Here is a 144,179-nt window from a genome sequence, read left to right as displayed (position 1 = left end):
GTTATTAACTTGTGTTTGCTCTAGAGAAATATCCAAGAAAAAAAAATTTATATTTGTGAGAAAATAATCTACAGGTGTGCACTGATATCCAGTGGTCTAGCATGAATTCATATATTCATGCCATGCCCATGACTTCACATTATTTGATATGGGTGTGCAAATGTGTTTTGCACCATATTCACTGCAGCGACTGTAAAAATATGAGCGTATGAGTTTGTTAATTTACTGATTCACTAGAAATTCCACTGTCACAGTTGCTCAGTTGTTGTGCTCCAATAATACCTTCATACAACAATTCTTGTCTGTGAACCCAGGTCAATTCAGACTTTACATAATCAAGATTGGTCAATGATACTATGTGGACGTAATCTCTTACTGATATGCTGATTGGTCATGAATGTTTAGTGGGAGGCTACTGGGCCAATCAATGTTCCAATCATCTAACATGTTGATGTGTTTTGCACCTCAGGGCCACTGTAAGTATCCCCAAGCTTTCTTGCTAAAGGCTGCATTCAGAGCAAAAAACAGCCCTGTGTTAAAACAATGCAAGGGTCTGCATTGGTGGGGGCATGTTATTTAAGGTACCAGTGAGACAATGAAATATGATCCAGGAAGTCGAGTTGGAGCTACAGATTAATGCATGTAAAGGCTTAGCAGACGTCACAACATTGTACAGTGGTTTGTAATACTCACAGACAGGATTTTACAACTCTGGAAAGTTATCACGGCAGCAACTGTTCTATCTTTCGTCCTAATGATCGTGAGGTAAACAGCAGAAACACGGCGTTCACATTACAAAGTAAACAACCAGGAATGTGCACTCGCGTGTATGTGATTGGCCGCTGCTGCCACTGTTGGAACACGTTGCATTGCATTGCAGCAACTTATGAGCCCTGTTCAACTTTTTTGCCAGATGACCCTGCAGTGTTTTGTCGAACCAGCTAATGTAGGTCTGTGGTCCTGCTGGTACTCTCTCCAGGCTCCTACTTTTCATATGCGGTACAAGCTTCAAATTGTCGACTTGTCACAGTCTCAAGGGGTAAAGGCCAGAGCTAGCTTCTCATTATAGCTGTTAGGCTGGTAGAAACTCTGGGGTCCTTCTACACTGACCAAGGACTTTCTTGACAGTGAGACTATTGCATTACCTTCTACTGCAATCAGAGTGTAATTACACAGCACTGTGCCAGTATGCATCAACCCACAGCATGTGTGAGTTTAAATCACATGGCTGTGTAGGTCCAGTACATACAGGATACAGGAAATCACATCAATACTTTTACTATTTCTGTATTCATAAGAGCCAACAAATATACACTTTGAGACTAAACAGTGAGGCAGAATTATGACTGCAATGAAACAAGTAGTTGATAGAAAAAATGGTGAAATAATGTCTTACATCACTAGTAGTTAACTTTTTTTCTTGTTTTAACAAAATTGCTGGATATTTTGAACTCAAGATGATTTATTAAGAATCTTATAAGTGAAGTGGCCAAGTCAGAGATGGTGAATCCGATTTAATGTGTTGAACAGTTAATGTATTTTCAGGTAAATATAAAGTATATCATCTCAACACAAGAGCACAGTATTGAAACTGTCGGGGTTTGTTGTTGGCCCCACTGCTATCACTCTCTAGAATGTGTGAGAAAATGTAGGACTTTGTTTTGCTACAAGAAGACTAAACTGACTTTTAACCTTTCAAATAAGGAGTGTCAGGAAACGGACAACGTTGTTTTAAAATTTCCATTTTTTTTCCAATTTCCTGACTTTTAAACCCTACAATAAAAGGTATCAGGCTGACACCCTGCAGACTCAAACTGGGGCTCTCTTGAGGATCTCAACTGTGTCAGGAGACATGGATTTACAACACCCTTGGAATGCTCACACTTTCTTCATTGATTCATCCAAATTTAGGATAACATCAAGAGGATTTCTTCCTTGAAAAAGGACTTTCAGTAAGGACATTACACTTCTTCAGATTTGATGAGATTAAGACAATCTTGTCAGTGGTCTCCCTCTGCATGTCCCCTTTCTCCTTCTCCTCTCTCTCTGTGACAACACATACACGCAAACACACACACACACCTACCCCCTCTGTCTGTCCTTCTCACTCTGGTGCGATGGCAAGATAAGGACACTTGTCAGACCAAAACCATGAATTATGCTGCTTTCCTGAATTTGAGTTAATTATATTCCATTTGTGTCACCCAAAGTTTGTAATAACTGTGGACGTAATAATATAATCATTTTGTAAGCTGGACATTGTTGATCTGGAGATGCTATACAATTAACTTTTTAACTCTGAAGTCCATGCGATTTGAATTGACTGAGTTATTCTTTTATAAATCAAATGCTTTACGTTACCATGTAACAACAGTGCCCCCCAATGATCACCTCTAAGGTGAATTCATGTAAGACTGCTTGGGTTATGTGTTGTGTTATGCATCTACAGTAATTGCTGATAAACCTTTGCATGAAGAATTATTTTATAGTTGTGGGTAAAGGACTGATATCCAGTGGTCTAGCAGAAATGGAATTTTGAATACAATTATTACAATTATTATGCATGTTTAGTAGGGGTGTGCCCGAATCCATTATTCAAAAAAGCACAAATAGTGGGTTTTTTATGAATATTTATTTCATTCAGATATTTTAAAAATTATTTGTTTTCAGGAAGAAAGAAAACATGTCAAATACCAGCACACAGGTCGCTATCTCAGTCTCTGTCCTTTGCCCTACTGTTATGTCTATCAGCAGGTCTCAACGAGGGGAATCACATCCACCTGCTACATGATGCACATTTCCTTATTTGGACATCACTGCCCAGAGTTGGGGGTGTTCCTCAGAGATAAAGCTGAGCTACTGACACAGGAGAAGTGCTCCCAAGGGACTCTCCATAACCTGTTGTTCCCTTTGTCCTTTCTACAAAGTTAGGTTGTAAAAACAGGCAATAAATGAAAAGTACAAAGCAATAATCACCTTTGAAGTTTTTCTCTACATGTTACACGCTGTGCTGTCTCTGTGTTATGGGTGTATAAATAGGTGTGTCTGTAATGAGGCGATGGGTAAAGTTTTAGCTCAGTAGTCAGCGCAGTCGGGAGACTCCAATTTGAGACCTAGTTTATTCATGAACACTTGTAACATTTTAATTTTCTAAAATTAAAAGCATAGTAAAGACAAAAACAGGATTTTTATGCCTATTACCACTTTTATTCGAATACAAATACAAATAATTTTGCTGCCCCAACAAATACAGATACAAATACAAATACTGGGCTCTCTGCACATCCCCAATTCTTAGGTATCTGTATTTGCATAGGATCAGATGGTTATGTCTAATACTTAAGAGTAGTGAGGAATTGACATTCAGTAGTCACATAATAGAATCTTGTTAACATTAAAAATTAAGTTTGTTTAGATAATTGCAGTATAGTTTCATTAAAACTGAAACAACCTTTTAGTATGAGAAGTATCTTGATAGAAATAGCAGAAGACCATGTTAATGGAAACAGCGTTTGTGAAAAAAAAAAAAAAAAAAAACTGCATGTTTTATTTTGTTTTGTAACCAAATTAAGTAATATTTAATCCTGGTGTTGGTATTGAATCTTGTGATATATGTTATCAAGTAATTCAGGTCTTACGGTCATATATTCAGAAAACCCTGGTGAATGGTGGTGTTTGTGATTAACTAAGCTTTAAGTAATTACCAAAATTGAATTTGAGTAATCTGGAAATGACCACGTTTTGTAAAACAAAGAGTCTAGGGGCCCTATTTTAATGATCCAAAGTGCACGGTCTGGATCCACTTTTGCTAGTTTAATGGCAGAAAAAATGGTCGCAGTGCCAGGCGCATGGCTCAAACGGCTAGTCCTTAGTCTCTTAATTCATCATGGGTGTGTTTTGGGCATAACATGCAATAAACTAATCAGAGTGTCATCTCCCATTCCCTTTAAAAGCCAGGTGTGCTCTCACCTTGGCAGATTGCTATTGTAATGGCGCATTTGCCAAGTAGTAAGAAAGAACGCTTCTCTGCAGAGGAAACAGATCTGCTTGTGCATAAAGTGAAAGCGCACGATCCATTACGAGCACACTGGCCCCTGCTGCTCCCGAACCCTCCCATGGCCAGCCCCAGACTACCAGTTTAAGATCCTGTTCATTAATTTGTTACAAATTTCTTTTCGTTTGTTTTTTGAAAAGGTTTATTTAAATTAAATTAAAGCTTTGTTTCTCTTTCAAATCTGGCAGCAGCTAGGAGCTGTTATTTATTTCCTTCTTTAGTTTAATCATTGTTCCTCATGTCCTCATGTATTAATGTAGCAGGAAAGTCAATCCCTGTCTGATCTGTTGTTCATATCTGTTTGCTGGGTCTTGACATACAACCTCAACCTGATTGATATGTTTAAATACTTACGTGTATTGCCATGATTTGGTCAAATAATTAGACAATTTCATCTGTCATTACTGCAATTAGTTACTTCTGATAAATGTTAGGACTAACCATTATGACATGTATTTTTTAAAATATGTTGATGTACACAATAATAATCTTTCACATTGTAATCCTTTTATTTATAATCTTTTGCATGTTCGTGCAGACAAGCAAGCAGTAACAAGCAGAGTATACACTTATTGTGCACCCGCCTATGTAGGCGCATATTACTGTCTTGATAATGTGCCCTAAAATAACAGTGAAATACTGCACCACTGACTTCAGACCAGGTTTTTGTTGGTCAATACTGCAATTGCTCTCTGCTGCATCAAGTTGGCAATGCGCCAACAATGCACCTGGCCACACCTCATTTTAAGACCAACATGCCCATGGACGCTCAGATGGATGCAAGTGCATTTGCTATTTAAATAACATGGGCGCTGTATGGGAATATTATAACTGTGTTGGTCTTAAACTAGCAAAGATATGTGCATCGTGCTTGGCGCCGCTTTGTGCTGGGTGTAAGATAGGGCTCTAACTGTATCCCCTTCTTTTGGCAGTGAATTTGGCAATTTGCAGTTTACTCTCAGGACAATAAATCAGGCCAACGCCTGGTCTCAAAAAGCTTATTTCTCTTTCTGTTGTCCACAGAAAGATTTCTGCAGTGTCTCAGAGCCTTTGCTGTTTCTTTTCAGACCTTTTTAAGCCGCCGCATGTCTCTTAGTTTATACTTTAAGTTTTAACTAAACATTTTATTTCTTTTCGCCCAGCTCGCGTGCACTGTTTAACTTTAATGGGAAGCCAACTGCACTTTTGACATTCTTTGGTTTTTGTAGCTTTGATTAATTTCGTCCGGCCAACAAAACTATTGGTAGTTATTCTAGCAAAGAAAGTTTAGTCTGTAGTCATCAGATTCAGAGCGTAATGACCCATTCAAACTAACGTTATGGATCAAGGCATCTCGAAGACATCATCACAACAATGCTTGCTGTTCCCAGAAAAACCATGTCAACTTGGTTTTTCTTCTTCATCTACAGAATAAGCCATAAGCCAGGTCACCTGAAGAAACCACTGTCAACAGGAAACTCCCACTGGGAGCCCTGAAGAAACAACCCGCTGAGCTGAGTCAGCTGAGGACACACGGACCCATCATCTGGTTCAGTTGAGGACACTGAGCCACCGTCAATATTTGAAGACGCAACCATGACAAAGTACTCTAAGAATACCTTTCTGCTGGTCGTACGCTTCTAATGATCAAGAGTTTGGTGTTGTTATTCTCTGAATTTTCCTTTAAATCTTAGAGAAGTTTGATTAGTCAAATTATTTTAGGGTTCAACTAAATTTTCAGCAGGAAAATCATTTTACATCATACACCTTTCCATCTTTCACCATCGTTAGGTAATTCATTCAACTTGCCATAATAAGTTTAACTTCATTCATCCTTGTTTATCATCCATTTATCTATTCATGTTATTTTATCATTTATTAATTCGTTAAACTATTTAGTTAAACAAATATGTGTTTATCAGTACATCCTTGTCTGTGCCTTCAATTGAAAACAGAGAAGGAGAAGTCCATGTCTCTAGAACATACCAGTTTGTTTTGTGAGACTGATTAAATTGAGACTGATTAATTCACTTAAATAGTGTTCTTCCCACGTTGGAAAAAAGGAACTGGTGCCCTGGTTTATGAGTGCTAACCTATTATTAATAATAGACATATTCCTACACGACCACTTAGGATCTCAGGTGTAGAGTTGAGAGGTGTGATCGATAAGAACAAATATGAAAGTGCCAGAATACAAAAAGAATCAATCCAAACTCAATACACATAACTTAAAATGCCTATTATCACCAGAATTAGATCTAAATTCTCCAGTGATATGGTAATCATTGCACATATGCTTTACAAAGCTATTCCACAAATAAACAAAAAAAGTTATATTATCTACCTGGACCGCAGTCCATGAGCCAAGTAGCAAAACTGCTCACTTTTGCCACAAGAGGGCTCTTGCATAAATGTCACCAGCCTTTCAAACAGATTTACTTATTCTGGCAACAAATACTGTGTTTTTAGTCATATTTTCGCAATAATATACCATGCATGGACAGTGAAGATTAGGCTGTGGTTTCTACAGTTGGAATATTTTTTTGCCTTTGTATCACCACTGGAAACCATTATAACTGATTCAAATACAAGTTGATTACAGCTGTTGCTCTGCCAAGCAGCAAGCAAAAACAATTCAGAGCCACCTTTATACAAGCAGTGAATGTTGGAGTCAAGTCAAGTCACTTTTATTTGTATACCCCAATATCACAAATCACAGATTTGCCTCAGGGTGCTTGGCAATATGTACAGAAATACAACATCCTCTAACCTTTGAACCTCAATTTTAATAAGGAAAAACTACCTTAAAAAAAACCTTTAAAGGGAAAAAATGGAAAAAACCTCAGAATGCGCAACCTAGGATGGACAGATATGCAATAGATGTTGTGTGTACATAATAGACCAAGAAAGCAAAATTATAGATGGATTTATAACATATATGAAGAATCTCATTAGGAGGATGTTGAGCAACAGATAGGACCTGAGTCATGCAACCTGCATCACCATGGAGACCTGGAAAGAGGACAAACTTATGTGCTTGTATATCCCTGTCTGTAACATTGCCTGTAAATTACAGACCCTATGGCTATTTTCATACAGTTTAGGCTATTAGTAACAAAGCTTACATGAACTAAGAACTGTGTGTTTGTTAATAGTGGCAGAAGGATGAGCTTTGTCCAGGGGTGAATGTGAACCTGAAACCTGACTTGACTGCCCCTATTGCTGTGATACAACATGAGAAAGTAAATCCCAATATTTGATTTTGAAATTTATGTTGGATTAACTATGCACAGGACACACAGGACTGAGGCTACACTTATTTTCCTCTTCCTCTGAATCAAAATGTTCAGAGGAATGAATGTATTCAGCATACGGATGAACTCTCCCAGCAGCATCACAGAACAGAAGGCCCATTACGGTAGTCAAGAATTAGGCAGAGCTAAGATCTCTCACATCCCTTTACCCTTTCTCCATGTTCTTAAGGGATAACAGACAATGTTCATGCCTCATTTCATTTCATTATCGTGTCACATTCGCCTCATCGCCTCAGTTCCTGAGCTAGTCTTTCATCTCAGCATGCTTGCAATCACTCATAGACGGCAAATATAATGGAAGTAGGGGAGACTGTATAATCAAACGTTTGTGAAACCAATTTACCATGCTCCAGAGAGAGTACTCCAGAGAGAATGCGCTCACAAACTAGATGGGAAACTCGGCATAATATTGTGTGAGAGGCTGCAATTCTAGTTATAGACTGTCAACAACCTATGAGATTGTTTATTAGCAAGCTGAGTGTAATACATTCAATTTCTGTTTCATACAGCTTGTTCTTTTTGTATGCATAATAACATGAGTGAAGGCTTGCACACAAGAAAAAAAAGGTTCTAAATGTACAGTAAGTACACATTTAGCAGAATATCCCAGAGCACTATCCTTTTTTCTCAAGGGAGAAAAGAAAAAGAACGAAAGTATCAGTGGCCAGTGTGACCTGTGAAGGTCACATTTTCTCAACCCCTCATATCTCTTCATTTGGAGGGTCCATTGAGTATCACCTGGTCAGATGGATCATGGGAAGATGAATGGTCCAGTCTTCATATTTGTAACATCTATCCAAACATATCAGCCTGCAGTTCTTGACTCCATCCCATCTGGAAATTGCACTGGTCATTTTTTTAAACATGTGAACAACATTTTGACAGTGAACACATATTTACAGAGCTGATTAGACTGACTGATGATGATGATGGTGAACTATAATCCTGTACAACTAAGCCCTTTAAAAATGTATTTTTTACTGTAATGCATTTTGTAAGTGAATACATATTTACAGAACTGATTAGACATTTTTGCCATCACTCATTTTTCACAGCAATGAAAAGTAATTTAAACCTGAAATAAATCTGTGGATTCAGATTGTTTTGGTTGTTAGAAAAATAGGGTGAGAAATTTCACTCAAGAGTACTGTGTACAAATTGATCTGGCACCCACTGACGGGCATGTGAAAAGTCCACTGATTAAAGGAGACATCCCAATCCCTTCCTCTGACCAGTGCCAACCTCTGTGCTTCACTGAGCCTTCACTGCCACTTCAGTAACAGAGAATGTCTTTGTTGCTTCTTTACCCTTATGAGTCACAGCAGTCTGACCAATACCTCTCACAAATAACAACTTTAACTTTGTATACAACTCAGAGAAACTTGTTCCATGATTATGATTCAGCAGCTGTGTCCTTCGAATCGATCAAGAGTGGAAGATTATCGGTCTGCAGGATTGATGGAAGTTATGAATTATTCGGGAGAGAGGAAAGGAATATTGGAGGACTGACGATTGAAGACCTGCAGCAGAAATGACCAATGGCTGCAGCACTGTGGTATAAAACAGACATTCATATGATTTATTAAGGTAAAGGAGGCCCCTGGAGAAAGGCCAAAGCTTATGCAATTAGACCAGACTAATCAAGTCCAACCTTTTCCACACACTTGGCCACTTTTAAGTCCTTCAGTCAGAGAGAGATTTGCTCCACTTTACTTTGATAGAAAATTCAGAAACTGTCATAACTGTGTCTGGGCATACAGGCTCCACCTCGCTGTGCTGCTAAAGCAGCCAGCCTTACACTTTTAACCTGTCTTGTAGAGATTACATTTATAAACTAATAATTTGTTTTGCAAAATATGTTTTGAAGGATATATAATTGCTGCAGGGATTATGTTCACAGGCAAAGTTTTTTTCTGTTATGTTCTACGTTCTTGTACCACACAAGGGGTGGATGATGGGCATGCAAAGCGCAGGAATTTGACTGGAGACTTGCTGGTTTGGACTCTGCATCCCACATGTGGTTAGATAAAGGAAAACCAATGAAATACCTTATTAGTCAACGTATTCCTGATACACTGAACATTCCTCAACTTTGCAAATACATTATGTTTCCTCTTTAAGTTGATAAAAAAAAAATGTAATCCAGGCGGCATTACTTTTCTCTAAGTGTGTTTGCTTTTGCTAATTAGTAGTGTATAAAAGCAATTTCTAGGAGACACTCAAAGCAGTGGGTGGCCCATAATAATAATGCTTTACAAGAGCAAGCATAAAAAGAGCAAGTGAATAAAATACCAAATACACATACAGTATATATGTACACATACATTCCCACAAATATATTTATATACTGTATATAATAAATAAAGAGTATGAAAAAGTCTTACAATAAAAATAGGGGGCGACTTAAAAGGGCGACTTAAAAGAAGATACTCATTTTGTTGTTTGAGATTCTCATGCAGGTCACTCAATAATAGTGGTACCCTGACAGAAAAAGCTCTTTCCCCTTTTGTGCTCAGCCTTGCATTAGGAAAAACCAGGAGGTTCCTGCCTGAGGACCTCAGACTGCATGCAGAGGAGAGTAACTCAGAGTTGTAATCTGGGGCCATCGTAATGAGTAGGATCTCAAAATTGATTTTAAAAACAACTGGCAGTGAGTGTAAGAACAGTAATCTTTCTTGGTCTGTGTTAGAAGTCTGGCTGCTGCATTTTGTACAATTTGGAGTCTGTGAATTGATTATGATTTATGCCATTGCAGTAATCCACTCTTGAGGACATGAAAGCATGTGTGATTGATTTGGTATCTTACTTACTAATCAATTTATCAAGTTGTGATATTGTTATTAGGAAAGCTCTTTTTTCCAAATCATGTTTGGAATGAGGGATTGGGGTTCTATATTGTTTTATATGACAATGCTAACATGCTGATATGTAGCAGATATAATGTTTACAATGTTTACTTAATTATACTGAGGTGAACATAAATATCTGTACACAATTTTATGGTAATCTATGACTCAGAACTACAAATGTGAATCTGATGATGGCACTACAGGGAAAGTCAGGGGATCACCAACTTCAGTAGGATATATCATGTGGAAACAATGAATTTTATGACAGAAATTTCAGACTATTCAAGTCACACATACTTATACATTTTCACAGAAACTGAGTGGCAAGCCTAAATGTACAGTCCACTTTGAGACTGTCAGAGGACTTTGGGGAAAAAAGAGTTCAGGATAAATCCTTTATCAAGCTCTGGACAGTCTCCTTGGCCTGGCAATTCTGACTGAAAATGACCACGCCATTTCAGGAAAAATAATCTACTTAGACCAACTGTAGCCTTGAAGGAATTACTTTATATGATGCTATCAAGTCAAAATCAAATTGTACGATTTTATGTTACGTTAAAACCAAGCCACTGAATTCTGAATGTGGTCTGACCTACATGATTTTTCTCATGGTGGGCCAGTGAATGTGAGGAAAGAGACCCTCTGATGACTCCAATTTGCTCCTCAAAATTGGAGCAACCAGTGACTCCAAAACTGAAACTACTTTTCAGTTTTTACAGCTTGTTGAGGTTTGTATAAAATGTTTTTGCTTTGAATAAAATGTTTATGCTTTACAATACTTTGCCAAAAATAATGCAAGTTCATAGAAATCAGAAACTGCACAGATTTTTTCATATATTTTGATTTTATGGCCTGGCACAGTTTCAGATTACAACATGTTTTCAGACAGTTCTGATCTAATTACCAGAAAGTATGTCACAACGTGATGCAGATAGTTGCAACTAACAATATCATCTCTGCTCTCATTTTGGTTTTCATTCAAACAAGTTGGCCCAACTGTCATATTCAGTGTCATAATAAATGCTGGACACTTTTGCATCTGCATAGAATAATAATAATAATAATAATAATCACATTTCCAATTTTCCATTTGAAAAACACAAGAAGAAGTCAGAGTAAGTGTAATGAAGTAATGCTCTTAAGATTGTTAAGCTGCAAAATGGATTTCTACAGCAAAGTGTGAGCTACCTAAAAGAAAGTAAGTACATGATATGAATAATGAATGTAGTCATGGTTCTGATTGTGTGTTTGAAACACAAGCCATAAGCGGAGCTCTACTCTGTGCACTGTGCTGACAGGACAGAAATTCATGTTCCCCACTCTGGTTTCCAGCTTTTGAAGAGCTTATCCATAGTTCCTGTGAATCTATGGAAACCACAGCCAAGCAGTGTGTAGGCTTCTCTGAACAAAAAAAACATCATAGACAGTTTGGTCTGTAGAAAAAAATTATTCCAGTGAAATTCTTACCCATACTCATGACGAACTCAGCTCCATTATTCACTCACACAAATTGAATCAGTGTTGAATAATTTGAATGTACACATTATCAGGCTGAATCTAAAGTATTATCACAATAAAAACATTCATATCCACATTTACTCCATGTTACAGTAATAGTGTATATATTGTATAGTTATTATATTTTAACTGCCAGGAGAGGTCACTCTCAACTCTTAGAGAAAGTTAGAAGATCAATGCAATGACATGGATCACTTTAACTCTAGATTATTGTCTGTTCAGTGGTCAAGCATGCACATTCAACCTGAACCGATAGTGTTGTAGTTTATTCCAAATGCAAGCACTCCAGAAAAGACACTGTAGTATTTTCTGATCTAATCCTGAATTTCATCATAAGAACAGTACTACAGCTGCTAGGGCTTTGTCATATGAATGTAAACATATGTTGTGTTGGGGAACTTGCTTAAATGACTGATTCTGCCGTTTTTCTTGGGAGGACAGTGTCCATGAAAATTATTTGAGGAAAACTGTCATGTTGATCCGGTGTATAGCCAGTATTGAAGGTGAGGCTTTTTTCCCTTTTGAAGTCCTAGTCCTAGTTTCAATTCTAGTACATTATTCTAAATCCAGATTTTATATCTAAAATTATCATACATTTTTTGCGTGGCCAGAAAATCATCAAATTAACTTATGATTATCTTTGCCAATGGCCACATGGCAGTGATTAAAATGAACCTATACCTGTAAGTTTACAATTGGCCACTTTAATTAATCCGTCATACTCCTGTCATTATATCCATGTGTCAGTATCAGCATTTAGATAAAAACAAAATCTCTCGGCTTTGTATTAAAGTTCTTTGAGAAATTTACAAGTCACAAGTCAAGAGGTTGTGATGATATGTAGCACAGCAAGCTCTAAATGTTCGCAGGCATACGCAGTGGCATCTGATGTACAAGCAACTACTCTCTGGAGACTGAAAACATGATCACTGTTATTAGTCTTTGGAGCCATTTCTAAACAAACTATCATGCCCAAACTCTTTGTAGCAGAGGAACATGTCATCCATGCAACAGTGTAGCTCATTGACATGTTTTTAATAGTTTTTTTTTGACAACAATGGAGGTCTACAGCACAGAGGAATAAGATATATCAGACTTTGGATACACATACAATACTTGATCTATTCATTTTTGGCTTGGTTCTGCACATGAGGTTTGTTGACAATAAGAAAAATATAGAAAATTTGTCCTTTAAACAAAAATCAGATTCTGAGCTAGGAAATACACTATTTAGTTGCTCTGGTTTTAGTGGTTGCTCTGGTTTTAGTGGTTGTTCATAAAGACTTTTCATAAAGTCATACTAAAGTTTGTAATATTTAATTTGGCTTTAAAAAGCCAGGCCACAGTGGGAGAAGATGTTATCAAGGTTCTTGACAACAAATTTGTCCAGCAACTGAAGATTCAGGATTTAATACTTCATTGCAATTCCAATACAAATGATAGAAAATTACCTCAGTGAGGTTTTCTTAGCAACACAAGAAACCCAAGGGCAAACACACTCTTCATCCTTTTAATCAATCATCAATCAATCAATTTTTATTTATATAGCGCCATATCACAACAAAAGTCATCTCAAGGCACTTTTCACATAGAGCAGGTCAAGACCGTACTCTTTAATATCCAATTCATATAATTTTGGGCGTTAAAACAGGTTTCAACTCAACACTCGAAGTCAGTATTTAAATAGGATATCACAAGACCTGAACATACATTAAACTGAAAGATTCAGATTAGTAAAAATCATGCTACTAATCCCATTAGTATAACATGTAAAAAGGACTATCGGGCTATAAAAGTGCCTGTATCACCAGGTTCAGAGCACCTTCAGTCATATACTACAGTAAGGTGACAGACTGTGTTTTACCAATACAGTAAAGGCAGGGTACCAGTACGAGTATGAGTAAGGGTATGGCTCCCTCAGAAGCTTGCCTGCATAGGTAGAAGGGTCCAGTCCCTTGTAGGGAGTCAAATTATGCATAAATCTTTCTGTGAAAGCGTCCCTCAAATGTTTTAGATTTTTCCCCCACAGATTTGACTCATGTAGTTTAATTGTTGTTTGACTTCCTTCTGTAGTGAGGTTACAAAGTCTCATGTTTCGTAAGCCCCACCTTTCATGTCTGTTATTGTCTGTGGTGACCTGAATGGTGACTGTGGTGGACTGCGTCTCCAGTTAGACAGTAAAGTTCTCAGCTTTTAGATTCACAGATGGTAGGTTGAGGTAAGAGTATTTCTTCCCTAACATTACACATTGCTTTAAGTTCTGCAACACCATCCAGGACAGTGTATTACCAATTCGGTGGTTCTACACTGTAAAATGGCTGTGAATCAAACAGTTTGTGTTTTGACTTCAGTTTCAGCAATGTCTCCTGAATTATTACTTTATTCTCTTTAATATGACAATCTTAACAATACACACTAGAAAAACTGTAAAAAAAAAAACAAAAACAAACAAAATATGCATCTTAAAAAACAGTTTAGCGATGTTCTTCCCAAACAGATTTCACTCTTCGTTGCTTTCCCTGTATCACCACAGTCTAGATGTTGTTTCATCAATAACATTCCTCCAGGTCGGTCATTGATCTTTGTCTGAAATGTTTTTTTGCCTCTTTCATAAAATATATTTCATGTACTTTTGCCTCCCTCATGTATGTTAATGGAATGGACAAAATATTAGGAATACCATTCAATATAATGCACTCCAGTACACCACCACCAACCACTACAACCTCAGTAATAAACATAAAGTAGAATTATCACCTTTCTGACAATGTCAACAAAAACTGAAAATGTATAAGCTTCATTAATGTAGAATTTATGGCAGAGCTGTTGTATTAAATTGCATTAGATTGCACAGGTGCACATAATGAAGTGGCCAGTGAGTGTATGTGACTGGCGTCAACATGTTTGCATTATCATTGTGAGCTCATTAGTATGCCGACATCACAATTTACCTCCAAGCACTGCTGTGCCTACAGCCTCACAGAGCTGTTAGCATGGCTGTAGAATCATTCAATTAATGTTCTTCCACATGACAAAACAAAAGTGAAATATTAGTATCTGCATGTTGCTCTATTAAAATTACATACAATACAATTTGACACAAATCTGTGTACAGATCAGGGAATCCCCAAAAACTTAACTAATTAATGTGTATTTAATATAAAAAAAAACTTTAAAAATATAAAAATAAATTTAGTCCAGCTTTAATAGACACCTAGATGCCTTTTCTGTTTCTGCGCTGTTATCAGCTGCTCCAGCAGTAAACCTCAACTTTATTATTATTATTATTATTATTATTATTATTATTATTATTATTATTATTATTATTATTATTATTATATTTTACTTCCATAAATCTCCATTAAATACTCATATTTCAATCATACTCTAAGCTGCATCCAGGGACTGCTAAAGACCAAGTGATCTGCCTGCAGATGGTGAGCTGCCACATTACATATCTCTTGCTAGCTTGGTAATACGTTTCCTGGATGAAATTCCACTTTTACACAACCATGTGTTTCTGATTTGTACTAAAATGGTGCATTTCTTGTGATTACAATGCAAGACATCATGGCATTTGATAATATAAATCAAAAGGTAGCAAGTAATTCCTGCTGGTTTTAATTAGTTACTCCACTTACGGTGGACAGAAGTGGTATGTTAATGTTATTTTTTCACAAACCCTGTTTCATAAACAAATTCTGACTAGTGTTTAAAGACAGAATAACTTCCAAATTCACACAGATTAACTTCATCTGTCAAAGGGGGCGACTGCCAACTGTGATTAACCCAAACATTTTAAGTATGTAGTGCTTGTGTGGAGTGACTTTTCCACTGTGATAACACAATTAATGAGGTAACAAGTGGTTTAGTGGTGACAGTTGAAATAGTCAAAGCATTGCCTTACTTACACTGATTTAACTCAGTTATGATAATAAAGCCTCATAGGTTTTTAATGAAATGTAATGTCTGTAGTCAATTTCGCACTCCCTCTTAAGTGTTCAATATGACCAAGATTCATAAATCATACTCTGTTTTTAAAATGGCTCCATTTACGAGTTGTTTGACGCAGCCATTGATGCGAGAGGCTTGAACTGTTCTGTGCAGAAGCCAGACAATAACAGCTTCAGTGTCAAAGTGCAAGTGAGATAAATGACTCACTAGCATCTGCTGTTGAGCAGTCCTCCTCTGACTGTCGCTGGGTCAGGGACATTTCCTCTGCTCTGGTCATATAATAAGTGATAAGGCAAGTCTTTTCACTTCTGTTTTTTATTCTCTTCTAACAGCATACCACAGCTCTCTCTAAGGTAAAAGTTATTTTGTTACTGAAAGTACTTTTGATACTGTAATTTAGCGGATGATATTTTTCTCCTGTGTTATCAGTTGAATATAATATGACAGGAACTGTAAGTCTGTGCACCCTGTCCAGAGTCTCTCCAGATGACTGGTCTGCCAGTCACAGTTGCTGCTGTAGCCGCCAAAGCTGGACAGAGTAGGCAGATTATTCTTAAAATTCACCACACCCAGCCTGCCATTATTGGCCTTTAAAACTAGTTTACCACTTTGAAACTAGAGACCATGCAAGGCAATAATAGACACAGTAAGCTGCCAAACTACATCAATGTCACTCCAGTATCAAGGCCCACGCCATGCACCTGAATTTATCAATAAACAAGCTCTTATTCTGTAAAACCAACTGTCAAAAATTTGACTAAATCAGCAATATTACCTGCTTATTCTTAAAGCTACAATTAGTAGAATAGTTTTCAGCCACAAATCCACTACACTAAACTGTATCATACTTTCTCCATTATTGTCGCTCTCACAAGAAATGTAGACACAAAGATATATATTTTTTAACTTACAAGCTTTGCGGTTCTCAGTGATGACTGGTTCAACTCCAAGCTAAATTATTTAGTTAACTCCAAACAAAAAAACAAATACAAGTTTATGTCCAGTTTTAGATGTCCGTCTTTCTCGGTTTCATACTGGCAAACTGCCAAAGATATTTGTTGATAAGATATTTGTTCTCTTTCAATTTGGGAATTTAGCCATTGTGCACCACAGTGGAACTACTCTTAAAAAACCAAAAGGCCTCAGATCTATGTCAAATGTATTCTGCAACTCATATAACCTACTTATTGATATCAAACTAAATTAATGATGACATTATATACTACTTCACATAAAATACTATTACATTCTATAGTGAACTCTGCTACAATAGTTCAAATAATTACCAGAATACAGTATAGTATTCCTACACTTATGTAGGAAAGGCTGCTAAGCACTGCAGTGTATGAGATTTAAAAAGTGACTTCTTTTTTTTCTGTCTTTGCAGGTAGAGGCACATTTCCACCAGAACAGTTCAGCAAAGTATATGTGTTCTGTCAAAACTTAAAACTCTGCAGCATCCCACAATACAGAAATACCAACTAGGTCACAGCAAGAGAAAACTGACTTTCAGACATCATGTATTTTGGTGAACAAGCTGCCATAAATGATTCACATAAATAGATGATCAATAATTCACCAGTCAGTTCCTGCCAAAGACATACACATGGTTGGTTGATGGACATTTGCTGATTTCAGCTTATTGATTTTAACAACTTAAACCTTCTGAGGAAGACCAGATGTGTTGAAATATTGATATCTAGAATTTAAAATAAAAAGATTAAATAAGAGTTGCATTTCAGCTTTAAATAGATAAATATCTAGAAAGATACCATTTACATTTTAAGTCCAGACCTAGTGCTCTACATGATAGCAGAAACAAGGCTGAAGTTCTCCGCCTGTAAAATCAAAACTTTGGCTATTCATGAGTTTGTCAACCTGTCCTTGAAGGAGACATCAGTGAACCACATCAGACTCTGGTTTTACAGGATGTACAGATGAAAGTCCACTTCAGTTCATCTCACGCTCTTCAAAGCTTGTCAAAGAATTACATAGAAAATAGCAGACAAAAACTACATTAAAGTTGGAAGACATTTATGAAGCAGTGTTCAAACCTTTTTCTTGTATTGGACTCAGTGTGAGTGGTGACAGCACAACACACACCTGACTTTCTGAGCTTAAAACAACTTGATGTAACACTAACTAACTTAAGTCTTATCATTTTTATATCTGATTAATACATTACTAATTTACTATTGTGACTATATATTTTCTAGGGTCATTGTTTCTGTGTCAGAAAAACATTATTACCTGCTATGTTAGACCCTGGTGGTTCTCACTGCAGCAGATCAAGGTATCTGTTCAGCTCGACGTCTTCTACCAGTTGATCAGATGACAAACACACCACGTCTCTTTGTAGCTCCCTCTGAATAGGATGCAGAAAAAGCAGAGAATGATTTTTGTTTCATCTTGAAAATGAATGAATTATGTAAGCTCACAGGCAGATCAGTTGCAACATTGAACGCGATTACCCAACAGTTCCTCTAATTGAAATGTTGCATGAAAGCTTTATAATTCAAATGATGTAAACTGACTGAATGCAATTAAGATGAAATGACTCCACCTATGACGTGTTGGCTGGAAGTCTTAAAAAACTGTGTATTTTGAAGACTTTAACTAAATTTGACTTTAACACTGTGTTCATTTACTGTATAATGTTTTATTTCATCCTGCTGAGACCCAGTAACATAACCTAGTTTTGTGCTATTTTTATTATTTTGATTTGAAACATTCTGCAGAGCTGGTGATCAGAAGAGACAGCTATTTAAACCTCAACATAGGGTAAATAGATTTTTAGAAAGATTTTTTCTTCTTTCCTATCCTTTTAAATCATTTTGCAATTCATTTTAACAGTTCAGTGTCAAAGAAAGATCTTTGCACTTTACATCTCATATACATCTGTCCGTGGTACACGTCAAACCATCTCTGTCCCCCACAGTTTATGGTATGAATCTGATTTAGTAACAATGAAGGCTGTGCTTTTAACATCTGAATCTTGAAGGTTACATCATGTTCAGGTCAGACAGATCTTGTGCATCTATGCCATATTCAGATCAACCTGGGCCCTATGTCATTTGAATGGGGGTCGACACAGCGGGGTGCTAACATGTAGTGCGCCCTCAAAACAAATCAATGACATACATACCTGGTGGATTACTTTAACACTGTATTTCAATCTTGCGACCAAAGATAAAATAGTTGCCACCATGATAAAAATTGTGATAAAATCCTGTTTGGGAGTAATATAAACTGCTGTGATGTGTTTTAGTATCTTACAAACCTTTAAGCATGTTAATCTGTTACTCCAACTGGACTTCCTTGATTGTATTTCATTGTCTCACTGGTACCTTAAAAAACGAGACCCTTATGTTGTTTTAACAGAGTGCTGATTTCGGCCTGAATCCCTGCTAATGCCAGTCTTTCACTTGATCTACCTCATGAACAAAATTTGAGAGCCATCCCTAGCCTCTTAATTAGACTGAACTGACATTTCATAAACTTCATCATGATTTGTTGATTCACTGAATTATTTATTACATGAGTAGCTGCAGGGCAGCTTCCTCCCACAGACCAAAAACATGCAGGTAGATTAATTGGTGACTCTAAATTGCCCATAGGTGAATATGAGTGTGAAAGGTTGTCTGTCTCTATACTATATGTTAGCCCTGTGATTGACTGGAGACCTGTCCAGGGTGTACCCCGCCTCTCGCCCAATGTTAGCTGAGATTGGCTCCAGCTCCCTCGCGACCCTCTAGAGGATAAGCAGTAAAGAAAATGGATGGATGGATAGATGGATGAATAGCTGCACTGGGCACTGATTCAGGGGTGTGGAACCTGCCTATCCAGGTTTTCCCAATCACTACAACATCATTCTGTGTGACATTATATTTCAGACCTCTCACATCATCACTCTACACCTGCAGTGATTGCTCCTTTCTCTCAGCCATAATGAAGCCCATTGTCACTATGTAGTAAGGTTTTAGAGTCTGCCTTGAGTAGATTCTATAGATGACAAGTACCAGATGTAAGATTTAAAAGCTTAGTTTGAAATGTGTCACACTGAATAGGCAGAACACAGGCAATCTGATAACTCCATGTTTTGTCACCACATTTTGTTATTTTCAGTTTGGTATTCTGTTTAATTGTATTAGCATATGTGGCAATAGTCTTAAGCACAACTGCTATTTGTATTCACAGCACAGTGGTCAAAATGTAAAACACATGCTGTCAGGATTAGCATATTAACCAGGCTGCATATTTTAGAAAACATTTCCTGAAAATGTGACAAGCACATTCAGCAGAGTTCAGGACAATAGCAGAGTGATAGAATAAATAATAGATTACTCAAAGATGACTTTTAAACTGGGCTAACCATTTAGAATACACTGAGTAGATGCAACTCTGACAGGTTTCCATTATTCATGAGCCTGTCCTCCCAAGAAAAAAGCCACCTATAGTTACGTTTGAGTGACACCATCTAGCAGCCGTAGTAATTATGTCCCACAGAAGCGGCGCAGTTCAGATGACGTCTATATAAGGTGACAAATTTCCATATTCAGAGGTGGCAGGTTGGGTGGCAGGTTAGATCCTAACTTGCAAAAAGTGGATTTTGGACTTTGATGCAGGAGACCACTGTTCGCTTCCCGTTTCCAACTGCGAGTCGGGACAGTTTTTTAATAACTTTAGCTCCGATTGTTGTGGTGTTTACTGTTGCCATGTTGATGAACGTTGCATAACTTTAAGGAAGTAGTAATTTTAAACAACACCATGTTTCAAGTGATCATTTTAACTCAAGCCATGATCTTTTCCTCACACTAACCAAGTGTTTTTTGTGCCTAAACCTAACCAGACCTTAACCACAGCACTGTCACATCATAAAACATCCTTATTTCTTAACAGTGATTTGTACCATTTTCGTTTTGTACATGCTGCTGCAAAGCCTCAAAAACAGAGATGAAGAGCAGCTGGGATTGGATGTGTTTGTGAGTGGGTTAAGCGTGGAATTGGCAATATTTGAAGAGTCATTTGTGTGAATGAGAGGCAGGTTTGTTTGATACAGGTAATGTATCACTGCAGTGTCACCTTTACGATCAAAGCACATGTCAAGAGGTTATTTCTTTGCGCTGTGTTTTGGGAGACTCATGGCTTAAGGTCTAAATTCAGACTTTTACTGGTTCTGTAAAAGGCCTGAAACAACAACAAAATGTCACAATAAGTAGGAGATATAGTGAAAAGTACAAGTAGACACAGCTTCAAATCTTGAACACTGTATCAGGTGCACGGTTGTGGCAAGGATCAAAACAAACAGAATACTGACACTCACAGATCAACAGTCTTCAATTTATTGTGGGCAAAAACAAACACATTTCAGCTTAAACCATCATCTCTGTGATCAAAACCAGCAGAAATGACAATTCATAGAAACAGGTGAGATTGAAATGCCATTCAGCAAAGATAATACATAATTACATAATAGGTCTCCATCTGTGAATGGTTCATTCACAGATGGAGACCTATTTCTATAAATTGTCATTCCTGCTGGTATGGATTACGCTGATGATGGCTTTTAGATGAAACGTTCGTTTTTGCCCACAATAAATAGAAGATTATTGATCTGTGAGTAACAATAAGTAGATAGCCTTCTTCAGATGTTGACAGCATCTGTCCACATATGGAAAATTAAATCAGCTTGACGTTGATCACATGTACTGCAGTATACAGAAATGGCAAGTCAACTGGATCTATCATTATCTCCTGAAAAAGATCATTCTAGGAGGAATTTGACTTTTTAGTTACTTTGCAGTGTTTTATTCTAAATTGTGTATCAAGATTGACAGTACAACAAAATTCTACAGCCATGCAAGTGGCTCTGTGAGGCTGTGAGTGAATGAGTTAAATGTCAACCTGCTCACAGTGAGAATGTTAACATGCTGAAGCTAAGTAGGTATAATGTTTACAATGATCACCATCTTAGTTTAACATGTGAACATGCTAACATTTGCTAATTAGCACTAAATACAGAGTACAGCTGAGGCTGAGGCACTGTTAGTGCAGCTACAATTTCGTTTACAGTTAAACCACAGATTGGACCTTTAATTGTCTTGCAATAATGAGCTTCTATACTTCATGATCTATTTAAGTCAGTTACACAATTAAGTCATTTTCTGTATAAGCTTTGAGAGATACAGGCATGCCTGAAGAGAAACAAAACACAAATGCAAGAGTCTAAAGAAGAGTGGTCCATACATAATTATGAAATTACAGTAATTAGCGCATATCCCGAGATTTTGAGATAATTAGGTGCTTATGTTCAGGAGAAAATGTTTCAACGTGATGAGTCATTATTTAAGGGGGACCTATTATACTCGTTTCCAGCTCTATATTTTTATTTCTGGGCTCCACTAGAATAGCTTTGCATGATTCACAGTTCAAAAAACTTATAGTGGCCCTTTATGTAGCCCCTCAGTTCAGCCATTCTCTGAACAGGCTGTTTTGGATTCCTCTTCCCTCTGCCAATCTGTTCAGAAGATAAGTAAGAAATAATGCAGGGAAGAATAATACAAGCAGAAACAGCCACAGAAATGCCATAGTGTTAGCAGAGCGGAGCAGTGAACTCCAACAAGAGCAGCTGACACACAAGCTGCAGTACTGCAGCAGATGACCATAAAAAGAAATCGTGTCACGAGCCAACGTCGGCTTGGGCTGACAGTAGACAGTCCAAGCCGATGTTGGCTCGTGACAGAAGCTGGTAATTTTTGCTCACAGAGATTACTTGAAACTTTGGCCACATTTAATATGAACATCCGACATTGTAACATTATATATATGACCGAAAATAAGGAAAAGCATAATATGTCTGCTTTAATATTGAAGCTGTAAAAGTAAATGACTATCAGAAAACCTGCATTTAATGATTTTGAGAAACGTTATGACCACAAGAAACAATGTGTAGTCATCATGAGCTAATAAATGAATCTAAATCTCAAATATCCCTTCTCCTCATGTAATAAAAAGTCCCCACACCATTTCATTTGAGCAACACATTCTTTTATTAAGATAAACACTGCCAACAGATATTTTTAATAGTATATAATGCTTCTTCATTGATAAACTCACAACATGAAAACTGCAACCCCCTGTTCACGGGATCATCCCATCCTACTTCTGAAAGTCTGTCACCATTGCAAATGTGGCTATGCACATCTTGTCTGATGTCTCCTACTAGGATTGACTGAACAGGTGCCTGACAAACTTTCTGCAGCCAGACATCTCCCAGACATCTGCTCGTTGGTGCAGCAGAACCAGCTTCTTCCAAGTGACTGTGCACATGAACAGCTTGAATTCAGCCTGACAGCATTCACAAATCCAGGTCAGAAAGTACAGATGCACTAAACTAATGGACTAGATGAAATGTGTGAAACTGACCTCTTAATCTCTTGATTTACCCAATAAAATTCACCTCAAGTTTCTTTAATATTCTATCAGAACTATCATATTCTGTATTGGCTTGTTTCAACACTCCAATGAAGCTACAAATATATTACATAGATACACATCGTGATTTTGACTGCACTGTAACATCAATGCAATGTAACAATAATGTAATAATATGGACATTTTCTATACATACTCCATACCAGTCTCAGTCTGTTTCATATATTTTGATGAGAGTTTGTTCTTTTCTACTTTGCCAATTAGCTGATCTGTCATCCTAAAATCTGTTTATTTTACTCTGCTCATTGACATTTATCTCAACCAATGACATTATTTCCTCCTTCAGGGCAGTCAGGCCATATGGAAAGGTAATTTATTAGACATTTTTGCCCTAATGTGGCATAGTGGAAAGTCATTCTGTATGGCCAGCTTGCAGTGTGAGCTCAGAAAACTGCTCTAACAAAGTTACAGTATGTAGACATATGAGCTGGGTGTAGTAAAGGTGGGTGCAGTAGTCCCCTTGGTGTGCAGACACTGATAAATATTGATGGTGGAAGGCAGGCCTGTTGACATAGCAAGTGGCTGTGACACAGTCACAGCAGGCAGCAAGCTGGGAAGAGCTGCTCTCTTGGCACTCATCATTCTCGCTGAGTGCTGAGCTGTGCAACAAACCCCTCTATTAGATAACAGTAACACATAATAAAGTCAGTCTCTATTTGTGCCTGCAATGTAGGCATTTTCTACACATGTAGTAAATGTATGTCTGCATAAAATGGTGTAACTTTAAAGGTGCTATATACGACATTTAGCAGCCACTAAATGTCGCACTAGAGCACCAGCATATCAGACCAAAACAAATGGGTGCGCCAGCCACACCTCCACCCTCCCTCATGTTCTCAGCAAGATGTTGTGAAATACAGATAAAGCGGCCCCTGAACACAAAACAAGATGAAAAAAGGAACAAACTTACCCTTTTGTGAACAGTGTCATGATGAGGTACACTAGGCAAGAAACAAGATGTACATCTTGGCTATTATTTTGTTGGTTGGTATATTGATTTTTACAGCATAGAGTTATTTTAGTAACATTAGTAATGTATTGAGCTAGGAAAGGAACTATTTCTTTGATCTGCTGAGTGACCTAAATCCGTGTAACGTTATTATTAGTTTGCTAGTTATCCTGCTAACACTAGCTACCTAAAACATCAAGTAAAATATGCTTTAGATAGCTAAGGTTTGATGGTTTTAATTGAATGTTTGGGACACCGCTAGCAAACAGCTACAGTATATTTCTTTTGGGGTTTTTTTTTATGCTAATATGAAAATATGGCCAAGATGTAGTCATTCCTAGAGTGTAGTACTTTTTTTTATTGGTTTTACAAATTTGAAACCCCCTTGAACCATTGCTGTTTCTTTACAGTCAGATTTTGATCCCACTACTGAGGCCAGCAGCAGCCAGTGGCAGCCATCTCAGGGGAGAGAGAAGGGGACGAGGTGGTAGAAGCAGAGGAGCCTGGGGCAGAGCAGCTACAGGCACAAGGTGCACAGATGGGGCAGCTTGAGTGGAGGCAGAGTGTTTAAAGGCCTTCCATAATGATAGGGGAGAGGAGACAGAGGTCTGTGCCAACTGTGCTTCTATTACATGTAGAGTTAGGTGTAATGATAAATCATCTACACAAAACATATGACACGTGAAAGCTCACAATAGTTACTGAAGTAAATGGCCAAACTATTATTCTTGTTTAGTGTGAAAAGCCAGTTTATCCATTCATGGCATAATGATGTATAAGCTATCCAAAACCCTGATCTACATCTCATTCTTTATTTTGTTCTTATTTTACAGAGGCTGCTGACCTCGGAAGGGGTCTTTTTGACTGGGAGCCAAGGCTGGTTTTTGATGCCCTGATGATGCATCAGTGCCGGCATGGTGCTCCTCCACCCGCAAGGGTACAAGGAGTACCTTGGCGTGTGTGTGGAAACTCTAGGGAGATGCTCACAGACCTGAAGAGGAAGTGCTGTGGCTGGGAGCCAGCCCTTTGCATTAGCCAACTGCTATCATTCTCCTCGATGCCTTGATGACTACCTTGATGCAGGGTTTCTGCATATTCACAGGAGCTACAAGGAGGACATCAACGTACTTGGCAGAGCAAGGGAGCCTTGGAATGGCAACCAGGAGTACCACTACACTGCATATAGAGCGTTTATTTATTGGCAACATGGTGCAGCAGGCCAGGGAAAACGGTTACTTATTCCTAGCTGTGTGTATGGCTGTTCATACTGGTCATTCCAGGATGGCAGCATGTCTCTACCTGTCCATATGTCTGTGTGGCTGTTCTAGTCTAGTTCTAGTGACCAAGTAATATCCATTGTTTCGGAAAAATACCGGCCAATTTTGCGAATTGTTTGGATAATACCACCACTTTACACCTGATTCAGTTTAAACTACTGTGATCTGTAAAGCCGATGGTAGTCGGTCACGTACAGGCTAAGTCTGGCTAGTTCTGTATGCAAGAAACGTGCTGGGCCTAGTTGTGTCTCCCAATATCACCTTTAATATTCAATCTCAGTTTAAATAAAGGAACCCGTCCATCACACTGCGTACATGGATCATATGTGAAGTGTGGCTTACATTCATTCATTCACACTCTGGAGGACCTGGATCGCTCCATCCTTTTCGACCATGGAGCCTGTTCACCTCTCTGAGGCCTAACCTATTGACTCTTTCTTAACCCCTTTCCCTTCCATAAAGGGTATGATCTCATGTCTGTATGATCTTATCCACTCATTATGTCCAGCCTCTTTAATACAAAAACTCAACTGATCTGGGGGAGGAGGTCCCAGAGAAGTTGTGGGATGTCTGCATCGGGTTCACTCCTCATCTATTTGTGCAAGACATGGTCTGACCCAATGCACAAACCTTCACCTTACACACTTAACTAAAATCTTTCTAAGATTTATAATGATGTTGACCCTACATGTGATAGATGTCGCCCCGGCCCCTGCTACCCACATCCATGTTTTGGTCATGCCCTTCCCTACACACCTATTGCCTTTAACTCAATTTCAGATTGTATTAGGACTCAGTTTGAACCAAGAGCAATCACAGCATTGTTTGGGGTTCCACCTTCCACTCACTAGCATTTGTCACCTTATTAGCTAGACATCTGATTTTACTGAGGTGGAAATCACCTCCACCACCCTCTCATTCCTCATGGATCAAGAACATTTATCACTTTGTTAAAGTGGAACAAATTAGGTGTACTATAAATGTTTCACTTGCCAAATGTAATAAAAAATTTTGACAGTGGTGTTTGCTGCTATTCTGGAGTAATGTTTCTAACCACTTTAATGTACTTCCACTTGAATTTCTATCTATCTGTTCCTTGGCTGTAGTGACAGCTAACAAGCAATCAGCTGTTGTAAATGACAGAGTGCAAGGTGTGTGTTTATTGTCCTTGTTGTAACCACCTAGACTAGAAAAGATGTAAAAATATGTACAAATGTATAATATACATTTCCAATAGTTTTAGCTGCTATATATGAAAGAGGTTCACTTGCAAACCATGTGATTGCTACCTTTTTGTTCTGTCACACCTAACAGCAAATACATCTAGTATATAAAAATAGTTAGCATTGCAATCAAGACCTATCTTGGGAAGTAAATTGTAATGTCCTTGTGTGCATATAAAACTCACATCTTCTTGCCATCATCAGACAGCATAGGCAGTCTGTTCAGCTGAAAGTTGTAGTCAAGGGCAGCAAGTAGAACTCTGGTTTTGTAGACTTATGGTGAGAATGCGGAGCGTTTGCTGGCATACATCAGAATGTGGCTCTGAAATGCCTCAACGTCAGCAGTAGATCTATGAGGACATTAAACACATATTTTGAACGTATATAGTATATAGTGTAGTTGTTACCGGTCAACAGGATGTTCGTTCCAAGCATTAAGTCACCTGCAAATATCCCAAACTTGAAGGTCGGCTGTGAGGTCCAACTCCAGAAAACATGACCATGAGAACAAACCTAAACATAAAAAGAAATGTGTTGGCTTTTGGGATGCACAGCTATTCATAAAAACTCAAAGTGGTAAATGTAGCTAATTTGTAGCAGAGCATGTTACACATCCAGGAAACCAATTATAGTGGACAAAGACAGACAGAAATCTACTAATTATGGTATGGTTATGAGAATTACCCATTCAACACTGAGGGCAGTACACCTTTCTTGAATGATACACTCAAATGGGAGGAGGCTTTGGCACAACAGTCCAGTCAATATTTTGTGGGGACACTGTTTCACTGGAAGGTGAACCAATGCAGCCAGCTGACGAATGTTTTCTTCATAAACGATGGATGCAGGGGAACAAATGATGTCTTCTTCAATCAGGACCTTATGAGACTCTGTAGGAAGCAGCAAATCATGCACTGGAGGCATCTCTTTAGTAGGTACAAGGTTCTAAGGGAGGTCATGGATTGTCTCATCAACTGTGATGAGACTGTAAGATCAGACAGACAACAATAGTGAAATGTGTATGTAAAAAATAAATACATAAATAAATACACACACACATACACAACAGTGTAATGTAAAATCAACTTAGTGATAGTGAAATCTACTGGGGGGGGGGGCAGAGTCCTTGTCAGAACTGTTAGTCTCTCCTCAGCTATTTTTCCTGAGATACTTTCAAGCTTTCAAGCTCAGAGGCCAATTCATTCCTGTCACACAGAGATGAAGCTTTAATTCAAAAGGGATCATAAAACATAAGCCTTTAAGATAAACACATAAAATCAGACATCTTAACTTACACACAATTTTCCAGAGTGTTGACTTGGTCCTGGTCAAGGTTCATCTCTTCCTCATCAAAACTAGGATGACAGTGAGAATGATGAGATAGAGGACTGACTGAGAACATAATGCAAACATAATGAACATGAACTTGAAATGACAGATTTGTACAGTACATATGTACACATGTACAGCACAAGAAAAGCTCATATTGGCTAATTGCATGTTTTGACCCAAGCTGCAGTAGGCCATAGCCTGCGTTTTTATACTATTGGGGTAGCGTATGTTAGAGTTTAGCATTTAGAATACAGAATACAACTAAGAATGGGATATCGTAACTAGAGGCTATGACAAGGCTTGCAAAATTAGTAATCAAAGTAATGCATGTTCATGTTTAACTTATACAACCATAAAGGTTGCATACATGAAAGCCAAAAAGAAAAAAAAAATCGATCCACAACCAGCACCAGCTAGCATTGTAAAAGCAATTAAATGGCCATGATATGCTACAGTAAGCCAACTAGCGATTGCAACGTTTGCAGAACAAATTCATAATATTGGTAACAGCTAGTTAGCTGTCATGCCTACTCTAGCCGGTCACTAATGAAAACAGACATGTAACATTATGTACCCATCAAGTCAAGTTGGAACCCTTTTTGCAGCTCATAGGGCTCTCCGTCTCAGAAAAGCCAGACCAACGTTGACTCTGGTCTTATCTCTATCTTTGTCTTTGTCTTTTTAGCTGAAGAATGTGGTTTCTTCGGTGGAGGAAATTCTGGAAGGTCACCTTCAGCTGAAGGCTTCGAACTGCACTCTGCTATTTCACTTTTACAATGCTTTGTGGGAGGTCACACTCTTAGGGCCCTATCTTACGCCCGGCACAAAGCAGCACCAAGCGTGACGCAAGTGTCTTTGTTAGTTTCAGACCGACGCAGTTGTCATTTTCCCATCCAGCGCCCACGTTGTTTAAATAGCAAATGCACTTGCGCCCATCAGAGCGCCCATGGGCGTGTTGGTCTTAAAATGAGGTGTGGTCAGGCGCATCATTGACGCATTGCTATCTTGAGGCAGCAGAGTGATTGCGCTATTGACCAACAAAAACCTGGTCTGAAGTCAATGGCACAGCCTTTCACAAGGGCACATTATCAAGATAGTAATATACGCCTACATAGGCAGGTGCACAACATACACTCTGCTTGTTAAACACACACACACACCGCCGCGTAGTGGCGCACAAACATGCAAAAGATTACACATAAAAGAATTACAATGTGAAAGATCATTATTGTGTACATCAACATATTTTAAAAAATACATGTCGTACAATGTCGACATAATGGTTAGTCATAATATTTATCAGAATGAACTAGTCGCAGTAATGACGGATGAAATTGTTTAATTATTTGACCAAATTGTGGCAATACAAATAGGTATTTAAACAGACGGACAACAACGAATTAGACACAGATCGACTTTCTTGCTGCATCAATACATGATGACGTGAGGGAAATACATGGGAAAATAAATGAGATGAAAACAATGATTACACTAAAGAAGAAAATAAATCTGGACAGTTTCTAGATGCTGCCAGCAGCAGGATCAGCACGTTGGAGAGCTGATCAAGTCCTGATAACTGTGTTAATGATTCTTTACATGATTGAAATTAATGATTTAATTTTTTTAGCAATATTTAACAAATATTCTTTAACATTTTTGAGATTACAGTGATCAGGTTTCCATACTTTCAGCAATTAAAATCCCGCTGATTTTAGCTGTTACTCCATGACTGAACAAAACGATTTTAAAGAAACCAAATCTGTAATTAAAAAAATAAACCTCTTCAAAAACCAAACAAAAATACAAATTACAAAGACAAATTAATGAAATGGATCTTAAACTGGTGGTCTGGGGCTGACAATGGCAGGGTTCAGGAGCAGCAGGGGCCAGTGTGCTCTTTATGGATCGTGTGCTCTCACTTTGCACATGAGCAGATCCATTTCCTCTGCAGAGAGGTGTTCCTTCTTACTACTTGGCAAATGCACCATCATAATAGCAATCCACCAAGGTGAAAGCACACCTGGTTTTTAAAGGGAATGGGAGATGACACTCTGATCGGTTTATTGCATGTTCTGTCGAAAACACACCCATGATTAATTAGGAAACTATGGACAACCCCTTTGAGCCATGGGCCTAGTGCATCAACCATTTTTCTGCCGTTAAAATAGCAAAAGTGGATTTGGACACACCCTAAATGCACTCACGCCATGCACTTCAGACCGTGCACTTTAGATCATTAAAATAGGGCCTTAGTCTCTTTATGAATGCTGGGAGGGCCCACCAAAATAAAGAACAGAGAAGTTCGGATTACAACACACACAGAGGGAGTGTGACTTCATTCTCTGCTCAGGACGCCATTATTCCACTATATCTTCACATAGCAAACAGTTGTTTGCTGCTATGTTAATGTTCAAAGTCTCGCAAATAGCACCTTTAACTTTAATAGTTTTATATTAAAAGGCTGGTGAATCATATTTAACTGTGCTTTAATCAGCAGAGAAAACATGTAGAAATTATTTTGTTTTTGAATTATTTAATTAATGTAATTGTTTTAACTATTAATTAAATGTCATAAAATGCATGTAAAGATTAAATATGAATCTATTTTTAATTATAAAATCAATCCCATCCATTTATTTCACATGCAGTTCAAATGGTGCCTGTTAATCAGACTGAATTGTCATTTTGTTTCACTTCATTGAAATGCTGAACAAATCAGAGATGTGAGTGGAGATTCAGAGGTCTGGAACCAGGGTAGTACAAATCTGGACTGGAGAGGAAGAGCACATCATGTGTTCCAGCTCATCTTTTATTCATCTTTTTTTCATTCACTTAATTTTCTTACAATTTTTCATTTAGTGCTGACATCAAAGGTGTTTATTGTGTTTTGTACTGGCACCCTGTGTACACAAGCCAGTAATAGCTGAAATAAATATAATATTTTAATTAGAAACATGATAAGAAAAAGACACTGAACCATTCAGGGTTGCAATTTAAACACACTAAAAAAATAAATAGATAAAAGGATAAGGAATCAAAGCAGTAAAAACCTAGTTAATCCTGAAAGAACTACTGTACAATCACCCTGATCTAATCATTGCTGGGAAGGACAAGTTAGATGAGTCCTGCAAGAATCTGTCATGTCTATTAAAACACTGAAAGTTGAAATGCAAAGCATCAACCTCTGGGATTGTTAAATTCAGAAAAAAATAGTTCAATGGCAGTTTACTGAATGTTGTCAAGTTTCAAGATTTCAAGATTCAAGATTTAGTTTAGTGTCATTTTCTTGTGTATTTGCATACACACAAAAAAGAAATGCCGTTCCTCCCAGCCCACAGCAGTGCAACAACAACAGAAAGGATAAAGATATACTGTATATCTAAAAAATTCCTTTAAAAATGATTAAAAAAAAACATATAAATCCTATGAGAAAAAAACAAAAAAACGAGTGACCAGCACAGTTCATAATCCATTTTGTTATCCAAAGAACTTTAGGCAACATGATTGTTGGAGCCGCTGGTTTGTATGAGTTAACAGTTAGCCTAGCTTATACTCCTCCATGCTTGCTCCGTTTCCATATCCTGTCGCACCACTTTCAATGTTTCCTCTCACAGCTCCAGGCAAGGCCATGGTCTTCTTTGGGTCCACTGGATGTAGCAGACCAGGCGCACTCAGCTGATTAAGCTCTCCCAGCCAGTATTTCTTGTATCAAAAGTCTTTGTTATGAATGTCCAAAAGAAACTGATGATCATAGACATATTTCCCTTGCACTCCACATTATGACACAGACGTAGACAAGGACAAAGACACTGCAAAGTCGGGAACTAGGAGAGGCTACTACAAATGTCGGTCACGCTGCCATCACACCAGTTCATGGAAAGAGAGAGAGAGAGAATACCACCAACAAGGACCCCTTAAGTTCTCTTGTCTTCACAGAATAACTCTTCTGTTAGCTTTCTCGGTGCAGTTTCTCCTTTGGAATGTTGGTAACAGTGGCAGGTAGCAGTTAGCAGTTGACAGCTCGCTAGTTATTTTAATTTAAAAAATATATCCAAAGATTGTATTGATTCCAATTCTTACTTCACAATGTTAAGTTCAGCTACAGGAGGATAAAATACACATTCACTTAATGAATAGTTTGTAATAGCTTTAAAAGGTTATACCCACTTTAGGACACTATGGCAAAACCTGAATTAAATGTGTAATCATTACGCAAGTTATGCAGTGTTATCTGTCACGTAAATACATAACAAATGGTATAACTTGGATAGCTGTGTGATTGTTTGTTAAGGAGATATTCATTTTAGATTTTATTACAATTTCTACTACATGTGACACTACTGCCCTCTAGTGTTAAATTTGGAATGTCCTTATGTTAAGCGTAAATAAAAGTTGGTAGTTATGCAATGGTATTTTAAAATCCCAATCAAAGTGCTTCGCTTTTGATCTATTAACCTCAAAGACCACAATATTTTGACAGTTAAATTAGATAAGTAGTTGTATTAAAAGAATGAATTTTCTGAAGTATGTTAAGATATAATGTTTGAAGGTTGAAGTTTTAAACAATAGTCATATTGAATGTTTTTATATTATGAAGTACAAGTTATGTTGAATTTATATTTGAATATGTTTCTGAAGTAATATAATCACATAAGTGTCACTTAACTTTATTTTATTTGCTATAGTATTAAACTTTTCTTTCAGTGAAGATGGTTTGAGAAAGTTGAATCAATTAAGGCTGGATGTCTAGACATCATGAAAAGTGTTAATATGAAGGTTAATGTTTGATATGTTGATAGAAGCACTGACTTATTACAAAATGAATGTATCATGTTGAACTAGTTTTTCTGAATGGATTTACAATATATGATACAAGATGATATGAAGTATTCAGAGATAGCGACTGAAGTGTGAACTTTACGTGTAAAACTTAATTCCCCAGTGTAAGAAAGTTATTTGCTATCTCAGGTCAAAACCAACCACACCTTAAAATTCCAGAACGAAGGAATTGAATATTCATCAATAATTCGGCATGAAAGCATTTAAAACACACCCAAAGCTCTGCCTGCTTTGACCAAAATTATAAATAGGAACGCTTAACTGAAGTCAGTTGAGCTAGCCTCCAAACTCATGAGAAAATTCTTATTATGACGTCTCTTTTCTTTGTTTTTCAACCGAGTGTATGCATATTTTAACCAACCAATGCCTGAATTTTCCACTTAAAAGCCATCTGGAGGCAGATAGCGACGCCTGAAACTGGAACTTGGCCTGCTTGCTGACCGCAGTCGGCCCAAATGGGAGTTAAAACATAAGATTCTTTTCAGAGCAGCCTAAAACGGCTTGACTACTCTCCACCAGTGGTTCTACACCACTGCACCAAAAAGACTCAACCTGGTCTAAACCAGGCCTGCTGCACCAAACTGTAACCACAGCTACAGTTTAATCCACAGCAACATTGGACCTGCCAAGATGACATCTCTGCAGCAAGGAAACTCATCAATAGTAAGGCATAACATGGCTTTGTGATCAAGGCTTGATGTCAAATAATGTTAAAATTAAAAGATCATTTCTTTAGAGAGGTTGACTTAGCTTTCTCTTAGCATTCCCTGTTGCAATACGTTAGCCTTGAGTCACACACTTCAAGCCACTATTCCTGAATAATTTTCTTTATTATTTTGTTTTTATTATTATTTATAGGCATTTTTTTTAAAATTTATTATCTTATGCTTTATTGTGTATCCTCAAGATGTTTAGCTATTAATAAATGTCTTCATATATCCTAAGAAGCTGTTGTGTGATTTCTTTGAGCACAGTAAACGGACGTAATGAAGAAATGTTATCATGTCACATTACTATGAGCATTAATAATAACAGTTTTACTAATAATGGAACAATTATATGGAGTTGTTGCATGATGCGCTCCTACAAGGCAGTCAAAGTCCATTGTGTGATTCAGCTCAGCTGCAGTGACCCTGCAGATGCAGCCTCCTTCACCCGAGGGAACAGCTTGTTTGCAAAAGCACTGCCTCTCTGTGGAGTCACTTTGGTGTTGATACGCTGAGATTCGATTTTTTATTGTTCAAAGAGGTCTGTTATTGCCATCAGGGTTTATATCTCATCACAGGGAGACATCAAAGGGAGATGAAGCATTCGTGTGATTCTTTAGAGTGTGCCTTCTGGAGGAAACCAGCTCCATCTCTTTGGTAAGAGGGACTCTTGAAGATCCCTTTCCTTCATGAGTCAATTTTATTTCTTTGCTTGGGCAAAGACAAAAACAAGCAAAGAAAAAAAATATTTGCTTGTCTTTGCTTTCTTTTGATTCATTTTGTGCTGTATCAGTGTCTGCATACAAGTTGCATGAAAATTAACATGAAAAGTGCACAATGGAAATGAGAGAGATACTCACTGATGGAAAATCTAAATCAATTCTAATCTGAACAGCAGTGGTTAGAGCTCTGAATTGTTTATCAGAGTTGAAGATGTTATGTAACAAAAGGAGAAGCTGTAGACTAAAAGAAAGAAATCAGCTTTCAAAATAATCCTACAGATTAGGAGAAAAACCTTAAATCTTTATTACTTTTGGGCTCTGAGTCTTTTTCTCTTTCTCTCTTTTGTGTTTGGTCTCAGTAAAAAGACTTGATGAAACACTGAGATGATCAAGAAATCATTTTACTGCTAAGCCTCAATCAAGTGTATGATTTTAAGTATACATTTTCAGCATTTCTTAACATTGAGTATGTTGCCTCCATATTCATGTCCTCAGACCATTCTTTTTCGCCATCTTACCAGCATGGCTCTAGGGATGGCAATGTCTGTTGGCCCAACACATCCCCATAATGAAATGACCACATAGGTGGATTGTTACTGCACCCCAGAATGACCTATAGGAGCGTTCTCTAACATGACGCCTCTATCAACAGTAATTGTAAAAAATAATTATGTTTTATCATGTGACAATGCTGTGGTTAAGGTCTGGTTAGGTTCCCCAGATAATAATTACTATGGCCACTATATGGTGTCTGTCACTCAAACATAACTATAGGTAGTTTTTGCCGGCTTAATTTTCAACCTACAGTATACTGTCATTTTTCTTGTGAGAATGGACTGGTCAGCCGGTCCACCACTTTTGTGCACACTGAAATATCTCAAGTTTTGTTCAGACATTCTTATCCTCCAGAGTATCAGTCCTATTCGTTGGTGATCCACCGACATTTCCTCCAGCACCACCATGATGTTGTTGGCGTGTAGTGAAATATGTTGAAAACTATTGGATGAGTTGCCATTATCTTTAGTGCAAGTATCCATGGTGCCCAGAGGATGAATCTTAATGACTTTTTTGATTACCTGAACTTTCCTCTAGCACCACCAGCAGGTGAATGTTTTGACTTCTTGTGTGATATATCTAAACATCTACTGAATGTATTAGCACAAAATATATGTAAAATATATATAAATTTGTACATACATTCATGGCTCCTGGAGGATGAATCCTACTGACTGTGATAATCCCCTGACTTTTCCTAGTGCCACCATAACGTTCATATTTATGTTTTTTAATAAGTAAGCAATTAAGTAAGTAAGTAAAGTTTATTTAGCATAGCACCTTTCACAGAGCAAAGACACAAAGTGCTAGGAGCCTTTTTGCTAGGAGCCACTTTATTCAAAATGGTGGAGCAATGTGTGTTAAAGGAGTATAACAGATGAGTAACATCATTGCGAGAAGGCAACACTGCACTTGGGTCAAAAGCTGTAGAAAACTGCAGAAAAGGCAATTTAAGATGCAACAGCAATTTATACATTTGCTGGGCAAAGAATCTAAATTGAGAAACAGGTTGAATAGAACTCATTCATGGTCAGTAACATGCAGCTTCTCAGAACAAATAGAATCAATATTTAAAGCAAAAGTAAAAACAAGGTATGACCCCTAATATGTGTGGGACCAGACATGTGTTGAATAAAATTAAAAGTGCTCAGTAACATTAATAAAATCAGCATCACAGCTACAAGAAATGTCACCTACATGAATATTAAATCACCAACCATAATAACTCTGTTCAACCTAACAATAGAATTCAAACATTAAGAACTATTATAACGGTCAGTAAATTAAAGAGTCGGTAAATTAAAATACAGTAAAATGGATTTGAACAACTAACTTTGGTCATCTGCAATTCAAACGAGGAGAAAGCCCCAGTTCTCACCAGCCACCATCAGGTCAAAATATCTCTTTGTCTACTACTTTGGTTTAGTAGTAGACAAAGTAGACAGTGACATTCACATTAGCCTCAGTTGTACTTGGTTATTGGTTATTGCTAATTTGCAAATGCTAACATCACATCCGCATGTAAGCTAGTTGTTGTGAGCAGGTTAGCATGCTGATGCTGGCATTTAGCTCAAAGCACCACTATGCTGAAGTACCTCCTCACAGAGTCACTAGCATGGATAAAGCCTCTTAGTCATGTTTCTTATGTAAGCATTTACAATGATAACGGCTTGTAACTGTTACTTCTTCCATAATTTGCATCTGACGTAAATGGCATGGTCTGTGAGTAATTTGGACATTTTAACATGTGAGCTGCAATTGGCTACTTTAGATCATTTCCTCCTGCTCATGTTTACACTTGTCACTCATCAAAAGAAATTCCATACTTGCCATGTAAGACTCACAAATGTATCTACAATTTGCGAGAGATGACCACATGTAAGTCATGATGCTACCACCATTTGTGATCTACTGTACATGTAATCAGTGCTTGCAAATAATTTTGTGAAACAGACACCAGGTTTGGTTTGAAGTCTCCAGAACCAAAAAGGCTGAAGTCCTCTGATCTAATGGGCAGATTGAAATAAAACTAACTGAGCACATTCATTGTCAGTATCTAATTAACATTGATGCCTCTGGGGTCTGTTGGGGGGGGGGGTTAGGCTGTAATCTGCTTATCACTAGACATTAGTAGATGGGTTAAGACTGAGTCAATACCACACAGTGTTTTATTCCCATGAATGTTTTGGAAGCAGAATGATTGTGATTTTACCTCTTTGCAGCCCATATGGATGAGTGGATGATCTTCCTTGGCTATGGTGGTAAACACCAGAGGAAAGTAATATACAAACACATATTGTTACAGCAATAGACAAATATGAAAGATAACAGAGGGGTTAGGGGAGAGAGCAATCAAAATCCGTTTTTCTTTTCTCAGTCAAATGAAGTCAGTGTGAAACCAGCATGGATTTCATGACTAACAATTCTAGAGAAAACCTCAATTTTTGAGAGGCAATTTTTTACCTTCTTTATCTGTTTCACCAACATCCATGATAATGTCTGCTGCTCTTATTAAGTGTATTGCACTGCATGTTGTAAAACCTCATTTGAACATGACGTCATTCTTGACTCAATGAATACTTCCTTTGTCCTGCTACTGTCTGTGGTAATCAAGCACTGAAAATAGAAACAGATTTTCTGTAATGAGGACTGCATCCATTTGGACATGTTGTCACTATAAAAGATACTCAGATCAGCTGCTCCTTGTGCTTTTCTGTGGCTATAAGCAACAAAATGACAGAGACAGGAAGTCAATGATGATGTTGATAATGTATAATCACACTTGGTCTTTTGTCCACACAGAGCTGCTATTGGCAGTATCACAGTTCCAGACATTTACTGTCTACATCATCCCTTGTGAGGATAAGTGTTCGCTTTCTCTGGCGTTAACAAATAGCAGGAGGTGAGGTATCAGATTAGAGGTGTCCTCGGGCAGCCAAAACACACATTAATCCTGTAATGATGCACTATGCTGAAGTGAACACCATTATTTTTCAGATGACATGGAGCAAAAGATGGCGAAGTATCAAGCTGCTCAATCAACTGGTCAATATCTGAAATCTTATCTCATAACATCTGAAGATTTTCCTCAAATTCACATAAAAAATTATTCATAATGTACACAATAAATTTTTAATATATCTTACAGATTGGATAACATAAGTGACTGCATCTAACTGTCAATTAGCTTATTTATTTTCTGGAAAAGTCTGTTAGGTATTCCTGACAAGGTTAGAGTTGTAAGACAGAGTTTGTTGTCTGGTGAAGAATTTATCCCTGTGGGTGTTTCTATGAGCAGATGGTTCAGTGAAAGTGTGAGCCTTGGGCAGGAGCATCTAGCAGAGGCTGTGGATAACGGTACAGAAGGTGTCAATGATCCTGGCGCTAAGGATATTGCTCAGGTAGTAAATTTAAGATCCCAGTGGATTATATAAGAAAGTGTAGCTGTGATAGCATTTGTCTTTTTTTTTCCCAGAATGCATCTAATGTCACAGTTAGTTTTGAGTAGTTTTGGATGTCTTCAGACTCAGTAAAAGTACAAAATTTTTATAACATATTTTTTTCACAGCTAGAAATAAATTCAACATCTGGATTTGCAGAAGACATGATCAATGTTGGAGCAATGTCAGACACATGACCCCAGCCTGATGTTTGACATGACCACTTGTATCTCCTGGTGTGTGTGTCAGAGATGCAAGAAAAATGGTTGTGTAAAACATAGTGCTACAACCAATGGCCAGAGACATGCATTTCAACACTGCCGCGCATGGAGATAAACATAATGCAGGAGAGTGTCTTACGCCTTGCACAGGGGGTCAGGATTGACCTCCAGGGAGTAGCTGACCTTCCTGACACAGGAGAGGATAACACAGTGTTTTGAATGGCAGTGTGGAACTCTAGTTCCAGGTCACAGATTTGACAGCCTAAGCAGCTGTCCCTGGAGAATGAATACCTTATTGTGAGACTTGATTACATTAAAAGGTCAGTTAATCTAAATTCTTAAAAATATGTATATTTTTCCTCTTAGCTCCAATGTGTCTAGCCATAGAGATAGTTAAGTGTTCTTTGCCCAGGTTTGAACATATTTGCCACTGAAGCTTCTTCCATCACAGCAATACTATAATGGTGGAATTTTGTTTGTGGCATTCTGAGCTTTGAAAACTTCAACACTCAGGATAATCAATAGACATTTGTCCAAATTTGCATTTGAAAGTTCTGTTTACAGGTCTTGGGGAACACTACTGCATATATGAAATCTCCACTTGAAGCTACATTAGCTGCTACTAACATGACACAACTGGATCTTTTTTTGACAAAGAAGAGTGGGATAAAAAAAGACAATATCTTGGTTTTGCTGCATCGATTTTGATATTTTTTTAAACTGTCCATTGTGAGTCCAATAACGTTATAGGAGTGCAATGCTAATTCGGTGTAGTACTCTTTGTTGGCATGGTTACAATAACAACTGTGTGGTTAAGGTTAGGGGACTATTGGTCATGATTAAAATAAAAACAATGTTGACTTGCGGTTGGAAATAAGAAACAAAAAGCAACTCCCATGTTAAAGTCTGATGTTTTTGTTAACCCATCCATCCACCCTGACCTCCTCCCTACATGGGCCTTGTCATTCTTATGAAAAATAAATCTATAAAATAAAACCTGATTTCCTCCTTTGCTCTTATCATAATTACTATGGCCCCTAGAGGGCTGTGTCACAAAATATCCAATACTCAGTTTCTTACCTCTAACTCTCTGACAGCTACATGGGTGTAGCTGTACAATCTCCTTACACCTGAGGTGAAAATTATCCCCATCTGTTGAATTATTAGTGCCTTCTCTGACTTCACCAATGCCAGTCTTTTCCTTGCACCATTATGGTTATCTGAATGGCTAATCTCCCATTCCTTAGCTCTCATCAAAGAAAGACTCACACCACCATCATCTTCATCCCTCCTCCTTTTGTGATTAATGCCAACCTCGTAACACCCTTATGTTTCCAAGCTTGTACTTGAGGCTCACTTTATACCCATTGACCATGTTCTGCTGCCTGGTTCTTGAAAGCAATAATGTTTATTTACAAGAGTAGGAGAGATCTTGTCGTGAACAGAATATGCTTAAGAACAGCCTTGGCAATATTTCTGTCCCTTGTTATGCTCATACATTTGTCTGGCTTCTCATGTTTCCTCTTATCCTTGCATAGTTTCAATTACACATTGTAGGAGAAAACTGCAATGGGAAATGGCCAAGGCCACTTAGACGTAGTTCTTTGCAGGTAGTTCTTGCTAAAAACTGAGGGTCTCTGAGATTAATTTATGAAAGAAACAGGGAGGACCCTGAGTTAACAGAGTACAAAACTGGCTGAGCAAGTGCAGATGGCTCACCCCAAAGAATGTGCAAGATGGCACACTCTGCAGGAAACTCAGAAATATCTAATTACACATAGCTATTTCCAGAAAGTAATTGTGCAGATGCTTAACTGGCTCAGGTACTTTGGGTAGATTGGGTAGAAGAAAGAAAGTTTACAGAGGGCACAAAATGATTGGGAAACCAGACAATATGTATGGACAACGCAGCAAGGAGTTATGTAAATCATGTCACTGTGTGTAAAATTATGTTAAACCATTCTTTGTTGAATCAAAACATATAGACAGGGAAAAAACAGGTGCCTACACAAGGAAGAGAATATTAATGAGTTTACACAGCCAGTATATGGCATTCATTCAGGTGAGCCCAATCAGCTGACAACATTCCAACCTCTACCCATTAATTTCCTTAACTAGGAGACTAGTGACTAAACTCCAGCAGCCAATTACAAGAATTTATTGACGCCTCACTTAGTGATTCTATCTAACAGACCCCCTAAAAATTCTGGAAAAAGTGACTTGGGGATAAACATGTACCCATGGTTTGTAGCAGCACAGCAGTTTCTGAGATATTCACAAGGGGAAAATATGTTGGTGATGAGAGAAAAGAATGTAATTGCAGCTATAAATTCATTTTTTTTTGTCTCAGCAAAAAGGGAGCTTCAGTTATGAAGAGGTGGTATGATTTGCCAGTGTCAGCTTGCCTTGGTGTAGAATCCCCAGTTGGGAGCTTAGCCGCTCTCAATTAAATCCACAACTGAGCACTTTGATGGTGGAGGGCTACACTGTGAATTAGCCCCTATGTGAAGCTTTTGTAGCTCTACCACCGGCTGAGTGCACTCACACTGACCTCTTTCCTGTCCTCGAGCACAGACAGAGAAAACTATTATCTAAAGGCAGCAGTGATATTGAAAAGTATTTTATTCTACATCAATATAACAGCATATAGTAAAGGTAAAGAGTATGATGTTGCCTTCTTTTGTAAAGCCATAATGCCATATACTCGAAAAGGTTGTGATCAGCAAGTAAGTTTTACAGAACATTCATTTTCTTATTTACCGTCATGAGGTCCCAGGTCACTCTTCACACTTCACCAGAGTAACTGAACCTAATGCACATTTTCTCTCTCTGTACATTTTATACATATAAATAGACATTCAAAATGTTTTTGGAATCCACACTGACCACAAGTCAGCTGGTGATATGTCTATGCCTATAACCAGTTTGTCAGTTGGTGCTGGGCTAGGTTTGAACCAGCTTGGGGTCGATGGTGTTGCTCGAGTTTTGACACCTGATCTACAGACAGTTACACAACACACTGAGATAGTTCCAGCCCAGCTACATCGATGTTTGATATGAGAATTTGTTTAAGTCATCAATGTCATATTTTTATATACATTTGTATCAACAAAGACTGACCATTGCAGGCTTCACTATTAGGTAACAATGCAACTTTGGCAAACGTTTGATAAGACATCTCTTTGCTTTTATTTCTCTAAAGGGTGAATGGTTACCATCATGGTACCATCTATTTGCTAACGCTAGCACTACCAGCTCAAGTTAGTTGTGACCTCTCACATCACGTGTGAAAAAAAAAGATTATGGTGTTTAATTAGTCTCAAAACCCACACACATAAAAACTAGGCGTGTGCACGTGATACAAGTGCACAGAACAGTATCTTTGTGAGAGAGAATTTCTGTTCCGCGTGCACAAATGCGATCCCGCGAGCACAGGGCTGTGACGAGCACGAGCTTGACCCTCCCTACATGCTCACAACTGCTCACCGCTCGCTTGCACATCAAGTTGACTTTTGAGACTTTAGAGGTAGGGATGGAATAGACAGTCTACTCCTTTGATTGGTCACACTTTGAATACTAACCATGACCTTTGATTGGCTCTTTGGTTTGATCACTGACAGGCAGTTGCCTGTGAGAACAAAAACAAAAAAAAGATATTTAGCAGCTGATTCTCTGTTTTTTTTTTTACCACTTACACTTATGAAAAAGTGTTAGACATTGTAGCAAAAGCCTTAACACTGTTTAAACCCTCAGATTTCTTGAAATCTTTATTTTGCTTATGAAAACAGAAAAAAGGGCGATTTCACTGACATTTCTCCATCCAGACCATATTAAACCAGGGGTGTATTCCAGAAAGCGGGTTTAATGAAAACTCTGAGTTTATTAATTCTGAGATGAGGGAAACTCTGGGTTTTCAGAAAGAGAGGCTTAAACTTGGGTTGAACCTTCTTTTTCAACAAACCTTGAGTTTCTCTCTATCTCCTCCCTCTTACAGAGCTGGACACACTGTTTCATTTCCTCATTCATTCAGTCAATATCAGGGCAGGTATCGAAGCGCATTCATTGGCTGAGTTTTACTGCATGTCAGAATCTAAACCCTGGTTGGATATTTGTTTGTTACTCAAGGACTACCTGAGGTTACCACTTTTATGCACATCAGTCATTCCTTTGAACAGCGGTTTTTGCTCTCACATTCAAATATTACACAGCGTCAACTCATCCTCAACACAGAATAAAACCTCTGCATGTCCTTCTTGCAAGTGGAAGTTCTTTTTTCTATAATAATAGTGTGACTCTGTGCACACGAGGTAGCTGTCAGTTTGTTAGAGCAGCTCCTGCACTGATGTTTATCACACATAATGTGTAATCTCACTTTAAATTTAAAAAATCATTAGGAAGCTTTAGACACATAGGAGCAATGAATAATTACTCTATCACTCATGATGTGATTCATTGCACCGATGGAACATCATTCCTATAATATTGGAGTATATATGTTAATATTTCTGAGTGAGCAGGATCAAGCAGCATCACTGAATGCTGTTGAGCCAAGATACAAATAGATGTCTAAAATTTTCTACTACTGTAAGGTTTAAAAGTGGAGTTAATTTATACATTCAAGTTAATTGACAAAATATGTATTTACAATGTTTACACAGTTAATTATTTATATATTGATGCTGTATTATTTATATATTTACAGGTTCAAATATTTTCATCAGCATCCTGTGAAGGTTGAAACAGTATTGAATCTGCTTCTGTGGTTTTACCTCATTACAGTTGGATCTGCCTCAGTCTAGCCTATGATTGGTTGGTTTAGTCACATGTGCAAAAAGACGAGGAAGTGTTGTTGTTATGACTCTGATGCCGGGAGCAAGAGTAAAAGTGCTGCTTAAAAAGTCATCTGTCTCCATCCTGCTATTTTCTCTCATGAAGAGTGTCAAATTAACACCTATCGAACCCTCACGTTACATTTGGTGGCAGCGTGGTGCTATTTGGTGGTTTGACGCATTTGGTGAGTTTTATTCCCCTAAACGGCGGACATCGTCACTTTTTGCTAGCGGGATTTTTTTTGCCACTCTTGGAGAGCAGCGGATGAACTGTAAACGGAAGTTTTGGAGATATTAAGGACTTAACCTGTTTCTTTTCTACATTTTCATGCTTTTTGTGATTTTTGAGTCGGACATTTTTCTCCCACAATGTCGGCTGATGAAAGTGAATCTGTGCATGAGCTGCAGCCTGCTCCCGCGCAACATCAAAGGTCAGTGGACGTCACGAGGTCCAGCGCACATGTAGCCCCACACATTGTCTCCGGCGCCCTAAAAATTGACCTTCCACCAGTTTTTAAAGGAGATGGGACAGAATCTTTCACAAGTTGGGCTCGACGTTTTGAAGTTTCAGTGCAGGCTATGACTCCACCAGATGCAGATTTCTCTAAACTGATGGCCTCCATCCTCCCAACTCGCCTGGCAGATGCTGCATTTCTGTACTGGGACAGCTTGCCTCCTTTAACCCAGAAGAACTATGGTTTAGTCAAAGACAAACTCAGAGATGTTTTTGGGCCAAAATACTCCCTGCCCTTCTTCCAAACAAATGTGAATGCTCGCCCGCGTAAACCAGGTGAGAGTTTGGATGTGTACAGTGCAGACATCACTCGTCTTGTGCTTGAAGCCTTTCCCAGCTATGACCACAATGCAATAGAAGGTGAAAAATTCCGCCGCTTTGTAGCTGGCTTGGACCCAGCCTTACAGTCAAAGATTCATGAGATGGGTGCAGACAACCTTGATGATGCCCTGCTTGTTGCCAGCCGCTGTGAGAGAGCACGTGCAGCGCTGCAACTGACCACTGCAGGATCCCCATACACTCTGCCTTCAGAACAAGTAGCTATGGTACGTCCTAACCCTGTTAATGACAAACTCCTGCAAGCAGTTGAGCAGCTAACTCTTACTGTAACTGACTTGAAACATGAAGTACAGCATTTACAAGAGAAACACAGTTATCTTGCTCAGCGTTTGGACTCCAGACCTGACAGATCCCCCTCCTGTGATACTCATTACAGTGCACGCAGCTCCTCTCCCTCACCTTATCATACCAGACAGCACCCCAGAGACTATTACTTGCCTGAGCAGTATTACAGGCATGACTCAGAGTCCCACTATGAATGTTGTCCTCCACCCCCTGTGCATCAGAGACGCAGTGAGCGTTACAACAATGACGAACGTGACCGGTATCACTCTCCGTCACGCCCATCCTATCAGTACTCCAGGTATGGTCGTCATGACAATGACACTAACAGATACAGACGCAGTCCTAGTCCAGCTCCACGGAGAAACAGAGATGGAAGTCCACACACTAGGAGCAGTGTTCGATTCCAGTCACCTGAAAGACCTGCACACTCCAGCTCCAACCGACAGGGAAACTTCCATTAGCTGCTGTTGAGGGGCAAACAGCAGCTACTGCATCACAGCCCCAGGATGATTCCCCACAGTCAATGCTGGACAGCAGTGACTCACAAACTGATAACTCTGTCTCTTCCAACATCTTTGCTATTGTTGAGGGCATTGAAGTGTGTGCATTAATTGACTCAGGCTCATTTGTCTCCATTGTGAGCGAAGATTTTCGAAACTCTCATCCAGCTTTAAAGAAACGCCCTCTGACAGCCTCCTCTCTGCCAGCTCGCGCAGTCAATGGACAACGCCTGGACATCCTAGGCAAGTTAACCATTGGAATCAGACTTGGAAAACAGGTATGGCAGCAGGAATTTGAAGTTCTCAGGGGTGCTTTCCAGCCAGTCATATTGGGCTGGGATTTTCTAGAAAAACACCATGCCCTCCTTGATCTCAAACAAAAAGTACTGCAACTATGGGACATGAAAATTCCCCTATTGCCCAAAGGACATGAAGTGGCAGCTTGCTGTAATGTGTCTGTGCTGGCACCCACTAAGATACCAGCTATGAGTGAAACCCTTATCACAGCTTGTGTGTCAGCAGCTACACCCGCCTCACCTATGCCGACTGATTATTGTGGCGTTCTCATGCCCAACCCATCCTGTGCCATCATTGTGGCACACTCTCTCAGTGAAGTTCAAAATGGCACAACTGTGGTTCGACTCCTCAACCCTTCCAGAGATGACATTGAGCTGCATCCTGGACAACACCTTGGTGAGTTTCATTCTGCCTCATCTGTTGACATAGTACCAGTTGGAGAGACATGTTGTGCAACATCTCCGGTAAACGATGAAGCTCCTCCAACTGTACAGATTGATGAACAAAACCTGTCAACCTCTCAAGTTCAGTCACTGAAATTATTGCTTCACAAGTACTCAGCAGTATTCAGTACACACTCAGAGGACAGAGGTCGAACAGGCATAATCAGGCATCACATTCGCACTAACGAGGCCGCACCAATTAAACAGCGAGCCTACAGAGTAACACCAGAACAGAGAGCAGAAATACAGACTCAAGTTCAAAACTTGTTAAAAGCAGATGTCATTGAAGAAAGCTACAGTCCTTGGGCTGCGCCAGTTGTTTTGGTGCGCAAGAAGAACGGCACATGGCGTTTCTGCCTGGACTATAGGAAACTCAATGCAGTGACAATCAAAGATTCACACCCTCTTCCCAGGGTCGACGACGCACTGGATGCACTATCAGGCTCTGCCTGGTTCTCCACAATGGATCTTCAGCATGGATACTGGCAAGTTGAGCTGGAAGAGAAAGACCGTGAAAAAACAGCGTTTACGACAGGCAGTGGACTCTATCACTTTAAAGTTATGCCGATGGGACTCACAAATGCTCCAGCCACATGCCAACGTTTAATGGAGATGGTACTTCGAGGTCTCCCCTGGAAAACCTGCCTTGTCTATTTGGACGATGTTCTCATTTACAGCCGCTCCTTCAGTGAACATCTCGAGCACCTGGAAGAAATACTCTCCAGATTCCAGTCAAGTGGCCTCAAGTTAAATCCATCAAAATGCAGTCTTGTCAGAGACCAAGTGACCTTTTTGGGCCATGTTGTATCCAAAAACGGCATTCAGCCAGACCCACGAAATGTGAAAAGTGTTCAGGACTGGCCTGTCCCACACTCAGCAACTGAAGTCAGAGCATTCTTGGGACTTTGTTCATACTACCGCAAGTTCATCAAGAACTTTGCACATCACAGTGTTTCACTACATGCACTCACTGAGAAGAATGCACTCTTCCAATGGACTTCTCAGTGTCAGGATGCATTCACTTACCTGAAACATGCTCTTTCAAGGCCACCAGTGGTTGCATTTCCTGATTTCACGTTACCATTCTCCCTCTACACAGATGCTTCAGGCTCTGCTATTGGTGCTGTGCTTGCTCAAAGACAGGGACATCAAGAGAAAGTAATTGCATATGCCAGCCATGTTCTAACCAAAGCAGAAAGGAAATGGTCAACCTATGATAGAGAACTCTGGGCTATTGTCTGGGCTGTACGTCATTTTCGCCACTATCTCTACAAACAGCCCTTTATTATTGTCACAGACCACAAACCTCTCTTGGGTCTCAGGAAAATACCCATTGACAATGACAGAACTGGTCGTCGTGCACGTTGGGCTCTTGAGCTTGATCCTTTTGAGTGGACTGTAATTCACAAGGATGGCCGCAGTCACCTCAATGCAGATGCACTGTCACGTCGCCCTGCTGACACCAGATACCCAGAGCAGAGCACCTCCTGCACCGCTCCTCCCAGTCCACATCCTGATGAGAGACACTCAAGCCCTGTAAGTACATCTTGTCCTATCAGTTCTGTACGTCACCACAGCTCTTGCAGTACTGATCCAAAACCTGTTCCTTGTAATGAGACTTTGCCACAGCCTTCTGGTCCAGACTTACAGTGTGCTACACAAGCTGTCTCCTCCACATTTGTGCTGCAACTCCCTGTAGAAGATCTTAGAAAGGAACAGCAACAAGATTTCATACTGTCAGAGGTCATTAAATGGACAGTCAAAGGTCAGAAACCACCATACTGGTGCATGAAAAAACGCACACCTGCTGAAAGAACACTTTGGCAAGAGTACCACAGGCTTACCTTTCATAATGGCTTGCTCTGTCGTGAAGTTTTCAACCCATCCACTAAGTCAGTGTTGCACCAAGTCGTTGTCCCTCAAGCCTTAAAAGACACTGTTTTACAGCTGCTGCATGGAAATCCAGTAACTGGTCATCTGTCTGCAGATAAAGTCCTGAAACGTGCTCAGCAACTGTGCTACTGGCCGTTCATGTCACGTGACATAAAGATGTGGTGCAAGCAATGTACGCCATGTGATGCAAGACGGAGTCCTACACCTCACCACAGGGCTCCGATGAAGACAATTGTTGCTACGGAGCCATTCCAAAAGGTCGCAGCTGACATACTTGAGCTTCCCATCACAAGTCGTGGCAACAGGTATGTGCTTGTTGTTCAAGATTATTTCTCAAAGTATGTCAACCTCTATGCCATTCCGGACCAGCGCTCCACAACAGTTGCAAAATGCCTGTTTGAAAGCTTCATATGTGAACATGGTATTCCGGAAATGCTGCACACAGATCAAGGACGTCAATTTGAGTCTGACTTGGTAAAACACCTGTGTCAACTGCTGGGCGTCCAGAAAACACGCACCAGCCCATATCATCCTCAATGTGATGGCATGATTGAGAGATTCAATAGAACACTCATTGATCAGTTAGCCAAGTTGCTTCTTCAGCAGCCTGGTGAATGGGATGACTGTCTCAACCAAGTCGCTTTGGCTTACAACACCAGCCCTCACTCTACAACAGGTTTCACTCCATTCTTCCTCACACACGGTCATGAGGCCAGGATGCCTGCAAACCTGCTGTTGCCTAACCACACACCATCTCCATCTACTCCAGGTTCTCCTGCTGACTATGTTGCACAGTTGACCCGGAAACTTCAGTCAGCTTTCAGTGTGGCTTCATGGAACAGAGACTGTGCCCATAACCAACAGAAACAACAGTATGACAGAAGTGTCAAACACACTCCCTATGTCTCTGGAGACCTTGTGTGGTTAAGTGACCCCACTACATCAAAACAGAAACTCGCTCCTCACTGGAAAGGCCCCTTTGAAATATTGGAGTGCCTCGGATCTGATGTGGATTCTCCTGGAGTGACATACAGGATTCACTATCTCCTGGACCAGTCTGACAAGTCTCAGATCGTCCATTACAATCGTCTCAGACCTTACAATGCTCCTGTGCCGGATCATGGACAAAAGACACCTGATTGTGACTCACCATTGCAGCCTCAACTCCCCTGCTTGACTGCATTGTCAGGTGCTTTGCCCTTTAAACCTTCAAGGTCTGCAGCACCAAAGAGCTACAATGTACCTGACTGCAGCAGTGCCCCTTCAGTGGCCCCTCGGATCTCCCAGCCCCAGCCCCAGCCCCAGCCCCAACCCCAAGCCCAACCCCAACCCCAACCCCAACCCCAGCCCCAGCCCCAGCCCCAGCCCCAGCCCCATTCTCCCCCATCCCCTGCCCCTTGGACTCAGTGTTTCACTGCTCCCCCTTCTACCACTCTGGGTCGCTCTGATTCTTCACTGCGCCCCAGCAGGCGTCAGGTTAAACCTCCCAGATACCTTATGGACTATGTTTTGAAGTGAGACTGTTGCTTTGTTTTGCCCAGTAGCAGTTACTTGTTTTGTTTCCTTATATGAAACAGGGACGTTTCTTTTGTGAGAGGGGGAGGAAATGTAAGGTTTAAAAGTGGAGTTAATTTATACATTCAAGTTAATTGACAAAATATGTATTTACAATGTTTACACAGTTAATTATTTATATATTGATGCTGTATTATTTATATATTTACAGGTTCAAATATTTTCATCAGCATCCTGTGAAGGTTGAAACAGTATTGAATCTGCTTCTGTGGTTTTACCTCATTACAGTTGGATCTGCCTCAGTCTAGCCTATGATTGGTTGGTTTAGTCACATGTGCAAAAAGACGAGGAAGTGTTGTTGTTATGACTCTGATGCCGGGAGCAAGAGTAAAAGTGCTGCTTAAAAAGTCATCTGTCTCCATCCTGCTATTTTCTCTCATGAAGAGTGTCAAATTAACACCTATCGAACCCTCACGTTACACTACTAATGCCTTTTCAAGTGCAAATCACCGAACACATTATTACTGGATCAGACTGAGCTTACAGTCATGTCTCTATGTCTTTGATTTTTTAAATCTATAACTATATTTTTCATCCTCAATTGGTTCCTCCTGTGTTTTGTCTCCCATTAGATTAAAGCTGAACAAATATATTTAAAATGTAATGTAGTTACAGCCTGATATATAGTCTGATGCCACTTTATCATCCATTAAGGAAATGTAAGTCTGGTAAATGATGAATTAATGGACAACACTGGATAAAACTTTATTGTGTTAAATTATTGACACTTTTCCCCACTCTGATTCAGACTCTTCTTTTTAAAGACAAATGTGCACCATCCGCATACACATGCATTAATATCTATGTTCACCGGATTAAAATGGAGGCTCTGCCTTTTATTTACATGTTGCCATGGTGAATTGCCATGGTGAATCCACGCATGCGCTTAACTCAGAGTGAACATATTCAGAGTTGATTGAACTGATTCTTATCAGCTATTCTAGAACCAAAAACTCTGAGTTTCCCATCTCAGGGTTCATCAACTCAGAGTTTGTAGAACCTGCTTTCTGGAATGGACCCCGGGTCTAGATCTCGAAAACCACTATACTTAGCCTTGTCAAATCTGGACTAGATTAACAAGGAGACTCAAGAGAATCATTGAAACACAGTTTAAGATTTGTGAAATCTGTATTCTATTTGTGAAAACTGAAAAAAGGTGATTTTTCAAAAAAAAAAAAGATTTCACAAATCTGAAAGTGGGTTTAAACAGTGTTAAGGCTTTTCCTATGATATCTAACACTTTTTCATAAGTGTAAGTGGTAAAAAAAACACTGAAAATCAGCTGCTAAATAAAGTTAGTTATGTTTCCCTTTGTTCTCTCAGGCAACTACCTGTCTTCGACTGTGTCAGTGATCAAACCAAACAGCCAATCAAAGGTCATGGTTAATATTCAAAGAGACCAATCAAAGGAGCGGACTGTCTATTCCATCCCTGCCTCCAAAGTCTCAAAAGTCAACTTGATAAGCGAGCAAGTGTTGAGCAGTTGCAAGCATGTAGGGATGGTCGAGCTTGCACTCATCACAGCCCCGTGCTCGCAGGACTGCATTTGTGCACATGGAGCAGAAATGTGAGGTTGCTTTTCCACTCACAGCTACTGTTCTGTGTGCTCATATCACGTGCACGCACCTGGTTTTTATGTGCGTGGGTTTTGAGACTAATTAAATGCCACAAAATATACAGTACAGAACACTAGCACCTGCAAATGATCCTGTACAGAGATCAGAAGGAGGATGAAGACTATTCCTGGTGTAAGACTCTGAGGTGTTTACAATCATGATCTCCAGTGCACCAGAAAGCACATACAATTTGAAGATGAAAATTATGATTTATTTGATGGGCAAATTCCAACTTGAACCATTTACTATGGTTACTGCATGGTTAGTCAGCTGACTTGGCCATAGATTGGATGTATATAAGCCCCTCTGTGGTCTGTTTGGGGTTCTATTCATGACAGAGACCGAACCAGACAGTGATGTAGTTGATGGAGTGAATAACACACTTTCCTCTGCCTCTGATTTTGACAGAATTCTTGCTGATGAAATGATACACTCCTGATTTTTCATTAGACCTGACAGACAAAACATGCCTCTATCTAAGCTGCTATGCAGGATTCTACATTACAGTCAACATTTTCTAATTTGTACATTGTGTTAACACTGTATCTGGTACAGACATGTCTGAACAAGCTGTCACTCATGGTCATTGATTCTGAATTTGTTGGACTTTGTTGACTTGATCAATAACCTCTCCTCAAAGAAAGCCAGAAGAAAGCTGATGGTTTAGGTGGGATATTTTTCACTGCTGTTTTGTGCTGTGTGGTTATAGCTGCAGTTATGTACTACATTTAATTGTATTTATTCTGCATTCATCTGTATTCTTCCTTGTTAGTTACATGTTTTCTAGGATGTCCAAGGAGATTCAGCTGAGATAGTTTCCATAGTTTATCTGCTGTCTTTACTCCACCACCATCCAACATCAGAGGATGCTATCCTATCTCCTGCAGTATCTTCATATGGGCATACACTTAATGAAGACAGTTCACATCGATGGAGTCTAACCGCCAATGTTTTTTTTCCGTTGCCAACGTCAATTAATATTGATATGCATCCATCTGATCTGAAAGGGCTCTAAGTGTTGCGTCAGTGATCAACAATCACACAGTGACAAACTCATCAGAAAAACTAAACAAAACACCTGGAATGCAGTGCAGCCACCTGCTTCTTAGTGAACACAGAATCTCTCTGACTAGACTACAGAGGGAATATATCAATTCATAACCAAGCTGTATTTAATCTTCTCAGCGAGGTTATCAAGGGCTCCTTAAAAACAGCTCAGGGGCTGTTTTCAGAAAACATCCTAAAGCTGAGTATAGCTGTTAGTAGGAGAAACTACTAAAAATAATCCACATCAGTCCTAACATTAAGGCCCTTTGGTGTGAGATAATCCACAAATTATTTCAGCACTAAACTCAAGTCAAAGTTAGACAGTTTGTGTCAGTATCTTTAAAAGCTCATTATCATTGCAGTTTTAAACAGTCACTGAGGATATTTTGACAGTGGTGGATTTGGTAGTGAAGCAATCCCTTGACAACAAATCAAAACAATCTAGTAACACTATAGATCAAGGTTTTCATTGGCAATGATTCATTTTACTTTATTCTCTCAGGTGCAATGTTATAAAGTTCTGTTATAAATTCCTGTCTAAATTGTGTTGAGTCCAGGAGACTTTCCTTGCAGTAGCACTGTTATTGGGTTTTATTCTTCACTACTTCTAGACTGGAAAATTGTTGTTTTGCAGCAAAATGAACTTGATATATCCCATGTGTTAGCAGAATAAACCATCTAATCATGAAACATTTTCCTGACCCAACAGTGTATGACAGTTTATTATGTTTGCACTGTATAATTTCCAATACAATCAATAAATCAAGTTAATTTCATGGTCATTACTGGATGGGACACAAATCAGTATGTGTTCATCAGTTCTGGAAATAAAGTCAATCATATCAAGTACATGTATCTATATCTATCTCTCTAGTTAACTACCTAAATATCTTGTAACTCTCACTTCTGTAGTCTATATTGATGAACATTTTATTTCCCCTGTCAACCAATCACTGTGAGTATTGCGCTTAGCTTAGCAGTTCTCTCCATTCTACAGTGAAAATGCCTTTCAGCAGTTTTAAGTTCTAAGAGGAGACTCTACAATAAAAAAACAGCTCTTGAACCTTGTGAATACAGCCCCTCATTCATTGTTTTTTTTTTCTTTTTTTGTCCCGTCCCTACAATGTTAAGACACACACACACTCATTTAGTCACACATGAACATACGCAATCTGCAGATCCGACTTGTTTAGCTTTGTGATTTTCAGCCAAGGTCCTTCCATTCCCTCTCTGTAACCATGAAATGGTGGGAGCCCAAGTATGACAAAGAGTATATTTCTCTGTGTTTGACAGGGTCACCCAGTGGGCGAGGAGAGTATGCTTGCAATATATTACAATACTGGATAAGAGCCACATGGCCCCAAATGATTCTAGCAGCTGTGTACACCTGCCTCCTCCATTATCTGCTTGAGAAAATGACAGTTTCTCATGAATATGCTTTTTTTTAAAATAAGCAATCCAGGGGTGTATTTTGATTGCTAAAAAAGAAATGGAAATAAATGAAAAAAATGCAGCAGATTCACATTTGTTTTTTAATTCATTAGCAGCATAATTAGAAGCTATGTTTCCAGCTTCTAGAAGAGAGCCTTGCATTTTCAAATCCAGCCCAAGTGAAATTCAAACCAAACTACCCTTTTCACATTATTTCAAATTTTGGTAAACTGAAAATGAATTTTATCTATGTAGAACATATCACTAATGAATCTAGAATTAATATTTACAGACAATTAAGATGGTCTGATTTTTTGTCAAGATATTGTATTGGAATAGTTCATAAATTGTATTTATATTCAAATTTATGTTCTGTTTTTGAAAGTGCAAGCAATGCAGTTTTTAAATAATCCCTAATCTATACAGTTACATGGCAATATCTATTTTTATTAAAGCCCTAATGATCACATTTTATGCAATTCATTATTTCACTATTTGGCCTGCAGCGATTTTCAATAACAGATCCTCCAGTTTCAAGTTATATTTCCTTCCCAAAGCACCAACGTGCACTCTGAGAACATTCAGTGGGCATAAACAATGCAGTAATGTGGGTTTGCCAAATGTCTGTATTTGAATGTGTGGTACAAAACAGCTTGTGACACACTGAACCAGTCTTCCTTTAAGAGATTATCAAGATGAAATACAATCAAAATACAATATTGTGGCATATATTACTTAGTGTTGATGTGTGTAAGGCTAAAGAGATGGTAGTTGAAATAAAGCGTAGGCTGGCCACACTCAGAGGTACCCTTTTTATTTCATTCCTTGGGACTGGGTTGCACCAGCTGTTCATAAATCTATTATTTGGTGTGTTTGTGATGTTGAACTGTTGGATTCTGGGAGGTCATTTAATGCAGAAATGCTGAGGGTTTCTTTTTGTGCATTTTATATGTAATGTTTGGAACCACTGCATTCTGGGTTTGTTGGTGTGCATGTCACTGTAACTCCTTTGTCACAACTTAGCAAGTACTAAAGTCTACATTGTTATACATGGACAGGTAGAGCGGGTCATCCCCAGCTTGTTGTGTCCATTTGTCAAAGTGTCCTTGATCAAGATACTGAACTTTAAATTTCTCCAGATGGTTAGGGCAGTGCCTTGAATGTTAGTTTGCTGTCATCATTGCATGAGTGTGTATGGATGCGTGTATGAGAGGCAAATTATAAAGCACTTTGGATAAAAGCCATTAATTCAAACATTTTAGGTATATTGAGGTTTTTTTTAAATGTAATTTAAAATCTTCCCAGTTTACATCATCATCAAACAGCATTATGATCATTTATCAGTCCAGACGTGTTGAACATATTCTTTTACTATACCTCACTTGAAAGAGGTCAAACAGTATTAGCAAGCTAATTTTGTCAGTTGGTTCAGTCAGCTTAAAACAGTTACATTTGGCAGTCCTTAGCTGTAAATATTTAGTTATTATTTTTATTTACAACTTGTGAAACTAATTTTCATTTGGTGATGTAACTAGGCTATGTTTGAACTTACAACTAAGTAAGTAGCTTAAATAGTACAACAATAATATTTTTACGGATGACATGTTTTAATATTTCTTGCTTTCTTTTTTTATATTTTATTTACATGTAATGTTTTTTGTAATCAGTGTTGGTTGATTCAGATGGGAGGACTGTAATTCTAGTGATTTTACAGAAGAGTAAATTGAACCTTGAACCTTTTTCCATTTATTCAGCATCAGTGTGTTTCTTTCCCCAGCCAGAAATAGAAACACACTGCTGTAACTTACTTTCAGCAAGTACTTATTCTAGTGTGAAAGCATTAGTCAGGTTTTAGTCTTCAAAATAACTGATCTTATCTCACTCCATGTTAGAGCAGTTTATAATATTTGGAAGATAAGCGGCGTGTGTATCTGCAACTGCTATGCACCCAGACCAAAAAAAAAACAGGAACAGATTTTTAAAAAATGACATAATAATATGTTTTTAGTATTAAGAAGACAGAAATGCCACTTTTGACTCATTTATCACACACTTTTCTATAAATGCCAAACAGCAAGTGAATGAAAAACCCTGTGAAGAACAGTACCTGAGAACAATACTACACTTTTTGAAAAACATCATCATCACAACAGTGAAGAATATCTTTTCCATCAAATGTAATAATTAGCTGTTTTGTGAATGCACTGAGGTCATTATGTGTGTTAGACTGAAGTGTGTGACATTAAATGTCTCGTGTCCATCAAAATACTTCAATGGAGATTTAACAACACCAAGTTGCTTTTTACTTAAATATAAGTGGACATGCAAAAATATTAAATATAGATATTTGAAAAGAATTGACCTTTACAAAGTAAGCCTGCAGTACAATGTAATGCAAACTTACCTCACTAGGTCCTTACACAAATGTGATTCCTCTGCTATGCACAGCAGCATATTGTTATACGCACAATGTAAGACGAGCTACAGGAACATCACAGGTGCTAAATCATGTTAGCTTGAGTGTAAATTAGATGTCCTTGGAAAGGCTGCCTTATCCTACAAATTCTTTCAGCATCAAGCCATTATGAAATTACCCTTCTGAGAGTTTGCACAGTAGGTCATTCTTAAAACTAGTATTTCACTGTGTCAGTCAGTCTGTTTTGAATGACCAGTGCACTTAGCACAATGTGAACTAACATTCAATGGTTTATTTTATATCACAGAATTAAATATAAAACTGTCTAAAGCTTGTCATAACTACAGTCTTTATTTCAGGCATTTTATCACAATGTCAATTCAAACTGTGATTACTTTGCAATAGAGGGAGCTGAGGCATGTGTTGTTTGGAGTAAGTGTACGTGTCAGTAGACGTGGATGCTGTTCTTATTGTTCCTGCTTAGTCATGCTACTGATTTAGTAACACCATTTTGTGTTCAAGTGTGATTTTATTGTGTTACATTTTTGTTCCTTTTTTTTGTTGTGCTGGCGTCTAAAGCAGTTGTTTTAAACATGGAGGCTGTAAGCTAAATCTGAAGGGATGTGAGATGAGTAACCGGCGAGGGGAAAGGGGAAACATTTTTGTGCCGCTAAATTTTCTTTTTACTGTTATCTTTGCTTTATCTTTTGATATTGCCTCCAAAATATTCTAAAAATATTCAAACTGGTCAGACTGAAAAGTGAAAATCACTCTTTGATTGAATATTTTAACATCTGTAACATGTGACTATGCTGTTGTGTGCCTTTGTTTTATTTTTTTGCATACTTTATTGCATCCTTTGTCTCCATGTATTGGTTCTTTCTAAAATCTCTCAAGACTATTCATTACTGTGAGATAATAAAATCTAAGGGTTTTGTCAGATTACAATAGAAAAAGGGGGAATTTCTGTTAGGAAACTGTGTGATCAAACCCACAAAACAGTAGCTATTATACAAGGTTTATAAGAATTAGAATTTTTGTAATTGTTTCATATAGGTTTTTGTTTTTGTACAATGACAACCACTTTCATATTTCCTATGTGGACATTTTTCGTGGTGTGGACAGAAAGAGCAGTGTGATTCAAATGAAGGGACATAATTTGCTTTTCATTGGAAAGCAATAAAGCAGCTGGAGGAATGTGAAAAAACCCATGAAACAAGAAACATTAGCTATGGAAACAAGTTTTATAATCCATGCAATTAAAATAAAGTAGCTGACAATGTCAATTTGCTATTTCTGTTCTGTTGCTCATATTTAGCTCCTTGCAGAGACATATGCTCCTTTGATCCTTTCATGACTCTCTGTGGGGCTCAACTCCAGAGGAGGAGAACATTAGGAACATTTATGTCAGTAGCTACAGCTGTATACAATTTGAATATATATATATATATATATATATGTATGTATGTATGTGTGTGTGTGTGTGTGTGTGTGTGTGTGTGTGTGTGTGTATGTATATATATATATATATATATATATATATATATATATATATATATATATATATATATATATATATATATAGATGCAAACATAGTTTTATATATATATATAAAACTATGTTTGCATCATGTGGACACAAGAGCGTGCACTTGAGAGACCACAGTGACCCAGGAAAACATTAGGTCCACTCAAGCTGAGTCTAATTGCCCTTCTGGTGCTAGAATTGCAAAGCTTTTATCCACTTGTCAGGTGTGAAATGCTGCTGCTGAGGCTAGTATAGACTTCCCTTTTTGGGGGGTCACAGATCACCTGAATCTGTGACACTGCTCTCATTGAAACTTTGTCAGGATCCTTTATCTGGCACAAAACTACTGAGTGAATCGTCCTCTGATGTAGCCACTGTAGAGAATTTAATTTGGAAAACAGACACTGCTGAGAGTTTCACTCTTACAGATGATGGATGAGCTGGAGTTTTTTAGATGCAAAGAACTCTCACATTTAGGCTTGAGCACTTCTGTTGATAGTGTTCTTGAGGGAAGTGTTCTCCTTCAAAATCAGTGTCCAACTAACCAGGAAACAGGTTGAAGTAAGTTACAATTACACTCTCTTGTTACGAGAAAAACCTTTACTGAGATTAAGAGTGGACCATTTAGCAAGGCAGGCAATTGCCTGTTGCCCCCAGCTAATAGGGCCCCTAATCCCTATGTTTAGATATCCCTATGTTTGTTTATCATATGTAAAATTATGCTCCATGCACACTTGCTGCTAAGGAAGCTGTACTCAGGTGTTCTCTGTAACATGCTATAATCCACATAGCCTCAAATAATGACACAGAGTTTATCTCACTGGGTGTTAAAGAAAAAAAAAACATGAGGGACAGCAAAGCATTCATTACAAAACACCCAAAGGTCACAGCCCTTTTTTGTTGCACCCAAATGAATCACCGGCAGGAACTAATGTTAGTTTCACTAAACTTTAACAACTTAACCACTGTAGACAGCTGGAGTTTGTTATTGGTACAGTCCTGTACTGTTTTAGTAAGTGCAAGTCTTAGTTCAGAATGTCAGCAGCACATAGACAGACAGAAATAAATGTAACATATCACACAAAAATAACAATTCACAGTATTCCTCAGCAGTTAGAGACAGCTGCAGGTTGAGAGCAACCTTGAGGTGGTGCAAGAGGAACAGTCAACAAAGTCGTTGAGACTCATAGTCTGTGACCCATGAATGTCTGTACTGAATTTTATGGCAAACCGTCCAATAGTTGCTGGGGTATTTCACAAAATAAGTGAGAATTTTGACATGCTGGTGGTGCTAGATGAAGAGTCAGAGGGTCACCAATGTAATTAGGATTCGTTCTCTGGGCACCATGGACGTCTGTACAGAATTTTATGACAATCCATCTAAAAGTTGTCGAGACATTTCAGTCTGGACCAAGTAGTGGACCGACCAACCAATCGACTGACATTGCCATCCCTAGAGCCACCCTGCTAGTGTGGGTAAAATACATTAAAAAAAGAGTGAGAGAGAAGGTTCAGTTACTGAGTGGAAAAGACGTTTTCACAGCCTTTAAGTGAAAGTAACAAAAATACTCTCTTACAAGTAAAAGTGCTGCACTTTTACCATGTACTAGGGATGTGCAGAGGGCCCAGTATTTTTATTTGTATCTGTATTTGTTGAGGCAGCAAAATTATTTGTATTTGCATTTGTATTCGCATAAAAGTGGAAAGAGGTTTGAAAATCCTGTTTTTGTTTTTATTACGCTTTTAATTTTAGAAAATTAAAGTGTTACAATAAGTGTTCATGGAGTGTTCCCTTGGGAGCACTTCATTTGTGTCAGTAGTTCAGCTTTATCTCTGGGGAAGACACCCAACTCTGAGATTGATGTCCAAATTAGGAAATGTGCGTCATATAGCAGGTGGATGTGACTCCCCTCGTTGAGATCTGCTGATAGACGTAACAGTGGAGCAGAGGAGAGAGAGTGAGATAGTGATGTAACCAACCTGTGCGCTGGTATTTAACATGATCTTTTTTCTTCTTGAAAACAAATAATCTTTTAAAATATTTGTAGGAAACAAATATTTGTAAAGAACCCACAATAACGTATTTGGATTCGGGCACACCCCTACCATGTAATACTAAGAACGATAGAACATAAAATACTGTATACTAGAATAACTTGGGGTAGCACTTTGTTGTACTGCATGTTGAACTATGCATTTTTATGGGGACAAATTGTGACAAAGTTCTGAGACAGTCAAGTTTAGTTATCCATGCTTAGTTTATAAGCAGTTGTTGATTTCTAGAGAAATAACTACTCCATTTAAACCCAAGTAAATATAAATGTATCATTTTTATCATATGAAACTATTCTCCAGCTATTCTCCATGTATGTTAAATTTGTACTTGTGCTTGTAGAAAAACTCTCTATGTTACACTGCAATTAATTTGAATTTGAATTATTTTACTGGAAATGCACCACTTTAAAGAATAGGTTCACAATTTTTCAGTTCTGTCTTAAAACAATATGGTGCCCATATGAACAATGAAAGAGGTTTCCCTCACTGTAATCATTCATCCTGTTCATACTGACTATTAATAAATCCCAATTCTCATATGCGTTTACAATGTAAGTGATGGGGGACAAAATCTACAGTCCTGGTTTTGAGTAAAGATTTATTCAGCTTCAGCTGTTTGAGTTAGTCAAATCAAGTGGATATCCTCCACAGTTACAGTGGTTATAGCTTAAAATTCCCTCTTTGTGTTTCCTTGGACAGTGTTTCCCTGTTGAGCTGTGGTGGAAGTATAGTAACAAAAAGAAGGAATTTGGCACTAAAAAGATTGTAACTTTGAAAGCCACTTGATTTGACTAATGTGGACAGCTGAAGCTTCAGCTTCAAATAAATTTTTAAATACATTTTGCACAGGAGGCTTTTGTCCCCCATCACTTACATTGTAAGTGCATTATGAAGGGGTCTCATGATGGCTGATACAAACAGAGGGGTGATTACAGCAAGAAAAACACATGTCAGTGTTCAGATGGGCATCTGAATATTGTTTTAAGACAGACTTGAAAAATTTCGAACCCATCCTGTAACACTTCCTATTTTAGTTCCAATTACATACTCTTTTCCAGGACCCTTCCTATGAATTTACAGACATAACAGTTCCTTTGTAGGAAATTATAGGAAATTGGAAATTGAAAGAAAGTGTTACATAGAACACAGGTACAGTCATATATTTTTAATTGATTTAATTTACTTATGAAACTACAAAAGACAACTACAAAAGACACTCTGTTATTTTCAGTGTCTATGAAGAGGGAACTGTCCGCCGCTGTGGTGCTGAAAAGATCTAAAGCAAGAGAGAGGGAGCTGCTCTTCTTGATTTTTACTCAATTCATTTTCTTCTTTTGTTCTTCCATTCATATCAAATTACTGAGTGTATCACTGTATTATTGTGAGTATTGTTATATATTTTGTAGAATATTTTTTCCAATGATTTTTTATTATAGTGTGCTATGTAACGGTGTATAACACCATTACATATCGAAACTTCTTCACACTCTCAGTACAAAATATGATTCATCATGATTTATACTCAGCAAACAAACTGACATTGCCATGGAAGCAGCAATATGTGTCAGAGCCTGAGGGAAAACCAGTAGAAAACACATGAAACTGTACCAAAAATCTGCCTGCTCTCGAGTTGTTGTTTTTTTTTTTTTTAGATGTTATTTCTTTTTTCTAAGGCTTTCACCATATAAATGTATAGAACAACTATTATTAAACTCTGTCTCTTCCAATCGTATACATTCTCTTCATAGATTCATCTTCAAAGATTTTTTTTTTTTCATTCATTGTAGTGTACTATGGAGTACAGTAACATAGTTGTATATGTGTTGTATACTGTATTTTATATTGAATACTGTACCTTGTATAGTCTTTTAAAGCTTATTGTCTTCTTTTTAATATTTGAAATTTCTGACTATACACACTAAACCTTATACAATCTCCTCATACAGTACATGCTGTGCAGCAATCACAAAACCTGTGCAGTGGCAATTCACATGCTTATGTGAATTCAGATAACTGAGAAAGACACTGCTTCAAAAAAAGACTGAGTGACCATAACTTGACCATTGAGAGTGGTGGACACAGACAAACCTGGCAAGAGAAAATACAGAGAAAACAGACTGAGCCAGTTCTGCCAACAATAAGAGATAGAGACATAGCAACACTTCCTGCTACACTGCAGCCTGTATAAAGAATCAAGGTCTTCACTAAAATAAAACTTAAATGCCATCCTCTTTTGTTTTTCAGTATGTTATATGGTTCTTCATTCAACTGCTGAACTCTGTAACATCTTAACATATGTATTCTATTATTTTTTATTGATTTCTTTACAACCTTATGTTGTTCTGTATTATGGTGTAGCCTACTATGTTGTCCAGAAATGTGGTTGTACAATGTAGTATTGTAGCCTATATAGTGTATAAAGTGTGGAAATGTGCAAACTAGATACATTAAATTGTTTTTTTTATTTGTTTGTTTGTTTTTTTGTTTTTGTACTTACATTATAAACCGTGTACAACATGCTTTCATGCCAATAACGCCTAATTGAATTTGAGACAGAAAGCCGGTTAGATTTTCTACTTTTTTTCATAAAACGTGACAAGATGAAAAACCACTTAATTAGGCTACTCCAAGGACATGCTTTACATTGTTTAGTGCCCTACCACACATACAAGAGCTACAAATAAGAATGCAGGCATTACCAAAATGCCACAACAACACTCTGCCACTCCAAGCTTATTTTGTTGCATATGTATTATTTTAAAATCTCATAAGCTTATTTTCTGCTGCATGCACAGCTTTTCTCTGTGGATGTGATTGTGATTTTGTGTGTTTGCATTTTTATAGCAGTGCTTGGGCATCACAGTTCTGTGTATCTGCCAATAAAGACTGATGGAGAGAGAGAGAGAGAGAGAGAGAGAGAGAGAGAGAGAGAGAGAGAGAGAGAGAGAGAGGATGTACCTCTCACAGTGAGGGAGTGTCGTCGTGGGAGCGGTCTGCTCCTCTATATCAGACTCCTTCCATCCCTCGACAGAAGGGGAGGAGGAACCTCTCCTCTGTGTTTACTCCCGACACTGATCACTTGGCTGCAGACACACGGATAATACCACACCACGGCTGGGAAGATGTTTTTTCTGCTGCATACGGTTACCCTCTATACTCTGAGCGTCTTTAGCGGAGCATCCGCCGCCACTCACTGTGAGTATTTCACTCAGAGCTCACCTGTAAGTTCCTCTCCTCTCCAGTCTGTTAACATGAAGCTGACGGCAGCGCTGATGTGTAGAAAACAGACAGAGGCTGTTCAAACCTGCGTCCTCCTATTGTAGCAGAGGAAGCATCGTGACTATTACAGACGGACTGTAGGTCATTTGAAGTCTACTTCAAAGAGTATACTTTAAGGCGGTTTCCCTTGTGTCAGTATCAGGCAGATGTAGAAGTTATTGATGTTTCCCCTCCGGTGTGTTTCTGTGGAGCAGAATGAGCTCTTAGTGTGTGATGAAGGTCAAGCAAACAGGTTTATTTCTTTTCATTCACAAGTCAAATGCAGTCTGGAGAGACTGCAGCCTGGATATAGCTGTTTAGTAGACCGCAGGTTATTTGGCACACAAAGCTTTCATGTGGGTTTTGTGAGAGTCAGTCTTTAGACATGTTTTGCTGATGTGTGTTGGAGAAGAGAAACTGCTGACTGGCCACAGCTGTACAGTACAGTAGGCGTTATTATTATTGGTAGACTGTGTGCCACTGTTACACAGCCCACTGAAGCTTCCATAGTGCTGTGATGTCGCACATTGATTGTCTTTTTTCTACTGGAGATTGAAAGCTCATCACCAAACACAGATTGCTTTTTTTTTTTTTTTTTTTTTTTTTTTTACACAGGGTTTTCATTCTGAATTCTGAAGCTGTATAGTTTAATATCTTCAAATGGTTGCATGAGTTGGCTAATTCCAATAAAATGTGTGTTGATTTGTGGAGATTATGAAAACGTCTGCATGTCATATGTTTGTTAGTTATTTTTATTTATGTTTGGCCCATGGTACAAAAATCTTTTTAGAAATCTGCAGTGGGAGAGATGAGCAGGGTTAACATTTAGAGTAAGAGACATCATATCTGAACCAAAGAAAAATTCTATACAGCGCTAGATAAATAAATGTGTTAAAAGTATTGACACTCAGTTGCCAGTCTACCATTTAGTGATATAAATTGGTTGGACAAACCATCAGAAACACCTCTCAGTATGACTCAATACAGCACCATGAACTACAGCCAAAAATTCAGCGTTTTTAACCTTTATGGAAGTAGGATTTATTGCTGGGCAGCATTAGTTTTACAGGTTGGTAGAGTAAACAACGGAGTGAACTTTTATTATTGATTTTGCAGTAAATGTAAGATGTTAATAAAACACTACCTCCTTCAAGTGGAACACGTGCAGCATCTATGATTCAAGTGTTATCTTAACAACAATCTGAACCAATATCTCCATTTCAGTTTGCTTTATAATTGGCAAAACAAGAATAATAAAATAATATAAAAGAAAATAGTGGACAATGAAAAACAAGGCAGTTCCAATTAGATTGTAAAATGGTGTTATATGAACTCATTCTGTCGGTGTGGTGAACATAAATGCCACAATATAATATGTTTCATCACCAGACAAGGTTGGAATAATTTGACATTTTATATGTGTATGTTTTCCCCTTGTCTGTTTCTGAAAATAAGATCTGGTTTCCCATGTGTCCCTGATATTAGTTCAGAAGAATCCTGTGGTATGTATGTGGTTTGTGTGTGTGTGTGTGTGTGTGTGTGTGTGTGTGTGTGTGTGTGTGTGTGTGTTTATCAATTAATTAGAAAAGGAACAATGTAGATAGCTTGAGTCATCATGGCTGAACAGGCTGGACTATTGGCCATATATTTGGTCCATGGATTACTTGCCAGATTTGCATGAAATTTGCTGTGGATATCCATGGCCAAATCTCCACCTCTACACAAATTTTAATGAGTGGATTGTCAGTTTTCTGATTTAAATTTTCTCCCCAGAGGATGAACCTTAACATTTTGGACTCACTAGAACTCTTGCTCTATCTAGCTCCACTTTCAGGCCAATTTGTCAACTTTCAAAGATATATAATCTATAATATCAATTGAAAATAAAATCTTATGGTCAGATTTGACCCCAGAACCTCTCCTTTAGTTGCGGACAAAATTTTTGTGTTGTCAAATGTGAAAAATAATGTAGTCCACTAGCAGGGCTTCTGACCTTTCATGCCATTTTAAAAATATAACGATTCCCAATATATGAATGCACCAGTGGCATGTCAACATATGATCTGTTTGTTGATCTTTGCTCTCTGAGGGGGAGTGTGACACAGTGTGTGTTAGGGTTTAAGCAGTTCACGTTAAGGTGAGGAAGTGAGCTAAACCGACTGCAGCATTACTCATTTATGACAGTCCTGTGGTTCTCAAATGTGTGCAGTGATCAGGTCCAACATGCTGTTCTGAGATGAAATGGTGAGATGCTCCTGGAGGTCAAAGAACTGCTCTCATATTTACCACAGAGAAACAAAATGAGAGGAGCAGAGATGTGTCATGGCTTGTTTGTTGGGCCTTTGTCAGATGGAGATAATGACAGTCACATCCTCTAAGAGGTCCCTCTGCACTTTCCTTGGCTTTACAGGAGAGAGACAGTGATGAGTACAGTACGTCATTGGATACAGCAGCATTCAATGGAGTAGGAGTTAATTGCTATTGTATTGGCATCACCTTTGCAGTTATTGCAAAGTGATTGGAGGAGCTATTCACAAATATAGTGAAATTATTATTTTTCCCTTTATGGTCCGCTGAAATCGATTTTGACTAGAAATGGGAATCTTCAGGAATCGCACGATTCAATTCAGTTTCTTGGTGTCCGATTCAACTCAAAATCAGTTCTCAATTGAATGAATAGAAAAGGGGGGTCTCCAGTATATTGTGTGTCAAACCATTCACTGGTGTCCTTAGTCCACTGAAATGCAATATGAAACATCACTGGCAGTTAAGGTGAATGGTCAGCACTGGCAGCAGAGAAAAGTGTGTGTGTAGCTTTTTTTTAATTTTAAAAAGTTAACTGCATTAATTTAGAAGCATCTTACAGTCTTCTGCCTGTATGAAAATCATGAAATGAATATGTAATTTACTGACCAACATCACTGGTAAAATGTCTTTTGTGAAAACAGAAGTTGGTGTGTTCACTCTTGAATAAGGTTATTATAAGATGTTGTTATTAATGTCATGTCTCCAGCAGTGGAGAGCAGCCTCTCTGCTGCACCATTAGCTCTGGGGAAAGCTAACATTGTCCAAGATACTGAACGGGCACAGGGCTTTTGAGGTTAGACGGACTGAGCACCGAGTTATTTTCTTCATCCCACCAGAGTTGGTTTAAGTTGTTTAAGTGCTGCAGTGTGTTGATCAGCCGGTCTCATTTGTTACTGTTGGAGATCGTCACTCTGATCCTTTGTCTCTGGCGTATCAAGTATTCACAATATTCTTCATGTTCCTCTTGCCAAGGTCATTTAGTCATTAAATGAAAAAAAGTGCACCCAGCGTCCAGGTGCTGCACTGCCCCTGTAGTCAGGCTAGACCTTTTTCTTTCTGTCAAGTTAATAATTTACATATAGAAAATCAATTTTTGCCATTTATGAATTGATTCAGAATTGTAGAAGATAAAAATCACGATTCTTATGTGAATCGTTTTTTTTTCACCCACCCCTAGTTCTGACTACACCTCGGCAGAATAAACTGTTATTAAAGGACCAGTGTGTAGGATTTACTGGCATCTAGTGGTAAGGTTGAAGATTGCAACCAACTGAACACCTCTCCCCTCACCCTCCCCTTGCAAGCAAGTAGGAGAACCTACAGTGGCCACAAAACTCGTGAAAAACGTGAAAGGCTCTCTCTAGAGCCAGCATTTCATTTGTCCATTTTGGGCTACTGTAGAAACATGGTGGTGCAACATGGCGGGCTCCTTGGAGGAGGACCTGCTCCCTATGTAGATATAAAGGGCTCATTCTAAGGTACCGAAAACACCACGATTCTTATTTTCATGGGATTATACACTTCTTAAAATATATTTATGAATATTATATTCCATTTCTGCAAAGTCTGTTCCACTAGATGCCACTAAATTGTACACACTGCACCTTTAAAACACGGAGCTAGAGACAACAGTAATCCACAAAGTGTTCTCTTCCAATGATATCAGTAATAGTAACAGTGAAAAAAAAGGCAAAAGAGAGGCTTTTCAAACTATTCATACAGGGAGTGAAGGATCTCTTTTAAACATACATTGATTTTTTTATTCAGTTCTGTGCACAATTCCCTAGCTGGATCTGAGGTTGTTTTTAATGATTTTACTGGCAGTACTCACATCATGGTGTAATGTGGTTTTGTATTGACAACAGTTACCCACACCAAGACGTTAAAGTGTAAGTTACCACACTTTCTATTAATACTTTATAAACAATCTTCAAACTATTCTGGCTATAATACCAAACCAATGAGCATTACTGACTAACTTTCTTCAGTACTGTAAGGTGTTGCAATTTGAAATTTAGTTATTGCATCACACTTAATCTCTGTAACTATTTATAGACTTACTGGAAGTCAGACAGAAGAGATTGTCAGTTTTGTCACTGTGTGGTTGTTGTGACCTATTTAGTTTAGCAAACAATAGTGACACCTGCTGGAAGTTAAAACATAGCAGTCTTTTAGTTCTTCTTGTTGGACAGGAAGTTGTTGAAAAAATTGAGAAATCTGGGTTAGAAAGCTGGCTAGCTAGCCACTGGTAAGTCTATTTGGGTGGTAGGGCTGTGTGATATGACAATATATATCATGTGATGATAGAAAAATCTCTATCATTTCATATTATGCTCTGTTATTTATTTTGGTTGTGTCACAAATCACACTCTTTACAGCAGTATTTTTCATCATTTGGAGTCTGTCAATCTTTTGCATGGATTACATTTATAAATTACTCTTCTTGGCCTGAAGCTTTTATTGCACCTACAGTAAAGTAACGAGTGTAGCTTTCGTCAACTCCAGTGCTTCACCTTGTTCACTGTCTCTCTTCTGCTCCACTGCAATTGCAGCACACATGGAGAGCTATAAATGATAACAAAACACGGTAGAAACTCTCACACTGAGATACTGTTTGGCATTGCTGATATGTAATTTACTGGACTGCTTTTGCACCATTCTTGTAGAGCCACTGTATAATTCATATAATCCAGGCCACCTATGTAAGCCTTTTGTATAATGACAACCATGGCCTAGTCACAGGCCAATATGAGGCTGCTTGTAAGGGAATGTTTCTTTCTACAAGTGGAAATGTGTTTTTTGCTATAGGCTGGGAAAAACGGAGGCTTTCATTACCAGATGATAAGACACTCCTCACCAAGGGTTTGTGGGTGGAATATTGCTATATGCTTTCAGCGATTCCCTCACAGCAGAGACTCCAGCACCAGGCATCCATGGCACACCACCACACACATATATTTACTTAAAATTTCATGCCTTAAGTTAGCTCAGTGAGCAGATACTTTCATTACTTTCTCATCCAAAGCAACCAGTGCATGTTGAAGCAGAGCTTGCATGTACTGTATAGCATCACAGCAGAACAGCTGCAGACTCACTCAGCTAATGAATGTGAAGCAGGTACTCAAGGAACACCTACTGCTGTACACACTGAAGGCCTGATGAATTTATCAAAAGGTAATGAGGCAGAGCACCACGGTTTTTCTAGCACAGGCACTTTTCCTCATGTTTAAACATACAGAACACATATTTCTTCCAGACAAAAGAAAATGAAATAAATATTCAGACCAAAAATGTATGTCATGAGAATTACTTTCCTCATCAACCTGATGTCACAGGAAAATTGTACATTTTGTACAAAAATTTGATTTTTGATTTGTAGAAAAATATTGAGTGAAATTAGTTGTAATTTTTAATTTATGGTTTTTTTAAATCTTTCTTTAATTTATTTTATTGTATTTAGATTTGTTGTGTTACACTATTTTTACATAATAAGTGAAATCTCATCTTAACCTTAACTTAAATCATTTTCTCTTACACTTGATTATAAGAATAATAATTCTTGGATTGTTATATATTTTAATATTTGATAGGACAGAATCATTGTTATTATGTTTCGTTTGGTGTTGGGCAGATCACTGAGTGGACTATATGTGAAAAAACAAATTTCCATCCTTATTCCTTTCCAATTGATTGCATAAGATTAAATGAGATGAGATGAGATGAGATAAGATAATACTTTACTAATATATTTTCTGAGGGAAATTGGTGTGCAAAATTTGCAAGATAGCATAGTATAAGGTAAAGAAAAAAACAACATATATATATCAGTATCAAATGGGGTGGAGAACAATCAACTACAATATGTGCAAATGTGCAATCTGTGCAGTGAGTCAGGTCCATAAGTAAATATATTGACTAAACTAAAATCTAATAAATATAAAAACTATATATCAGAAAGTTCAATGGTGAAAGTAAAGTGTCCAATGATTAGTCCCAGAACAGAGTATAATCCCACAGAATGGTAATGGATGATTACCATCAGAGTGACTTTCAAAGCTGAAATTGAATAAAGAGCACTACTACAAAGGACATGTTTATTTGATTATATTGAGTACGTACAGCCTTACAGAGGATTTCTGCTGCTTTGCAGAGACATTTATAGTTTCTATTTTATCTCAGTCAAAGCATTATGTTTCTTCTGATCCATTTCTATTAAATTATTAGGCTGCTTGATGTGGAGACCATATATAGACAGAGGTAGTGTCTTCACACTGTTGTTTTAGATTTTTTTTTTTCTTTTCACATTATTTGAGTGCATGAAAAATCACCTGGAAAATCAATTGAACCCAGAAAAAGAAAGAAGCTGATAATATGCCACACTGTTTATTGCCAGAATTCAGAAAACTAAGGGTATAAGAATGTTTTTACATTATTCTTCTACAGAGATTCAGTGTACAGAACAAAATACAGTTTGATTGCAATGAGTAAGAAGAAAATACAATGGATATATGATATAAGACTATTTAGAGAAATAATTTCAGCCCAGTCTCTCAGGAGCAAAAAAAATCTATTGTGACGAATGTGGCGCCAGAATGGAGGCCATTACATTTCCAGCTGTATTGGTCACAATGATGCTGCACCGATTCCCAATATATAGAGGGCAATGAATATGCTTCAAATAACTGTAGAGTCTGTAAGTTTCATCCTCTATTCATTTTCAGTGTTACTGGCAGAGGGTTTGAGAGGATTATCAACACCCACTATCTATCGACTGTGCCAATAAGATGGATGCAATAATCAGCGAGGGCTGGTTGCAGTGATGAAAAAGGAGGTATTGAAAAGAAAAAGAAATGATTCTGTTTTGAACATTCAGTCTCCAGAATGAACAAATTGGGTATTAAAATAAAAGGGATAAAATGCCAAGGCCTGCTCACACCTAAGTGGATTTCACATGCTATTAGTTTATGCAATTACACTGTGAAGTTTCCTGTGACTCAGACACAAGCTTGTATGTTCACACTCTATGATTGTATATTGGTTATAATGTAATAACAGGGAACTGAAAAAAAAAAACGCTTTTAAACTCAGCGTGCTGGTTCTCTGTTACACAGTCTGAGGTCACAGCATTATTACAGTGTGTAAATATGGTTTTACTGTGTGTTGTCCTTTAATCTGGGTTTTTGTGGCCTTTATTCAACCCGATTTGAACCAATGAATATCTCAAAACACCCTGAGGTTAGCACAGCGACACTAACATTCTATCTACAAATGTGTCTCGACCCGAGTGACTGTGCGTTCACCACCACACTGAGACCAAATGCCATGTAAAGCTGTAAGAATAAAACTCAGTCAGCTTTCATGGCACAGGTGAAACACATAAGAAATGGAAACCACTCTTTCCAAAGATATTTTATTTAGGTTTTAACTAAAATCAAACTACTAAATAAATTGCTTCATACTCTTTATCCTATGTATTCTGTACATACTGCTCTTTCAGAATATTCATACATCTACTTATATCTATATACATTTGCCACTCTTTTTACTGTCTGATTAGATGCTTAACTGCATTTTGTGGCACAGGCACTTACTGTGTACACTCAGTTGCAAATCAAATAAAAAAATTAGATTATTTTTAACTCAAAAGCAAAAAGTACAGTTTCAGGTGAAACATATCTACTGTATAGACCATAATTTCCTAAAAAGAAGTGTCAAATTTGTTGCCATGAATGGAAATGGAGATGAACTTAAGCTGTATTTGATTTCAACTCGACCTTATTTTAGTTTAGGACCATTTAAAAACAAACCATCCACCCAATACAATTACTGAGGAGTTTTCTCTCAGTAATGGCTTAATTAAAATTAAACCCTACTTTTACATTACCAAGATATTAGGCCTTCATGATTACTCCCTCTGTTTTTACAACGGCAGTACATGGCAGTATTGCCCATTATTACCCCATTATCTTTACCAAGCCGTTATGTAAAATGCTCCCGGAAATCCTGTAATCCAGCAGAAAATTAACACAAATCCTGTCGCAGAACATTCTTGAATGAGCATTGAATAATTAATGTTTGGCAGATGAGATGTGTATAATCACTAAAGCTGTCAATAGCCCAGTAAAACATCCTGCAGGCTTCCTGTAAACGTCCCTTTAGATTATATGTAGCACTGTGGGATTGTTGTAGTGTTCAGAGAAATGAAGTGCTACAGTAAAGCAAGCCGTGTTTCTCAATCACTTGTATTGATGTGTGCTTCCTTGAATTCAGCCAGCGTTTGGGACTAATTGTCAGCCGATACCTCAGATCTACTCAGGGTATCACTAAGCAGAGGTCACTGAGCCCCAAAGCCTGTTAGTCCATGCAAGGTATCATATGAGGCTTTATCAATACCACACAGAGGTCTGAGGCCACTCTGTTACAAGATACTATCTCTGCACCCTTTGATATTATTGATGCTGTGGTCTGTGTTGACTGAACTTCTGCACCCTCCAACAGACTGTCTTTGCTCTTGTGGGGTTTATCACTGCTACAAAGGATGTATATACGGTTTTAAAGGTTTTCATTGCTCCATAGCAGAAAATTACCATAATAATTTCTGGCCTGGAGACTTTGTACTGTGTTGCTGACAAAATTAGTTAAAATGATAACCCGGAGGATACTAATAGATGACAATTTTGAGTAATTTATCAAGTAAAAGATTCTGTCTATGGTTCTATTACTGTAATGGTTTGAGTTTTTTGGAGTGTGTGTCAGACAAATTCAGCAATTTGAAGACATTTCTTTGGGCTGTGGTAATTTCATGTCAGATATTTGACATTTCATAGGACAACAATCTGCTTAATGGAAAAAAAAACAAAAAACTGATTAAGTGTTAATGAATACATAAAAACCATCCTTACGTGTGGAGTGTAAATTGAATGCTTTATAGCAGTTTGCAAGAAATTCCCCAGACAGACAAACACACACAGACTGCTTTTTCAGTAATGGAGGAATTTATCTGCAAAGGCAAACAGATATAGAGGATGTAAGGGATCCATTATAGATATTCAGAATTTTCATTTTCTTGGACCTCAGAATATTTTTAAAATGACAAGAACTTATGCCAAACAAAACTTTAATAATAAGATTATTCAAACCCTCTTAAAAATATTTAAAACCCCAAACAAAAATCATTATATTAAAACAAGCACTGTCATTGTGCACCTAAATATATGTTTCTAGAGCATGACCAACATAAACACAGCTGTAGCATTAAACACACAGGTTTGATCCACCCAGTGAAGAGGACCAGGACAGATTGAGAAGCTACACTAGAACCCAATCTCTATTGCACGTTTCTATTTTTAGGACATAAAAGTTTGTACATTTCCCAAGACTCGATATTCAAGAGGAAACAAGACTTTCTCATATCTGGTGAGCCATGTTTATTTGATTTGGGCACATAGTCGTCTTCAGGTGCACTGATGCCTCTGCAACAAGAGCTTTAAATATTCAGCCCATGTGTGCTACAAAAGACACATTTGAGTTAATAATTGAGTTTGATTTCATTGTGAAACTGCTTCTGTTTTGTGCATGCAGGCGTGCATGCTAATAGGCAGAGGAGAACACTGGTATGTAGGTATGTAAAAATAAGTGTGATCAGGCAACCTTTTCTCCTAGAAATTACATTCATATACAAATAAACTGTTTTTCCAATCACTGCATTGGCAAACGTAATTGCTGCCTGGATTATATTCACAGATCATGTTTTTCCATTGAATGAAGCACTACATTTCGTAATTACAAGGAGACAGGGTTGGATCAGGGCGTTCCTGAAAAAGAAAGCCTGGCTCTCAGTTTCTTACCAACAGCAAATCCCATAAAAAAGAGCTAAACCAACAATTAACTGATCTTACAAACAAGTATTGTCTGCATAGTCTGATATAGCTTATTTCTCTGTGCCATAAGCTACTGGTATTGTCCGAAACATATTAAAATCATTGCATTGAGCTACACTGCTGTACTGAGGGACTCATTCTTTGATTACAGTGAACATGACCACTGTAGTTTACTTTGAGTCAATCTTTTATGTCGTGCTTCTGCTATAAATACAAGAGCATATACGTCAGTCAGAACACTTATGTGAAGAATTTAACCATTTATTGTGGCAAAATGCATTTTAGTTTGGCAGTGTGGCTCTGGTCATGTGATGCTCTGGAACAAATCTGAGCAGGCTTGATACAGATTGTTCCTGAGATCACATTTCCGCCTTGCAGTGCCTGAGATACACAACATTTGATGAACATGAACACATATCAAAAAGAAACATTCAAGATTCACAAACAATCAAATGCTTATACAAGATGAGGCTGAGGAGGAGGAGGGAGTTAAAATTCTGAAGCAGACAGTAGTGTAGCAGCAAGGGTAAAACTTAGCATTGTTGTAGGCAGACTGTTTGAAAATGTTTATATAGACCGCCTATTGTGAGAGGTAGGTTGTGGACACACATGACAGAAGGGTCTATGGAACATGTGAATATAAACTGACTTCCTACCTGAACTACCATGAAGCTCCATTAGTCTGCAGCTGAATTTAATGCACTATTTGCCCCTGTTTTAGTAACATTGGAACTATAGTTCCAGTTGTTTTAGGTTATTACGTAGCCTTTTTTTAAAAATTAAAAAATACAGTATGTAGGAAGCTTATTTTTAAAGACTTATGTCTTCAGCAGTAACTTGGGGCTGAGACAGAGAAGTCAGAAAGAATTGAACTGACTAAAGCATAATTCGTTTTGGTCTTTTTATAGGATACAAAAAACATAACACCTTTCTTATCATTTGCCTTTGTCGTTTAGAGTCAGTGTGCAGGTGTTATGCTTTCTCACTTATTATTATTATCCCAAACACATTCAGTGATAACCTCTGTTGTGTCAAAATGAAACCACTTAGCCATCCTCCTGATTTTCTGTGCAAATAAAGCATTGTCCTTTCCTAGCACTTCTGTGCTTGAAACTAAAAGCTCTTACTTCATAGTTCTTGATGTACTTGACTGATTTCAAGAGAGATTAAATGTTCCCTCACGGTTTTAGTTGTGTACATGCGCATGTGTACATCTGAAAGCAATCATATGCACATCTGGGTTCATTTGGCTATAAGATTCAAACAACTGAGCCCTGCATAGAAATCATGAGTCAGCTTCAGAGGATTTTCAGTTATCCCACAGGCCAAAGAGCAGCTTTGTAGACAAATCATCTTCCATCCATAAGTCGTCCTGAGTGACAGGCAGCCATTTGGATCACACACCAGATCTGTAGATTGGAGCCGTGAACAACGTCAGGGTCTGTCTGATTTATGGTTCACCATCAATTTTAGAGCACATGTTATACCATCAAAATACTGTGTTGCTTGTTGTAGTTGTTGTGGTCTCATTTGCTATATATATATATATATATATATATATATATATATATATATATATATATATATGTATATATGTATATATATATATATCGAGAGAGAGAGAGAGAGATGGATATAGATGGAATGGAGGAGCAAAGCAATGGACCAGGCTTTTGAGGTGTAAGCTCACATCAGAGAGGTTCAGTCAGCTCTTCAGCTAGTGAAGCATCATGCTAGAAAGGATGGCTGGATACAGATTGAAAGGGAGATAAGAAGAGTAAGACTTATCCTTTTGGGATCAGAAGTAGGATCTGGGATACTTTTGACAGATTAAAAGCCCAGTGCTTGCATAATAACCCCAGTTGCGGTACGTTAAGATGGAGTGCCAGTGTTCTCATTTCCCCGATGAACATCTGCAACTGTACTGTAGCTCAGCCAACAATTTGAGTCTTGAACAAAACAGCTTGATCCACTTTAGTCACACTTGAAATCAGGATTAGGAAAATCTCTTGACAAATGATCTGAGAGCAGCCAAATCAGGTCAGTCGAAATTCAGCGGGACGCCCAAAAGGGGAAGAAGCACAAGCTGTCTGTTCTGCTGGGCTGTTGTCGACCAGATGGATGGCCAATTGCCACTCCAGATGTGCTCAGAATCCATCTGAACTTGAAGTAGAATGGCATCCTAAAGCAACAAGCCTCTCACACTCAGAGGAGCGAACTGCACGCTGATGGCGAGAGTGCAGGGATAATTGTAATCAGGCTGGTGCCAGTTTTCATCACATTCTCAGATACAGGCCTTAATGCAGCTCTGTGCTCACTGAAGCCAAACAGCGGCGCGGCTGTTGTTGTACGATTTACTGCTCATATTGTGGCGGACAGGGTAGATCAGAGGAAGATGAGATTGACAGGTTTAAATCACTGGACTCTCAATCTGCTCCTGCCTGTTGCTCAATGTGTTGTAATGCCACACCGCTGCACCGGATTAAAAAGAGCACACACATACTGTGAACACACAAGGAACCAAAGCATTTTCTGTCATGATTTCAAGGGTCACTGCATGGGTTAATAGACTGTTTGAGGTATCTGAGAGCTGGATAAGTGAGGCAGCCTTGTTATTTTCCCTAACCCTTGCTAACTCCACCACTGGCAGGTAATGATGCACTTTGGAACAGGATTAACTAGTCTATGGTGCATTTTCTATTATTTCTGTCAGCTGGATAAATCCAAAAGAGTATAACCCCTTCAAAACCACTCTTCATACAGTGTGATTAGCATGTGAAAGACAGAACTTACAACAAAGAAATGTTTTGAATTTTCACATGTAGTTATTTCCTCCCAACTAATTTATATTCTCTAAAATTCATTTTTACTTACTTGCTTCTGAATAGTCTGTTTTTTTTTTGGTTTTCTTTGACAGATAATTGCAATGGTCCTCTGGTATCCACATTACCCCATTCATCCTTTCAGAGCTCCTCTCACTCCTCAGTCAGCTATGCTGCTTACAACGCCAAGCTCAACAGAAGAGATGGTGAGTACTACAGAGTATGTTCCTGCATGGATTGAATGAAATAGATTTTCAGGAGTAACCACTCATGCAGCCATGGAGTGACCTTGTCTTTTTCTTCTCTTTTTGTCTCTCTTTTAATTCTCCCTTTCTCCCTCCATCAGAAAATGTTTACATTTTCCTGACAAGTGATGTCTTGTAGCTATGTGCTTATACAGTATGAACTATTTTGGAGCAGCCATATGGGCTTTTCATTGCTTGCTCTTTTGGTCCCAGTTGCTCCTCTGATACACTGCAACTTGTAGCATTCTACTGTATGTAAAGGAGACAGCTGTTGAACAAACAGCACTCAACAACTACAGTTCCCATGAGCCTTAGACATTTATACAAAATCAAAATCTTATGAACGCTGCAGTCAGTGAATGCTAAAAAATAATTGTTTAAAGAGGACATTTCATGCTTTATGTGATTTTCTGTTATTTATATACTCTTATAATGTCAGATTTTTTTTGTTTAACATGATAAAAGAATTTGTGGTGACCATATGTAGCTAAAATGCTCCCTGAAAGTCAAAATCCAGGGCTTCAACCTGGTCTGAACGCTTAGTTTGCAATGTCACCTCTAATTCCTCCTCGTGATGACATCAGATTGTTTGCGCATGCCCACAAACGGCCCTCCATTCTGTAGCCTTTGTTGCTAAAGTTGTTCCATGGGTTGCTCTTGTTGTCCACTAGCATATTTTGGATCAGATTCAGGTTTGAATACATATGGATGTGTTTGAAAAGTTTCCATTTTGAGTAAAAAACGAGAAAAAGAAGTGAAATTGGACTACTATTGTTTGTTTACCAAGGAGCAGCTTCTGGGAGCTGGCCAATCAGAACAGAGTGGGCTCATCGGTAGGGGAGAGACAGGAGCTAAAATATATAACATATACAAGGAGTTTTTTGAACTGTAAATCATACAAAGATATTCTAGCAGAGCCCCAGAATATAGATATAGACCTGGAAACACGGATGATACATCCCCTTCAATTTTTTTGAAATTGTGCATAATATTGCTAGTAGGTACACTAGTAGATTAGTCATGTTTCAGACACCCTTAATGTTAAAATAGAGTACCAGTCAAAAGTTTTGACACACCATCCTGTTCACTTGAATGAGATAGTGTGTCCAATCTTTTGAATGGTACTGTACATTGTGTAAGGGAGGCTTGTGTAACAGAGGCTATTTTGGAAAAGGAGTGTGATTTCTGCTGTCTGTATACATTTCACTGTGGATGCAAGAATGTAACTTCACCTAGAAGCTCTCTCTGTACTTACATCAGGATTTTATATGTTTTTGCAATCTGAGCTCAGTGGCCACTGAGCATTCACCACAAACAATCCAGACTGATCATCCACTGAATCAATGTTGAATGGATCCCCCCTCTGACTGTACCTCTCTGCTCTCCTTCAGGAGCAGGGGGCTGGTCTCCCATGGTGACCGACCAAGAGCCCTGGCTCCAGGTGGACCTCAGGGAGCAGATGGAGGTGACGGCAGTGGCCACGCAGGGACGCTATGACAGCTGGGACTGGGTCAGCAGTTACCTGCTGCTCTACAGTGACACGGGCCGGGCCTGGAAACAGTACAGGCATGAAGACGGTGTAGCAGTGAGTAAACACGTGGACATGTCATTTGATCAGCTCTGCTGTGAGGTCACTTTGGATGCATTGTGGTATACTACTGGTAACTGGATACAACCAGAATCATTTTTAAAAGAGATTAAGTGAGTGTAGTCATCAGACATGTACTGTGGAGGCGTTCACTGGAGGTGGGTGTAGACATGTTCACATATAGACAAAAGAAAGTCCAGGGATTGTTCCTGGCTTTTTATGGCTTTTTAAAAATGTGCCTTGTCTGGTCTTCTTCAGGATGCAAAGAACAACTAACAATATACAGTTGTTCACTTCACTTGAATGAGAAAGTGTGTCCAAACTTTTGACTAGTACTGTAGGTACACTGGAGAATGTGGATTTATATGCAGTGATTTTTCAGGATTTTTATGGTCAGACTCAGAAAACATTATTTAGCCTACAGTCATGAGATATCAACTCCTTTTCACGCTCTTATCTATTGATGGCACTGCAGGTCGGGGTCAGGTAACACATCTTATCACACATTTCATGGTGTGTGAAGTGTCTGGTGTCAAGGCAATTATTACACTGCATTTTTTTTTATCTTCCATGTAATTTCACAGTGTGTTATGACAGCTTGCACAAGGACTCACAGTCGAAGAAAATTTGATGTTGATCTGATGTTGGCATATGTCATTAATTCTAGCGTTCGTCCCATTTATGTCAAGGGCTGCTAACAAGATGTTAAATTGTTTTTCCGTAAATTATCCTACTTGTCAGTCCAAATAGCAGAGTATGTAGTCGCCCAATGGCATGTCAGTGCTGCAAAGTGGTCTTTCTTTCATCGGGCCTCATGCAAGAAGCACTCATACCAACAGATTAGTTCCTAAGTGGCACATGTGAGTGATTTCAGACAATTTATAGCACTTAACCAATTTCTTATACTTAGAATTCTCTCTTAGATATGAATAATAACTTTCGTACAAGTCATCATCTGTTCACCATATCATCCTCATCATGGCTGCCAATTTACTATGAGGTTTTTTTAGATTTCATGATTATCATTGGCATATTTCAACACAACAACTTCTAAATTTCATCAGTTGTTGGAAAATTGTCTCACTCTGACAGCTGCCTCAGGGTCTTTCTGCAGATCTCTGTCCAGGATCATCTTCTGTCTCCTGACTGTGTAACATCACCTACTGTAAGGCTATAATATTCTTTTGTCTAATATCTCTGTGACTGTCACATCCCTTGACTGCCTCTCATCATGGACCACTTTGCTTTTTATCATCTAACCTCATGTCAAACCATTCCCTCTTCATTTCTGTCACAGTAGAGCGCTGCTCTGATGACACGCTGCTGGCAGCTGTATTATTATTTTCTAAATGTTTCAGGTCCTGTACTACTGTCAATGATAAATTTGTTATGTTTTTGTCTGCTGATTTCTAAAAGCAGGACCTGAAGCTCTGAATCCTTCTTTGTATTCTTTGGGAACATTTTTGTGAATGAAACTCACCCACAAACAGAGTGGAACAGGTCGCCTTACATAGCAATTTTATGGGTGATCATTATGCTAACGATTAAATCTCTCCAAGGCATAACTACTCATGAATAGGTGACATTTATCATGTTCAAATGAGCGACAAATGACAAATTTGACAGTTTGTTGAGTCTGACTTGGAACACTCGTAAGAGCAAACGAGAGGTTTATGATACAAAAATGTTCTTGCATGAGACCAACTGTGTTGGTATTAAAAGAGCACAGAGATGTGAGGGTGGACATGACGTCTTGTGCTGCATGTTGTTTTAAATTATTTATCTTCCTCCATCTTTTTAAAAATGTATTATCAAAAGTAAGAACGAAAATTAAATCAAAGATGAGTTTGGGATAAGTTTCTGACTCTGAGGCTAGGTGTACCTTTTTTGAAGGCACGTCAAAACATCCCTCCACCAAACAGAGCCTTTTTTGCATTTAAGATGAGCAGTTTTGATGTATTTATTTCCAAAAAACAACTAGTTAACATTTTTTTAAATATACTTTGTAATGTGCAAATGTGAAGAACAACAATCAACTTCATCTGCTTAAAGAAACAAGATGCTACTTGAACAACTGAAAGAAAATGTGTCCTCTTCAGTCTCATTATTATGGAAAGTTGAAATATAAAAACAAATAGAACATTGGTGGTGTGATTGACTTGTTGAAATATCATGATAAACAGCTCACAGCTTCACACACTGTCAGTTCTCATATCATTAGGGCTGAAAAAGGAAGAAAAGCTGTTGTGTCGTGAGGAGATGCTCGGATATGACCAACATGACCTACTATCACCCTTTGTAACTGACTCATGAGAGAGAGAAAAGAGAGATGTTGTACTAATTTCAAATACTCAAGGCATACAGTGTTATATCACACCAATCAAAACAGGCACCTTCCTCTGAAACTTGGCAACATTTTTTAAAGTTATTCTTATTTTTTTATTTTTGGTGTTTATATGAACTTGGATTTAAAGTTAGTGTAGAATGAATGGCAGCTAATTTGTCTACAATCTCTAATGAAACTCATATCCAAGCTGACTTACGACAGCTTTCACCGAGACCTTTGGCTGATACTACCCCACATCCATCTGGCATTTTAACAGTGAAGCTCAAATGTAATGTCTCACTGCCAGAAACTGAACTGAGGGGGACTAATGAGAGAGCAGCAGCTGCTGACATGAAGGCTATCTCTCAGCCACTCTGAGCTAACGCCGAGCCAAATTAGCTCCATAGAAAAAAATTGCTGTATGAAAAGTTGGACAAAAGGTTGACAATCCTGCTGGCATCAGGCTGCAATGTATAAAAATGAAATGGAACAAACACATACTGGTCGTTTTGATATTTTTAGTGGTCTGGCTCAAAATGTGTAATAATGTAGAACATATTATATATTAAGTTTGCCCTGAGGGTGATGCTAGAGGAAAGATCATGGGGTCAAAATTTAAGTTTATCCTCATGAGAGCATACATTATGTTATTATTGATAGTTTATTAGATATTGTGTGTGTAAAGTTAAGATTTTGGTTGGTTGGTGCTGGTGAAGCAAAACTCTTTAGTGTCCAAAATGGAAAAGTTTCACCCTTTGAGCAGCATGAATGTGCTGAGCAAATTCCAAGCCCCCTGAGTGTGTAAATGCAAATGTAAATGACGGTGGTGCTGGAGGAAAGGTCAGAAAGACTTCCCTTACAACATACAAATCTAGCAAACAGTTTTGAGTTAAGCTTCGGGGGAATTTTCTCCCTAATGTAGGCAATAGAGAAAAAAGTCTTGGAGCTACCAAAATCAATGGCAACCATGGCAACCATTCACAGCCAGCTGGACAGTAGTTATGAAGATATCTTGCTCTGGATCAAAGTGTTGGAAGGATTTACTGACATGTTCATCCTTAAGCTGCACTACAAAGCCACTCAAAAACAAGCAGAAATTACATAGACGATTTGAGTTTGACATACAGGAACACATACATGCATATAACCTCTTTTTCCTGTGCAGACAAAAAAAAAAACAAAAAAACTTTAGTTTCTCCCATTGTTTAACTTGTTTTTCTTTAATGATTCACTTGCCTGTTTTTTTCCGGCACTGTGATGACATCACCATCTGTTCCAGCAAACAGACCCCTGTCTGTGAGAGTGTCCTCAGCACAAATAAAGTACAAGAGGAACATGTGAAACAATAGGATAACACTCCTCTACAAACTGATAATAACTGTTAAAATGACTTGTCTGTAGAAGCTTTGAGGAGATGACTTGTTGACTTTTATTATCTCATATGCTGCACAATGCAACTGACTCAAACTCATTTACTCTTGAATGTCTTTCATTATGTGAAAAAATAGGTTTTCCAAAGTGTTTGTGGCTGATGGTTTGCTTTTAAAGTAAACTCTTTAATAAAAAGGCAGAGCCCTTGTTTTAAATCCCGGTTTAACCCAATTTCCAGTACAATATTTGCATTATACTCCATTGTAAATTAGCTTGATGCTCATTGCAAATATTTATTTCAGGGAAAGTGGAATGTATTCTAGCAGGGGTCCAGATTACCATTATCCTTATCCTTGAAGAGCCTTATTTAAAACCTATTTTAATGCTGCTGTGAATAAATGTGTGAAATAAATTCTTCCCCTCAAGGGGGGAATTTAAACACAAATTTTCATGCTTGTTAGCCATTCAGGTAGATGGAATACAAGAAATATAACAAGGATTAAAACTTGCATGAGTGCAAAGTTATCTTTTATCTGAGTGAATTAAAACCTACTCCTATTTCATTGGTCCTAATAACATGATAACACCTTAGATTACACATTTAACATTATACAGTGTGATCTCACAAGAAGTATAAATAATCTTTTCAAATAATCTTTAGCCACATTAGGAATGTTCAGATTTAAATATCTAGGTAAATATTGGATGGATTGCCATGGAATTTGGACATCCATATTCCCCCATGTATTGAATTTTGACTTGACTTGACATGACTTAATGACCCCCTGACTTCTCACCACCATGAGGTTGACATTTTTGGTTTTGAGTGAAATGTCTTGACAACTGATGGATGGATTGCCATGAAATTTTCACATTCATGGTTCCCAGTCAATGAATCCTAATAAATTTGATAATCCCCTGACTTTTCATCTAGTGCATCATCATGACAAAATGTTATTTTTTCCAATACTTTGGTTTATGGCCAAATACCTACAAAACCAATCACATGAACATGTTGCTTGTAATGTTGTTTAACAAGACCCAAGTGTGGAGAACACTACACATTTCAGAATTCAAAAACATTACATTAAAATTGCTGGATTAAAAAAAAAAAAAAAAAAAAAAAAAAAACTTTATTTCTGCAGGGAGGGGCCATTGAGAGCATGCTCTCTTTTTCAAGGCTGCCCTGAATATAGAACATACAGAAAATAAAAACAATATTTACAGTGTACAAATTCAAAAGTAACAAACAACAAGATTTACAGCAAACATACAAACAGAGACAACATTCAAAGACATTCAACCATAGACATCAACATCATTCATAGAAAACAAGTACATTCAGACTGTACTGAATCTGCCAAAAGACATTTGAAATGAATGTAAGGGATCAGCTCCTCTGTTTTAGCAAGCTTTTGCAAATTGTTCCAAATTGTGTTGAGCAAAATATTTAAAAGCCAGTTTTCCAACCTCAGTATTAACATGTTGTGTTCTTCAAGAATCAAATAATCCTGGGATGTAGTGTAGTGTGAAAGTGATCTATAATTGAGAAGACATGAGATATATGTAGGAAGTTTGCCAAGTAGTGCTTTGTAAATAAATAAAATACAGTTTTGTTCCCTTCTCATTGCCAACCATTTCCCCCCAACTTTCTCATATAATATACAGTGATGCATTCTAAAGCTATCTCCAGTTATGAATCCAAAAGCTGAATGATATACTGAATCTAGAGATTGTGTAGCGGCAGGAGTGTGCATATAAATTGTATCGCCACAGTCCAAAACAGATAAAAATTGAATAATTTGTTTTCAGCAGTTCTGGGTAAAACAAGTCTTATATCTGTAAAAGAAGGTCAGTTTTACTTTTAGTGATTTAGTTAGTTCATTAATATGCTTTTTAAATGGAAGTAACGTGGCTTAAACATCCCCAAGATTCAGCAACCTGGACCTGGAACAACAAGGTTTATGTGGTGAGCTTAAACAAAATATGAGGCTGATCAGTCATGGCAAACCTTTGGCCATCAGTCCCCCCAAGCAAGATTCCAGCCTGCCTGCACAATAAATGTCCGGGGACACAGATTCAGCACCCTGGATAGAGGTCGTGGTAGTTGCCATGCTGACATTAGCATTTTGCTTAAAGCATCACTTTGTCTGAGTACAGCCTCACAGAGATGCTAGCATGGCTAACAAACAAAAAGCCTGAAAATACCTTGATGTAACTTTTAACCAAAATATCCCACCTTATGTAACCTTAACCATAAAACTCCAAAATCTTACTAAGTAGTCAAGATAAGTGAAGTCCATTTTTATTTATATACCCCAATATCACAAATCACAAATTTGCCCAAGGAGGCTTTACAGTCTTTTCAGTAATACAACGTCTATCCTTAGAACCTCGAAGAAAAGGAAAAACTCCCCAAAAAAACCCTCTAAAGGGGAAAAAATGGAAGAAACTTCAGGAAGAGCAACAGAGGAGGGATCCCTCTTCCAGGAAGAACAGATATGCAATAGATGTGGTCTGTACAGAATAGACCATATAGCAAAATGACAGCATAGAAAAACAGGATGACAGGATTATAGATACATTTTTAACAAATAATCAAGTAAATTGATAAATAGGTGTTGCAGAAAGTTTGTTGTTGTCAGCAATAGAGAAATCTCAAAATTTCCACTACCTAAGATATCTAACAAATATCTAAGATCTGGGTGATCTTGGTCTGGGTTACTCCTGGCTGGCGTTTGGGAACTGCTGTGGTATTTTGACTTATGGCAAGGTCATGAACTCACAGCTTTCTCTTCCCCATGTGTTCCCTCAGGGTCTTTAACTGGCCAATGACCTTCTGGAACATACTGTATAGCGCCTGCATTGCCAGCAGCAAGATTTATCCCCCAGTGAATTTATTAAAATAAATGTATGTGGAAAACTGACACAAGGGAGCTCATCACTGGAGAGAAAGAGTAAAGAGTCTTAATGAATGAGGAGGGAGGCTGTTCCACAGTGACAGAAACACAAATAGAAATAATGAAGTCACTGTGGGATTAGGACTGTTTATGTGGATGAGGGCCAACCTCTATCCTCTGGTCCCCTGGAAAATCTTCTGCACCCTCAGGCATTTTCTTCACAGACTTTGCCTCATCTCCCAGCTGGAACACACAGGATGTTCTGTTGCAATTGTTTCCAGAGAGGAAAAAACACAAACGTCATAGTTCAGGACAGGCTCAACAGTGGTGTGCTTGTTGTGATATTGCTCTTAAATACTAATCATCCATACTAAGTGTTCTTAACTAATGAATAGTAATAACTGCACTGCAGGCACAGACAGAGTTTAGATTTTCCAAATGTTCCGCTGGGAGACAAGTGGAAAGACTGTGGGCTTAAATTAGGGTCAACTGTTTTGTAGTTGTGTATCACCACATGTGAGAGTCTGAAAACATTTTGTATGAATACAATTATTTTGGTTGTCCAACAAAAAATGTCCCTACCAAAGTTAAAACCTAACCTACACCGTTGCATTCAAATGTATGAATGTGTAAAAAATAACTGAATAAATAGATTTGATTTTTGAATCCACAAGGAGATCTGTAGCTGTGTATGACAATTTGTGAATAAATGAAAAAGATTTGCACAAATAGTTTCCACTGTGTGCATAAAGAAGATTTCACCAAAGATTTGCAGTTACAAAAAAGGTTTGCAGTTACACATCTATCTGTTTGTGGGTGAAAATGTTCACTTAGAACTCAATTGTATGTGTGAATGTGGGTTTACAGCTACAAATCAAATCTACGAGCACAAATACTTTTGTCCCACATTTGACGCTTCCTCCTGAATAGCCAATGGAGATGCTCTGAAACACTGGGGGCATGTTTGCTGAAGGAGCTGACAGCACACCCCAACTGAACCGCCTCTGAACCTCTGAACTTAACAACGCTCATGCCGAACTCCCTTATAAAAATACACAATTTAAAGTAGGCCTTGTTTGTAGGTGTAGGACAAGCAACATGGATATTTTAAAAATAAAGTAACGTCAGGAGCCATTTTTAATTTGGCACCCATTTTGTAGGTAAATGTGGACTTGTTTCAGTAAAAATGTAACTTAAATGACTAGTTAACAAGCGAAGCATCACTGATCATCATAACGTTAAATTGTTTTTTTGTTCAGTGGTGTTCAGTGTTACTATTACTCACTTCTCTACTTAAAAGTCGCACATTGGAAATTATTTGTGCAAATCAAATAAAAACGTTTTTTAGACATTCACGTTTGAATGCAAGGGCATAGGTTTGGTTTTAACTTTGGTAGGGACGTTTTTTGTCAGACGGCCAAAATAATGTGTAATGTTACACACATAAGGAGCCTGACTCTACAAAATGTTTACTTTACTGAATATGCATTCGCTAACTTGCCTGAAACTGGATTTGTATTGTGATTTTTTGTCATTTTTTTATTTGTCATTTATCATAAACTGTCACAATAAATGTTACAATAAAATAAATGTATCGAAACCTGTAGATAATGAGCTGCTCTGTAATTAGCTGCTGTAAGGTTTTCAAACCTCACCTGAGACTCTGTCCTTGTTTCAGTTTGTGGATTTAGATGACATACAAAATCATACATTCAGATATGGTGATAGACAGCTACAATACAATTCACCCTAATTTGAGCCCATAAAAGACAGGGTTGGTAATTATGAGAACACTAAGAAGCAGAGGAAGAAGACAAACACACACTAAACATATACCTTGATTTTTCAGATTTGACAACATGTTTTTATATCGCTACATTTGCTTGCTATATTGCTTTTAGTTTTTTTTAGTTAAAATCATAGCTTTTGAATGTGGCACAGTCAAATTGTCTTTCTTGTGCTCCATCCTTTCATATGTCTTACACAAAGCCTAAAAAAAAAGACAAGGTTGTAGCTTGAGTCCTGTCTGACAAGCACGGCAGCATGTTTTTATCAGTCTGATTCTAAAGAAAATACCAAAAAATAACAGTTTTGGAGACTTTTTTGGCTGAAAGCATTTCAAAAACCTAAATGTCATGAATATGAATGTCTTTGTTTTCAAGGCTGACGTATTTCTCAAATTTGCACTACACAAGCTGTTTGTAGTGCCAAAGTAATATATTTGTTTTAATCAAATGTTTAAACCCCAGTGCAATTAGTTAATCCCTCCCTCCCCTGTGCAGCCGTGGATTACAGTGCATGTATAAATAAGCGTGCTTGTACCTGTTTTAAGATTCAACCACAAGGCTCCACTCGGTAAATGGCTCAAAATGGAAAAGCGGTGGCGTAAATCCCAATAACAGCTTTATGAGTCGCACTGTTGCCTTGATTATGTACCAAGAAGCAGCAGCCTGGTGTATTTAATGATGCCACCACTTTGGAGTGCTCTACAAGCACTGGACGGCCATTTGTGCTGCTACTCAGCATACCCTTTTATGCTGTATGATATTGTGTTTCTGCTGTTGTGGAAAGCTGAATTATTGGCCATGTCTGACTATGTTCAGAAAACCCTCAAGCTGATCTATCTTTATGGTTCTTTGTGCTGTAGTACGAGTTCTTATTGATTGGATATGTCACCTGCCTTGAACTGGTTATGAAGAAGCTGGTAATCAGTCATTTGAGAGGAGAGGTTGTTTGTCTCTTTCTGCATCTATCTGTCACTCTCTCTTTCTCTGTTTTGCTGTTTATATCCTCTGGCTTTGTTTGGTGCAAAGTGAATGTTGAGGAGGAATGGAAATGAAAAAGAAGAATGAGATTTCACAAGTGTACTCAGAGGTTTTTTGTTTTTTGCTCTTCTAAGAGAAAACAATGCAAGAGTCCTCATTTTGCTGCCCCAGTGGTCATTTTCCCTCCATTTCATGTGGACCTGTGTGAACAGATATTCTCATATTTCTATACCACATGATGATTCTTATCTTTTTACATCAAATTGTATGTTCAAGGAGAGGGTGAAGACGTTACCCTTGGGTCTCTCTGATCAGCGCTGTGTTGTTTTCTGTGCTATTACAGACTTTAGCTTGTTATTCTGCTTATCTTTCTAGTATCATTTCCTGCTTCCTGGTGAACATATTACCATTCATGTACAATCTGCTATTTCTCAGTGGAACCTTTGTGACTTGTTTTCTATCAGTTTTCTACTGCTATCATAAACACCGTCTTTGTCTCTGTCTGGCCCTGCAGAGGTTTGTCGGGAATGTGAATTCGGAGGCTGTTGTCCAGAACAAGCTGTCCCACTCAGTGAGGACCCGTTTCCTTCGTTTCATCCCTCTTGACTGGAACCCAAGTGGCTGGATGGGCCTCAGAGTGGAGGTGTACGGCTGCTCCTACAGTGAGTAACACATACCCACCGGTTAATGGCATGCTCTGAAAGCATTCAGTCTGCACATCAAACCTCTGTGGTTACACCACCTACAAGGATTCAATCATTTATACATCCGGCTTTGCAGTTACACTCTTGAATGGGGATTAGTGACAACTATTTTCACTTCACTTGGTTTTAACACCTTGATTCGTTCCCCAAACAATAGTGAATACACAAATCAAAAACCACACAGTGCGGGTGTGTTTGCCTCATGTTCAGCACTTTAAATTGCATGCTTCTTTTTCAGCAGCTGTTGGTAATCTGGTGCCAGTGGATCTCAGTGGTGGCACAATCAGTATCAGCATCAACTTTTCACCATTAAAAGGAGTATTATTTTGAACATGTAGGGTGGAAACATTGTATGTAGCTTTATAGACTTTACGTACTTTTCAGCAAACTGAAAAGACTCCATAATAATTCAAAAAAAACAATCCAAAAACACTTTCCCCAATTCTTCTGTTAAACCCTTTTTGTTTTTCTTACAAGACTGAGAGGTCTGTGCTAGTTTAGATAGCAGGTTACCTGTGTCATTTTCTACAACTAAGTGTTGAGTGAAGCTTATTTTCTTTATATGTGTTGCTGCAAAGTACAGTATGATCACCTAAACACAAAGTGACGATATAAAAACATGCCCAGTGCAGCTTAGATCATTATATTACTATTATTAATGCCAATGCTACTGCATTAGGCGGATAAATGCCAAAATCACCTTCCCATTTAGCTTCCCTGTGATGACTAAATGATGATGTTGTGTCATGGTACTAAATTGTGCTTATGTTCAAAATTTAAGCATATTCCAAGATAACAATTGGATTATATTTTGGTTGTCATAACTTAAATGTCTTATTATGTCAGGATAACATGATTTTATACTTCTCTCCAGGTGGGTTTTTATCACTAAGTCATTGCTCTAAGCCACAAGACAAAGAGTAAGTAAGAGGAGAAACAATGAGTAGACCTGCACATAAAATGCAACACATAACACAATGCATCACACTGCATTGTCACATGCATACGTCACACATAGCGTCAATTGGCACATATCATTTGATACCTGTAGCACGCACCAGACATGCCTTACAGACAGAAGAAGTAGTCAAGGCATGGTAGCCTGGATGTGCTAATCCCCGGAGTGAATGTGATATAATTACTAATTTTCTGGAGTGTTGACATGCATCGACACTGGGGACTGAGACAGTGGCATATCTGAACATGTTGATGTGTCACCCCATGATGACGACACCAAGATGCAGCTGGTGTCGCTGCATGGATGCAGGTGTTTTGAAACATGTGACATACCTATAATGTGTTGCCCTAATGCTTGGCTTTATGGCCACCATCAGTTATCTTAAGCTAATTAAATCATTAAGTTCTGATCACAGAATTATGCTTTAATTCTCAAAATAACAAAATATATAATTATTTTGGAATTACAGTCTTAAAATATTTAATTGTAAAATATTATTTTGAGATAATGTTGTACAAGTGATTGTAATAAGATCTAAAAAGAGACTGGACCTCTGTGACTGTACATGATAAACAGGAATGTTATTCAGACACACAGTAACATTTATATCCTGAGCGATGTTCAATAAAAATAAGGGGATTCACTGACAAACCTCTCCCACGCATTGTGGAGCAGCACTAACTAGATGAGCCAGTGAATTAATGCACTGTGAAAGACCGTCAGAATATCCAACAGTGAGCAGTTTCATAATGCCCAACCACTACACAGTGCTGTAGTGTATTATGGATAAGCAAAACATTAATGCAGCCCCACAGACTCCCTTGTTCCTCACTTTAGATTCAATTTAGATTCATGTGTCAGTCTATAAATATAAACCTAAAATAGTATATGAATTACAACATAGATAAGGAATTATTTATGTTACAGAAACTATCTGCGAGGCATGGACTGAAATGGAGAGACACAAGCAGGTAATATTGCTATGCAGCTCATCCTGCTACATTACAGACTGGAATCTATGCAGTGTGTAGAGTGTCTCGGGTTGTTGTGTCAGCAGGTTTATACAGAGGTGAAGCTGAGAATGCCCACTACCACTAACTGCTCCCAGATATGTTATTCAGAACTATCTGGAATCAATTGTATATTGTATGTACATCCTCATCACTGTATACAATACTCTTTGCCTTTCTCACTCAGATTACAGTAGAACAGCCTGATCTCAGCAATACTACAGTCTGACAGCAAAGAGACAGACCACATTCAAACTGTGATCAACAGAGCTGCATGACTGCTAAATACTTATAAACCTGCAAAGTTAGTTGGCATTGACTCCACTGTGAAAAGACTGTTACTTTGATACAATTTAACTGTTTGTAGTGTAACTGACTCCCTGGCAACCAGTATTAAAGCTAGTATATTAGAACCAGTGGCTATGACTATGCTGTAATGGCTTGAAACAACAATAAGCAGCTTGTCTACGGAAACTGTTGTTATCATCTGCTTTATCCTTTTATATTATTGTTCTTGTTTTTATTTCCTCTTGTTGCTCCTTGTTGTATTATCCTTGTTGTACAGTGGCATGCCATTACTATCTTGCATACTATTCTTCCTATTCTTTTCTTTGCCAGACTTCTCTTCAGGTTTGGCACCATGTGCACATAACATGTTGTGAATTGAGGCACTTGTTCTGTTAATTTTGACAGTGACCCCACAGTTTTCATGAAATTAAAAAAAAAAAAAAGTTTTTCTTCTTTTTCTTTTTTTTTCTTTATTTTTCTTCTTTTTAGCAAAAAGAGCCATAGCAGCAGCACCAACAGTGTTAGTAAGGGTAGCAGTAGTGGAATACCATCTTTACACTCATGTTGTTTGCTTTTTTTGCTTGTTTTAAAACATATATCCAAATTTCAGCCTGTAACATGCAAAAATATTTTTTTAATACTCGTGTGAAATAGAAATTAATGAGAAAACTGAGACAGCTCAAAAATTGTTTACTGAGCAAAAACACAGATTTTCAGTGCTGTCTAAGTATGAATTTATCATCAAAAAGAATGCAGACTTGATTGGAGGAGCAATTTTCCAGAGGGTGACAATAACTTTAAGAGTAAAAGTACAATCTTTCACAAGCATGTAGCGAAGTTTTCTTATTGTTTACAGAAAGTAAAGGGTGTAACACTGATTTGGAAGTTATTCTGATATTCTTTCAGAGTCATATGTGGCAGACTTTGACGGCAGAAGCTCCTTGCTGTATCGGTTCAACCAGAAGTCCATGTCAACAGTGAAAGATGTGATCTCTCTTCGGTTCAAGAGCCATCAGGCTGAGGGTGTTTTACTGCATGGAGAGGGGCAGAGAGGAGATTACATCACCCTGGAGCTTCACCAAGGGAGACTAGACCTCTACCTCAACTTAGGTGAACTATGTTTGTGTTTCCAACCTTTCTCGAAATACACATTTTTTCCACAAGGATTTAGTCTGTCTGTGGTGATTTTGAGAACCATTCATTCAGGAGATATTTATCCTTAAACAGAGGTGTATTTTTGAGCATGTTTGGATGATTCCCTGCGGTGGTTGTCATTAGTACATCTCATCAAACTGTGCTGCAACACATGATTGGAGGATGATTATTATCATAGTGTATATAGAATATTTTTCTCAGTTAATGGGCTATTCAGCATGAGCAACCAAAGTTTTCTCTTCAAATTGCTACATTTGTTTGACCAAAATTTAAAAAAGGTATGCAAGGGTATAAATATCTTGAGGTTGGAATCTTTTTCAACCAGAGGCATTAAATTCAAAACAGTAAGAGGAGAAAAGAAAGAAATTGTCACATTTAATACATTTGAACCAGCAAATGTTTGACATATTTAGTTTATGCTTGAACTCAATTATCAGAGTAGATATGGATTGTATTTTTTTTGTGGACAGAATGATTCATTGTTTGAATTCAGCTCCTCACCTAACTTCAAACCTATTCACCCATTTCTTTTCTACAGTACACATAATCTGTGTGAATGGACAACATATAATTGTATGTATGTCCACGGGCTTTTTGCCCAGTCTAGCTGCCCTCACACATCCACAGATTCACTGTGGAGGATGTGTAGCTGCTCACTGTGTCCTTGCTGTTTTTCCAGACGACAGCAGGCTGAGGTTCAGCAGTAGACGTGTCGCTGTCACTGTGGGTAGCCTGTTGGATGACCAGCACTGGCACTCTGTCCATGTAGAGCGCTTCAACAAGCAGGTTAACCTCACAGTGGACTCCCACTCACAGCACTTCCAAACCAAAGGGGAAGGGCACTCACTGGAGGTGGACTACGAGGTGAGTGCATGGAATGATGAAATTACATGAACTGAAAATGATATAGTCAAAACAGCTTGGTAAAATTGAGTGTACCACTTAATCAATTTATCTGAAAAGGGCCAAACATCTCTATCATAAAGAGTCAAAGTGTCCTTGGGTAGGATACTGAACCCCAAATGCCAGCAGTGTGTGAGTATATGTGAGAATGAGCATTAGAACTCCTGATGAGCAGGTTGGCGCCTTGCATGGCAGCCTCTGCCATCAGTCTATGAATGTGTGAATGGGTGAATGTTGGCATGTGGTGTAAAGCACTTTGCTTCTTTCAGAAGACTAGAAAGGTGCTATATAAATACAGCCCATTTACCATTTTGTACCACATTTGACCACAGCAATAGAGAACAAGATAAAATAAAATATAATAAATAATAAATAAAAAAAGTATTGCACAACAAGTTAGATGTATGTAATAAAGTGTTGGAGTGCATTACCAGCAGTTGGGTAGTGGGGGTTGGGTGGTAATATTTACAGTCCACAGTCCTCAGCAGCTATGGGAGGGTGGGGGGTGATGGAGGCTACAGCTCTGGGGAAAAAGCTGTTCTTCAGTCTGTTGCTCAGGCTTTGAAGGCTCTGTATCTCTTCCCCGATGGTAAGAGGACAAACAGACAGTGACCTGGGTGAGTTGGGTCCTTACTGATGTTACTAACCTTCTTGTATAGATGGCTAGCATACACTGTGTCCAAGTTCGGCATCAAAGTTCCCACAACCTTCTGTGCCATTTTTACCACCTGGATCAAGTCTTTCCGTTTCTCAGTGGCACAGCTGGCATACCATACTGTGGCACAGTAGCAGAGGATACTCTCTGTGGTGCTTCTGTAAAAGTTTATTAGGAGCTGAGAGGGAAGTTTGGCCTGTTTGAGTTTTATTGGGAAGAAAAGTCTCTGTTGAGCTTTCTTTATCAGGTGGGAGGTATTAAGGGACCATGAGAGATCTTTTGTTATGTGAATCCCCAGGAATTTGATGTCATTGACACTCTCCAGCTCCTCACCATTTATGTGGAGAGGAGAATGTGTGGTCTTCCTGGATCTCCTAAAGTCCACAATGATCTCCTTGGTTTTTGTGGTGTTCAGGACCAGATTATTGTCCAAACACCACTCGACCCGATGTTGGACCTCCTCTCTGTAATGTGTCTCCTCATTGTTGGATATAAGTCCCACTATAGTGAGATTGTCAGCAAGCTTCACTATAGTGTTTGAGGGGTGGATGGGGGTGCAGTCATTGGTGAAGAGAGTGAAGGGAGCTGGACTGAGCACATAGCCCTGCGGTGCATCTATGCTCAGAATGAGGGTCGAGGATGTGTGCCCACTCTGACATTTTGTGGTCTGTTAGTGAGGAATAATCCAATCCATAAGCAGAGTGCAGTGGCTAATCCCAGGTTGTTGAGTTTGTCTGCCAGTTTATGGGGGATTATAGTATTGAAAGCAGAGCTAAAATCAGCAAATAGCATCCTGACATATGTGTTTAGATGCTCCAGGTGTGACAGGGCTGTATGAAGTGCAATGCTCTGCTTTGGTGATGTCTATTTTCATCGGAGTGGATCTCATCTGGTGGTGCTATAGGATGAGTACTTGTTCCCCTTTGGGAGTTAATACAATAATGCTCATATAATTATTTGAGGAACTTCTAATAATGACAGAAAAGAAAGAAAAGTAGCAGAGACTAATTATTTTAATTATCTCAGATAGTTATCTCAATAACAGACTGCCAAGAGGACTGTCAACCTCTAAAGATGTTTGCTCAGCATTTAACATTGTCTATCTCTACAATTTATGCTGAGGACAATTGCTGATTTTACTTTAAGCCACATAAAAAAACCCAACAACAAACAAACAAAAAAACGGTGTATTTGCAATTTGCATTATTATTTTATTCCACTGTTCTAAAACATATTCAAACCATTTTCTAACAAAATGGATTATGATTACTTTCTACAGCAATTTAGAAAGTAAATTGCTGTAGAAAGACAGCAATTTTTCATGCTTTTTGTGATTTTCAGTTTTTTTATACTGTGATCTATATATTTATGTCAGATGTCTCTGTTAAACATGGTCAAAGTTCCACAACTTGAGGTGAACATATGCAAAAAGCTCCCTGCAAGTCAGAAGTCCACGCTTCAGCCTGCTCTGAGTGCTTCCTTTGCAATGTTACCTCTACTTCCCCATTGAACTAGTGTCAGATTGTTCACATATGCCGACATGCACATCTTCTTTGCTAAGGTTGTTCCATGGGTTGTCCACATTGTCCACTCACATATTTCAGATCAGATATGGGCTCAAATATGTACACATGTATTTGAGAAATTTATATTTGAAGTAAAGAACAGGAAAAAGAAGTGAAATCCTACTACTACTGTTTGTTTATGTAGCCTCTGGTGCTGCCAGATGTCTGTTGAAGGGAAGCTTCTGGGAGCTGGCCAATCAGAACAGAGTGGGCTCATTGAGAGGGCTGCTTTGAAGAGACAGGAGCCAAAACGGCCTGTTTCAGACAGAGGCTGAACTGACAGGCTGCATAAAGAGCCAGTATAAGATAAATAAGGAGTTTTCTGAACTTTAAATCATGAAAAGATATCCCAGTAGAGCCCCAGATTAAAAATTTAGACCTAGAAATGTACGTGTTATGTCCCCTTTATAAGAAGTCACATGAAGCTGAGCTAAAGTTAATAAAGTCTGCTAGCAACAGTTGTCATTTCTGCCTGGCAAAATCGATGGTCATCTGTTGTAAATGAGAGGCCCACTGTTTGAAATCAAGGACCCATTACAAACTCTGCGTGGTAAATCTGCCACCATTATTGTGTAAACTGCATATTTGGCGGGGAGAACGGAAATCTTGACAAGCATACATTAGCAACAGTGACTAAGGGAGATAGGGTTGAGTGGTCAGTTCCTAAAAATATCAACATAAGTTACTTATTCCTGAATTGTACATGACCAAAAATATGTAGACACCTGAACATTACACCCATATATAAATGACATGCGCATTAATATGCAGCACAATTATTTTATGGAGCACACTTTGTGCTCAGGGGACTAGTTATGTTGAAATAGTAAAATGCCTTGCCCAAATGGCTGTAGCATTAATATTTTGACATTTTGGCATGTCACAGTAGAAAAAGCACAGGTGTAAATAATAAAATGAATGATGGCTAAATCCCATTGAGCTGCCTAAGTTTCAGGGTCCAGGTTGCATGTCAAGTCACTGTCACACTGTCATGGCTTACTGGGACACTTAAATAGAACAGAGCCATCGTTTATGTTATTAGTAACACAAGTAAAAGTCAAAATTTCTGCTGAGATTAAGGCCTATTGGATCCAAAGGACAATGATCCCACCATGAAAACCAGCTCCAGACCAGACATACTGTATCCATGTATGTTTGGATTCAGTGAGTAGCTGTTGTTTGCTTACTTGCTGAATCACTGGCTCAGTTGTCAGTGCAGTATGGCGAGGATATGTGTGTGTGTGTGTGTGTGTGTGTGTGTGTGTGTGTGTGTGTGTGTGTGTGTGTATGCATCATGCATTTTGAGACTGTTAAATATGTGTTTACACTGGTGATGGTTTAACATACAGTAAAATATAGGACAGAATGTGAATTTAATTGTACATGATTATTTATAAAAATGAATGAAAAAAGTAGATGAAGTAGATAAATAGAAGGATAGATAGATCAATATTCATGTTTGTACTACAGTATATATTAATATGGGATCAATTTCTGTGTCTAAGGTCTACTGTTTCTGTTCTCCCTTAATCATAGCTGAGTTTTGGAGGCATTCCGCTGCCTGGTAAACCCGGTACCTTCCTCAGGAGGAACTTCCACGGCTGCATGGAAAACCTCTACTACAATGGAATCAATATCATAGACCTGGCAAAGAGACGCAAGCCACAGATACACAGCGTGGTAAGTTGCATTTAAAGATTTTCAGATTTCCAATTTTCAAGCAGTATTGTGTCCACCTTCATTCAAAATGTACTGTAAAATGCATCAGATCCCCCTTTTGAAAATGTATCCTAAAGAGCTTGAGTTTTTTTCAATAAAGTCAGGCTGATAATGGATTTTTGAGGCACATACTGGTATCAGTGTTTGAGTTTTGAAAATCTGATAATATACAATACATTGTGGTTTTTACATAAACACATAAGTCTACCTTAAATTTGATTATTAAACACCAAGAAATGTACTGAGCCGGACATAAGCTCATAAACTTGCCAGTGCTCTCAAGTAACAAACTATGTAATGGAGTCACTGTTTCTAAATGATCTTAAACATATTAAGGCATTTCTGTTGTTTGTTTTTACTTATCAGTGACATATATACTGATACTGATATCAATGATAAGCTAACAATATCAGACATGTTCAGAAATATGAGAAAGCCCTTTGCCATTTGAAAACCATCAGACATCAGTCATCATGGCGCTAGATGAAAAGTTAAGGGATCAAGAAAGACATTAGGATACATCATCTGGGGACTAGGGGTGGATCTGAATCTGAGTCTGGTATTTGGCAAAGCACAAATAATGGGTTTTTATGAATATTTATTTCGTACAAATATTTTTAAAATGATTTAGAATATTTATTTCTAAATCTTCAAGCAAAATTGCAAAGGTGTCTGTGTTTGAAAGTATTGTTGTTGGCTTGGTTAAATAAAAACTATGTGTGCATTTCCCCTGACTGAGCGGCTGTCTGGAGCTAATGGTTGCTAACATTAGGCTTGTTTGAGATGAGCCAGGCCTGTACATAATCGATCACCAGCGATCACCGCACAATGCATGCCGGTTAGATCTGTGTCTGACTTGATCCGGACTTGCTCTGACGTCACGCATGCGCGGGCAACAATAGACTTATGAGATCAAAGCGGTCGCAATTTTTAGAGCCAGGCACCTCAGCTGCTCTCCACTGATTGCAAGATGCAGGGCATGATGGGAAACTCTTGGCTGGATCAAAGAGCTGATTGGCTCAGGTGTTGGATCAACAACATGACGTGTTATAGAAACTCTAGTTTGATTGTAAAGATTTTGATTTTATTAGTCTGATCATGTACTCAGAATTCAGATGTTTTGATGAACTTTTATCTGCCAAAGAGACAGAAAACATTCAGTTACTAAATATTACAGACAGACACAATATGAATATTACGTCATTATTTAATTCTTGTCAGCATTATGAACTGAAATACACAAAACTTTTGGTAAAAAATGGGACATGAAGATTCTCCTCTGTACAGATGTGAAGCCCTGACAGTCTAAATATTTGATAGATAAAGGATGTAGGCCTAATGTCTATTTCTGCTCCTGTCCCCTTGCATTTTGAGAACTGATTGGTGTTTTACTTTATTCCTTTATTTGTTTGAACATAATAAAATACATTTTTAATAAAAATTTAAATATTTGATATGTACACAAAGTCATTGACATATGTTACAAAAACACACTTGTTCCTTCATATACTCAGCTATGCATTCATTGAAAGTAAAAAAAAAAAAAAAAAAACAGCTGTGCAGGAGTGGCAGGAAGATAAAAGCTTATACCAAGACCTCTCCCAAATACTCAAGACAAGATAAACAGAATTACATTGAATAAAAATAATTTGATTTCATTTGAATTTCTTTATCTCTGGAATGAGATTGACAAGTCAGTTGATTTATGGTCAGCATGTTGACCACCAGGTAGTGGTCTACCTGCTGTTGGTTGAATTTCTATGTAAAATAATTTAATAATATTGTAGATTACAGAATAAATGCTGTTTTCATGATCACAAGGTTCAAGGTCACTTTTATAGGTTATAGGTCTACTCTATCATACAGAACACCGTTACAACAGTATTTGATTGGATACAAGCTTGAATAGATTGATCTGATAACATTTTATGAAATCGGGATCAGCTCTAACAGGATGTGACTATTTCTGTGACTTCCTGTATTGGTGATTTCAGAATCAAACGGGAGTGCAGAGCAAATTATGTTTTATTCTGCTGTTTCACTAATTGTAGGTCAGGGTGATGTGGGTTACCTTGAACCTCTTTTAGAGCTTTAACAACCTTTAGTGAGTTTATCCTTATAGCCATGAGGGGCATTATTCAGAATTACCATGCATATACATATACTTTTCCTCTCACATACACATATGAAACCAAACTCATTCACATACTATACTGAAAACCACACACACATACAAGTGAAATGCTTTTACACATACGGCTGTGGCTCAGGAGGTAGAGCGGGTCGTCCACTAATTGGAAGATCAGCGGTTCGGTTCTCGGCTCCTCCAGTCTGCATGTCGATGTGTCCTTGAGCAAGATACTTAAGCCCAAATTGCTCCTGATGGCTGTGCCATCAATGTGTGAATGATTATATTTCCTCTGATGGGCAGGTTGGAACCTTGCATGGTAGCCCATTCAGCGTATGAATGTGTGTGAATGGGTGAATGTGATTTGTAGTGTAAAAGCGCTTTGAGTGGCCGGAAAACTATAAAGGTGCTATACAAGTACAGTCCATTTACCATTTACAACTGAAACACTCTCACACAAACAACTGAAAAATTATACGCTTACATACACAACTGAAATGCTCTCATGAAAACTATTGAAAAGCTTTCACACACACTAATTAAGTGTGCTCATATACACAGTTAAAATACTCAATGTTATTGTCATACAGGTATGTTTTGTAAAAATAAATAAATAATAATAATAATAATAATAATAATAATAATAATTATTATTATTATTATTATTATTATTATTATTATTATTATTATTATTATTATTATTATTAATACTAATAATAATAACAATAATAATAATAAATAAATATAATTAGATGATCAGTTTACGTGTACACTAAACTTTCAATTACTTTCTGCATCCTGGAGATAGTCTCTCCAGAAGGTAACAACCATCTCCTCAGCAGCTCTCTTGTTGCTCTCTTCTGGAGACAGACGAATGCTGAAAAGATCATCCACCTGGTTAGCAGTCAGTGTGCTTGGCTCATAGCAGAACTGGGGGCGAAAGCTGTCTGGATGCCTTTGGATTTTCTCCAGAACCCCAAGAGTTTTCAGTCCTTCACAGAATCTGTACAAAGAACATGGAACAATTGTATTTATTTTGCAGAATTTAATTAGGGTTCCTAATTCACTTGTGCATTGTCAATTTGTCACTTAATTTTATATAAAAATAACAGATTTTGTGGAGTTAGTCTTAGACTATGTTGGTCAATGGGTAAAATTCTGATTCCTATTCTGATTAACCTGACTGTAAACAACCTACACTGAATACCTTTGAAATGGACCTTGAACCCTATGGGTGACCTGAAACATGACAACATCATGTACCAGCAGATCCCTGTCTCTCATCAACCACATAGACCATAGACATCCTAGTAGTCAAGCAGAGGTGCCTTTGACTTCTCAAAGTCCTTAAGGGTTGTACTTTCAGATACCTAGCATCACAAGGAGCAGCAAGATAGCTTGTTATGGAAGCTACTTATTAGTCTTAGACTTATTAGTAAGAGCTCAGACACTAGAGGTCTTCATAATAGCATGATGCCCAAGGGTCCCCTAACAGTTCACAGCAGTGCAGTTTTTTTCCATATAGCTACAATATGACAAAAAAAGGAAAAAACACTTTGCTGACTACAACATATGGAAAGTGGGCATTCAGCAATTGGCAGACTGGGCTGGATCAAAACTCCCTCTCAAAATGGAAAACAGCAAGAGAACATTGTAATGTGACCTAAATCTAATGCAATAAAACATTTAAAAACTACCAACTGACCTTTTTGATTTTTTCCAAGAGGTATGTGTTAGCTATGTCTTCTAGGAAAGGCTTTGCTGAACCATCAACCAGAAGAGAAAATACTGTTGGTGAGAGGACGTTTGGTGGTGGACCACCATGTACCAAGCTTACAACAATGGCTCTGCCAGCTGTGTAGTACTGGTCCTCTCTTAGAGCTACAAAACATGAATGAATAAATGAATAAAAGGAAATGCAATATTGATAAATACATAAAGACTCACTGCTACATAAAATCATGGATTTCATTTTGCTATTAAATAAATTGTAAATCAGTTCATAAGCTAAAAATTGCATGTAAAAATCACTGTAAATTAAAATGGCTAAAATTATTAATTTAAGAGAAGCAAGTCATTACCAATACTGTCAAGAACCAAGTTCTTGCTGTTTGCTTTTCCCTCAAACATGGGTGACCTGGCAAAGGTCTCCATCTGCAGCCTCAAGAATTCCCTTCTTGGTCCTCCTAAATCAACCCCTTCCCCACTTCTCCCCATGTTATCTGAGAATTTTACACAGATCATTAAGTCAGAGTCATAGGATACCCTTTGGAAGCCCCGCATGGCTCCCTCCCAGACAGCAGAGTGGCTTACATTAAATTTGCACTGCTGTTTTGTGCTAATTTTGCTTGGCAATTTTAGCAGTATCTCTTGAACCAGGACCTTTTCTGCACTATAAAGACAACATTAAAAATGAATGATCAGAAACAAAGTGATCTGATATAATTTGCAACAACCTGCATTCTGTTAAATCATCAGTGGTAAGCAACCATCTAATTCAAAATGTGTATGTCATAACAATCTAAAGATAAAACGGTTCATATCAAGTATCAGATCACATCATCCTCAATAGTTATCCTCAAGTTATCCTGATCTCTCAAGCTCACATGCTGTGTGTGTGTGCTACTCACGTTTGACTCTCCATACTGGCAATTATAGCCTGGTGTAATTCCTCGTCATCTGAAGAGTTGTCAGGAAGAATAACCAGAAAAGAGTGTTAAATATAAAGATTAGTCTTCATCATTACTACTAGTGCCAGGATCACCATCTCTTCCTTGCATACTCTACACCTATTAACAGCACTGCTGGCAGTGTGAATGTGCCTTAACAGTTTTCATCATCACTACTAGTGCCAAGGTTGCCATCTCCATCATGACTGCTAGTACAGGGGTAGTCATTACTTCTGGTAGTTCATTTTCTTCTTCTGAGTCAGACTTAAACAGAGAAAGAAATAAGACCAAATATATATATATATATATATATATATATATATATATGCTTTTCTTCGTTTTGATTGCTCTCAAACCTCTGCTTTAATTTAATAAACAGACCACAATAAATAAACAGCATACATTTCATTTGCAAAAGATTTATTCATTTATTCATTTAACGTAATTTATTAAGTGGTAAAAAACAAATAAACAAAAAAGTACACTAAAAGGGTCCTTGATGGTCTCACAAACAGGGCTTTGGTTTTATAACCCTTTTGGATTAGTATCCCACTCAGCTCCAGACCCTCATGGAGCTTAGGGGACACCAGCTTATTGCCACAAGCCATTAGAAACTGGAGGCTACAAAGAAGATGGGGATATTACAACAACAAAAAGTGCTTTTGGGCTATGTAGCTTAGCAATATGTTGTACGCTGGTGTTAGTGTGTGTGTGTGCACGTATCTGTCTCCTATGGGGTGTGTGACTGAATCATGTACATTTTAGAAGAAATGCTATTGTTGTATATGTTTGCAGGGCACAAAATTTGCACCAGCCACCAGTCAAAAGCTGGTAAAATAGGCAAGTGGCTGGTGGACATGCTTCACTCACCAGCCAAAAAAACAATGGTAATCTATTGAGTGGCTGGTAAAATATGAACATTCGTTAGCTATTTGGCCGGTGGACAAAAAAGTAAAATTTTGTGCTCTGTATGTTTGTAATAATCATGATTGCACTGCTTAACCTGTTTGTTTTTCTGTTTGTTTTTTAAAGTGCTCTATAAATAAAGAGTAGTATTACATTCTTGTTGAAATGGTCATGCTGCTGTGCCCTAGCTCTTAAATAAGAATGTAACTATTACACTACATGAAAACAGCCAGTGCAAGTTAAGTCATGCTGCCATAGATAATACAATACTGAGACCACAGTAGTAGAACCTACATCATACAAACCATTATACATCAGATCACAAATACCTTATAGGGCTGAACAATTAATCGAAATCGCAGGAGGTGCAATATCTGTTAAAGGTGAAATGTGTGTCAAAATACCATTTTAAATTAAATATTGTCGTGCTGCAGAGATCTTCTGACCTACACATCATATTCTACAGACTAAGGAAAACATCTTTGTTTGGTAAAGATCCTCGCAAAAATCTCACCATAATCATTTGAATGTTTTTCAGTGAAAATGAGAATAATGAGGTAAAAATTATCATTCCCTCTTTAATTGGAAATCATATCATAATTGCAATATCAATCAAAGTAATTAAAATTCGATATTTTTTTCAAAATTGTTCATCACTAATATCTGGAGTAGGGCAAGTTTCATAAGAGCAAAATACTAACCGTCAACCCTCCTCTGGTTGTGAACCGACCCTCCCACTGCCTAACGTTATATATTTCCTCTTGTTTGCCCACAAAGATTTTAAAGAGCACCTACTGCTACTTTTTTCGCCATTGCTTTCATATCTTGGCAGGTAATGAGAGGGAATATATAATGTTAAGCAGCAGGGCAGCAGGAGGGGTCAGTTCACAATCCCTGCTGGAAGGGGGTCAGTAATGGGTAACTGTCTATTAATATATCAGATTGAAAATGATTGCCATTCTACAAATATGTCAATCTAAGCTATAAAGTAAGTTAGGCCTGGCCCCTCAATATCAAAATGTTCAGATCATCATTTTTCAGATTGGTATTTGGACATGCAAGTATTCAGATACAGTTAAGTGTAACATTATCTAATGTGGGATGGCAATATGAAAGATAATGCACATTCTCTCCTGACTGGAGCTTCAGCTGGCAGTAGCGGGATGGGAAGAGCGATGCTTGGTGACTGTCCAGTGTGTTCACACCTGGAGTTGCAACAGTCGGTTGCTGCCTGATTGCTGTCACATGTGACAGGGTTCTGATAGTCTCCACTGATGCCAATATATTGTTGAGTAATGCCGCTACTTCAGTGAGGCTTCTTGCAGGCTGTTGAGCAGATATCAGTGTGGCTCTTACTTGCTCTTTTCTCAATCACTTTCCAGTTCAACTGAAATATCTTCCGTTTTAACTGAAATCCTCTCATACAACATACTGAAATGGCATCATACAATTTTTTTTTTTCAATAGTAATTGTGAACACTTTTGAATAGTTTATTTAAAAGGCTTTCATAGTACTATATGAGAGCATTTTAACTGTATATATGGGCACACTTTACTACAATGTGGAAAAACTTTCAATAGTTTTCATGAGAGCCTGTCAGTTGTGAATTCACAAAACATTTCACTTGTCTGTGTGTGTGGTTTATCAGTATGGTATGTGAAGGATTTTCATTTCATATGTACATGTGAGAGGAAAAGTACATGTATATGCATGGTAATCCTGAATAATGTCCCTAACAGCCCCTCATATATAGCTGTCCACTTTTCAAAACAGTAATGTTAATGGGCATTTATTAGTTTAGAGTTGAGTTTATTGGTTTGAGTGTGGATTAGGAACTGAATGTTATATATATTTTAAAATGATTTTCTTTTCAATGATGTTTATGGTTATACATGTTTATTGCTGAAAAAAACAATAGTGCATTTAAATGTTCATAATTATTATGATAGTTCATTGAAGAACACTTATTTTAACACTGATATCCTAAAATTAGAGGTGTAATAATAAAAAAAAAACAGGATTGTTACACCTATTTCCACTTTTATTCAAATACAAATAAAAATAATTTTGCTGCCTAATCAGATACAGATACAGATATAAATACAAATACTAGGCTCTCTGCACATCGCTACTTGGGACTATGAACGTATGTACAAAATTTCATGTCAGTCCTTATAGTTTTTGAGATATTTCTGTGAGGTAATGGACCGACAGACCAGCATTGCCAGCCAGAGCCATGGTGATAGCTCTGCTAAAAATGTATATTTTATTTCTCCTTGCTATGAGGTTTTCTTAAACTCTGTGTGATAATATCACATTTAAGGGACTTTGTTCAGAAATTAGAGTGAGAGAAAAATGTGGAAACAATCATTACATCTCAAATGTGAGGATAGTTACAATATCATTAAGTCCATGTGTGTGAATGGATTCATTCCAAGAGTCAATCTGCCTCACAGATCACATGGTCACCCCGTGAGCCGCAAGGCACATCTCATCTGAGCCAACCCATGTCTTTAAAGTGATTGCTGCGTTAAAAGTCCTTCACTGACAACAAAAGCAGAGAGGTGGAGAGAGAGCAGCTGCCAGGATGGAGGCTGTAATGGAATTTCAATGGGACAATCTCCCTGAGGTTGATGGAGGAGAATCACATTGAGAGTCAAAGAGCTGATTGCTCTGTGCTGCCCTGCAGGCACCAGGACTGATAAGACTCTGACCTCAGCAGACATGACTGGTCTGGTTGGATGTCCCTGACACAACCTCTGCACTGCACAGAATTAAACTGAAATGTAAACTTAAATCATTTTTATCTTGATTGCTCTACCATATTGGTTTAGAGCGAACAAATTTTAAACACTTTTATTAATTCATCTTAGTTTTTTCTGCTTACTTTGGAGTTTATGCAGCCTCTGAGCCACGAACTTCTTCACTATCGTAGGGAAAATCTTTTTTGAAATTTACAGAGAAAAAGTGTTAAGAATAGTTTGCCCAATTTTATATTCTTAAAGAAAAAAGTGGAACATTGTTGGAAATACTTTTATTCACTTTTTTGCAGAGGTGGATAAGAAGAAGATTGGTACCACTGTAATATCTGTATTTGTAAATGCAAAGCAACAGCCAGGGCAAATCAGTTAACTGTCTATTTCTTGGCTGGGTGCAATAACTTCCACCACATAACCCCCTGTAAAACCAGAACTTGATGTTTTAAACAAAGATATTACGTGTTAATTAGTGAGCTTCAGAGATGCTCGTAGGCAGATTTTGTTACCTTTGGACAGAACCTGGCCAGCTGTTTCCCCTTGTCTCCAGTCTTAATGCTAAGCTTACTGGATGAAGCCTTATTTAGCTTACAGACAGTGGTATCAATCTTCTTATTTAACTCATTAAGAAAGCTAATAGGCATATTTCCCAAAATGTCAAACTATTTAAATCATAATTTTTTTTTTAAATTGAAATTGGTAAAAGCTTCATATTGTTGCTCATGTTGTACACTACAAAATGTTGCATCTAGTAGTATAAATTGCTGCTGATTAATTCAGTTTAAATGGTTAAATGTTAATTATTTTGGTTTGGGTTAGGAAAAGGTTTTGCTCATCGCTCTTTAACCATCTGTTCCATTTTTGTGCATATAAACATGATTTCCATACAAATCACAATCCATTTCATGTGAGACCAGTCTGTGCTAAGTGTAAATCTGCAACCTTGGCTTTGTCATCCTCTAGGGCAATGTGACCTTCTCGTGCTCGCAGCCCCAGCTGGTGGCCTGCACCTTCCTGAGCTCCAGCAGCAGCTTTCTGTCGCTTCCGCCAGCAGCATCTGCCACGGGGGGTTTCTCTGTCCGTTTCCAGTTCAGGACGTGGAACACAAACGGGCTGATGCTCTCTGTGCAGCTGAACCCGGAGCCACAGAGACTGGAGCTGCTGATCAGCAACAGCCGGCTGCACCTGACCCTCCAGAGCTCAGGACAACAGAAATCAGAGGTCTCTGCCGGTGAGTCCACAGGCCACACACACAAACACACACACACACAATCACACACACACATACAGTATATACAAAACACCATACATAAAACATGGGCTTGAGTTGAGTTGAGGACCGTGCCTGAGTACATTTACTCTCACAGAGAAAATTAACCCTCTTCACTTTATGCCAATATTATCTTTGAATTCTCCATCTTTGAATTGAGTTTGTGCCCTGCATTTCTCATTTCAAAAAATAACCTCTGTTGTGATGAGTAATTATGATAACCACACATTCTTTGCATTATAGAATTGGCTTAGATGATTTCCACAGATTAATTCACTTTTAAACTACACATGCCATTACTTTAAATATAAGGCATTAAATAGAAAACATTCTACATCTCCAAAATTCACATTTGTGATGTTAAAGACTGTACTTAAGGTTAAAACTTAATTTTCCTCATAAATTAAAATCCTCACAAGGAAGAAAAGAGTGATGCAACCACAGCTCAGTAACATCCAGCTCTATTGTATTAGTCCTGAACACAAGACTTAGACTTAGACCTCAGAGGCAAGGACACAGGTCCACCAGTCTGTTAGTTTATGCCCAGTGTTTAAAGCTTCATTCAACTGAGGCAGACAAAGAATTACAGTGCTGCTCTAATCCACAATGTGGAGACGGAACAAGCTGGCTTGTGCCAGTTATTTCATCCCCCTCACTTTTATCGCCTTTGTCCTCAATAAACTAAAAAAAGGTTAGTTTTTTTTTGGAATTACTTGGAGAAAGATATCATCCAATCCTCTGTATGGGATTGCTTTGCAAGGATATCACAGATAACCATGATTGTTTTGGGGAAGCCAGACTTTCAACAGATGATGGGCTGCAGGGAAATATAGATGGAGAGACAACCACAGATAAGGGACAGTATTCCTTTTTATATAATTTACTTCTGAATGCATTAATTTACCTAACTGTATCAGGATAGATATCATCTCATTAATCAGTGGTGGAATGTAACGAAATACATTTACTCAAGTACTGTACTTTACTTGAGTATTTTCATTTTTATGCTATTTCATACTTCTAATCCACTAAATTTTAGAGGGAAATGCTTTAAAATCCACTACATTTATTTCACAGCTATTAGATTTGACATGTAAAACAGATGATGGATTTAATATTTTGTATATGTTTATATTTTATATTTGTTTGTAAGTTAGATTCACTTGATGTTAAAGGATCTTTTTCTGTTGATTAGTGTCAAAAAAGCCATGTTAAATCCCCTTTTATTCAATGTTTTACCACAATAAAATATAAACATTTCCAAGAGGGATGAATCATTCCACAGTCACCATATATCTGTACATACATAATTAATATAACACTATTGTAAGTGGGGTCATTTCACATAATCAGTACTTTTACTTTTGATACTTTAAATAAATTTTGCAAGTTTGCAAATCATGCTAACCCTATTTTTATAGTGTGGCGTTGTTAGATCTCAGTACTTCTCAGTGATTTGGCCCTGTTTATTTATATACCTTTGTATTTTCCTTGAGGGAATAATCATGCAAGTCCCAGTACAAATTATTAATAAATTAAATAAATTAATAATAAAAAATTAATAATCAAAATAATCAATTATAAAGATTGGCTGGGTGAGTAAACATGAGTACACTGTGCAAGGTCAGGATTCCAGGATTTTAAAGTTAAAACAGTTACCTTTTGCTGCCATTTGGAGAATCAAGTGCAGAATATTATCTTGTGCAGCTGGAAAATGTAATTAGCAACCTATGAGCTATACACAGTATACCTATGTGAATTCCACCCTCTGTTAATACTACGAAAAGAGGGAAGTTGTGAAAAAACTGGGGATTTTAATTCAATTTAAGTCTATATTCTCCCATTTTCCTCCTACAGTGCAACAGTATCACACGCTTCATGGCAATGGTCAATTGTAGCGCAGTAGAAATGTTTCAGTGCAGTCATTAAACTGAGTTGCAGGGCTCACCAAAGTTGTTGCAAATCATTTAAATTTTCCAAATTTAACCTCTCATTCTTCTCACTTTCCAGTAGTGTTAGAACTGTCACCTCAATGCTTAAAAATTTCTCTTTAATTTTGTAGAAATAGCTTGAGAAGAAATGCAATTGTCCCTTTTCATAAGGTGCTGCACCTGAGCTAAGTGCACAGGAGCGCTTATGTGGACAGAGTATTGATTCTTCTCTTCCTCTGTTCAACCCAGAAATGATCTGCACCAACAGTATATAGAACTAATTTTCATACAAGCAAACATCATACAAGTGTCTCCAGTGAGTAACAATATTCAAAATGAGATTCTGTGTCATTCTCACTCATCATCTACTGCCAGTTGGGAATGCCGAGGACTTGGGGCAGTTACAACAGCAGCTTTCAATAAACATGAAACTGTATTCCCTGGAGGCAGCAGTGGGATTCAGAGATGTGGGGGAAGATAGGAGAAGAATAGGTAAATGTTAATGGTGATGTGATACAAAAACAGTGCAACATATAGATAGTGCTCTGACACTTCACGCTTGGGGCAAAGGAGATCCTGATATAAGTAGGGAAGTAAAAGGGGAAGAGAAACTCCCACTGATGCTCACCAGTAGTTCCTTGCAGCTATAGGTGCTTATTCCATGAGACATTCAGTGGAGCAAGGAGAAAAAACATCCATGGCACTCACAGTCTTCTGGAATAAAAGGTTTTGCTGTAAGCAACAGGCATCATCGGACTCTGAGTGAAAGTTTTCCCAAGCGCCAGGACAAAGCAGATATTTGACTAACTAAACAAAACTCCCAGTGTGCATTCTGCATGGCCGTCTTGTCCGCTCTGAGCTGCCAAGCTGCAGCACAGCTCAATCTGGATGCTAATTTAATTTAGTCTGGGACCAACGCAGTCAGAAGGGTAGAGTGTCTCAGTAATTTCCATTCACAGCTGTCATTATGGCATTGTCCTCTTGAAAGCTCTGTGAAGATGAGCTGTCACTGTCGATTAAAAGATAAATTGTTTGTAGATCAAGCTGAGTTGCCTTATTACTCATTTTTTTGACTTTTGACAGATTTTTTTGAAAAGATTGAATGGATTTTCAGCTGGATATTGGTTCCCAGATATTAAAACAATAAAACATTTAACAAAGGGTCATTTAAAAAAAAAAAAAAGAGAGAGAGAGAGACTGAAGCTTGGGCTTTGGTAATTATGGAATTTGAAAGAAATAAGTAGAGTGAAAGAGCCCTTTTAAAAAAAAAAAAAAAGAAAGAATGTGCCAGTTTTTTCAAATACAATTTTCAGAAAACCAGGCAGAAAATGTGTCTAGTAAATATCATAGTAATTTCATGTGGAAGGTTAAATGTAAGAAGTGATCTAGTTACAAAAGTACACATTCATGGACCATTCATGGTCCTTCATGTGAGGGCTCCTTAATCTGTTTCCACACCAGTCCAGTTGTTGGAGCTAATCAGTGGTGGAAGAACTATTAAAATTCTTTACTTGAGTAAAAGTAGCCATACCCCAAGGTAGAAATAGCCAAGTAACAATCTTGGATTCAAGATTGAAACTTTCAATGAGCACAGAGAAACTTTCCATCTTCAGCAGATGAACGTGAAAACAGCCTTCTAGTGTCAAACTATACATATGTACATGTATATATCATGCTGCACGGTGAAGCTCAAACATTCTTCACACAAACATTTTGTGTGAAGGAGGACTTTAAGTAAAAGTATGTGTATGCTATCTTAAAAATGTAATTAAAGGCATTTGAAAGTATCAGAAGTCATTGGAGTCATTCTTTCTTTACAGATTAAACACATTGAAATGATAAAATAGGCAACAGGAATTTTGTTGACAAATGACAGAGAAGAAGAGGGAGAGTTTTTTTCTTGTTTGTTTCATTTGTTTTGAAGCTCAGGGTGATGTTGGCTGGAAGCTCTGTGAGTGTGACTGTCTCCTGAGTCAGTGAAGGAAAATCAACTGTGGGAAGGAACTTTGTGGATTAGGAGGCAGTGCTGGCAGCTATAACAAAACCATGAAGGGTATCTTTTTATAATCCCAAACACTGGTGGAATTAATAATAAACAATCATGTTCTCCTGTGGCTGTATGCAGTCCTGATACCACAGGTATGGGTGGCTGCTGAGAAAGCACTTGCACATTGAGAAGAACCTGCTTGCAGTGGTGGAAATTCTTCACAGCCTGCAGATATACAGCTACACTGACTCATTAGAGCAGGAAAACAGACAGTGCAAAGAAACAAATTTGCTAAATCGTTTGCGATTTCATTGAGACCCTATTTGAAATATTCTTCTTTAGATTACAGAGTTAACGACGGACTGTGGCATTCTGTGAGTCTTGACACGAGGAATTCACGTATCACTTTAACACTGGATAGTGAGCCATCCTCCACAATTGAAGTATGGGAACAACAGGAATCAAGAGGCAATTTTTATTTTGGAGGTTAGTGGATGCTATCAATGTGTTTGCAGTACTAAGACACTATATTTTCTTTCTCTTTAACATATACTGTAATAGAATATTTCTCAAAAAGTTTATAGTGCATATACAGCAAAACTGAAGGTTGCATCATGTGTCATTTCCATGCAGGCTGTCCCACTCTGGACTGTCGTTACCCATCTCCTGCCTTCCAGGGGTGTATGCGGCTCATATTCATCAACAGCCAGCCAATGAATCTCAGTCGTGTGCAGCAAGGATTGCTGGGAAATTATAATGAGCTTCGGTTTGACACCTGCACTATAAGAGACAGGTAAAGTGGTTTAAATTAGTCTTTAACACTCTTATTTAATTTTAGAACAGTTCTCACAGAAATTTCAAAGACACTATGAGAATAGAACATGAAATGTGTCAAACATAAAAGTTTGTGAGATATTATCCACGTTGACAGCAGAGTTATGTGTCCAAACTGTAAATTTGTAGATGGCAATGTGTTGTCTGCAGAGCAGCCTGAAAGTCACTGACATCTTGTCCAATGGAGACAAACGTGCTGACAGGATCATCCAATTAAATTGCAACAGAAACTCTGCAACACCTTCTCCGACAGGGGACTATGCTAACAAGCTGCTCCCTACAGTCCTGTGTGGCGTGCTATTCCTCATTACCCTGCACAGCTGTGGGCCTCGCGAACAGGCTTGGCAGACCTACGAGTTCCATGAATGTCTGCATGTGGCTTGGAACATTTATAGGGATGAGACAAACATGTAAACTGCTGCTTCCCCCTTGTATTTGCCCACTCTTCTGTCAGATTTCTACCTACCTGCTTTCTAACACAGGTTGTTTGCTGGCAGAGGAAATGCAAACACAACAGTGCTGCTAGACTGTCACTGTAGGAAATGACAGAACAACAGAGTCTTTTCATCAATAAAATATGATATATTGAGGAATGAGTGCAAAGGCCATGTGACAATTCAGATGAAATTAAGTTTTATACACTGTTAAAAGCTATTGGTAAATAAAGAAACACATATCTAATCATTGTAATCATATTCAGAAGCATATTTAAAGCTACATTGATCACTTTTTGGTCACTAGGGTGCAGAAGACATTTTATTGCATTATAAACTTGATATTGCTATCATGAAAACTGCAGCCTTACACATCTAGCAGACATAGATTAATATTTTATACAATATAATTATATAATTATATTAAAATTTATACCTTTTAGCTCTGATTTGGTCTCCACCAACTCCTGAAAAGATATCTGGATCTTTAGCTGCTAAATGCTCCATATCTACCAGCTAGTCACTAACTTTGTCTGTCTTCCATCTGGTGCTGGATAGATGATGTACATTGGGTTTATCAGAGCCTTTTTAAACTTTAAACAGCCGCCCACTGTAATTGAATGTGGGGCTTGTGAGAGAATGACCGAACCAGACAGTAAATGAGCAAAAAGAGGTTTAAAAGGTTCATAGAGATGCAAAGTTGGGTGATCATTCTTTGTTAGTTTGTCATTATAAGGGACCTTTATCACATTAGTCATTTCATTTCTTGTTAATATGTATAATAACAAGCATAATGTAATTTCATATAAAAGATGCGAGCCTGGAAAATGTGTGATGTATCCTATGAAACAGCGTGTCTAGAGGCATTATTTTATACAGCATATGTATATATGTGTACTGCAACACAGAAATGTGAGTGGGTGGCTTTATCCACACTTTTCTTCTTTTTCTTTTTGATGAGTTTTTGATGTCTTTATAACATTCTGTGCTGTAGTCTGTTGTAGGGACGTGACGTGAGGCAGCTGTACTCAGCTTTACAAAACTGAATTGATGTTAATTTTCATTTCACATGCTATGGCCCATTAATGACTGCAGTTATACTTCAATTTAATTGTATCAGAAAGTTCACCTTTATCAGAATTAATCTCCTTTTCCATGTGTCCAATTAAACCTTATGACTCAATTTACGATCAGCATGCACTTATGTGTGTTGGCTACTATACTATAGTTTCATGACCTGTAAGGACATCCAGGAACACGACAACAGAAAATAGCTTGATGGTAATTAAACCAATGGCTGCAATCTTATCCGTGTTGCGGCTGGCCTGCTCCGCTGCAGTTAACAGGTAGCAGATGAAAGTGTATGAAATTATAGATGCATGCTTGAAAGGCTGGCAATTATGTGAAACTGAAGGAGGCTTGAGGAAGGGACTATTAATCAGAAGAGTGTGGTTTGGAATTTCTGTGAAGTGCTCATTGTGGTAAAATCCCATAAACACTCTGAAGGTGACAGTAATTTTATTTTTAGAGAAACACCACCACTGTGTCAGCCTTTTCAAATGCAGAGGGCACAGTATGAGACACTGTCATTCCACAGTCATTTGGATTTTTTATGCAACTTTACAAAACATGATTAAACAGTAATTTGTTTTTTGGAAGAGTTCCAAAGCTGGTGTTCATAACAGCATAAAAAAGAATAAAAGACAACCTGTGAGCAGGGGTCTCACTTACCTCATAAATAAAAGATCTAGTTTGCAAATGCTAACAAAGGAAATATCCCTATTAGTACTTAAGACAAATGCCTCAGAGGTTTGTATGATGTTTTGTTTTGTTGTCAAGAAATTGTTATCGTTTTGTGCTACTCGTAATAGCTTTATTTGTTCTGAATTTACCAAATTGCTGTTAAATTGGCAGACTTTGTAGATAAAAGTGTATTATAAATAAATGAGCTGAAAACACTTATTTGATAAGAACGAGAAACTCAATCAGTATCTATTTTGATAATCGATTAGTCATTTTAATCATTTTTCAAGCAAAAATGCCAAATATTCTCTGGTTGCAGCTTCTTTAAAGGTATGCTATGCAATATTTGTCAGTTGGTGTTTGTAAACCCACAGCATTCAAAGTTGGACCCCCCTCCCTGGCTCGAGCAGGGTGAGAGAGAGAGAGCAGTGGTGGTCGAGCGAGCTAGAGTGAATGGAGAGATTGTTTCACAGCGGTTACATTCTAAAGCAACACACCTACACCTCCGCACAGCCCTGCAGGAGGGTGCCGCGTTGCTGGAATTTGTATGAATGCAGAGCTTCATCTTGTCCGCTGTGGTCTCTCTGCTCTTCGTGTGTGTAGCTCAGCACCGCCCTCGGTCAATCAGACACACAGACCTGCTGCTCTTTATACATCCATGACACAGAGACAGAGAGCAGAGTAGAGCAGAGAGACGGAGAAAGCGATGTAACCTGGTTGCTATGCTACGAATCCTGACCTCACACCTGCGCGCTGTTATTAGCTTGGGGCTAATAATAACACAAGTGTCCCAAACACACCAAATAATAAAAAATGAGAAAATACAGACAGAGGACAGGGTCTCTGTAGATACATACACCGCCACACATTTCTAGTGGGTCATAAGTGATGACTGAGAGGGATTACTTCTGTGTGAGTCTATACATTGTTTTTTTAGGAAAATCCTGCATAGTATATGTTTCACTAACTTACCATGCCATTTGTGTATAGTTTAAATAGTTTATTTGATCAGCAAGATGATTCAGGAAGGAATAAGATGAGGGGTGATGGATGTTAGGGTCGAGGGGAGGCGATGGATGGCGGATGTGGGTCCCCGTCATGAAGGAGTCGAATTGGATGGATAGTGACCGGTTAGAGTTGAGTTGAGGCTGGAGCGTCTAGGAACCCGGGGATGGAGACTCAGGGTGGGGGCACGTCTAGATGAGCAATTTTTTGCTTCATCATCCCCCGGTGGTTCCTATGATGAAAGAGAGTAGAATTACTAGGATGGAAGTATAGGCCCTGGCGTGCATGTCTTTATGGTGGGAGGAAACTGGTGTGCCCGGTGGAAACCCATGCAAACACGGGGAGAACATGCAAACTCACCACAGAAAGGCCCCGGGACAGCTTGAGTTCGTAACCCAGGACCTTCTTGCTGTGAGGCTACAGTGCTAACCACTGAGCCACCGTGTCGCCTAATGAGAGGAGAGAGGAGAATGGGGTTTTGGGGGGGTGGGGTTTGAGAGAACCGAGACGAACAGGAGAGGTGGAGGCTAGGCGTGCTTATATATGCGCGCAGGTATGTGGCCAGGAGGCACAGGTGATTTGGGTTAACAAGGCGCAGGTGTTGTGAATTGGTGAGAAGGAGCGGGGCGTGGTCTTGTTCCTGAACTTAGTTATTATAATAACTTCATTTAATGAAAGGATTTGCTGTCTTTATCTGTTTAATTTTAGTGTATATTTAATATTTTGGATGTTCATCAGACAAAACAACCATTTATACTGGCTATTATTTAATACCCAGTATACATTTTATAGACCACACAATTCATTTATCAATCAAGAAATGAATAAGCAGATGAATCTATAATAAACCTTCGAGTAAAAACTGTAAAAACATGTTTGTTTGTTTTTTTACAGATGCCTTCCTAACCTGTGTGAACACAGAGGCCGCTGTTCTCAGTCTTGGAGCTCCTTCTCCTGCGACTGTTCAGGAACAGGATACTCTGGAGCCACCTGTCACAACTGTGAGCAGTAGTTCTCACTTTTCTTTCCTTACCTAATCTCATACCTACTATTACACCTTCTGCACCTCCCCATATGCTAGAGGACTACTGAGCTGTGTCATTTGATTCAGCACACACATCTTTACCTTTCTTGCTCAGTGCTTCCATATCTTTCTTCGCAATTGAGAGGCAAAGCAACAGCATGTCCTGCTACAATTTGACATGACCTCACAATCATTGCTGCTATTCTCACTTTCACATTTCTGAGAATTTGTTTTTTGCTATACCCTTAAATAGCATTAGACTGAATTGCTTTAGACTAAATCTACATGTGGGAGTTTTTTCTCACAGGTGTCACTTTTTGACACTCTGCAACATCACCTTGATATTTGCTATGGAGACGGCTGCTGGAATCTATGTGTGAAACTCCCCTGCCTCAGAATACTGATTTCTTGTTTATATGCAGGCAAACACAGTTCTCTTTATATGACAGAGTGAACATGACAGAAAAGAGCATCTCTTGAATTAAAAATAGGCCCTTTTTAAGGAAAACATCATAAACTCCCTAGGGAACACATACAATCCAAATTTTCCAGCTTTTTCATCTATTATACATTCTCATTGGCCAGTGAAACCTACCTGTCCAAGTTTGCAATTTTGCCATTTGTTTTAGGATACTTAACGTGTGATTTAAAGTGTCCTAAAATGATGTTCATAAAACCCTTCAAATCCCACTGGATATTTTTTTGTTTATAGATGAGATTTTAGACATAGAGATATGGTTTCCAAAGGACAATGGAAAGACCTCACATTTCTATAGTCAATCAGAGGCATTTATTCTACCATAACCTGCATCAGAACATGGATATATCTAGTTCAAAAGATAGAACTAAAATATTCATCACCAACAGCCACCACTTCACCTTTTTTAGACTCCAGAAACAATAAGTTCTGATTAGCTCACACTTAAATGAAAGATGATTATGTGCTCATATGACTCAGATGGAAGAAAATTGTTGGAGCATGGGCTGATTGTGAGAAATAGCTGATTTCTGTCCTCGCTCTGCTTCTTCCAGCCATCTACGAGTTATCCTGTGAGGCCTACAAGCTGATTGGCAGCTCCTCGGGCTTCTACTCCATTGATCCAGATGGGAGTGGTCCCCTGGGGCCCACACAGGTATACTGCAACATGACAGGTGAGATCACTGTAGTCCACATGTTGTCACCCTTACTCTTTTCCACTGGGAACTGGCAGAAAGCTCAGAGTAAAGAGTCCACTCACTTAAAGTCCACTTCACTCTGCATTGATTCATGCCCCCAAGGACTTTAAGATAGTTTACCATCTCGTAAGAGATCATTATGGTCACTCAGGGCAGTTTCCGAGAGTTTACAACATTTCTTATATAAATGTCCATGTGGTTACACTGCAAAAATGTAGAATCTTGACAGCTCATTTCATCTGTTATTGGGTCATAAACTCTTATTTTCATAAAAGAAGAGAAAATAATCTACCAGCAGCATGATGTGTCATTATCCTGTCTTTAACTGTAATTGAAAAAAAAAAAAAAAAAACATGGAAAAGAAGTTACCATGTTGTCCCAAGCAAATAATTCAAGCACCCCTTAGTTCAGTTATCCACAAGAAGCATCTTCTGCCTTTCAGGTTCCACTGAAATCATTTCATTAGGCCACTGGGCCATTAAAGTCAAATAGGTCCATCCCCTCAGGAGCATTAATGGGCAGTAAATTTCACTGTGGTGCCATTAAGTTACCAGATATTTTGTGTGTAAGGCTGACGTTTCAAACTGAGTGTGGTGCTACAGAGTAGTGTCCAAAATGAAGAGTGTTCATCCTCAGGAGAACAGAAGTGTGTTAAATAAATTTAACAGAGATCTATCCAGTCTGATCGGATTTTGTTGTGAAGTGATATTTTTGGACCTGATTGTGGTTTAACCAAAACAGTAGTATTCATCATGTGGGTAATATCCGTATCAAATCTCAGTCTTTTTTGAAATACCATGTTATGGTATTTATGTGTTGGTCAAGGTGAAATGATTGACCTGTTGGAAGACAAAAGATGAGGGTCAATAAAATCTTTACAAAACATGCTCTTGGAAGCACAAACATCTATATCATGGATCTCATTATATCATGTCAATCTGTTCAATAGTTTTTGAGATATGATGTTGTACCAACATTTTCATTTGACCTTAAAAGGTTAATTAAATAGCTGGATTTGTTTAACCAGTTCCATGTCAATAATGTAAAAGCAATGATCATTAGGAGTTAGAATTTTGGACCTAATTTTATCTCCCCATCACACATATCAGTGTGATCTTATTGAGGCAGGAATACAATGTGATCTGTATCATCTGAGATGTGACATTTGACAGTCAGGGAAAGGAACACAACCTGATCTATAGTCCCTTCTCATCACATGTAGGACAAAAGGTATTCAGTAAAGTTTGACACTGCGGATACAGTATTCATCACTTCACTGTCACAACTTCCCAAGCTACTGTGTCCTTCGCAAGGTTAATGTACCACTGATGTCATTACAGACGAGAGCGCTGCTGCCTCTTGCTGTCGTGTTCCAGCATTTTGTGTTTTCAATCTTCCCTTCATATATCTGAGTAGGTGTGCCTCAAGCTAGATATGTAAATAAGCCTGTTAACCTAACCAAAGTGGAGAGGGGTTTTCTGTAAGGCAGAGTAAATATGAAATGCCCATAATGCAAACTAAGTGAGGATTCAAAAAGGAAGGAGTCCTCATCTCATCCATTTATAGATGAGTGAATGTAAAATCAGGCAGTTTCACTAAGCAAGAGTTGGATATACAGGTAATGTGTTGGGTTTTTTTTGGTAGAAGCTATCATAAGATTTAATTTTGGGGAAATAAATTGTAGAAAATAGAAAAGGTCATCAAATTGTTGCATAGAAACAAGTGGATTCATTAGTTTTTCACAGATGCAAAACTGAGAGTATTTATAAAATGTCACCAGCAACACTGATGATTCGGGAAGCAACACAGAATGCCTCACCGACTCAGTAATGAACTCAGCGATGATGCAGAGATGTGTAGTAACACAAATAGGTCATAGCATCACCATGGCTACCACAGCTGATCCACTGGACTGAATGTCTACCTGTCCAATTTTCAAAAGAATCCACGAGGTGCTTGAAATGAATTTCACAAATACGTTTGAAATTACAGAGTGTATTAGGTTGCAATACATTGAAGTGTTCATTTGTGTCTGCCTACACCATTTACATACATGAGAAAGACAGAATTTTAAATATAACTCTCACTATAATGCAATCTAATGCACTGCCACTGACTACAATATCAGAAATGTCCATAAAGTTCAGTCAATGCCTTTCAGATCCCAGCCAAAACACAAACATTCTAAGCTTAACAAACAATGGATTTATCACAGGGCTGTATTAAATTGTGCAGGTGAACCTAACCTATAAATTGGTGTAACCACACATAAGAACACATCATGATAAAACACGTGACATATACAGTAGCTTCTGTGACCACCTGAATTTTAAATTTAAAACACAAAAACGCTGGACATGAAGGTTAATTATTTAATGTAAATTTAACAATTAATTCTAACAAAGTGCTAAAAATAAATCAATCACGGCCCCCTTGTGGCTGAATTGAAAGACTGCCTCATTGATTGCTGCAGCTGTCATTTCATTTTATTATTGTCTTAGAAAAGAAACCTACTTAAATATGTGTTTTTATATTTAGAGGAGGAGTTGTGGACAGTAGGTTCATGCCAACAGAGTAACTTTTTTTGTATTTGTTGCTGGTGTTTTGAGTAAATGCAAACAGACGGTGTTTTATATTTTGAGTAAAAGTTGTGAACTGTGGGTTCTTGCTAACAGGCTAACTTTAACACAGCGGATGTGGATGAGATCATACAGTCTAACATGGAGAAGGTGTTTACACTGGGTTCATTGTAACAGATCGACTTCTTTCTTTTAGACGAGAAGGTGTGGACAGTGTTGACCCACAACAGCACAGCTCCAGTCACCGTCCAGGGCTCCTCTCTTCAGAGACCTCATATCATGAAGTTCAACTACAGCGCCTCAGCTGAACAACTGCATGCCATCGTATCAAGGTCAGAGCAGTGCCAACAGGAAGTGGTTTACAACTGCAGGAAGTCCCATCTCTTTAACACAAAAGGTGAGTATTATTTTGCTCTGAGTATCAAATCTTCACTGAACTGTAGTATTTATGAGTCATGATCAGATCATCATTTTATTCTCATTCTGGTGTCTGTTAACATGAACAGTGTCAATGAGACAGATCAGTGCAGGCGGTCACAGAGAGCAGTAAGGAACCAAACAAATGTTTAACCAGCTGAGACTCAGCAGTTTAACCAGGCTGTCGGTCCCACCCCTGACCACATGTTGACCGTGATCCACAGATTTGTACCAACCCATGTAGGAGGAAGAAGAGATATATCTGGCTTAGTGAGATGAAAAACAGCCCTGCATTTAAAAAATGCAAAAAGCTGTGTTGGTGGGGGCATGTTGCTTCAGGTACTGGTGAGACAATAAAATACTCTCCAGGATTTCCAGTTTGAGAAACAGATAAATGTGTTGAGATGCCTAAACACTGCACAGCGAATATTTTAAGAAACGATTTTACAACTCTGAACTTAGGCATCTTATTTGTTGATGTTAACAGTAGAATCACGACATTCATGTGATAAAGTAGTCAAACAGGAATGTGCGCTTGCATGTATTTATTTTCACGTATTTTTTGGCAAGGTGGATGTCTTGCAGGACTACGTGTATTGTGGTCCAGCAAACGTTGAGTTTAACTTTCATGCCAGAGCTTTCTGCATTGGCAGCCCCACTGTGGCCTTATTTAAAGATCCCCTCCAGACATGTATTAATTTAAAAATACTCTGCTTGGAACAATAATGTGTGCCTAATATGTTTTTTTCACAACAAAGTATAATTACCACATAAAAATCCTTAAAATGACATCTACTTTGTGGGGGTACTACACTTGGAAATTAATATTATGCACTCATAAGATTGTTGATGAATGAATCAATTAGTTCATTAATTAAATTAAGAAATCAGTAAATTAGGGGGCAAATTATTTACATAAAATGAATCAGTCTTATATCTGAAAGTCATGAGCTCTGAATACAGGCATCTTCATCTCTGTTGTAAAGGAATACACAAATACAACAACTCGGTGATGAATCAAGATACTTATTGAACTACCAAGGGATAGAGATGAATAGGGAACAACTAAGCATACACATATATACAACTAGAATGAATGAATGAATGAATGAATGAATGGGGGAAATTCAATTAACAAGTTATTGCCGACAGAATGAATGAATTAATTAATGTTATCAAAAACAAGTCAAAAGTGCCATGAAGGGCCAAGACTCTAACTAAAGCCGATAAAAATTTAATTTAGAACTGAGCTCTGCATCAACTGTGAGATAGAACGCATGGCAGATGGTTTCCTACTGTTTCTGTGGTGATGGATGGCTGATGATGAGACGAACTTCCCGGTAAGTGCCGAGCATGGAGAAGCTGACTTGGTGATCCTCGGGTTGCCAGTGTGACAGCTGGATGAGAACCGCTGCAGGTTCAGTGAAGTAGCTAGTTCAGCACTTCTTCCAGCGGGTGAATCCAGTCTCACACTAGCTGAGGCAGCGCAGTAAACACACAGCAGGGGTGTGTGTTCCTGTCTTGGTGCGTTCAGTGGCAGGCTGCAGAGTTGGATGCTGGAGCTCTAAATAACCAAAAGAGTCATAGGAAAAGTCTAACTATGTGATAAAAGATAGGAGATTACAAAAATAATAGATTTTCAAACTGTAAACGGTGTGCAATGACTAAACTGGTACTTGCTTTGTGGCTTTAGGCATCTTTGCAGACTTTCTTCTTAGTTGGGAGTTTTCTTTCTAGAGTTTTCAGCACTCAAAAAAGTGGAAAAGACAACGCCCGAAACACAATGAACGGGCCATCAAGGCAAGGCCAGGAATAAAAGGGAAGAAGCAGCAGCAGCAGCTAGCAAGTACCAGACAAAAGTTATAAAACTTCTTATAGTCTAGGAGGCGTGTTTTTGAAGCAATAGGATCTTTGGCGCTCATTTGGGGGATGCCTTGGATTACTTATTAATTCCTTTCTGTGGAGAGAAAAACAGGCCTTCAACTTAAAGGGAAATAATTTTATTCCGATAGAATATTTGGAGACTATTGGATTTTTTGTAATGCAATTGGATACTTGCTCATTTCTGTCGTCAGTGTCGGCTTATCATGACAACCTGTGGGAAAACACTTAGAAATTGCAAATAAATTGATTAACCAAATAAATACAGACTACCTTCATTTCCTGATCTGTAGCTAAGCTATTAAGAAAGGTCTACATGATCATAGCAATCAAACCATAGCTAATAATACACCTTGGTGGTTATAATAGTGTCTTATATCATGTAAATTGACAGAATTTTGAAACAGAGTTTGAATTTCTTATGATTTTAAAATAATTAGATGATTCTGACACAACCGAGGTTAGCCAAGTCTAGAAAAATATTTTTACACATTTTAGCAGACATTTTGACCATTTCAGACACTCATTGTGAATAGAAAGGGAGATGAAGAGTGAGAGAGAGACGCTCAGGAATGTGAGCTTATCCCAAATTTATGAGCTAGTTTGAGCGAGCATAAGAAGCGAGGACAGTCTATCAGTTGATCTGTGGGGTGAGGAGAAAAGCTGGCCTTCTTTTTTTTTTTTAGATCTGTTCAATGTTTTTATTCTAACATCTTTCATGCCTTGAGGTAAGAGGTCATTATGTCTGTGTGCTCCTTACTCAGATATACTGTTAGATTAACACATCATAATGTTTCTGAAAGCTTTTTTTTCTATCCTTGGGTTCGTTCACTACAACTCCTTCTCCCTCATTAAAAAATCCAGAATCTATGAATATGCAAATATTGTTCATTACATAAGTTTAACTGTTGGACACAAGATGTCTCCTACTTCACTGTAAAGTCCATTCTCAGTGTATGTGCACTGGAGGCTTCAGGTTTCCACATCACACTTGTGTAAATTGAATATTTGTCCAGGATTGGCTTCCAAACTAGTTGTGATGCCACAAATCCTGCTCATAGGCCCGCCCCTTAAAATCATATTTCCAATCAGTTCATAGAAACTTTCCACTTTCAGCACATAAATATAAAACAGACTTGTAGTGTCAAACTGTGCACATACATCATTCTGCACAGTGAAGCTCAAACATCCAACTGTAGGAACAAGAAGAAAAACATATTTTTGAGTGGAGGGGAACTTTAAATGAATGAGGGGGCTGTATTTATTCACACAGGGCTAAAGTGGGTCTGAATATGGACTGAGTGTGGATGTTGTGTGAGTTGACTGCACATTGAAGCATTGCAGAAGTGTTTGTTTGCTGTGTTAAATCGTGAATTTAAAGTCAGGCTGTCTGTGCTTTGCCACACTGGGAGTCGCTGCCCCTTCAGCACCCTTCCTCCTGATTTGCTCTTCATTCATATTTTCACAATAACTAGAAAGGTGGTCTCCAATCTTTCTGTGTGCATTCATCCTGCAGTGCTCAGGCACCTATGATGTCCCAAACATCCAAACATTTGCACTTAATTCATGAAACATTCATGAAGTCCCAGATTCCACTATTCCCTTGCTACCATGTGTGTGCAAACAAACAAGTTCATTATCACACCAGACACCAAAGACAGTCAGAAAAATAGGTTATTTTATAGCTGCCTGAATCAGAAACAACCTCAATAGCTTAATGGTTACATTTGTTGTTTGAATGCAAATATCTCCTGTGGAAAAATGTCAAATGTCGAGTTTATAGACACAAACAACAACCATTTTGACAACAAACGCACTTTACAGCATATTCAGTTTAATTATTGAACAAAATTGCATTCATCATGCTAATTTATAGGGAAAAAATATAAACAACAGCTGTTACAAGCAGCCTACTGGGCTTCCAGACAGGCATGTGCCGAGGTCACATCCGGTTCACATCCAGAATAACATGTCCCCTCTCTGCCCTTCTTTACTATCAGTCTCTACTGTTCACTTAAAATACAGATGTTCAGTCATTTAATATCTTTGCAACTGTGTTCAGCTGCGGTCTGATTCGCATCGTTAAACACACGTTTTTTTGCTGATAACCATAATGAATGAAGTTTGCTTAGAGGCAACACAATGGCCTTTAACATGACAATGAAGAAGTAATTAAGATTCACAACACCAGCGTCGTTGTTCTCTGCTGTCTTTTTGCTCTTTGCCCCCTCATGTATGTTGCAGCACCATGTTTTTTTTCAGTACCGATACATTTGAGAGGTATTTGTTTCAACTGTCTACATGAAACCTACAGTGGCAATTTAGCATTCAGAAAGTTGTCATTTAAGCATGCAGCACATTCGTCTTTATCCACCTGACTGGTCTTGATGTCTTGTGGTTTTTGTGTTTCTTTCTTGCTACAGATCAGAATGTTTTTTTTTTTTATTGAGACGTCTTGTAGAGAAGTAAACATTTCAGCAAATACTGGTCAGATCCCTTGACCTGCTGTATCACCACCACCACCAGACCAAAATGTCACAAGAATCCAATAGAAACATTGGCATCAAATAGATTTTAAACATCCATGCTTCCCATAATATGAACTCTTTGTATTTCGGAGTTTCTGAAATTTCTAGCACCATAATCAGTGTTTGGTCCCAGATTTTTTGTATTGTGAGGCGTAGACTCTAGTGGCTGCTTACAGGGCTTTACACAACGCCCACCAAAATCTAGCCTCTGTTTTTTTGTTGTTTTTTTTAATGGTGCGATTAAAATAAATTTGCTTTCTTGTTTAGAATAAATCCTGCCAATATCAGGCCAAATTGTGGGAGATGGTATGATGACCTCCCCCATCAGTATTGAATGTTGCTTTTTCTTATTGGTGAACCTGTTCGGTGTCTGAATAGTATTTTAAAACAAGCAGCAGAACAGTAGGGTTGCAGTATCTCTGCAGTGACTCAAGCATAGGGTTAGAGGGTAAAGACAATAAAGAGTGTATTATTTTCAACCTATGTAATGCAAATGTTGACTTTCTAGCTAATTTAGTTCTCGCCCACATGATTTATTGCCCTGTCTGCACTTTGCCATTGCATACACGTAAATTTCGTCTCTCCAATTTCAGTCTAAATAAGGCATTAGACTGTTAGCCATAGGTCATTGCATCCTATTCGGAGGAGATTGCCAGGTGGTGTTGAGCAAACAGAGTGAATTGATGGCACCCCGCATTGTCTCAGCCTCACTCTGTGACTACTAATATGACATGTGAATCCATACATAAAAACTTTGCCTAATGCAGCTGTAATGTATGCTGGGTAGGAAGCATGTGACACTTGATTATGTATAGTGACATGAGGCTTAATGGGCTTTTCCCTGCTCGCTGGTTTCATCTCCAATGCAGGATCACGTTGTGTGACAGATGATTGAAGCTGGACCACTTAACCCCATAGTGGTGGTAATGAATCTCGCCTTTGATGGCTTCGCTGTAGCCCCAGTGACACTCACAGACAGCTTGTCATGAGGTGCTAGCAGAGGATCAAAACAAAAAACTGAGAAAACAACCCATTTAGTGAGAATAAAAAGGGCTCAGCTGATGAGGACATAGGTGGATTTAAGATACTTTTTAACTGTTTTTACTTTCTGTAAGAACATCTCTTGTGAGAAATGTTTTTTTTTTCATTCCCAATGTCTTATTTGTTTCTTGTCCTTTAATTGCTTTTTCTATTATTATATATTGTGTGTGTGTATGTGTTTGTGTATATATATGTATGTGAATATCTCCATTTATTATATCTTGTATATATTGTGTATTTTAAAGTGCAAACAAATACACAAATAAGTGCCTGAATTGTTTGTTTTTTGTCTTTCCCAGTGCTTAAATATTTAATCTGTTTAATGAAAAAAAAAAAAAGATTTTCATTATTTTGTGAGGTTTTGTTTACCTTAATTTCAATTTTACCTGCTAGGTTTTTTGCTAATTATTGTTACATATTCTATAGGCCTCTTGAAACAGCTGCCTCTTACAGATTTCACTTCTGTATCACACTTGCCTATGAATATTTCTTTTTTTTTGTTTGCTGTATTTGTTTATCTGTTTTTTCAGGGCACTTCCACATCTATATACACATATACACACATATATATATTGGTATTTTAAGATAAAAGCAACAAAGCTCAACAGTACAGTGCTCTAAATATAACCCATGACTTTGTCCTACGTACATGAGCTTTGGCATTCTCAGGCATCAGACAGTGGCAGTGGTCACTGACTGTCTGGTGTATCGTTGCAGATGGCAGCCCGCTGTCCTGGTGGCTGGACCGGGAGGGAGAGAAGCGAAGCTATTGGGGAGGCTTCCTGCCTGGAGTTCAGCAGTGCTCCTGCAGCCTGGAGGAGAACTGCATGGACATGAACTACTTCTGCAACTGTGACGCGGATACAGAAGCATGGTACATTATGTAAACATATACAGGCATTTCAAGTCCAGAAAGAATATTTCTAAAAAATTCACAAATCACATACAGACACCAAAAGCACCTCACAATCTGGAATTTGTGAAGTGTTTTTATTTTGCATCTATCTGCATCTATCTACAGAATATCTACAGAACAGCATTTGTTTCTCGAAAATAAAATAAAAAATAAAAATCATGCTCACGTAATTTCCTGTTTTGGATTGTGTGGTATGATGATCACAGTAGACAATGTCATCTAAATCTTAATATTCCATTGTGTACTTCAAAATTATTAATTATGGCTTATACATAATATTACAATTACGATCCTAATTTCTAAGCACTGAATGGAGGAACAAAGGCTGTATTATAGTTTTAGTGTATTAAACGCTCTTTGCATTTTGTATGTTAATCCACTCCAAAGCTTCCCTGGATTCAGCTCAGTTTGCATATTTCCAGAGGGAGTTGTCTGCATTGTGATAGATTGCTCCCTTTTTAATGTGTTTACTCTGCGCTCTGTGCTAATGCAGAAGAATGGATGCCTTTATCTGGACCCCCGTAAAGGCATCCAACCCCTGAGGGCTCTGTGTTACTATTTATTTATTTATTTATTTATTGTCTGTCACAGGGCAAATGACACAGGAATCCTCTCCTATAAAGACCACCTACCAGTGAGCCAGATAGTGATTGGAGACACCAACAGAACGGGCTCGCAGGCTGTCTACCACGTCGGCCCTCTGCGTTGTTATGGAGACAGTAGGTGATCACCTCAGTGTTGAAGCTACTGTGCCAGATTTGGTTGCAGATGGAGGCCGTTGTGTTGATCAGAGACAAACCATGTTGAAAAGATGTGTTTACCTTGTGCTTATGTGTTTATCCATGAATAGAGAGTTTAACTTCATCTGTTCTGTTACAAGTCTCACTGGCTCTGTGGACTCATGTTGTGCAGCCAGGCAGTGCTGCCAAATGGGGGAAGCTCAGGGGGCTTAGAGCTGGAGAGAGGCCCTGCATGAAAGGGACTGTAGATATTCACTGCTTCATGTCCCAGAGTGAGCTGTGGACAGAGGGTTGCAATTTTTTAGTAGCATATCTGCAGTCAAATGTAGTTCAAACCCCCAGAATATTAAACAGAGGTTTAAAGTTCCCCAAAGAAACCAAATGTGTCAGGCTGAATTATAGAAAAATGTTTATATAATGATGTATACATGTCTAGAATATTTCCAGAAACATCATACCTGTAATGAGAGCTAATTCAATTGGAAACTAAATCATTATGAGACATTTACACAATTACGAGACACTGCATAATCTAATCTGGACAATTATAGAATCAATGTATGAACATGTACTGTAAGTGAAGAAAAAATCTATGAGAGCAGATGCAAATAACAAGCATACAACAGCTCTGCCATAAATTTTACATTTACAGAGCTTATACATTTTCAGTTTTTGTTGACATTGTCAGAAAGGTGATAATTCTACTTTATGTTTATTAATGAGATTGTAGTGGGTGGTGGTGGTGTACTGGGGTGCATTATATTGAAAAGTGTTCCTAACTTTTTGCCTCCCTCATGTATGTTAATGGAGTGAACAAAATATTAAGAACACCTCTCAATATAATTTAGTCCAGTACACCGCCACCATCCACTACCAGCTCAATAATAAACCTAAAGTAGAACTATTACCTTTCTGACAACGTCAACAAAAACTGAAAATGTAGAAGCTTCGTAAATGTGGAATTTATGGATTGCATTAGATTGCACAGGTGTACCTAATGAAGTCGTTGGTGAGTGTGTATATAGATCAGCAGTCACACCTACCCAGGTGTCAACCATGACTCCCAAAGAGCAACTCCCCAGATCCCAGCAACCAAACCAAACAGGAAATCTAGGTGCTGTCACAATATGTGCACCAATTAACAGCTGTAAGACTTAAATTGCTTAAAGGCTGGCACCTGGTGGAAAACAACATACTGTGTGATATACAAACACTGTCCCCACCACAAAATCAACTGCTTTGGTTGTTGGTTCAAATACTTTAAATGATCTTTCTTGACATTTTCCTGACAAAGGACCTCTTGGAAATGCAAATAATAGTTGATTTCTCTCAGTAGCAAAGGAAAAAGCATGACGTTATCATACCACCTCATTAGGGAGGAGGTCTGGATACTTTAACACTAGAGATGTCTCATCTCACACATCAGGTTTCCTACCAGCTGTCTTTGGAAGGACACATGACAGATCAGACGTCATGTTTCACCAACTCTCTCCTCCTCACTTTTCAAATCTCTTCCTCATGTTGTGAGGAGGATGACGGAAAAGTGAGGGAAATATGGAGACAATTTGGATAAATGAGATGCACCTTACTTGGTACATCATCCAGGTATCTTCTTACTTTACTTCCTTCTTTCATTCTCTTTTTCTTTCAGAGTCTGTATGGAATGCAGCCACTTTCTACCAGGAGTCCTCCTACCTCTACTTCCCCACCCCGCAGGCCGAACTCGCCTCTGATATCTCCTTCTACTTCAAGACTAGCGCTCCTTCAGGAGTGTTTCTAGAGAACCTGGGCCTCAAAGACTTCATCAGAGTGGAGCTCAGCTGTGAGTGAATGGTCACAATTACATGAAAAGGACAGCAGAAAAGAGGAGCCAAACATGAGAGCATGTGTAAAAGCTGCCGGTGATATTTTTTGCTTCTCTCAGATGGAAATGCTAGCTGTACTGTAGTTGACAGTTTAATTTCCCAGAGAAGCTAGCTGTCAGACACTGCACAGCATGATGCAATGCTAATGCCAGTCAACGGCAATGTCATGCTGTCAGAGCAGACTTTAAAAGCATTTCCTTACTACCATGTTGAAATCCTTAATGAATACACCACATGGATAAAGTATACATAATTCATCAAATTATCCTGTAGATTTACTGTAAATATATATATCTAATATTCAGAAATGCATGGCGTCCAGGAAGTAAAGAAAATAAAATGCTGCTAAGTGATGTGTTTCATTAGGCTAAATAAGATACATGAGTAAATGAAGGAAGTCACTGGTTTTTAAGACTGTATTAAAGAATTCAGGGACATGAGCTTGTACTTACCAGCATCAAGCATTTACTAATTATTTCTATTCACAAGAGAGGCAGTTCAACCAGCAGTGCATCAGTTTGTTTATGATAGGTGTTGAAAAAGGTGTGACGTTGTTGATTACAGTGTGTTTTTTTAAAAAAAACCTAAGGGAGTAGTTCTCAGGATATTTGAAGCCATCGTCTTTCACTGCAGCATCTGAGACATTGTGAAATATTGACGAGCTGTCAGCTGAGCCCGCCTCATAAATCTATTCAGGTCATCAAGTTTTCCCCAGCAGGATTGTATCACATCACATCAGAAAGGAAAAGGAAAAACTAGTATCGCATTTAGTCTGACCTGGCTGTCGTGTGTGTGTTTGTCTGTGTATGTGTGTACATGTGTGTACATTCCCCCGCCGGCCTCCCAGCTCCCTCAGTCGTGACTTTCTCTTTTGATGTGGGAAACGGTCCGGCGGTCCTGTCCGTGAAGTCCCACCTCCCTCTGAATGACAGGCAGTGGCACCACGTGAGGGCAGAGCGTAACGTGAAGGAGGCCTCCCTGCAGGTCGACCAGCTCCCCCTCCGCTTCCTGGAGGCTCCAGCTGATGGACACCTCCGCTTACGGCTCAGCAGTCAGCTGTTTGTAGGTAGGCTCACCATCAGACTCAACAGACCTCCACCAGAGACAGGGGTTTATTCAAACAGGCATTACTTGATTTTTTTGGCCACTTGGGGGAAGTAAAACAACCTGTAAACACAATATTGACATATTATCGCCTTTATAAAGTTAAATACTCTCCTTTTAGCTCTGTTTTGGGCTTTTGAGGTAAATATGCATCTGTCTAGCTGCTAAATGTTCCACTTTATTCACCCGTCAGTTCACTGTTGGGTGCTGAGAAGGTAGCATACAGTGGATTAATTAGAGCTTTTTCTCTGAACACAGCTGCCTGCTGTGGCTGGAAAATAGGTTGATCAGAGTGGAGAGAGTGAAGCAAAGAAGTTAAATATTCCCTCCAGACATGGTCAAAGACATAAAAATGCTCTACTTTGACCAATAATTTGTGTATGATATCGTCTTTCCACAAAAAAAGTTCAAATACCTCCTTAAAAATCATTCAAATGACATCTACTCCTCCTTTCTCATTGAAAAATACAGAATATATATGTTGTTATTGTTCATTTCAAAAGTTTACCTGAACTGAACAAGATATCTCCTACCTTACTGTTTAGTGGCCAAAATCCACAGTCTTCACACCATGAAAAAATGTGTTATCAGTCTGGATTAGACAAATTTATCTTCCAAAGTTACAGCCTTTTTTTAGTGTGAAATTCCATTTTTGTGATTATGTGGACAGTGTTTCCTGGCTGAGGTGGAGGGATACAACCTGATGGGCGCATGTACGTTTATTGCTGTGACAAAACACCCACAATAAAGATTACCAGGACAAAGATACCCACTTGATTTCACACATGAATCAAATGAGCCTCACATTAGCCTTGGCTCAATGCATTTTTACACAGAATGAGGAGTATGGATTTTTTTTTTTTGTGATCAACTTTTTTTACTGCTTTTTCCCCATGTACTTTACAGGGCACATAACACAAACAGAATTGTCCTACAAAGAATATATATATTCCATGTGAATCAAAAACTTAGACAGAATGTGCCAACATCTCTGTCCAGAGTTTTTAATATTACCAAAATAACACGACAAACACTGGACTGTGGATTTTGTCTCCTATTTATAACATATAGCCGTGACTCTCACATCGTACTTGGCTTGTGAGCATTGTATTAAGATAGACTTTTAAAAAATCTCAACTTATCCTTTAAGCAATTGTGGAGAACTAATTTATTTTATTGTTTTCTATTATCTCTCTGGTTCAGGAGCATGGCCGTTCTCTTTGTCCTCTCACATTTCTCCAGCAGCCTTTTCCCATCTGACATTTTAATGTGTCTCCTTAATAATACACCAGCCCTCTGGAAGGGACAGAGATACCATTAAAAAGACTGTTTTTTTTTTCTCATGTGCTCCATTTTAGGCCTCAGTTCATGCACTTAATGGATCATTTACTTTAAGAAATAATTAACTAGAGTGAAATGACAAATGAAAGGAATAGTCCTCCGTGAATCTCAGAATAACTTGTCATTAGGTAAAGATTTAATTGTTCCATGAAAAGATCCATTCTCTCAGAACAGACTTAATATGCGTATGTGATTATGTGGAGGCCTTTAGCCCTGACATTTCAAAACTGATTGCTAGTTTAAAACAGTAGATAAGAATAATATGAAATGGAGCTGGGTCAGTAAAAAACTCACATTATAGAAATAATGTCTACAAGACCAAACCGTAAATTAGATGAAACAAAGAAAATACCTTTACATGATTTCATGATTTTGCCTGCATAACCTACTTTACTAAAAAACTACTTTTGACCTAACCCTCAGGTAAAAAAAAGTAAAATAAATAAATAAAACTCTCCATTTTTTGATGCAGAATTTGACAGACGATGGATGTGGCTAATTGTGTCACAAAACAGTTGTGATGGATACTGGAATAATATGTGGAATAAGTATGTATTATTATGTAACACAGTAATGTTAATTATTTACTTAAAAGTGCCCACCATCTTTCATATTTCAGTTTACAGTGATAGATACAGCCTGTTCTTTTGATACCAAGAGTTAAATGCCTATTCTGCTGGTTAAACTGAGCCCATATAGGCAGAAAACACATTGACAAAATGTCCTGACAGCTTATATATATATTATATATTTCAGTATTTAGAAATAAAGCAACTTGATGGAAACAAATGCAGTGACTTTTTAGAGGTAAATTTCTATGTGGCTCTTGTCTTTTACAGCACGCCAGTTTGCGAGACATCTGACAGCTTAAGCTAGCTAACATGACACATGGAATTTTAGTGGGAAATGGCAGCTAGTAGCAGTGATAATGCAAAGGCAGACTTCACAAAATTAACTTTGGCAGGTAGTGAGAAATAAACTGTGTGTGTCCCAAACCATTGACAGGCAGCACAGATTAAGAGAATGAAAGCCACACTACATGTACTGTATTTAGTACAGGAATCGACATCAGCATGTATGAAATTCCAGCTAGTTGTCATCAGAAATACCAAACACCAGATACTGACAAATACAGACAAAGCTTCATTCATATATAACAATACAAAAAGTATTTATCAGCTGCAGGGGGAAAGAGAAGCTGCACACTTGATTAATTACAGGCACAACAACAACTTGGAAACCCATCTACTAGTCCATTACATTGTATATTCAGTCTAAGTGAGGTTTCACACACTTAAATGCCTACAGAGTTGCATTAGAATTAAGTAAATGCTTGTTGTAAATTCTCATCAGCCTTAAAGGCAACCATGATTATAGAGTCATAATATGCTTCTTGGCACAGCCAGTGAGTGTTAGATGTGACTAATGACCGTCCTTGTCCTAGGGGGAACAGCGTCCCAGCAGAAAGGCTTCCTGGGCTGCATCAGGAGTTTGACGGTCAACAGCGTGAGCTTTGACCTGGAGGAGAGGGCCAAGATGACGCCGGGGGTGAGCTCCGGTTGTCCCGGCTACTGCAGCGGCTCCAGCAGCCTCTGCCACAACAGGGGGAGGTGTATCGAGAAGAGCAACGGTTACGTCTGTGACTGTTCCCAGTCTGCCTACGGGGGAACCACCTGTAACCAAGGTGAGTGCTGGTCAAACTGTGTTTAGCAAGAGCTTCACACTTTATGTAAATTATTCAAATATATCCATATTGATTATATTATAAAGAAATAATCAATCATTATGGTAGCTATTCCATTACTGCTCCCCAATAAAAATAAAAGTAATGCAAGAGGCAAAACATTTTTGTCCTGACTCCAAGAACGTTTAAGATGCATTACACCTAATTATTTCCTGCAATATGGAGCACAGAGCAAAGCACAGACAGACTGAAACCTATAGATGGAAAAGCAGCAGGCTGAGCAAGCCTCCATATAGAAGCAGTTGAGAAAAATTGTTTGAAGCCTCATTGTGAGATTAAAACTTGGCCTGCAAATGCAGCTAATCTGTTAACACTTTTATATTTACACTGCTTCCTCTGGCTCAGTGTGTTAAAAATGAAGGTATCACCAATGCCTGGATACAGCTAATCTGACTGTGACTGTGGACTGTGTTATTGCAGCAACGTGAAACAGGAAAGGTTTTGTAATGGTGTCTTGGGATGTAGGGATATTAACATCCCATCTTAAAGAACAATGTATTCAATTGAAAAGTTTTTAAAAACGGTTTTCACTCAACAAAACTCAGAGGAGGGACTGATTTAAATTCTCAGCACCCATTGAGGCAACAGTGGTCTAACTGACATTGATCAAAACTAGAATCCCTGTGATAATGTGGCAACCGATATAACATTGCCAATTAACATTAAGTCCTTAGAGATGCCTCTCCCATTAGTCAGTGTCTTTGTTGTCATTGATTTTTTTTTTCTTTGTGATGAAGTTTAATATGTGTTCGCCTCATAATTGTAATGTGTGTGGATGAAAAACGCATTTAGTTTGCCAGTTGTGTTTTGACTATACGCTTTAATTTCATACCCCTCTGCCAAGCTTATGGGTTATAGAGTGAAAGCAAGGGAAGGGATGAGTTTATCCTCAGGACAGCACTTCTACCCAGGCTTGATACACCCAGTGCCTGGGAGGAGGGACTGCCTCAAAGGCTAATATAATGGAACAAAAGTCTCCTGTGTATAGAAAATAATAACAACATATTACATTAAATATTGTAGGTAAACAGTGAATCCACCTGTTGAGAGATTGATTGTGTAGCTGCATATACTTATTACTACACCTCTAAATAGACATTGCTTATAGCCAGATTACCATTAACCACAGTGTTTTCATTCAGTGTTAATTTCAAAAATATTGATTGGCCTTTCCTTTAGTTAAAATAAATTTTTGACCCCACTACTGATAAGATTGTGTGGATTGTTCCATCGAACACTCTCATGTAATGAGGTGCCATTCAGCAATGCAGTCTCTAGAGGCTGTGAGCTGCGCTTTAGTCTTTTAATGTTACCACTGCACTGAAACCCATTGTTCTGTGTACCTGTGTGTGCAGAGGTATCGGTGTCCTTCGACAGAGAGTCCTCAGTGACCTACACCTTCCAGGAGCCTTTCTCAGTGATGCAGAACAGAAGCTCACAGGCCTCCAGTGTCTCTGTAGAAAGCAGCAGCAGCAGAGCCAGAGAGGACATGGCCTTCAGCTTCATCACCTCCCAGAGCCCGGCCATGCTGCTGACTGTCAGCACCTTCAGCCAGCAGTACATCACTGTCATCCTGGCCAGGAACGGTACATACATTTGATTGCGCATACAGATAGAAGATATGAAAGGAAAAATACTTCATAAATCCTGCTACACAGTAATAACTTATGACAGTGATTTATATAGTTAAGTAATTCTCCTTCTTTTAATGAGATCTCTAACCTTCATCTCCGACATGTGGAGAAAACAATAACTTACACAGCCAGCAAGATAAATGCAACAACTAGAATGTCAGAAAATGTGTTTCCCTCCAAGCAATACTGCTAAACAGTTAAGTTATAAACTGGTTGTGTTACACCTTTTATATTCTGTTGTCATATGAAACATCTGATCTGCATCTTAGTGTAGGAATTGTGCAGTTTTTTGTCCATGAACTTTTGGAAATGTGTTGCCCTGTGGTCTTCATTCCTCAGTTAAAAAGGCAGTGATTTGATTCAACATAATGTAAGGTTTTTTTCAGGCAAATGAGATGGAATCAAAGCGTTTTCCAGCTGAGTGACTTGGTGACCAAAAACTATTTGTAATGTTTTTCTTACTCGTGTTAGAAGTTTAAATGCTTAGTCATTTTTAGTTTTTGTAACCCACTGGTCTCAGTCTTGTTAAAAACCAGATAAATGTCACTCTCACATCTGTAGTTCACTTGGTTTGAACTTTGGCCGTTAAGTTTTTTTTGTCTCTGATTTCAATCTGGGTCCTTTAATATTGGGTATCTGTCAATACAGAGTCCAATCTGATAGTCATATTTACTTAAATGTTGATTAAATATGTATCTGACACATTGAAATAACAGCTGTAGACTACTTAATCACCTCCTAAATCCTATTTTTTATGAGCTACTTGATCCAAATACTGAACGTCCTGATTCAAAAATATTAACTTTATAAACTTAAGTTATTGTACATTGGTGTTACAGAGTGGAGGTTCTTCCCTCACAAACTATCTTTGACACATACAGACACCAGTTTACAGAGAGCACGCAAACAAGTTACTCACCAAATTAATTAGAGACAGCTTATATGACAAACTGCCTGCGATGTTTGTGATTTTGTTACTCTGTGTAATGTTACTCTACACTGCTTTGCTGCTTAGTTGTTGAAGCAACAAGGACTGACAGGTTATTCATTCTTTGGAGAGTTTTGGTAACTATCATCCTGCATCATCAGTCTCAAAATCAACACAAAGTTATGCCCTGTTTCTTCACAAGCAACTGGATCTCATCTGTCATAAATATTAAATGGGGCATGGAGTTTGGATTAGGACACAAGCACAATTCACCTCTGTTTTAACCGCTTTTCAATTCCTTTATCAGGGAAGGTCCTTGCACTCACATGCTGACCCAATTATGTGTTACCATGGTTACCAAACGATCTTGTATTATAATTAACACCTAGCACCCCAAAAACTCTAAATCAAACATTCAAGTTATTATTTTATATTTATTTTTAAAGCATGTGTATCTTACTGGTGACAGCCAGCATGGAAATAATACCAACATCTTCCACAGAAACTATGATGACAATGAGTTAAACTCTGCAGTTCTGCTCCCTCTCTGCATCTTTGAAAAGCCTCATTATTTATTATACTTGTAAGCCTTTAGACAGCATAACAAGTATGAAATAACATCAAATAACCATAAGCCAGTTCAGTCTATATACAAACAGTCCTAATTGAAAAATAATGAAAAAAGTTAAACATATCAATAAAAAATAAGACCCAACTGCTCATATTTTTAAACACTTGAACAAAACTGTTTTCAGTTACATTTCTTAAATTTTCCATGCCATATAGGATGACATACACCTACTGATATACACCTACTCTGTTTTAGTGCTGTTTGAAGCAGGGGACTATCAATGAGACCCCCGATTATAAGAGGGTATATGTCCTGCTGTCAGTGCAGTGTCTTTGTGTATTCAGCCTCTGGCACATGAAAGGCTTCAAATCCTTAAGCTGACGGTCTTAAAGCTGTATCCAAACTTTAGCGCAGTGCATGAATCAGTGCACTAAAATACTCCTTTGTGTTAAATCAGAATGTTTGTCAGGTTTCTGTAAACACTGAAAGGCAAAGATTACTTCATCCATTGACTTTCATCTATAGAGGCACATGAAACAAAACACAAGGCCCTTCACCTACTGACCGGGAATTATAATATTAACGCAGCTCCACTTGACAGTGAATATCATCCTGACTCTTTGATCTGGCAGCGAGTGTGTGTGAGAGCAGCTTATTCAGTGTGGGAGTGAAGAGCTTTGCTATAAATATTTTCATTTCTCAATAAAGGCAAGTAAGTAAGAACATTTCATTTATAAAGCGCCTTTTGAAATAAGAGTTACAACGTGCTGTACAATAAAAACATTAAGGAAATAAGAATGGAAAGTTAAAAACAGAAATACAGTCAATAACAATGTTAAGACATTAAAACTACACAGAAGCCAAACACACATCACAAAACAAAGTGCTTATGAAACAAGTGAGTTTTTAACAGCTTGGTTAAACTATCCACTGACTCTACGTTTTTATAAGTAAGGGAAAACGGTTCCAGAGAGTGGACACCTGCAAACACCTGCAAAAGCTCGGTCACCCTTAGTTTTTATCCTAGATTTCAGGACAGCCAGAAGGCCTTCATTAGAAGACCTGAGAGATCTCAGTGACTCACTGTGGCCAAGGAACAATAATTCAGTAAAGTGGGGCCAGTCCATGTACTGCTTTAAAGGTGATTAAGAGAATTTTAAAATCAATTCTGTAGTCAGTGGGTAACCAGTGAAGAGTGGCCAACACTGGTGAAGACAAGAAATGGAGAAATTAAGATATAGCGGTCTATTTATAAGATAGAAGCCACATTGTGTGAGTAAAGGTGTATTCTCTCCTCCTATTAGGGATAAAAATGAAATGTACACATATTTACAATAAAAAATAGAATATGTTTAATATAAAATGCAGCTTTCATGTCAGTGGATTTCTTTCTTTTAAACTTGCATTGAGCACAATAGTGATTCAACCATCCTAAAGTGTTCATATGGGGATTAACAGTGAGGTCTGTTTGGAGGAGAGTGCTACATGTCTTTTCATGTTTTGTGTCCAGGGAGTCTGCAGATCTGGTATCACCTTCAGACAGACAGGAGTCCTGACGTGTTCAGCCCCACCGTCAGCAACCTGGCCGACGGACGACTCCATCAAGTTAGAATCCATCGAGTGGGAAAAAACCTTTATGTGCAGGTGAGGAGTAGATAAATCACGTTCTCCATGTGTATATGAAGTGGGTGGACCCTGTCTCAAATTATGTTTGAAACTCAATTCAATTCAATGTGGAGTTCATGGGTACCACTTTGTGATAAGTCACCCTTTTACCTATATATAAAGGGTTTATAAGCATTAATTAATGGCTTTATTAATGTTAATTAATTCATTATTAATATTCATAAGTAAAATGCTTTATAAGCCATTAATAATAACTTTTGGGTCGCCAGGTTGTGGAAAATCCTCCAGCATGAAACTTGTTGATGAAAATGGTTTAACTACTTACCTTCAAGGAAAGGGCTACGTGCTGCATGCAGCTTCATATAAACATCGTACTAACTTTAACAACTGTAGACTTGATGGATTACTATAAGATTATGATGATTAATGATTAATGATGTGTTAATATTCATAATTGCAGGCAACTGACTCACTACAAATTGTGAAACTGGAGACCCTTTGTTAATGACATAATGACATTAATAAAGGATCCCATCTGTCTCACTTTCTAATGAGACACAAAGTCTGCAGATGTAAATTTTAATAAGTAATGAAACACACAGATTTGCCAACTCTGCATAAACCTTTCTGGTGACACTATGAGGGCATGTCCCTACCGTCCACACCCAAATCTACACCTAATTACAGTACAACAAAGAAGTCCAACAAATATTGCACAACTAGAAATGAATCTCCGACCAGCTATGCAAACAATTTTTGTCATACATTTTCTGAATCGATAGGGTTAAAAATCAATAGTGTTTTATTGCAAATTATCAAGTTCAGTGATGCATCTAAGTCAGCATGTTAGTGCAGAAGTAAAAGCTCTAAATCACTTCAAAGCTAACTGTGGTCAGTTTTGCATGAAGCTGTCAAGAGCACAATTCTCGATCTATAACGTATTGAAATGTGCTGCTGATGCTGTTACCTCGGTTTGGATTTCTTGTAAACAACTTGTTATTTGATATCTCTGTACTCAACAAGATGGACCAGGACATCCACAGAAAGTACACGCTATCATCTGATGCAGAGCTGATCTTAATCAGAACCTTGACACTGGGCAAAGTCATCAGTAAGTCCTCCCATTTCGTTCAGTAGATTGCTCAAAAACCTGCGCATGTCACCCCCCTACTGTGATGCTTCTGTTCTGTATCCATACATTATGTCCTGCTGTAAATTGCTGTAATTAAAAAGATCAAACATGTCATTATCCGTATCAACAGATATTTTTATCTGTCTGCTGTGTCTCTATAGGAGAGGAGAACTTCAGTGAGGAAGTGATGCAAGCAGCTTCAAAAGGTTTCATCGGCTGCCTCTCCTCAGTCCAGTTCAACCATGTTGCACTGCTGAAAGCAGCGCTGACAAACCGAGGGAGCTCATTGGTCACCATCCGTGGTCCATTGGTCCAATCAAATTGTGGAGCTCTGGTAGATTCCTCCTCACACACTCTGCAAGGTAACTTACTCACACACTTTGCTCTTAAACCCACCCACACACTGACACTAAACAGTTATTTCCATGTTCAGCTAAATGCTAAGCAACAAGCGCTGGGAATCACACAAGCTGCCAAGTGTTTGATACACAAACCTTTGAATGTTTGTATTTTAATCCCCAGACTAGTAAGAGGGACAAGCCATCTTGGATTTTACCATGTTCATTTTCATGCCTGTCTTAGTTTTAGTCCAATTTTAGTCATTTCATGTCATTTAAGCATTTTGAGCTTACAGCTGTCACCATCTTAAGTGTGTATAGTTACTATAGTTACAGGTGTTTTTGTCTGTCGTGGGGTTAGTGGAAAAGGAACTTGTTTACTTGTTCACACACAGTGTCCATGTCACAGTGCCTGTGTCATGATACTGCATCTCCTCAGTAAATCCAGTTGTCCAGACGTTGCTCACCTACAGTAGTATCACAGCAGCTGCCTGTGCTCTCCACTGCAGAGCAGCTGATCATTTAGAAGCTAAAATGCTGTTTATTGTCTGGGTTTATCTTGAGAGGAGAAGCTAAAACGTCAGAGAACTTAGCAATATTTCAGTAAGGCAAGGCAAGTTTATTTATAATACACATTTCAGCAACAAGGCTGTTGACACTTCTTGTCTAATTCTCAGTGGACTGTAGATAAATTTAGTCCATAAATCTGTTTGTTCTAAGAACCAGTAACATCTAGATAACATTACTGACAGAGACAGTCCATTCTTCTGTGTTTTCACATTATCATTTAGTTTTTATTTGCTGCAGTATATTTCAAATAGTTCTTTTTTTCAAAGGTTGCTTTATATTTAGTTTTTGTCTTGTTTTTATCGTGAAAAAAAGGTCATCAACAAATTTAATGTAACTGGATGTTACCATTAGTAGCTGCAAGGACATTTTGAATTTCTGACCTCAGGTGTGGTTTTCAAAATTGCCACCAAGACTACTGCAACAACTGACTTTTGAGAACCTTAATTCTTGTGGAAAACTTTGTACTTCAACAAAAAAGTTGGAGAATTTTTCCACCAAATTTAGAACTTGGAACCAGCATCTAGTCTAGTGGTTATTAGATTAACTGCAGATAATGTTTCTCCATGTCAGGATCTTTAAAGAAGAAATTGTCCAATTATTTTGGAAAAGGGTGTACTACTGACACATTAACATCTGATTCTCTAAATTAAATCTGCTCTTGAGCAGGATATCTATATACAGCATGAGTTACCATGGAGAACTACTGTACCACAGTATTGGAAAACCTGAGTTAAACTTAAAAACAGCTGCTAACCCACTAACTTCCCTCTGTGATGCAGACCCCCGGGCGGTCTGAAAATGAGAACCAATTAATTCAAAGCAAGACAAGCAGTCTAACTGGCTGTCTACTTAAACTGTTAAAGTTTTCAAAAGCAAATAGAAACTTGTGAATTTAGCTATTTTAAGTCTAAAGCAGATGCTTGTCAGCTACTTTTTACAGTCATCTGTCTGACAGAACAGATGCATTTCTGTTTTTACCAGTAGGGTTTTCAACACCTGTCCTGTATATTTCAAAACATTTTTTTTTTCCAGTTATGCATCGAAGAGCATGATTATGTATTTTTGTGTGAACAGATGCACATGTGTTGGAGCAGACTATCTCTAGTGGGGATGGAAACTTAACTTGATGATAAAAGTAATTTAAAAAGAAATACACATAACTGTTTTATTTCCCTTTATTTATTTGTTTACCAATACCATTTAGGTATTTTTAAATCTTCCATAGGGAAAGATCACATTTTAATGCCAGGTGTAACTGGGGTATTAATGTCGTACACATGTCTCCTGTATGAAAGGGATTCATAAATGTGTTTCTCTCCGCATTTATCTCTTGCTTCTGCTTCTCCAGATCAAGGTGCAACACCAAATAAAGAGAATGAGCCTCGTGGCCATGGTACACAAAAGGATATGGCTGTAATAGCAGGTCTGTTTTTCTCTCTTCAGTGCTGGTTTATTTTTCCTTGGTTAATTGAAAATGAGTAATCAGTGTGTGAAAAACACATCTTTGTTGTTCAGGTGCTGAGTCCAGATATCCTACAGTGATTTCTGAAGCCCAAGGACACACAATATTGTAAAGGCTCCCTTTCAAAATTTTCTATAAGATATGAAATAATTATTATATTTTACTACGTATGTATGGCGTGGAGATATACACTGATCCTGTGGTTGTGGTCACAGTCATGACACACACCTAAGTCAGTTTGAAACCCCTGTACTTGATAAGGCACCAATTTGGGCGAGGGAAATTAAAGGTAGCATTTTGTTATGAGTCCTTGGGAAGCAGAAATTGAAAATGAGTGCCAGCTGTTTATTTGTCATTCTTTCATTTGCCTGTCTTGATTCATTTTTCTGGTCTCTTGATACCTCTGTCTCCTCTGTCAAGCACGTTTCCATCACTACCACTTACACAGTTATGTTTGGAAATAAATTTAAGGTGGGGATGATAACGATAAAGGATGTCTGAGTGCTCCCTGAACAAGAAAACCTGTCTGCATTTTACTTAAAGATCATCAGAGATTATACATATAGTATGCCATTCTACCCAAGGAGAATAATTAGTTTTTGAAGTTAAATTGTGTTGGTGTTGACAATAGGAATGTCCTAACCAGATTTGCAAGATCAGTATTATAGAGACAGTTTGATGACATTTTTTGAGTCCTAAAATCATATTTTCAGTGGGTTAAGATTATTTCACAACTTCATTACAAATTTCTTGTTTCAAGAATTGCTGAGCATGACTTTTGACACTGGAGTGCACTAACCTGCCTTCACTTGTATTGTTAAAACCCTCACTTCTTAAAAAAATATGACAAGAACTAATTCAGATTTTTAAAATGATTATTATTATTATTACTATTGTTGTTATTGTTGTTGTTGTTGTTATTGTTATTATACAAATGGCAATTTAATTTTTGCATCCTTTTTTACACCAAACATTACATAACAATTATAGGTTTATTGTAGTCATCTTAAATAGAAAATAAATACTGTAATGCTGGTAATGCTGCAATGACATTGTTGGCATTAAAATATAACCACAATTTACAGAAACTCAGTACATTATTGGTGAAATGACTACCAGTTATGCTTTTCAGTTGGCTATTATTGCCAAAGTAACAACAATGTGTTTGCAAGCACATGTTGACACTGATTTAATGATCTCTACATTCAATAAAAAGCATCTACACACTGTGCTGATCTGAGGCTGCAGTATGCTGAGCATGTGATATAACGTTTTGCACTTCTAAGTACAGAATATTGACTTTTTACTGTAATACTGCGACAGATTATGGAGACAGCCCTGGTTGACACTGTCCACTGGCACCTACAGTACTAATACATCTTCCCTGCTGTTCCTCAGGAGTGGTCACAGCAGTGGTCTTCATCGCTGTGTGTGCTCTGGCTGTGATGACCCGCCTCCTCTACCAGCGGCGGCAGGCCCAGAGGAACAACAGTATCAAGGAGGAGCACAGACACAGCATGTACACAGACTACAGGACAGAGCTGCACCTCCACAACTCAGTCAGGGACAACATGAAGGAGTACTACATCTGATCACAGTGTACTCTATGGGCCTAAGCCACAAACTTACCTCTCTCGTATAAAAGGACTAACAGGTGGATGTGCTGCTGCAGCGTTCCTTACAACAAACATGTCTTGTGCCCTGGAAGTCTCCCAGGAACACTCAAAAAGCCTGTAGCTGGTAGTCCACTTTCTTAATGCTCCACTGCAAGCAAGTGGCTGAGTCTTTACAGCTGTTTGTGTATGTGATGTTGGTGAAACTGTCAGAATCAAGCTGCTGTGGTTTCTGTCGCTGCAAAATGTATAAAGCAAAAGATGAATGTTAGCCGGGAGTGGACTGAGGGACACCATAAGTGCAGTGAGCAAAAGCTGCTGCCCATCCTGAATGCGCACAACTTAAAACATTTTGTTTGAAACCTTCAAAATGCTGAATATTCCCACATTTCAGTGGGACACACTAAATTGTACTCGCAAGTCAGGAAAAGTAGGCCAGGTCTGTAAGATATGCGTACATTCGCTGCTGTCTTTGTTTTTTCAGTGGTGGTGAATGTTGTAGAAGAAGAAAAGGGGCCAATACTGCCTATACTGTATGAGTGCCTAATTCAAATACAAGTTTTTATTTTAACATTTTAGAATTTATCGGTGCGATTTGCACAAAGGCACTCACATTTACATAGAGAGGAGCTTATTCAGTCATTCAGTTCTTATTGTCATTCAGTTCTGCAACCCTCACTACACAGAATCAAAGGACATTTAAATTTCTCTCAGTAACACAACTCTCAGTAATGTTTCTTTCATTGAGCTGTTTTCCACTGCGTTGTTTGAAGAAAGCGTGAAAATTTACAAGCCTAAATAACCTACTAAATCTGGGAAGCTCTTATCTTTTGCTGACCTTGTACGTACCAGAACGGTACCTCTCAACACTTATGAATATTTCAAGTTTTCAAGTCCCTCAGTAAGGGTTGTGCACCATTCAGGCCACATATATTCAGTTGAAGGCAGGATAAGAATGACTTATGAGATTGTGTTTTGCCTTTAATAAATGTGTTCATTCTCCTTGTGTATTATTTCTCCAGTACATAAAAAACAAATCCAGAAACACTTGTGTATATTGTATCATGAGAGCAGAAATAAGAAATTAATAAAGAGGATTATAGTATTTAAATAAATATGCATAATTATTTACACAAACGCACACAACAAGGGGTCTAATTATCTGCAGTTGTATCCTCAGGCTAACAAGAACTGCATTTACAGCGTGATGCTGGTATATGAACAAATCTGGTGAGCCACAAGACACTACCTTGTTTGTTTTTTGGCATACAGGTAGCAGTTAAGTATGTACAGGAAGTGTTGAGGGCAGCATGTGAGCTTGCAGCATGTGAGTTGCATCGAGCATTTGAGTCTGTATTAGTATGGAACAATCTTAGCACCAAGCGCATCAAAGTTTGTTGTTTGTTTTTACCCAAACTTCAAATTTGCTTGTCAGGCTCAGCTCTACATTGTCAGATTTAGCTCATTACCCATTGGCCTCAGCTACTCAGCTCAGCTGTGCTTTTAACATAAGGTTTACACCCCAAGAAAAAATGTTGGTGATGGACAAATCCCATTTTTGAAATGCTAGTAGAGCTGAATGAAAAGTCAGCAGATCACCAAAGTCGTCATTATTCATCCTCTGGGAATGTCTCCTCTAAATTGATGAAATCCATCCAACAGTTGTGGAGATATTTCAATATGATTCAAAGTGTTGGACTCATGAACTGATGGACTGATGGACTGATGAACGGACAAACGGATGGATAAACAACACTATCGTTCCTAGAGCCCCATCCCTACTGGGGCTAAACATTGTGTGACTGAAAGTGACAGTGGCATGGTCAAAAGATAGGTGCTTGACCCTTTGAACCCTATCTGTGCATGTCCTTGTTTTCTAAGTACATCTCCAGATGTTATAGTGTGCTGATCTCCAGTATCAGTGAATGAACACATGCCTCTCAGAGTGTTTTGGTTATATTGCAATGAGTAATATCACGTGGTTACTTCTTAATGATTTGTATAGTTGCAGTTTTATTAAGGATATATTGTATAGATGTAAATTTTAATAATAAAAGTGAATATATTGTTAATCCTCTGTTGTAAAATGGCTTAACTTGACAACCTTTAACCATGAAGGCCTTGTTTTTGACATGTGTAATGGTCTGTAACAGCCCAGCAGTCATTTAAATCAAAAAGCCCAACATTGTTCATGATATTCATGGGTAGGAAGCCAGTGAGGAATCACATTATTGTCGCTGCACTAGTCACTTCTACTGGTTGACAGATCGCATGCACAGAGGGGGGTAGGATCAGAAGGGGAATAGCATGAACCTGCCATGTTGTGTCATCCCAGTGAAGGTGCTTGCTAGCAGATGAAAAGAAGATTTGTCGCTTGGAGCGTTTGTTAAAAGGGGTCAGTAATTCACCAGCTCCAGTTACAAAGGTTCTATGTTTGTAACAATGACCCTGCTTTGAAGACAGCACTTTTCACAATGTTATTGTACATTATGAAGCAGTTATTGTTCAAAAAGGTTAGGTCTGCATTAAAATGGGCATCAATTGTGCAAATATTGGTGAGTCAGAGTCCTGATAACTGATTAATGAGCAATTAAATGAATCATGTAAAAGGTAAAATGCCATCAAATTTTGCTGAATGGCTTGGAGTTGAATTTGGTTACACTTTTGGTAA

The 144,179-nt window shown here is 38.2% G+C and overlaps 1 protein-coding gene across 2 annotated transcripts; it reads left to right on the top strand.

Moving 5' to 3' along the window:
* Positions 1 to 62,191: 62,191 nt before the first annotated feature.
* On the top strand, positions 62,192 to 143,509 carry LOC137193086 (contactin-associated protein-like 5). 2 transcript variants are annotated; one of them, XM_067604278.1, is made up of 24 exons: positions 62,192 to 62,390; positions 75,558 to 75,668; positions 77,099 to 77,292; positions 87,172 to 87,319; positions 90,524 to 90,727; positions 91,452 to 91,636; positions 95,432 to 95,575; positions 105,038 to 105,305; positions 109,605 to 109,748; positions 109,896 to 110,055; positions 114,173 to 114,279; positions 115,335 to 115,454; positions 118,254 to 118,454; positions 124,642 to 124,798; positions 125,432 to 125,559; positions 127,232 to 127,402; positions 128,293 to 128,511; positions 131,335 to 131,574; positions 132,990 to 133,220; positions 136,278 to 136,411; positions 137,417 to 137,504; positions 137,687 to 137,887; positions 139,782 to 139,856; positions 141,294 to 143,509. In XM_067604278.1, the coding sequence occupies exons 1-24, from the start codon at positions 62,318 to 62,320 to the stop codon at positions 141,485 to 141,487; spliced, it is 3,897 nt and encodes a 1,298-aa protein (XP_067460379.1). In that variant the 5' UTR covers positions 62,192 to 62,317; the 3' UTR covers positions 141,488 to 143,509. The 2 variants fall into 2 exon arrangements, with proteins under 2 accessions (XP_067460379.1, XP_067460378.1); XM_067604277.1 differs by lacking the exons at positions 62,192 to 62,390; positions 75,558 to 75,668 and having other exon boundaries at positions 77,104 to 77,292.
* The last annotated feature ends 670 nt before the right edge of the window (positions 143,510 to 144,179 follow it).

Source organism: Thunnus thynnus, chromosome 11 (assembly GCF_963924715.1).
Source record: "Thunnus thynnus chromosome 11, fThuThy2.1, whole genome shotgun sequence".
NCBI lineage: Eukaryota > Metazoa > Chordata > Actinopteri > Scombriformes > Scombridae > Thunnus > Thunnus thynnus.
The sequence above is the reverse complement of the archived record's forward strand: the minus strand, read 5'-3'. Positions and strand labels throughout refer to the sequence as shown.

What these genes read in the sequence shown, in the direction of transcription:
- LOC137193086 (XM_067604278.1), top strand. Translation starts at nt 62,318, where the DNA reads ATGTTTTTTCTGCTGCATACGGTTACCCTCTATACTCTGAGCGTCTTT. An exon ending in GAAATCAGAGGTCTCTGCCG is followed by an intron (nt 105,306 to 109,604) that starts GTGAGTCCACAG and finishes ATTCTTCTTTAG; the next exon opens with ATTACAGAGTTAACGACGGA. An exon ending in TGGAGCCACCTGTCACAACT is followed by an intron (nt 114,280 to 115,334) that starts GTGAGCAGTAGT and finishes TGCTTCTTCCAG; the next exon opens with CCATCTACGAGTTATCCTGT.